Source organism: Triticum urartu, chromosome 3 (genome assembly GCF_003073215.2).
Source record: "Triticum urartu cultivar G1812 chromosome 3, Tu2.1, whole genome shotgun sequence".
Taxonomy (NCBI): domain Eukaryota; kingdom Viridiplantae; phylum Streptophyta; class Magnoliopsida; order Poales; family Poaceae; genus Triticum; species Triticum urartu.
The window spans coordinates 600,686,975-600,831,153 of record NC_053024.1 but is presented as its reverse complement, the minus strand read 5'-3'; positions in this window follow the sequence as shown (position 1 = coordinate 600,831,153).

Here is a 144,179-nt window from a genome sequence, read left to right as displayed (position 1 = left end):
CAATATTTAGCAAAAGTAGAGCATGGAAATGACATGCTAAATTACTCCATAATTACAACCAGAGGCATGAATGGATAGAGAAATACCACATCTTCAAAACACTCGTATTGAACTATCTCAAAATGTGCATGGATCTCATGGTAGCAACAAGTTACATAGCATCAAAATGTAACAGGAAAAGGACTTTGCAAAATATTCTAAGTCCCTGAAATCAACAACATCACATAGCCTGGCACATCTGGGAATATGGCACGATGGAGCTCATAAAACATGTAGACATCATGCTCATAGTATGCACACACAAAATGCAATGAAAATGACAAATCATCAAGTTCTGTTAAATTCCAGCGGACAACATCATATAGCACTTTTGCAACAATGATTAGGGCATCAATATGGACAACCACATGCATGAAAATGATACTAACATGAAGAGCATCACGAGGCGACCGTTTTGATATATCATATGTATGCTTCGGGGCACCAAGCACGGGGATATAGCATGATGAACAGGGCATCACAACATGAAGATTTCGGGACTTAGCAAAAATGAGTTGGGTCAACCTTCTCAGATCCGGATCTTGGGTTGCACGGTTTACGAAGTTCACCGGGAAACTTACCGGATTCGAGGTTGATGGCGACCGGAACTGTGGGGAAGGAGACGACGGCACAGGGCGGCGCCGATGGGAGGCGACGTCGGGCGCGGACGTCTCGGGGTCGCCGGTGGCCGGCGCAGGCGGCGCTCTATGGCGGCGGACGGGGGTGGCGGGCGGCGGAGGAGGCGATGGGCGGCCGGCGCGGGTGAAGAGTCGGGGCGGCGGCGGGTGGAACCAGGCGGCGACGGAGCCGGTTCGGGCCGCGCGGGGCTGCTGCGGGCTCATGGGCCGGCGGCGGGGAGCCACGTGGCGCACACAGATTGGCTGCGGGCGGTGACGGGATTTGTCCGTGTCACCCGGACGTGTTCGGCAGCGCGGATGGGTGATTTCTAGGGTTTGGACTGCGAAAATTTTGGGGAAGAGGAATATTTATAGGCAGGGGGAGCTAGGAGTGTCCTAATGAGGTGCGTTTTTCGCCCACACGATGGTGATCCAATGACGGAGAGCATATATGGGGTTAAATGGGTTATTGGGCTGTTTTCGAGGGGTGTTGGGCTGCAACAAGACATGGGCTTTTGCGGTTACCCGGTTAACCGTTGGGGCATCAAACAACCTCCAAATGGAATGAAATTTGAGAGGCGGCCTACCGGTGATGTACTAAGGCCACTCGACAAATCTTGACCCATTTCGAGAACGTTTTTATCCTGCTCACGAAACGAGATTAGAGGGGTGCAATGGGTGCATGTGGGAGTGTCGGATTGCGAAACGGACAACGGGAAAAATGACCAAATGCATGAGACGAATACGAGTGCAAATGAGATGCACATGATGACATGAGATGAAATGCATGACATGAACAAAATGCAAAATGAAAGACAAAACCCAACCACGATGGAAATATCATATCACATAGCCGAAAATGGCAAGAGTCGGAGTTACAAATATGGAAAGTTACATCCGGGGTGTTACACCTTCCTAGGCCTCGCCGTCGTCCATCGCCCTGGTTCTCTCGGGATGTGGACTGTACGTGGAGAGGCTGGCAGCTGGGTCCACGGCCGCACACAAGGAAATGCCTCCTTATTACGCGCAAAATAATGATTCCTCCACCTGACTTCTGGGACCATCGGATGGGCCTCTGTATTTCGCGAAAAATGTCCCCTCGGTGACAGGTCGGACCCACCAGCTATATCTTTGCACGCAAGGAAGTGCCTCCTTATTACGCAGAAAAAATGAATACCCCCTGATAGCTGGGACCCAGCATAGTGGGAGGCTGACTTGTGCCCCTACTAAGTTGACGGGGACGGAGGGCTTTGTCAACTTAGTCGATATGAACGATTCTAGCTTCACTGACCGTACGATGTCCATCCAACGGTCATAGTGCTTCTTCAACCTCTGGTCTTCTTGCTCCAGCCGCCCAAAGCAGTGCCGGTCTTGCCGCATGCTCCTGCCTCCTGTGGCCGGCTGTGCTGCCATGTAGGGCTCACCGCCCCCTACTAATTCCCTCCGCTGGCAAAGCCCTGTGGCGACGGCAGCCTCACACTGTAGCCGAACCAATGAACCCTCGTACTCCTCTCCACATGGGCATCCACTACCGCGTCTTCCCCGTCTCCGTGCCGTCCCCTTCCTAGGCCTTGCTGTCGTCCACCGCCTTGGTGCTCTCGGCACAGCATGGTCAATGTGGTTAACGAATGACTAACATCGGAAGAGTACTGTACACGGAGAGGCTGACAGCTGGGTCCACGGCCGTAGCAAGGAAGTGCCTCCTTATTACACGGAAAATAATGATTCCTCCACCTGACAGCAGGGACCCACCGGACGGGCCACCGTATTTCGTGAAAAAAACTTTTTCCCCCGGACTGTTGGGATCCACCAGCTACATCTTCACACGCAAAAAAGTGCGTCCATATTACGAGTAAAACAAATGATTCGCCCCTGACTGATGGGACCCACTAGCTACATCTTCGCACGCAAGGAAGTGCCTAACAGTCAGGACCCACCTGGTCGAAGCATATGTAGCGTTGTCATTCTGGTCGCGAACGTGTACGTACATACTGGTCGATCAATCTGTCTATAGGCTACAGCGATGAACCATTGTCGTGTAAGGAAGGGCATGTGTCGTAGTAGAGGCGCGCACATGCCGTAGTAGAAGCGTGCATGTAGCATGTCACGTAGTCCCGTTAATATCATGTACACGTACGTATAGAGGCCAGGGTGCAAGAAAGAAAATACGGCCACGTACGTACATACGAGCGGGGTCTCGAATGCCTACTCACGCATACGTATGGTTAGGTCTCATATACATGGCTAGGTCGGAACGGAGAAACTGCGTCGTCATCGTGTTCATTGGGAGGCAACGGAATGCGTCATGTTCATCGGGAGGCAACGTAATACGTCGTGTTCATCAAGAGCCAACCGACTTGGATGGAACAGCCGATCAAAACGAGGCCTGGCGTACCATAGAACGGAGGAAATGGCCTTGTGTTCGACTGGCCACGGTCGAAACGGGATCCTGTTCATCGGGAGAGGTGTTGCGTACCACAAAACGGAGGAAACAAACTTCTCTTGGACCTCCTACGGTCGAAACGGGGTCCTGTTGATCGGGAGGGGTGTGGTGTGCCGCAAAAGGGAGGAAACGGACTTGTGTTGGAGCGCTACGGTCGAAACAGGGGTCCTGTTCATCGGGAAGTGTCGTGGAATTGTCACGACAGATGTCCTAGAGAAAGGACTTAGTCATAGGGCCATCGCAACTAGGAAGCTTAAAGGGGTTAATCAGGACAAAGGACACGAGAGGTTTATACTGGTTCAGCCCCTTACGGTGAAGGTAAGGCCTAGTCCAGTTGATGTAGTATTGCTAGGTTTCGATGACGAAGGAGCGAATCCGCTAGCTTGGCTATCGATCTATTGTTTCTTACCCTAAGCCGCCGCCGGGTCATCCCCTTATATACACGGGTTGACGTCTGGCGGCCTATAGAGTCCCGGCCGGCTCATAAAACGTGTCCGGCTCGGTGACTTCTTTTATATGCCTTTCTTTACAAGTCTTTCTTTACATATGGCAGTTTACAATATTGGGCCTTAAGCGGCCTTTGCGCTTAGGCCTTCTACAATTCTTAATAAACTATCACCTTGAATATTACTAGGCTTCTCTTAACAACCCGTCATTAGGGTTGACCAGGCCCCTCCTGGGCGGGTCACCCCTGAAAGTTATATTCCCAACATTAGGCCCCAGGTTGATTTGAACCTTGTTCTTGTCAACCTTCAACATTTAGATGAAATACATCTTCCCTTGTTTGTAAAAGTGTTGTAACCCGCCATGACGTCATCTTCCGAAAATATGAAAGCCTGCTATGATGTTATCTCCAACAGATCTTTATCCTTAAATGTCTTCCGAGAATCGAGGCGTCCATTTAGCCGGATAATCATTATTTGGGTCTTCCTCGATTTTTGCGCCTGCCTATTCACTTATCCCCTTATAAATAGACACGACCAGGTCTTTCCTCACTCTTCCCTTTCTTCATCTTCTTCCTCTTGCAACCCTACTACCGCTCGAGCTCCGCCGCTGTGGCAGAGCGCCTCATCTTCCTCGACCTCAGCCGCTGCATCAACCTGAATCGATCCAGAGAACGGCGGTGACCCTCCGGAGAAAATCTGTGGCTGTAAGTGTTCACCTTCCTGCTCCTCAGATCCGCATTAGGGTTTCTAGGTTTCTGTGTGTTCTTCATAGTTCATCACAATTTCTTCGTAGTTCCTCCTTCGCAGCCTCTTCTGATCCAAAAAGGAACACAGAACTCGTGTGGTAGTTGTTTTTCGTCCATTTTTGATACTACTAGATACCTTTTTCCTGCACAGAGATCTCATTATAACTCATGAACTTATCTGTACTAGATTTTTAGGTCTAGAATATTTTCTTTCGGAACGGCCATTTGATCCAAAATAATAGTGACAGCTTGGTAAACTTGTTCGTGTCAACACTTAGCCAATTCTGTTTCTGGCATCCTTCGAATATCTTTAGTCATAGCGGCTTATCACGCCGGCTCACTTTTCCTTTATATGTCACTAGCCCTTATTTTAAGACGCCATTACTTATTTGTACCATCATCATTTAACGTCTAATTTCATCATTGAATTGAACCGGCACATCACTTTCTTTTCAGTCTGTCCTGTCATCATGCCGTCTAAAGCGCCAACAATCTGTAACTGGGTCCCCTCCACAATAACAGAAGATAACTTGAAAGCGTTTGTCACCATTAGATTTTTGCCAGAGAAAAACATTATGTCTTATCGTGCTCCGGACCCGGACGAGCAACAGCCTAATCCCAAAGACGGTGAAGTTATTGTATTCACTGACCACATGAATCGGGGTTTTTCACCACCCGGCTCAAACTTCATTAGAGACGTTCTTAATTTTTTCAAGCTTCACCCTCAAGATCTTGGACCCAATTCCATATCCAACATCTGCAATTTTCAAGTTCTCTGTGAGGTGTATCTTCAAGAGGAGCCGACTGTGGAACTCTTCAGAGAGTACTTTTATTTGAACCTCCAGAATGAGTGTACCAACGGCCCTAGCTTAGAACTCGGCGGAATCTCGATTCAACGCCGACAAGGTGCCGTCTTTCCTTTAGTGGTCTTACCAAGCCATCCCAAAGATTGGAATCAAACCTGGTTCTACTACCAAGACATGTCACCAGCCGATGAAAAACCACTGCCGGGTTATCGCGCGGATCGTCTTGATTCCAAGTTTGCACTCCCTGACAAGCTTACTCCTGTTGAACGCAAGAAGCTTATCCAATCTATCAAAAAGATTCAAGCTTTATTGGGAAACTGCTTAACTGGAGTTGACTTGATCCGCTGCTGGATCGCATGGCGGGTCATCCCTCTAAGCCGCCGACCCAAATTGATGTATGAATATGGCGGAGGCCCAGATGATTCTCTGCGTCACAGCTCTATACAACTAACGGAAGAAGATATTACTGCGATGTCAACCATCCTCATGAATGGCAAATATGAGGACTGCAGTAAGGTTGGATTAAACCTCTTTTGCAAACTTAACCCGACACCAGAGGTAAAAAAAACCCTGACCTCTTTCTCTTTTTGTGTTTCCCTCAGTAGTTTAAATACTTGCATGACTTTTTAACCTGTTTACTTGCTTGCAGGCTAAATCTGACTTCTGGAAGGCCAAGTATGATCATGAAGCTGCCAAGAAGGCTAGAGCCGCTGCCATAGCCACCAGGAGAACGACCCGGAAGCCCAAGAAGAAGAAGACTGCATCTGACTTATTCCACCTGGATGATGCTTCTGAATCGGAGGTAGCCCTTGACTCCCTTGGCCAGGTTTTCAACTATCTTATTGACATTGACTATTGCCAGGACGACACGGGGGACAGCCAGGCCATGGAAGAAGAGGTAACTATCTCCTCCGACTCATCCCCTTTGACAAGACATAAACTTTGACTGGTAACCCGGAAAGTAAGGTTTTCGCACCCTTTGCCTTATTTGGACATTCATTTTCTTTTGAAAAAGCAGCAACATGAGAGCCGCCGTCAGGCCCGGACTAATGATGTTGATGAACCACCTTCTGACTTACAAAAAACTCATCGAAAACGCCAGAATGAGGTTTCTTTCACCTTTGTCCTTTGTTTTTATACGTGAATCTATTTCCTCTTATGCTTTAACTTTATTTTACTTTTACATGAGGTTTCTTGCTCTTCTGGCGACTCATCTCAGACTCAATTTACGGCTTTCAAGACTGCCCCTGGGTAAGGAAAATCATCTTTCCTCTGCATGTTTAAAACTGCATCATTATACTGTCTCATAAAAAATCTTTCTTAGTGGTCAAGCGAAGTGCAAGAAAGCTAAGGTTATTAAACTGGCAGAAGACCCAAGAAATCCTGCACCTGAACCAGCAACATCAACTCCTCCCGCTCAATCTGAAGTGCCAGAAGATTTGGATGTCCATGCTCAATTGGTCCCTCCTGAGCCGTCAGCTGATGAAACCATTTTTGATCCCTCCACCGTCAGACCATCCGTTTCAGCTAACCCGCCAGCGTCTTCTGACCATGACGTTCTGATCACTGGCAGCAGATTTGTTGTGCTGGGTAATCCGACTGTGTTGGCCAGGCATATTCTGCCAAACAGGAGGCCTTTGAAAGGCAGAAAGTACAGTTTGATATCTCTCACTACACTCACCTGAATGCTAGTGACATACTGTCTGGATATCTCAGTCATGTGCATTCTAGCCGTGATTCGGAAATTGAGATGGTCAAGCAATTGCAACTGAAATATGAGGTATGTACTCCAGTTTATATATACTCTGCCAGCCCCCAAGTCTTCAGATTATGATGAACCTGAATGATCTGTAGACTTATAATATAGGTTGATACCTTGTCTTTAGATTTTTCCTAAGTCCAACAGATTAGTATAAACTTTCACCTGTAGTCCCCAAGGGCTGGCTCAATTTATCATAAATGAGCCGGTGCTTAACTTCATAACTATCTTAAATCAGTCCAAATAAGTAGTGTGATCCGGCTCAACTTGAAAACTTTCTGAATGTCATGCATTAGCCCCCAAGTGCCAAACGTTGTTACTTTGTAAAACACTTGGGACTTGAAGCATAGAAGAGTCATTTGCATAAAAATTGCTTTGGCAAACATTAGCCCCCAAGTGCCAAGTGGTATTGCGTTTGCAAAGCACTTGGGACTTCAATCATTATAACCTTTAGTTAAATCTTGACACACCTATGCCTTCTTGTAGACCGCCCTAACTGACTTGGGCTCTCAATTGATGGATGCAAACACCCGACTGGCGGATCAGGAAGCAGAGATAAAGACTGCTAATTCCAAACTTCAATTGAGTCTCTCTGAGACTGAAAAATTGAAGCCAGTTTGACTGACAAGGAGAAATCCTGGGCCTATGAGAAGACCTTGTTGATACAATGTGCCGAGACAGCAGAGGCGGCTCTTGAGGAGGTTACCACGGAGCTCACCGGCTTAAAAACCCGTGTGTTTCAAATGGTCTCCGCCATCTTTGATAAGTCATTTGTATTAATCACTTATACTTTATTTTGACCAGGAATATAAGCCACCTGCTGAGCCTTTGTTTAAAAACACTCACAGGTCCACGAAGTAAAAATCTGAGCCAAGACAGTGTGACAAAACTGAAGGCGGTTTATGCCTTTGTGGAGCAATTGTATACTGGCGCTCAACAAGCACTTGCTACTATCTCCCCTGCCAACCAAGGACCCAACCATTTGAGTGACGTTTTGAAGAAGTTATCGATCTTACCCGCCAGGTTTCAAGAGGTCAAACGATCATGTGCCAGAACCAGAGCCCTGACTGCCCTGAGCCGCTCTAAAGCCTGGGTGCTAGATTTAGACCTGGTGGACGTGGCTAAGGGGTACCCTACTGTGAAGGAAGACGGGACTCCATTTGAACAAGATGACTTTATTGCCTGTGTGAGGGGAGTTAGTCCTCAAGCTACCATCCTTGGAGAGGAAACCAACATTGACAAATATCAGCCGGGTTTTGATATGGAGAATAAGAAGATGGCGACTCCCTCTTATAAGGTGACAGATCTTATCTCGCCGGTTCGTCAACACACTTTTGCCCCGGAGATTGACCCGACCGGCCTGATTGACGATGAGGCTGAGTTCATTGCTCTGAACGGCTTTGAATGGTCCAATCCCAGCTTCCAACCAGTGGAGGGAGGTGAGCCAGCCGGGGGGGGGGGGGAGTCATAACCATCTGAACAATCCAGCTTTTAGCTTAAGACCTGCTTAAGAGAGAAAAAATAGTCTACCTTTTGGGCTCTCAATGCCTTGTAATAGGTTAGTTTGAAAACTGCATATTTTGCCTATGCCATCGTGCATAAGATGTTGCATATGACTCTTTGCCCATGATGTCAATATATATATGCATTACATCCATGGTTACATCTGTAATGTTTTAACTCTGTTCCTGTAAAAGATGAAAAAACTGTCCTGGCGGTTTTAGCACTGGACGGGTCAAAAACACCTGATATATGACTATGAAATTATCATAGTGGAAAAAACAGAACCACATGTCAGATAAACAAGGCTGAAAAACCTTTGATTAACGAAAAAACACAGAGAAACTTGTTCATGGATGACACTGTCATACCTGTGTTCTTTGAATCTGGACTGCCAGTTTACATGACCCGGATGATGAGGTTGGCAACCCAATCTTTTGTAGATGTCAATACTTCCATATGTCCGATGACTGTTATGCCTTGGCAACTCATTGTCAAATAACCGAGCTGGTTTAATTTGAAACCATACTGACAGTTAGATTTTGAGATGATAAAAAATAGTAAGAAAAAACACTAGGCCTCAGACAATGTAAATAAAAACTGGAGGCTTCTGAGTCGAATATGATCAGTAAACCAGACCAAAGGGGTTAAGCTAAGATTCGAATACGATCATATAGCTCCCAATGGCTTTGGTGTTGCGCCGATCAAGAGGGTTCCGACAGCTATGTTATATTTGGTTCGAATACGACCTATGTTTGAACAGGAAGCCCCAAATGACCTTGAGAGGTTTTTAACGACCCTGATTCGAATACGATCCAAGTCAGACCCTTAATGGGATAAGTTATGATTCAGATATGATCAAGAAGCCCCCAAATGAGTTTGCCTTTGAGCCGATCAAGAGGGTTACGACAGCTATGTTCTCTTTGGTTTGAATACGGCCTATGTTTGAACAGGAAGCCCCCAAGTGACCATGAGGTTTACAGCTAGATTCGAATATGATCATGAGCCGGACCAAAAGGGTTAAACTAGATTCAGATACGATCAGCCCCCTTTGGTCATTTAAATAATGAAATTAGTACAGATATATGATCATTGAAGAGGAAAAGGACAGATGTCCTGCTTTATTAGTTATCATAATATATACAACATCAAAGTATGGACATGACGAGAGCCGGTGGCCCAGGTGTAGTATGGCCGAAGCTGGGCAATATTCCACGGTCGGCGGGTCTCCTCCTCCGACTTACATGAATCTCTGTGCTCTCGAACGTCAATAAGGTAATATGACCCGTTGTTTAAGTTCTTACTGACCACAAAGGGCCCTTCCCAAGGTGGGGATAGCTTGTGTGCATCAGACTAATCCTGGATGAGCCGGAGCACCAAGTCGCCTTCTTGAAAGGTTATAGTTATAACCCGGCGGTTGTGATAACGGCGCAAGTCTTGTTGGTAAATTGCTGATCGGGCTGCTGCCAAATCTCGTTCCTCATCTAACAAGTCAAGTGCATCCTGTCGGGCTTCTTCATTATTAGATTCAACATAAGCCGCCATGCGGGGCGAGTCATGACGCATGTCACTAGGCAGGACTACTTCTGCTCCATAAACCATGAAGAAAGGTGTATAACCTGTAGACCTGTTAGTAGTGGTATTGATACTCCATAGCACCGAAGGTAACTCTCTACCCAACAACCTGGTGTTCGTTGTAAAGGAACCATAAGCCGGGGCTTGAGACCTTTTAAAATTTCCTGATTTGCTCTCTCAACTTGACCATTAGATTGGGGGTGAGCTACTGAAGAAACGTCATGCCGGATATGCTAACGTTGACAAAACTCTTCCATAGCACCATGGGACAAATTAGTGCCATTGTCAGTTATAATGCTGTATGGAAAACCAAAGCGAAAAATCACCTTTTTCATGAACTGAACCGCCGTGGCTGCATCACACTTGCTCACTGGCTCTGCCTCAACCCATTTTGTGAATTTGTCAACTGCCACCAAAAGATGTGTCTTTTTATCTTTGGATATTTTGAAAGGTACAACCATATCAAGCCCCCAAACTACAAATGGCCAAGTGATTGGAATCATCCGCAGTTCTTGAGCCGGTACGTGTGCTCGTCATGCGAACTTTTGACATCCATCACACCTACTGACCAGATCCTCTGCATCAACATGAGCCGTTAACCAGTAAAAGCCATGACAAAAGGCTTTGGCCACTAGAGACACATCGTTGAAATGCCCCAGTGACGCTGCGATGATACAACTCACCGTCAGAAATTGTCATTGACTTGGACCGCCGGGTTATCTGTCAGGCCAGGGTCTCGTTCTCTGGCAACTCGCCCCGGGTCATGTAAGCCAAGAACGGTACTGTCCAATATGGAATGACATGAAGAGCCGCCACTAATTGGGCCTCCGGGTCAGGAACGGCCAAGTCTTCCTCTATAGGCAACTTGACAGAAGGGTTGTGTAAAACATCTAAAAAGGTGTTAGGTAGCACCGGCTTACGCTGAGATCCCAACCGGCTTAAGGCGTCGGCTGCTTCGTTCTTTCTGCGGTCAATGTGTTCCACTTGATAACCCTTAAAATGCCCCGCAACAGCGGCGACCTCGCGGCGATAAGCCGCCATGAGAGGATCCTTAGAATCCCACTTGCCTGACATTTGTTGAGCCACCAGAGCTGAATCTCCTAGGCACCGTACCCGGCTTAAACTCATTTCCTTAGCCATTCGAAGACCATGAAGAAAGGCCTCATACTCAGCTGCGTTGTTAGTGCAAGGAAACATCAATCGTAACACATAACGGAATTTGTCACCTCGAGGATAAGTTAGAACAACTCCAGCCCCCGAGCCTTCCAATTGTTTGGACCCATCAAAGTGAATCGTCCAATATGTGTTGTCTGGTTTCTCCTCTGGCATCTGCAACTTTGTCCAGTCATTAATGAAGTCAACCAGTGCTTGAGATTTGATCGCAGTATGTGGCACATACTTCAAACCACGAGACCCAAGTTCAATAGCCCACTTGGCGACTCGTCCCGTGGCTTCTCTATTTTGAATGATGTCTCCTAGAGGAGCAGAGCTAACCACAGTGATTGGGTGACCTTGAAAGTAATGCTTGAGCTTCCGGCTTGCCATGAACACCCTAGAAACAAGCTTCTGCCAATGAGGATATTCCTTGCCAGCCTCCTTGCGCTCCACAACAATGGCCACACTGATAGCACGTGAGTTAGTAGCCACATACAACAACAACGGCACACTTTCTCAACCGGAGCAGCAAGAATCGGCGGCTCAGCGAGCTGTTTCTTCAGATCCTCAAAAGCAGAGTTAGCAGCATCACTCCAGACAAAGTCATTCGCCTTCTTCATGATTTGATACAAAGGCATCGCCTTCTCCCCTAACCGGCTTATGAACCGGCGTAAGGCTGCGACGTGACCCGCTAACCGCTGAATGTCATTGATGCATGCTGGTTTAGCCAGAGATGTAATTGCCTTAATTTTCTCTGGGTTAGCCTCAATACCTCTGTTAGACACCAAAAACCCAAGAGTTTACCAGCTGGGACTCCAAAAACACACTTGGCCGGGTTAAGCATCATCTTGTAGACCCGGAGGTTATCGAAGGTCTCCTTCAGATCAGTTACCAAGGTTTCCTTCTTTCTGGATTTCGCCACTATATCATCCACATAAGCATGAACATTATGCCCAATTTGATTGTGAAGGCAATTCTGCACACATCGTTGATAAGTCGCCTGGGCACTCTTAAGCCCAAAGGGCATAGACACATAGCAGAAGGCTCCAAACGGAGTGATGAAAGTTGTCTTCTCCTGGTCCTTAACTGCCATCTTGATCTGATGATAACCAGAATAGGCATCCAAAAAACTCAAACGCTCGCAACTCGCCGTACCATCAATGATCTGATCAATACGAGGGAGAGCAAAAGGGTCAGCCGGACAAACCATGTTTAAATCGGTGTAATCCACACACATACGCCAGATGCCGTTCTTTTTTAGTAAAAGCACTGGGTTAGCCAACCACTCCGGGTGAAAAACTTCAACAATGAAGCTGGCCGCCAAGAGCCGGGCCACCTCTTCTCCAATCGCCTTGCGCCTTTCCTCGTTAAACCGTCGAAGAAACTGCCTGACCGGCTTAAATTTCGGATCAATATTGAGAGTGTGCTCAGCGAGTTCTCTCGGGACACCCGGCATGTCAGAAGGCTTCCATGCAAAGATGTCCCGGTTCTCACGGATGAACTCGATGAGCGCGCTTTCCTATTTTGGATCCAAGTTAGCACTGATAATGAACTGTTTGGATGAGTCGCCAGGCACAAAATCAACCATCTTGGTGTCATCACCTGATTTGAATTTCAACACCGGTTCATGCTCCGTGGTTGGCTTCTTCAAAGACGTCATGTCTGCCGGGTCAACATTATCCTTATAAAACTTTAATTCCTCTCTTGCACAAACAGACTCAGCATAAGCAGCATCACCTTCTTCACATTCCAGGGCTATTTTCCGGCTTCCATGTACTATCATGCTGCCTTTATAACCCGGCATCTTGAGCTGCAGATATATACATAACATGGCCGAGCCATGAACTTGGCATAAGACGGCCGTCCAAACAGGGCATGATATGGGCTTTTGATCTTAACCACTACAAAAGTTAACTTCTCAGCCCTAGAATCGTGTTCATCCCCAAAGGCTACTTCCAGCTCAATCTTACCAACTGGGTATGCCGACTTACCAGGTACAACACCATGAAAAATAGGGTTGGATTGTTTAAGACTCTTGTCAGTCAACCCCATGCGACGAAACGTCTCATAATACACGATGTTGATGCTGCTGCCTCCGTCCATGAGCACCTTAGTAAACTTATATCTGCCAACCTGAGGTGCCACCACCAAAGCCAAGTGACCCGAATTATTAACCCAGGGAGGGTGATCCTCCCTACTCCACACAATAGGTTGTTCTGACCATCTCAAATAACGTGGAACCACCGGCTCAACAACGTTTACAACCCTCGTATGAAGTTTCTGGTCCCTCTTGCACAAACTAGTGGTAAATATGTGGTACTGCCCACTGTTCAGCTGTTTCGGGTTACTCTGATACCCGGACTGCTGTTGTTGCTGCTGATTACTTTGGCCGGATTGCTGATTATAACCACCTTGCTTACCCGAATGGCCCTGGCCGTGAAAACCGCCTCCGCCTGAGCCGGCGCTCGGGCCATGAAAGCCGCCACCGCCTGAACCGCCGCCAGGTCCGTGGTTACCGTCGAACATGTTGGAATTTTTAAACGCCTTCATGATCATACAGTCCTTCCACAGATGGGTAGCTGGCTTCTCCCGGGTGCCGTGTCTCGGACAGGGTTCATTCAGTAGTTGCTCAAGGGTGGGACCTGACCCACCTGACCGAGGAGGTGGCCTCCCCTTGCGCCATTGGTTGTTGCCCTGTGTAATGGCGTTAGCCACAAACTCTCCAACCTTATGTTTATTACCTCCTTGATTCGCCGGGTTATACTGGTGACCCTTGCCATTGCTATTCTTTTTTCCATTCCCTACCTTCTCTTCATCAGACGTGGGATCCTTGGTACTAACTGAATCAGCATATTTTAACGAGAGCCGCCATCAACTGGCCCATGTCATGACAATCATGCTTTAGCCGCCCCAGCTTCTGCTTCAGAGGTTCAAAACGGCAATTTTTCTCCAACAGTAAGACCGCAGAGCCGACATCCATCTTATCAGATAAATGTATTATCTCCTTGACCCGGCGCACCCAATGGGTCGTGGACTCACCTTCCTCCTGCTTACAGTTAGTCAAGTCCACGATTGACATAGGTTGCTTACATGTGTCCTTGAAGTTCTGAATGAACCGAGCTTTTAACTCCGCCCACGAGCCGATGGAGTTGGGTGGCAACCCTTTCAACCAAGTGTGAGCTATTCCATCCAACACCATAGTGAAATATTTAGCCATTGCTACATCACTGACCTCTAATAGCTCCATCGCCATCTCATAACTTTCAATCCATGCCCCAGGCTACAAGCCAGTCGTGTAATTAGGCACTTTACGAGGCCCCTTAAAATCTTTTGGCAAGCGCTCATTACGTAGAGCCGGCACCAGGAAAGGGGCACCTCTGTCCTTGTGGCCACTCCTGCCTCAACAGAGGTTGCTGGATAAACCGGAAAAGCCTGATGAGCCGCCTGCTCAGCTGCTAGTTGAACTGCCCGCTCAGCCTCCTGACGGATCCTCTCTTGATCCACCAAGTTAAAGGCTCCATCCTGCGCCGGGTCATGCCTGCGCGGTTGGTTACGGCATTGGGCATTGCCTGACATAGCCGCTGAATCCATATGCCCGCTATAGCTCGGGCTCCGGCTTGGGCGAGGGGTTGAATGGATTCTGTCTCGACTATAAGAGTATGCATCCTGTTGTGCCAGGGTTGTCTGAAGAAGTTCTCTAACACATTGTGTTTCGATCGCTGTTGGAGAGTCGCCTTCCATTGGGAGAGCCGCCAGATGAGCCGACACATCAATTAAATTCTCCAAAGGGTTAGAGAAGTGACCCGGTGGTACTGGCGTGTAATGAGGCGGAGCAGTATTCACACGTGGCGACTCCATGGCCCGCGGTTGAACCGGCGCCCCAGCCCCGGGTGTTGTGATCCGGTTTGCCTCCGGCGGGTTACTGGGACCAGCCCCGGGTGTGTGAAAAAGGTTCCTAGGATCATAAGTCAGAGGCAGACGTGATTGAGCCTTCTGGTGCCTTCTCCTCATAACCTTGTTTGACACGTTCAGATCCACCGAGAGCCGGAAAGTTTCCGCTTGAAGCTCCTGAGCACGTGCATCCAGAGCTGCCCGTTCTGCGGCCATCCTGACATCTTCTGCTGCTAAATTTTCTTTGGCTTGTGCCATCTCTTCACGTAGTCGTGCCACCTCCGCGTCATGCTGAGCCTTATCCGCCGGCTCAACCACAACAGTCAACAGAGTCGTCATCTTATCCATGAGGTCCACTAGTATCTGAGTCGGGGGCGCACGGGGTCTCCTGACCCGGCTGCTGCCGACCCGGTTGTTACGGCTGCCGCAACCGTAGAATTCTGCCCGGATTGAGTGCCAGCCATGAAGACTCCATCTCGATTCGGTGGCTCAGAGGGGTCCGGAATACTGCAGCCGTCGGAACAGCCCCCAAGCACGCCATCTTGTAGCTGATACAAAGAATCTGTCTTGCCTGTGGACGATGCACCGTCAGAGAAGACGGCCGTGTCACCACCATCTATCGAATCTTCAGAAAATTCCCCTCCATGGATGCAACCCGCGAAGGCCCGCCGCACGGCGGGTTGAGCCCGGGCGGGTCTCGCACGCTGAGCCGTCTCGATGAGGTTGGTGCAGATGTCCGGCTCAGGGCCTGACTCGCCGAAGGGGACCCGGTACGCGTACTCAATCGAGCCGGCGTCGGGGCCCCAGCCTTCGTCGTCAATGTAGGGCTTGCCGCGACGAATCTTGGTCATCTGGCCCACAGTGTATCCCTTGAGACCTTCGAAGTTGCCCTTCAAGAACTCAAATCCACCATGTGCTGGCCCCACGGTGGGCCCCAACTATCATGGAATTGTCACGACAGATGTCCTAGAGAAAGGATTTAGTCGTAGGGCCATCGCAACTAGGAAGCTTAAAGGGGTTAATCGGGACAAAGGACGCGAGAGGTTTATACTGGTTCGGCCCCTTACGGTGAAGGTAAGGCCTAGTCCAGTTGATGTTGTATTGCTAGGTTTTGATGACCAAGGAGTGAATCCACTAGCTTGGCTATCGATCTATTGTTTCTTGCCCTAAGCCGCCACCGGGTCGTCCCCTTATATACATGGGTTGACGCGTGGCGGCCTACAGAGTCCCGGCCAGCTCATAAAACGTGTCCGGCTCGGTGACTTCTTTCATATGCCTTTCTTTACAAGTCTTCCTTTACATATGGCGGTTTACAATATTGGGCCTTAAGCCTCCTCTGGGCTTAGGACTTCTACAATTCTTAATAAACTATCACCTTGAATATTACCGGGCTTCTCTTAACAACCCACCATTAGGGTTGACCCGGCCCCTCCTGGGCGGGTCATCCCTGAAAGTTATATTCCCAATAGGAGGGGTGTGGCGTATCGCAAAACGGGACTCCACGAGATACTATTCATCTCCACCGTCGACCTCCTCCAGTCTCCACGGGATACTGTTCATCCACCGTCGACCTCCTCCATCCTCCACCTGCGACTGTTCATCCACGGGCTCCTGTTCAGCCAGCCTCCATCGCTGCTCCACGGGGTCCTGTTCAACCACCCCTCCACGGGCTACTTTTCATCCAGCCCTCCACCGGCTACTGTTCAACCAGCCCTCCACGGGGTCCTGTTCAGCCATCCCTCCATGGGGTCATGTTCATCCACCCCCAACCGGCTCGATCAATTGGGATCATATTCATCCAGCGGCAATGGCCTCTACTACCACAAGGTCCTGTTCATCCAACCCCCACCAGGAACTGTTCATCCAACACCCCCCAACAACGCTCACCGGTCATCCAGAGGCAGCATCGATCGGCTTCAGTTAGCAGCAGTGGCGAAGGAATCACTCGGGTTCAGTTAACAACAAGGGATGGTTCAGTAACGTAGCTAGTGCAATCGCTCGGGTTTAGTTAGAGCCCAACGCCTTGCTCGGGTTCAGTTAGAGCGTAATGCCTCGCGCACACGCGCGCACGTGTACGACAGAAACACGCATTGCTCGGCCCCCAACCACCCACCGTAACCAGGAACTCCCTGATATTTTCCTCGCCCTCGCTTCTACCATGGTTTTTTTCGTCTTGCACGGCCCAAAGAATGTCATGCAGCTGCGTCCCCGGCCCGCCCAGGACGAAAAGCCCATTTTTTGTCATGATTTTTTGTCATAGAAGTAGGAGCCCACCACATCTATGATGATACGGGGTTTTGTCATAATTATTGTCATAGAAGTGTCATAAGCATGACAGAAAAAATTCGTTCGGCCCAAAAAGTCACGGATGTGTCTTTTTTTGTAGTGAGTACACTTGTCCAGCAGGGGCCACCTTGGGGCAGCAGCGACTACGTGCGTATGGGGGTGTGGGTTATCCAACCTTCTAACCCTTTCTAGGGTTGCCACGGGCCTCCTTTTATAGATCAAGGGGTAACCACAGTGGCAAAACAGTCATTATGCACTGATATGATAGCAAACAGTGCTATCATACCTAACTCTATGGGCTGACAGGACACATTAAATGCACCGCTTAGTGTCAGATCACTGGTTGCCCGGGAAGGCTTGTGAGGGCTATCTTGCTAGCTCCGTGCATGTTCTCTTGACACGTCGCAGGATGGGTGTCATCTATGGGTTTCTCCTGTAGGAAATGGTCGCCATGTGGTGAATGGCCACCACTTAGTCACTTTGTAACTTGGCACCGCAGTAATCGACGACGTGAGTCGTGGTTGAGTGGTTGGTGAGGTGGTTTTTGCCTCCGTGAGCCCCGGCAGGCCCTGCCAGGGTGTCTTGGTTGCTTTCCTCAGGTGGTGACCTCGCCCCTTGCCAGGCTCGCCGTCCGGCAAGGAAGGCCCTTCTGTTGTCGATATTCTACTTTCTTGGCTACATCTTGGTCTTTCTGGTCTGCACGCTAGTCCTTTGAATCTCTTGGTCCTTGTACTCTGACTTGGGCTGGTGCTCCTATCTGCTTCCCATGCATGTGCACAGTCTGGGCAGCAGACCCAGGGTTTGTTGCACTAGCAAACATTCATCTTGTTTCGAACATCTCATCAAAACAAAGATGATGGTAAAACCAAATCTAAATTCTGATATATGGTTCGACATATATGGTCATTCGTATGTTTGAAGAAATAAATAAAAAACTATGCATTTAGTGATGGGAGAGAAAAACGGTGGAGTGCAGGTTAATCTTGATAATGCATGAGGGCTTTGTTGCTAACATGCCAATAGTCCATTTACCAGTCAGGCTGCATCGGTCGGACAAGAATGCAATTGTCCATAATAGCATGGTGTGATTTCTTCGGTGCATCAGATACATCCTCTCTACTTACATGCTTACCACTAACTAATAGCAGCATTACAGCCTTATCAGCCTATGTCTGGGTACACTTGGATGTTTTTGAATATTTATTTTTGGTATCCACATTTTGAGGCCAAAATTATCATACGTTTAGAAGAAAAAATTACCGATATCATAATTTTATTATTATAACAAATGAAACAAGGAGCTAGATTGCAAACATCAACCAACATGGTAACTTAGAAAGTCGGGGATAAACATACATTACAACTTGGCTCTCATGCCACATATCATATGTTTCTCTTTAAAAAGTCGCTATTTATAATCCACAATGGTTCACAAGGAATAACCATAACATTCTCCCTTTTACCAACTTGTCCAACTTGATGTTGTACTTGAAATTTTATAATTGTTACATTGGTAAAGGCTTGGTGAATTCATCTACAACATGCTCACTTGAAGCCAAAAATTGAATTTTGCGACAATATGCTAGCAACACGTTCTTGAACAGATTGATATCACCTCCATATGTTTTTCTGAGCAAGAAATATTGGATTCGCAAAGAAATTAGTACAAAAATATTGTCACACATCTAATATGTAATTCTTTATTGAGTGCCACAAAGCTCACCAAGAAACGACTCTACTGAAATATTCTTTGTTGTTCCATTAGCTAATGCATTATAATCAACTTTTGTGTTTGATCTAGAAACTAGGACATACTTTGAAGGACTCCAAGAGGTAGATTTAGGTCAAAGCTATACAAAAAATCACCTATGGACCTTCTATCATTCAAACACCATGCCTGGTTTGTGAATCATTTTCTTTGAAACATGTCCTGTTCCGACAGCCTTTGGTGGTTTTCAAAGTAGTATGTGATGGAAATATGCCCTAGAGGCAATAATAAAGTTGTTATTATTATATTTCCTTATTCATGACAAATGTTTATTATTCATGCTAGAATTGTATTGACTGGAAACTTAAATACATGTGTGGATACATAAACAAATACCGTGTCCCTAGTAAGCCTCTACTTGAATAGCTCGTTTATCAAAGATGGTTAAGGTTTCCTAACCATAGACATGAGTTGTCACTTGATGACAAGATCACACCATTAGGAGAATGATGTGATGGACAAGACCCATCTATTAGCTTAGCATATGATTGTTCAGTTTATTGCTACTCCGTTCTTACTGTCAAATACGTGTTTCTTCGACCATGAGATCATGCAACTCCCAGATACTAGAGGAATACCTTGTGTGTTGTCAAACGTTAGAACATAACTGGGTGATCATAAAGAGGCTCTACAAGTATCTCTGAAGGTATCTTTTGAATTAGCATGAGTCAAGATTGGGATTTGTCACTCCATATGACGGAGAGGTATCTCTGGGCCCTCTCGGTAATACAGCATCACAAGAAGCTTGGAAGCAAAGTAGCTAAGGAGTTGTTTACGGGATGATGTATTATGGAATGAGTAAAGAGACTTGCCTGTAACGAGATTGAACTAGGTATGAAGATACCGACGATCAAATCTCGGACAAGTAACATACCGACAGACAAAGGGGACTACGTATGTTGTCATAACGGTTCGACCGATAAAGATCTTCGTAGAATATGTAGGAACCAATATGGGCATCTAGGTCTCGCTATTGGCTATTGATCGGAGAGGTGTCTCGGTCATGTCTACATCATTCTCGAACCCGTAGGGTCCGCATGCTTAACGTTCGTTGACGATTTAGTATTATAGGAGTTATGTGAAATAGTGACCGAATGTTGTTCCGAGTCCCAGGGGAGATCACAGACATGACGAGGAGCTCCGGAATGGTCCGGTGGTAAATATTGATATATAGGACAATACTATTTGGTCACCGGAGAGGTTTCAGAATGTACCGAGTATTTATCGGATCACCGGAAGGGATTCAGGGAGGCCCCGGGAGGTTATTGGGCCATATGGCCCAGACGCGGGGCGCACACCATCCCACAAGAGGATGACGCACCCCACCTCTAGGCCGCCGGCCCTAGGGAAGGAAAGGTGGAGGGCTAGCCCCTCCCGCCTTCCCCTCCTCATGAGAGAAAGGGAAGGGGGGCGCTACCCCTCCTACCTTCTTCCCACGTGCCTAAGAAGGAAGGGGGCGTGGCCAGGGCCAGAGCCCAGGGTGGCCACCGACCCCTTTGGGTTGCCCTAGGCTGCCTACCTTCCTCCCCCACCTATATATCAGAGAGAAGGGAGATGGGCAACACACACCACGATACCCAAGCCATGTGTGCCGCCCCGTCTCCCTCTAGTTCTAGTTCCTCCTATGTCCACGTCTGTTGTGCTTGGTGAAGCCTTGTGGATAGTTTCACCACCACTGTCATCATGCCATCGTGCTGCCAGAAGTCGTCTACTACTGTGACTCTCTTGCTTGATCGAGAAGGCGAGGACATCATCGAGCCGAATGTGTGCTGAGCGCAGAGGTGTCGTGTGTTCGGTACTTGATCGAAAGGATCGTGAAAGTGTAGGACTACATCAATCGTGTTGTACACGCTTCCGCTAAACGGTCTATGAGGGTACTTAGACACACTCTCCCCTCTCGTAGCTATGCATCTCCATGGATAGATCTTATGCCACTCCATCAACCTATTGAGTGCATAAAAAGTTGTTGGAGTGTCATACATAACATGAGAGAATAGGAGACATCTATTATCTCCTTAGAACGACACTCAATACTTCCAACCCATATATTAGACTAATGAATCGTAGAGCAATATAATCTAAAATTAATCTAGGACAAAATAAATAATATGATCATAAAGTAATAAATCTTCACACAACATAAAAAATCACCGCATAGATTACATCATATGGATCACAACCATCGCATATGATCACTATGTTGAGTCATGGAACATAGGATGACACATAGCTACTGCTAGGAACTCGTAGTCCATAGGATTGACGAGTGGAGTTTACACTCATTTTTACCCATGTTTAAACTAGATATTCTTGTATATTTCGAGATTATCATTTCAACTTGCCCACTAATGCTAATAAATGCAAAAGATTGGAAATCTCCTTGTTTATTTTGTTCCTTTAAAATAGACATTTTAGATGGAAAGTCAAGCGACATATGGGATATTCTAGACAAGAGGATAATTTTCATATAATTGGGTGTGCACAAGAGGTTCTAGAAGAGAAGATGGTGCAAAGTAATTAGGCGTGAAACAACAACCTACTAGCTTACCTAAGACCGGCCCAGAAGTCACAAGTAGTTCAGGTGTTTGTCACATATGCATGGCAAAGAATGATAAGTGTAGGGGAAGGACGTAGTCGACGGGTGTCATTTCGCTGTTGATCCACTGGATACCATGGTCGTTGCCTCCTCTCAAATACTTGTAGTTCTGGTGCTTCCCAAACAGGTCAGGCCCATGGGCTGGTCCAATGTAAACTGTATAGGTTAGATGGCTCCTAACATCCCCCTCCTTGAAAAGTGTCTTGAACCCAAGCCGACGCCTAACTGGATTCCACTGCACTCTGATGCTAGCACATGGCCCACATTGGTAACCCAGAGAAGAGTGGTTGACAATCCCCCACTCATTGAGATTCGGCTTGACCCCAAGTTGATGTTGTCGAATTCCTGCTTGGGTCCCATGACACTTGGGCCCAATTCTTTGCCAAAATCTAGGGATTCTCCCAGAATCCGATCCCTACCCAGCTTTTCCCAAAATCTTTGAGCCCCATTTGTTTTAGAATCCTATCTAATTAGACCCTAACTAGATAGGATTGCCAAACAAATGAGGCTCAAAGATTCTGGGAGAAGCTAGGTAGGGGTCGGATTCTGGGAGAATTCTGAGATTCTGGTAAAAGAACTGGGCCTTGATATTCCTTGGCATTGCTAGAGTCATGGTGGTAGGGCATTGTAGAAGCCACGGTCGAGTTAGACCTGAGGAAGGAGAAAGACGAAGGTATCATCGACGTAGTAGTCATTGTTGGCCTAGACTTAATCGAAGGCGAAGCACTAGTACTTTTGATCGGTGCATACTTGATTGAGGAACATGGCCATGGGCATGACACTCCCCCTTCCTTGAATTGTTCCGTGCCCACAATTAGAAGATCTGGAAAATCTGAAACATACTGCCCTTGTATCACCAGGGTCCCATGGTGGTAGAAGTCTGATAGTAATCACAATTTCAAAAAACCTTTGTCCCATTAGTCTATTCAAGTGAAAACCAGGCTTTCCACCACTCTTTTGCTATTAGTAATTTATGGAAGTGACAGAGCAATCCAAACAAATCAAATGTAGCCAGCTGGACATCTCTGTGTTTGCATATCCTTAGCAGATATTAGCCATCCCACTGGTGCATTGCTCGATTGTTGACAAAAAGAAGATTTATATGGCCCAACATTTTTTTAATTGAATGAAGGTTCCAAGTTGATTCTGACCAAGTGTAACTACTTTCAATGAATGGAAAAGGATTTAGCCCACCAATTTTCCATTGAAAATTTTCACAACACTTTAGAGGAACATAAGACAATTTCTCAAAGTTGTATTGAATGCCATCTATGAAGTTAATCAAGCTGGTCTATACATACACTGCCTAAAATATCTTTAATGGCAATTAAACACTGGGTAAATGAAATCCAGTATTGATGCCTGCAAGCCAAACAGGGTTGTGTAGCACTTTCGTGGAACCATCCCAATTAGTTATCGTCCCAACGAAGAGTAGAGGAGAGTATTTATATTAACACTTCTGTCACACACACAATGTGCCATAGTTCTTGTATGAAGTAATTGGTTGAGCTTATGCAAATATTGCTACTGTCATGGTGGGCTAATAAACCAGGATGACAAAGGAAAAAGGTCTATAGTAAAGATGGTAAAAACTCTGAAAAGTAAATAACTTGAATAATAGTGAAAATAGAGATGCGTTTCCTGCAATGAAGAGATTAGGTGCAGAGAGAATTCATTTCATGGTAACACTGCAAAAAATACACTTTCGTGATGATACATGTTTGTCACAGTAGGTCACATTTTCCGTCATGAATGTACATCCATGACAATTTTATGAAAGAATCAAGACAGTCATACCTGTGCTATCGTAGAAGTGTTCCATGACATTACCAAAATTATCATCATGGAAGTGTCCACTTCCATGTCGATAAATGGCACGTCATGGAAGTGCTTTCGTCAAGGGTGACCGACACGTGACGTCCACCGTAACGGGTCGCCGTTAAACTACCGGGTCCGGTTTTGGATCTGATAACCCGTTAACAGCCCGAGCCAATGAGGATTTTCCATGTGTAAAATTGTCATTGGCCGGAGGAAACACGTGTTGGCTCACCGACAGATGCCATCCATTCATTGGACAGGAGGCGCCTATGATACATCGATAGCACAGCCCAGCATAGGCCCATTCTGGTGAAAAGGCCGGCCCATTGACTTGGTCAAAAGGCAACAGACCGGCCCATGGAAAGCATGTTAACGGCTTGTTCGTATATAGCCCATTTACGGCCCGCTAACTCACGGCCCATTACGGCCTATTAGAATTAAGCCCAGTAGCTTCATCTGGGCCGTCCAATATGATTCCAGCCCCTTGTAAATTCCGGCCCATGTATGGCCCATGATGTCTTTCGGCCCATACGAGGCTGTTTGTAACTCTTGGCCAATTAACGGCCCGTGGTGAATCTGGCCCACAATGAACAGTGTACCACTTTATACCGATTAACGACCCATTATTCCATTGGGTCGTTTCCAACCCGTGTTATCTTTCGGCCTTCTCAGGGCCCATTTATTCTTGGGCTTATTTCCAGCATTCGGTTACTTACGGCCCATTACTAGCCTTTTCTGCTTGTGGGCCAAATTTAGCCCGTGGTTACAATCGGCCCGTTTGCGGCTCGTTAATCCGTTGGGCCGTTTCCATAGCGTCATCAAATACGACTGATTAACGATGGCCCATTATGGTCGGCCCATGAACGGACAATTCCAAATCTAGCCTGTTACGGCCCATAATGCGGTCTGTTATTAGCCCATGTTTCTCCGATCGATCATACGACCCGTAGAAGGCCCATTGATGCTACGTCCCGTAGAAGGCCCATTGTTTCTACGACCCTTAGAAGGCCCATTGTTTCTATGGCCCGTAGGAGGCCCATGGTAACAATAGTAAATATGTAGCCCATGGTTATTGTGGCCTAGTTTTGAAAATTAGGTTATTCCGGTCACTAGCAAACCGTAGAAAAAGAACTGCACTGACTACAAGCAAACAAATAAATAAGACGACAAGGAAATAAATAAGCAAGCAACTTACGCTAGGCTATCACGGCTATTACACATATTACATCCACTGTGCATCGAAGTTCACCACCAGTGCAAATATAGGTAACAAAGTAGCATATCATATACACTGGTTGTCAAAGATGGCGACCAGTTTGTAACATCCCAATTTTTAAATTTGGAATGTTATACATAGGTCATCATATGCATATCATATTTTATTTGCATTTTGGTTTTGTGATCCTAAAAATCCTAAGCAACTCAAGGACCCACGGAGAGAGTTGGGGATTTTATTATTTTCATATTTGATTTTTCTCAAATATTGAAAAGTGGATCACTTTGGGCTTAATTATTTTTATCTCCATACAATATTTCCAATATTAAAATACATGAGAGGAGATAATATGACTTCTCCAAAATAAAAGGAATATTGGAGGAAAAATGTTAAAATCAAATAAATAATTTTATTTGGATTTTATTGCTATTTTATTTGAATTAGAAAAATAAGCATTTTTTAATATTGCATTTTAGGCCAAGAAAATGTTTACTTTGTTCTAAATATTTTATTTAGACGGTGAAAATTGTTTTTGGCGTCTGTCGAGGCAAAAATCAGTCACACCACACTTCTAGCTGGGCCAAGCCACGGGTCTGTCACCTGAAGTTGCATGTTAACTCATGCATGAGGGGGGGCAGAAGTGTGGAATGACGTCAGTCTTTTTTAATATATATAGTCAAAAAAATAAAATTGTTTTTGGCATCTTTTAGAATTTTTTATATTTCTTTAGGATTTTTCTTTCGCACCCACTCCCGCACCGCCATCGCCCAGCCGTCCCACTCCCGCACCGCCATCGCCTTTGTCCCCGAGCCAGACTCCCGAAGGAGTCCGACGCCGCCATGCCGCTGGCCGGCCCCCTCCCCAAGGCACACCCTCCCCTCTTTATAAGCCGCCGTCGCCGCCCCTCGCCTCCCCACCTTGATCCCCGCACCACCCGCCGCAGCTGCTGCCTCTCGCCGCTCACCGCTGCAGCCTCTCTCCGCTGTCCCACGCCGCCGCCAGCCACCCGCGCCGCGACCGCATGCCCGCGCCCGCTCCGCCATCACCCACGCCGCAGCCCCGTGCCCGCGCCGCCATCGCCAACGCCGCCCCGCTCGACGGATCTCGCTGACCCGCCGCCGCCGTTAACCTCGCGGATCCGCCGCCGGTTTTGTTTTTGGTTTTAGGTAAAACCTAGGGTTTTTACAAAACCCTAGGTTTGGTTTTTTAGATCGGTTTGGTTTTGTTCGGTCTTCTTCGGTTTCGTTATTTAGTGAGCGTTCGCTCGTTAGTTTGTTTCTAACGAACACGTTCGCCCGTTCGTCTCTGTTAGCGGACGTTTATCCTATAGTTATTTCCTTTTTCCTGCTAGGGACCTATCCGCGATTACTTTTATCACAGATTAGCCCCTGATCTTCAAACCCTCGCCGTTTCTTAACCGTTTTGTCCAAATCTAGTGAAACCAACGCCAAAACCTTCATCTCGAGCCCCTCTTTCTGTTTAATCAACTTGAACAAGGTTTTGACAATTTAAAATTTGGTTTCAAGCAGATTTGTTTTTGAAGTTCTTTTGACCGTAGTTTCAGTAACGTAGCTCCGATTCAATTGATTCTTTTTGCAAATCGAAGCTCCTCAGTTGAACTTTCAGATTTGATCTTCTTATTTGAGTTTTACCCGTGCATCATTGCTTGAGTGCTTATGTATGCTACTGTTTGTTTGCGATTGAATTCCCGGAGTGCGAAGCGTGCTACTACGAGTCTCTAGGGTTTGCGGATTGTCAGCAAGGCAAGTAACACATTGATCATACCCCTTATTACCCAGTTTTTATTCATTAGTTCAACCCCTCAAGCAATGCATGAGTAGGATCTCTTAACATGTGGGTTTTGGGAAGTAGATGATGAGGTAGAACCTATTGCCATTTTATTATCAAACCCTTGGGAGTTACTTCTACGTTATGCTTATATTGCCATGTTATGCTCGTAGACATGGATTGGGTTTGAGTGTATCCATGATGGATGTGAGATTGTTAATTAATGGTTAACTTAAGGTGGCTACTTAAATACACATCTGGGTGGATTGGTTGCGGGCACCTGGGGATATACCAGTGTTGTCCTTTTGGTTCGTCACCCAGGCTCAAAGGGATCATAAGATTATTCATGTTAGAAACTTATGTGTGCAGCCACAAGCTATTATGGGCTCTAGGATAGTTGAGTATGTTGCATGACCTCTTCCAGTGGTAGGCTAGCAGATGTAGGTTGGTACTGTCTACCCGGGGTTAGAGTTAATGCTTCTGAAAGACTATGTCTCGGTCATCCGTTTCTCAAACACCGTGTAGTGCGAGAAATCCAACGGAGGAGATTGAGTCTTGTGGGAAAAGTGCGCAAACCTCTGTAGAGTGTACAAACTAATCATGGTTAGTCGTGTCCCCAGTTATGGACATCTTGAGTATCTGGTTCTTGGATCATCATGTTGATCTCATCACTCTAAATTAATTTGTTGGGTTGTTAATTACTTGTTAATTGGGATTGAGATGGGGATTTACCATTCTCAATGTTTATCCACTACCATGATAGTTAAACAGAACATATTCCTTTGATGTAGGGAACAATTGGCTTTTCGCAAAACTTTATAACCATAGAGCCTCCACCAGCCATATATGCATGTAGTGATAGTATTTATTCTGTTCATTGCTATAACGTGTTACATTGCCAGAATATTCCATCTGCTGACCCATTTCGGGATCCAACATATCATGTTGCAGACTTTTCAGACGAAGAGTAAGGTGCGCTAGGTCGTTGTCGTGCACTCAGCTATGCCGTTGGAGTTGATGGACTCACTTTATCTTCCAAGCCTTCCACTGTTATCTTTTAGATGGCCTTAAGCCATATTTATTGTAATAAGTTCTCTTTTGAGACATTCAATGTAATAAGTGTGTGATTGCTTCTCTGCTATAAATCCTTCAAGTACTGTGTGTGTCAGCATTACCGATCCAGGGATGACACTTATACACAGAGATTTGACCGTCTGAAGTCGGATCGCTACAAGATGGTATCAGAGCACATGCTGAATGTAGGACACGACCACTAAGATGAACCATAGGTTACTCTTCTCTACTCATTTCTGAATCCTCTCCACTTTCTACTCTATAGGATGGCGGACTCAAGGAACAAGTTTGCACTACCGGATGAAGACACACCTTTTGGACGACACTTGAAGGAAGTCACTAGGTACCTGAACATAGGAATACCAAGCTTCACCGGGACCTACACCGCCACCTTACCAGAATAGGAAAGATGGATGATTTGAGTTCAAGTTCCAGGAAGGACATTCACGCCAGTCACTGAGCCCGTAGAGTTTTCCTTTGATGCACCAACCTGGAGTCTAGGAAAGAGCATGGCAACCCACATCGCCATGGGATGCATCGGCGAAATTTATCACAAGGAACTTAAGGACACCATCTACCAGATATGTGGGCCCTGAGATGAGCAATGGGAGATGATCAACACCAGGAGGGAAAGGTCCATTGCAGCTCCCATCCAAGAGTTAAACCAGCACATTCGTCGATGGGAGAACCAGATGTGTGCAAGCATGATAGACCTGAAGAAGGTGATGACCAGGAACATGGAGCTAGAAGAGGAACTCAAGTCTACACGCGACGGATACGAGGAGGAAATCGTAATACTAGTGGAGAAGAATGACGACCTAACAAGGAAGCTAGGAATATTCATGGGAGACCCCGCGCCAGGAGGAGATGATGATCATCCCGGTGACATAGTTCTGAAGACTACATCATCATCGATGACACCGACTCCGACCCCGACAGTAGTGATGATGATTATGAAGACAAAGCTAGAGCGGATATCATGGAGTCTTCCACTGATCAAAATTTCTAGTAGACCACCACATTATCAGTAGTATTCCCCCATGTATATATTAGTAGTTCGAGCACTGTAACGATAGTTAGATCGATTGTATACCCTTGCTTGAATTGTTTTGGTGTGATATGAACGTATTTGTCTCATGTGCATATGGGTAGTGCTTTCTCGCTAGACCTCATTCTATTATAATCTCTCCCCTCTAAACCCATCAGATGCCTCCGAGACATGACCCCGGATGTCTTCCCACCGAAGCTCACCCAGTTGATCCAACAGCAGAATGCCTTGATGCAGCTACTAGTCCAGAACCAAGGCAACAACAACAACAACCCACCGCCACCACCCCCAGTTGACAACTTAGCCCGTTTTCTAAGGTTGCAGCCGCCGGTGTTTTCCAGTAGCACTGAGCCAATAGTTGATGATGACTGGATACGCAGAATAGGAAGGGAGTTGACCACCACAGGTTACACAGATACTGAGAAGGTGCGTTTTGCTGCACACCAATTGGATGGACCCGCAACCTCATGGTGGGAGAATTACAGAGCCACTTTCCCAATAGCCAATATCACTTGGGAGCAGTTTCAGCAAGCGTTCCGCACTGCTCATGTCTCAACTGGAGCTATGAGCATGAAGAAGCGTGAGTTTTGCAACTTACGCCAAGGAAATCGTACCATGGGGCAGTATCTGGATGAGTTCAGCAAGTTAGCTCGTTACACCCCAGATGTGTGGCCACATATGTCACAAAAAGCAGGAGAAGTTTATGGAAGGGTTGAATGATGAGATGAGTATGCACTTAATGGTGGTAACATCTAACAACTACCATTAGTTGGTAGACAAGGCTCTTATGATTGAAGGGAAGCAGCAACAGATTGAGAGCCGCAAAAGGAAGTATGGACAAGGGAAGTACAATTCAGGAGCTCAGCAGAAGTCATGCTTTACCCCGAACTCGGGAGGATATACCCACAACCATGGAGGCCATACCCACAATGGTGGAAGCTCACGTAACCAAAGTGGCCCCAAAAATGGAAATGGGAACAGGGCAGGAAGTAATCAGAACCTCTCTAACCCAGCCACTCCCGCCAAGAAGGACCAAAGGCACATTACTTGTTTCAAGTGCGGGAAGACTGGACACTATGCCAATGAGTGTCCCGAACCAAAGAATGGAAATGGAAATGGAAGCTCTGGGAAGAAGCCCAACCCTTTCAACATGGGACAAGTGAACCACGTTACCGTGGAGGAGGTTGAAGAGCAGCCAGAAGCAGTTATCGGTAAGTTTTTGGTTAAGTCATTTACTGCTCTTGTTCTTTTTGATACTGGTGCATCGCATTCATACATTTCAAGGGGATTTCTGGACAAGTTTAAGTTACCCACCTTAGCCCTTAGGACACCCTTGTTAGTAAGCTCGCCAGGAGCAGAGTATATGGCCAGCCGATGGTGTGATCGGATACCCTTAACCATTGGTAGCCATGTTTTCCCCTCAGACCTGATAATTTTGGTGTCACAAGGATTGGATGTGATACTAGGTATGGATTGGCTATCGAAGTATGGAGGAAACATTGACTGTGCTAGTAGGTCAATTCTGCTCACCACACCGGAGGGAAAAAGGATCAAGTATGTATCCAGGCATGTGCCGAGGAGGACCCAAGTAAATTGTCTCACTAGAGTTGTTCAGGAGCAAGTGCCTGTAGTGAAGGATTATCCGGATGTATTTCCAGAGGAGTTACCCGGCATGCCACCGGATCAAGAATTGAGTTTTTGATAGAGCTGTTACCAGGCACCGGACCAATATCGAAGAGACCATACTGGATGCCCACAGATGATCTGGAGGAGATCAAGAAACAGATTAAGGAGTTACCAGAGAAAGTTACATTTGATGAAGTTCGTCACCCCGGGGAGCCCCAGTGCTCTTGGTTGAGAAGAAGGATGGATATTTGAGAATGGTTGTTGATTATCGTGCATTGAATGAATTGACGATCAAGAACAAGTACCCACTACCGATGATCAATGATTTGTTTGACCAGCTGCAAGGAGCTAAAGTATTCTCCAAGATCGATCTGCGGTCAGGATACCACCATCTAAAGATTCGAGAACATGATATACCTAAGACAGCCTTCACCACAAGGTATGGGCTATATGAGTACACGGTTATGTCATTTGGATTGACTAAGGCCCCTGCCTATTTCATGAGTATGATGAATAAGGTGTTTATGGAGTTCTTTGAAAAAAAATTGTGTTGTTCATTGATGATATTTTGGTGTACTCGAAGAATGAAGAGGAGCACAAGGAGCATTTGCGTTTAGTTCTCGAGAAGCTCAGAGAACATCAGTTGTATGCCAAGTTCAGCAAATGTGAGTTTTGGTTGAAGGAAGTTGGATTCCTTGGACATGTTATATCAGGAGAAGGTATAGCAGTAGACCCTACCAAGGTTCAGTCCATCACTGATTGTCTAGCACCCACCTTAGTAGGAGAGATCCGCGGTTTTCTTGGACTCATAGGATACTACCGGAGATTCATTGAGAATTTCTCTAAGATTGCGAAGCCCATGACGGAGTTGTTGAAGAAGGACACCAAGTTCAATTGGACGGGTGAATGTGAGGCAAGTTTCCAAGAGTTGAAGAAATGTTTGGTTACATCCCCAGTGCTGATTCTGCCAGATTTACGCAAGGATTTCCAAGTGTATTGCGACTATCTCGCTTAGGACTAGGAGGTGTACTTATGCAAGACAGAAGAGTTGTTTCATATTCCTCACGTCAACTTTGACCGCATGAGTTGAATTATGCCACGCATGATTTGGAGTTAGCACCCATAGTGCATGCGCTCATAAGAGTTGGAAATTGTTGTGATGTGTACATGGATCATAAGAGTTTGAAGTACATTTTCACACAGAAGGAGCTGAATCTCAGGCAAAGGAGATGGTTGGAGCTTATAAAGGATTATGATATGAAGCTGCACTATCATCCAAGAAAGGCCAATGTCATAGCAGACGCTTTGAGCCGGAAGAGTTATGCCAATACCCTCGTACGCAGAGGTTTGCCAAAGGAGTTAGCCTAAGATCTCAGGGAGCTTCATTTGGAGATAGTCCCTAGAGGTTTTGTTGCACTATTGGAGGTTCAGTCAACATTATTGAGAAAGATTCTAGAAGCTTAGAAGGATGACAAAGAAATTGCCAAGATAAAGGAGAATATGAGAAAAGGAAAAGCAAAAGGTTTTCGTGAGGATGAGCACGACACCTTGTGGTTTGACGACCGTGTTTATGTACCCAATAATGCAGAGATCAAGAAGTTTATACTACAGGAAGCTCATGACTCGCCATACTCGATACACTGCAGAAAAACCAAGATGTATTTGGATTTAAAGGAGTGTTTCTGGTGGACAGGAATGAAGAAGGATATTGCCGAGTATGTAGCAGTATGCGATGTATGTCAAAGAGTGAAGGCAGAACATCAGAAGCTAGCAGAATTACTTAAGGCTATGTCGATACCCGAATGGAAGTGGGATAAGCTTGGCATGGATTTTATCACCGGATTACCCAGGACCCGATTGAGATATGATTCTATTTGGGTAGTAGTGGATTGCTTGACCAAAGTGGCTCAGTTTATACCAGTAAAGACCACTTATAAAAGTGCGAAGTTGGCCAAGATATATATATATATATATATATATATATATATGACCAGGATCGTATGTGTGCATGGAGTTCCGAGGACCATCGTATCAGATAGAGCAACACAATTCACTTCAAAGTTTTGGCATCAGTTACACCAGACTTTGGGAACCAGACTGGAGTTTAGTACAACATTTCATCCGCAGACAGATGGACAGACCGTGAGAGTCAATCAGATTCTGGAGGACATGTTGAGAGCTTGTGCGCTAGATTATGGATCTAGTTGCGATGATAATCTTCCCTATGCAAAGTTCTCTTACAACAACAGTTATCAAGCCAGTTTGAAGATGGCACCTTGCGAAGCTTGGTACGGAAGAAGGTGCAGGACACCATTGATGTGGGATGAAGTTGGAGACCGTCAATTGTTTGGACCGGATTTGATTAAAGAATCAGAAGAAAAGGTTAAATTGATCCGAGATAGACCGAAGGTAGCTCAGTCCAGACAGAAGAGTTATGCAGACTCAAAACGCAAGGAGGTAGTGTACGAAATCGGAGACAGAGAATATCTTCGGGTGTCACCTCTGCGAGGAGTTAAACATTTTGGAGTCAAGGGAAAGTTAGCCCCGAGATTTGTAGGACCATACCGAGTTTTGGAACGTTTGGGAGAAGTGGCCTACAAGTTGGAGTTACCTGAAGGACTGTCAGGAGTTCATGATGTGTTTCACGTTTCCCAGTTGAAGAAGTGCCATGCAGAGATGGCCGATATTCCTCTGAGAGATACAATGTCCCTGGAAGGAATTCAGAAGGACAGTGATCTGACTTATGAGGAGAAACCAGTCAAGATTCTCGAGTTTGCCAGCCGAGTTACCCGCAGTAAGGTTATCAAGTTTTGCAAGGTTTAGTGGAGCCACCATACCGAGGATGAAGCCACCTGGGAACGAGAGGATGATCTACGAAAAGACCACCCACACCTATTTTCTAGCCAATCGGAATCTCGAGGGCAAGATTCACCTTAAGGGGGGTAGGTTTGTAACATCCCAAATTCTCAATTTGGAATTTTATCCATAGGTCATCATATGCATATCATACTTTATTTGCATTTTGGTTTTGTCATCCTAAAAATCCTAAGAAACTCAAGGACCCACGGAGAGAGTTGGGGATTTTATTATTTTCATATTTGAATTTTCTGAAATATTGAAAATTGATCACTTTGGTTTTAATTATTTTTCTCTCCAAATAATATTTCCAATATTAATATACATGAGACGAGATAATATGACTTCTCCAAAACAAAAGGAATATTGGAGGAAAAATGTTAAAATCAAATAAATAATTTTATTTGGATTCTATTGCTATTTTATTTGAATTAGAAAAATATGCATTTTTCAAAATTGCATTTTTAGGCCAAGAAAATGTTCACTTTGTTCTAAATATTATATTTAGACGGGGAAAATTGTTTTTGGAATTTTTTAGAATTTTTTTATATTTCTTTAGGATTTTTCTTTTGGCAGAATAATATTAAAAAAAGCTTCCGGACCAATAGGCCGAAGCCCAGCCGGCCCACTCCCACGCCGCCATTGCCTTCGTCCCCGAGCTGGACTCCCAAAGGAGTCCGACGCCGCCACGCCGCCGGCCGGCCCCCTCCCCAAGGCACACACACCCTCCCCTCTTTATAAGCCGCCGCCACTCACCTCCCCACCTCGAGCCCCGCACCACCCGCCGCAGCCACCGTTGCCGCCGCTCGCCGCTGTCCCGCGCCGCAGCCAGCCACCCGCACTGCCAATGCATCCCCGCGCCCGCGCCGCCATCGCCCACGCCGCAGCCCCGCGCCCTCGCCGCCGCACGCCGCCCCTCTGCCGCCGTTGACCTCGCGGATCCACTGCCGGTTTTTTTGGTTTTAGGTAAAACCGTCGGTTTTTACAAAACCCTAGGTTCGGTTTTTTAGATCAGTTCGGTTCAGTTTGGTTTTCTTCGAGTTCGTTATTTAGCGAGCGTTCGCTGGTTAGTTCGTTTTTAACGAACACGTTCGCCCGTTCATCTCTGTTAGCGGACGTTCGTCCAATAGTTATTTTCTTCTTATTTTATTTTTTCTGCCAGGGACGTATCCACGATTACTTTTATCACACATTAGCCCCTGATCTTCAAACCCTCGCCGTTTCTTAACCGTTTGTCCAAATCCAGTGAATCCAACGCCAAAATCTTCGTCTCGAGCCCCTCTTTCTGTTTACTCAACTTGAACAAGGTTTTGACAATTTAAAATTTGGTTTCAAGCAGATTTGTTTTCGAAGTTCTTTTTATCGTAGTTTCAGTTCTGTAGCTCCGATTCGATTGACTCTTTTTGCAAATCGAAGCTCTTTAGTTGAACTTTCATATTTGACCTTCTTATTTAAGTTTTACCCGTGCACCATTTCTTGAGAGCTTATGTATGCTACTGTTTGTTTGCGATAGAATTCCCGGAGTGCGAAGCGTGCTACTACGAGTCTCTAGGGTTTGCGGATCGTCAGCAAGGCAAGTAACACATTGATCATACCCCTTTATTACCCAGTTTTTATACATTAGTTCAACGCCTCAAACATTGCATGAGTAGGATCTCTTAACATGTGGGTTTTGGGAAGTAGATGATGAGGTAAAACCTATTGCCCTTTTATTATCAAACCATTGGGAGTTACTTCTATGTTATGCTTATATTGCCATCCTATGCTCGTAGGCATGGATTGGGTTTGAGTGTATCCATGACAGATGGGAGATTGTTAATTAATGGTTAACTTAAGGTGACTACTTAAATACACATCTGGGTGGATTGGTTGCGGGCACCTGGGGATATACCAGTGTTGTCCTTTTGGTTCGCCACCCAGGCTCAAAGGGATCATAAGTTTATTCATGCTAGAAACTTCCGTGTGCATCCACAAGCTATTATGGGTTGTAGCATAGTTGAGTATGTTGCATGACCTCTTCCAGTGGTAGGCTAGCAGATGTAGGGGATGTAGGCTGGTACTATCTACCCGGGGTTAGAGTTAATGCTTCTGAAAGACTGTGTCTCGATCATCCGTTTCTCGAACACCATGTAGTGCGAGAAATCCAACGGAGGAGATTGATTCTTGTGGGGAAAACTGCGCAAACCTCTGCAGAGTGTACAAACTAATCATGGTTAGCCATGTCCCCGGTTATGGACATCTTGAGTATCTGGTTCTTGGATTATCGTGTTCATCTCATCACTCTAAATTAATTTGTTGGGTTGTTAATTACTTGTTAACTGGGATTGAGATGGGGATTTACCATTCTTAATGTTTATCCACTACCATGATAGTTAAACAAAATATATTCCGTTGACGTAGGGAATAATTGGCTTTTCGCAAAACTTTATAACCATAGAGCCTCCACCAGCCATATATGCATGTAGTGATAGCATTTATTCTATTCATTGCTATACTATGTTACATTGCCAGCATATTCCATGTGCTGACCCGTTTCGGGCTGCAACATATCATTTTGCGGACTTTTCAGACGAAGTGTAAGGTGTGCTAAGTCATTGTCGTGCACTCAGCTATGCCGTTGGAGTTGATGGACTCACTTTATCTTCCAAGCCTCCCGCTGTTATCTTTTAGATGGCCTTAAGCCATGTTTATTGTAATAAGTTCTCTTTTGAGACATTCGATGTAATAAGTGTGTGGTTGCTACTCCGTTATAAATCCTTCAAGTATTGTGTGTGTGTCAGCATTACCGATCCAGGGATGACACTTATACACAGATGTTTGATCGTCTGAGGTCGGATTGCTACACAGTGCAATTAAACGCCGTAGCAAAACAAGTCCAGAACTGAAACCACTTCAGAAGAGCTCAAGAAAAAATATCCTAGGTACCCATAATGCTAGCAAGATTCTTAGCAAGCTTATTAACTTTCTCTTGTTTGGCGCTTAAATCCTCCAGTGCTTGCCATTGCACAAGAAAGTATGCATCTGAATTCTGCAGGCACTTCCTCAGTCCTTTGGCTTCTTGCCATAGCACAGCTGACTGATGCCTTTCAGCTTGTAACGGAGACTGAAGAAGCTGGAGTGATTTAGGAAGCGAGTTCGAAGAGCTTGTGCCAGCGGTACTGGCCAGTAACTCGAACACTACATCAACGCATGACTGTGGGGTTTTCTCACTGTCTACAAGATCATTTTTATCACCTTTCTTGGAGACCAACAGGGTTGTCTCACTATCTTGAACCTTATCTGCAATACTTTCTCTACCATTGCATAGTGGGGTGCTCTTCTCCAATATTCTGTTTGCATACTACAAGAGAAACAAGCAGACACATCACAGGTTTAGCATGTAGTATACGAAACTCATTTTGGTAAACCTATTCAGTAGTAAGGTGGACAGGATAACAGCATGAAACAAACATATATCTATGTACTATGGTCACTGTATTGTCCATATCATTCTAGTTTATGTTACCAAATGAAGATAGAGACACAGTTCAACTCATATATTTTTAAGACATGGCAACATAGACAGAATATAATTATGAGAAACTACACAGCATTGGCAACACTTGTAATGTGCATCACATGAGAACATGACTGTTTATACAACTCAAACTGAAATCAACATAGAGAAAGAAGTTAGAACAACAATCCTGTTAAAGAAATAGGTTTAAAACATACCTGTTGCGCCATTGGAGTTTCAGTTGGATCCTTCAAATTTGAAAGTAGTTGGAATGAGTAAATACAGTGATGCAAAGGAGTATGGACCATAGCTACGGAATCTGACCTGAGAATAGTTGCTCTTCTGCTTTAAATGTAGAGTTTTGGTTCGCTGTGGTGGTCTTCGTGCTTTGGGCACTGCAATTGCTTTACAAACTGCTCATGTGGGGGTACTCTATGGTGGACATGGTGCTTTGTCAACTAGAAGTGGGTTACTATCCGCTGGGGTTGGGGTTAGATGGGTTGTAGCCGGTTCTTTTCCCAACGGTGCAAGTGCAATCTGGAAGAGTCTCGGTTATGTGTGGTGGGGCTAGTTCGTGGGCTAGTACAACCATGGTTCTACCTGCATCAATGGGTAGCACTGTCTTTTGTGAAGAACGGGTTTTTGCTCCCTTAGATACTACCATCACCCCCTCCAATTCAAATGGCTGATAAACAAGAAAATAAATTGAACGTACAGACATTGTATGATAGACATATGTGGTACTCCTCATATATGTTGTCTAACCAAACATGACAACATACCACAATTTCACATATATGACGCCTAACTAAACAGGATAGCATGACACAGTTTCAGATATATGACGGATAACTTAACAGGATATAATGGCATAATTCAACATGTGATGAGTACTGTAGGATCGAAAGTATGTCTAGAGGGGGGTGATTAGACTACTTGACTTGATAAAAATCTAGCCTTTTCCCAATTTTAGTTCTTGTCAGATTTTAGCAACTTAGCACAAACAAGTAATCAACCTACACATGCAATTCTAAGAGTATAGCAGCGGAATGTAAAACAATTGCATATGAAGCTAAAGGGAGGAGTTTAGAGGGAGCAAACGCCATGTAGACACGGAGATTTTGGCGTGGTTCCGATAGGTGGTGCTATCGTACATCCACGTTGATGGAGACTTCAACCCACGAAGGGTAACGGTTTCGCGAGTCCATGGAGGGCTCCACCCACGAAGGGTCCACAAAGAAGCAACCTTGTCTATCCCACCATGGCCGTCGCCCACGAAGGACTTGCCTCACTAGGGTAGATCTTCACGAAGTAGGTGATCTCCTTGCCCTTACAAACTCCTTGGTTCAACTCCACAATCTTGTCGGAGGCTCCCAAGTGACACCTAGCCAATCTAGGAGACACCACTCTCCAAGAAGTAACAAATGGTGTGTTGATGATGAACTCCTTGCTCTTGTGCTCCAAATGAAAGTCTCCCCAACACTCAACTCTCTCTCATAGGATTGGATTTGGTAGAAAGAAGATTTGAGTGGAAAGCAACTTGGGAAGGCTAGAGATCAAGATTTATGTGGTTGGAATGGAATATCTTGACCTCAACACAAGTGTAGGTGGTTCTCTCTCAGAAAATATGTATTGGAATTGTAGGTATGTTCTGATGGCTCTCTCCTCGAATGAAGAGTGGTGGAGGGGTATTTATAGCCTCCACACAAAATCTAACCGTTACACACAAATCACCAAACTCGGTGGGACCGAATCATGAAACTCGGTCAGACCGATTTAGTTCAAAATGTGAATATTAGGATTCTCGGTGGGACCGACTTGTCAACTCGGTGGGACCAATTTCGTTAGGGTTAGGGCATAACATAATCGCGGTGAGACCGATTACACAAACTCGGTGAGACCGATTTTGGTAATGGACTAACAGAGAGTTGGTCAGGCAAACTCGGTGGGGCCGATTCGCTCATCTCGGTTGGACCGAAGTGTTACGAAAGGGAAACAGAGAGTTTACATCGCAATCTCGGTGGGACCGATCGCTCATCTCGGTTTGACCGAAATGTTACGAAGGGAAACAGAGAGATTACAATCCCATCTCGGTGAGACCAAGATCCCTATCGGTGAGACCGAAAAGACTAGGGTTTCTAGCAGTGGCTATGTCAACTGAACTCGGTGGCACCGAATAGAAAGAATAGGTGGGGCCGAGTTGGATATATGGTGCGGGACATATGTGGATATGAGAAAGTAGTGGAGGGTTTTGGAGCATATCACTAAGCATTTTGAGCAAGCACCTCATTAAGCAACACCTCATCTCTTCTTAATAGTATTGGATTTTCCTATAGACTCAATGTGATCTTGGATCACTAAAATACAAAATGTAGAGTCTTGTGCTTTGAGCTTGAGCCAATCTTTTATCCTTAGCATTTTGAAGGGTCCACTTTCTAATCCATGCCATGCTAACCATTGAGCTTTCCTGAAATATTCATCTTTGAATAGCATTAGCTCAATGAGCTATATGTTGTTAGGAATTACCAAAACCACCCAGGGATAGTTGCACTTTCAAGTATCTAAACAGGACGACATGACAAAACTATATGATGTCTTTCTAAAATAGGTTGGGATGACATAATTCACATACATGTTGTCTAAGTATATAGGATGGCATGATATAATACATAATTTATTCATATACTAAGCAGCTGGCACTCGCATGTATGATCTCTAAACTAATCATATGGAATTCAATATTATGCATATGATGTCTAAACTAAGCAATGCAAGACACCATATGCATGGTATGAGAAATATAACATTGCAACTTAGAGCATACACCTCAGGTGGGATATAGGACTGGTCATCTGTCTCTGAATCCTCCTTTGAGGACCTTCCTGTAACCACCGAGATATATGCTTCAATAGGTACCATTGCTTGCTGTGAAGACCTTGTTTTCACTCCTATTTTTCCATAACCGGCTCAAATGGCCGATACACATTAAGAGTAGTTCAATATACATAGATTGTTGACAAATGGAATACGTAATGAAAAAAAGATGGCATGAGATAATTCACATATATGAAGCCTGGCTACATGGCGGTGCATAATTCACATATATGATAACTGGCTGAAAAACATGGCATTACATAATTCACATATCTGATATAGAAAGCAAACAGGAGGCATTCACACAAAGCATGTCTAATCTAAGCAGATGGCATGGCAATGCAAGACACCATATGCATGATATGAGCAATATGACTCTGCCAAGTTATAGTATGCACCTCGGGAGGGGGGGGGAATATGACTGGTCATCTATCTCTGAATCCTCCTCTGAGGAGATATCTGTAACTAGCAAGAAATCTGCATCGACAGGTAGCACTGACTGCTCAGAAGACCTTGTTTTCACTCCAGATTTTCTCATGACCAACTCAAATGGCTGATGCACAGGAAGAGTAGATGAATGTATAAACATTGTTGACAAATGGAATACATTATGAAAATATGGCACGATACAATTCACATATACGATGATTGGCTAAATAGGATGGCATTGCATGATTCACGTATATGATGTCTGGCTAAAGAAGATGGCATTGCATAATTCCCATATACTCCCTCCGTTCCTAAATATTTGTCTTTTTAGAGATTTCAAATGGACTACCACATACGGATGTATGTAGACATATTTTAGAGTGTAGATTCACTCATTTTTCTCTGTGTGTAGTCACTTGTTGACATCTCTAAAAAGACAAATATTTAGGAACGGTGGGAGTATGATATAGAAACCAAACAGATGGCATTCACACAAAGAAAATCTAAATTAAGGTGATGACATAAAAGATGTATAATGTAAGCAATGCGAGGCGCCATATGCATGATATGACCAACATCAGCCTACCAGGTTAGAGCAAACACCTTAGGTGGTAAATAGGAGTGGTCGGCTCCCTCTGAATCCCCATCTGAACAATTATCTTCCTCTGGAATACAATCTGGAATGGCAGGAGGGGCCCCACTTCGCCCACCATGGAGCGGCGTCTGCATGACATTATATTGCCACGCAACGGTCTTCTCCTTTTCTCTACATGCTCAGTACGATTGTGCACAATAACTAACATGCATAATAAAAAAATAGTTAGATTTTGTAAGGCCTAAGGAGTGCATGCGGAAATCAAGCCTATTGGTAGCAAACGAGTGGATAGATCCAAAACTAATGATAACAGGTAGATTATAGCTTAAGTTTAAAAAGATAGACAATGGATCATCTACTGTTTGTTGCCCACCCAACATGAACCACATAGAAGAACCCAGATGAACCTGATAGTAGATAGATACTATTCGTTGTTGCCTCGATATGTGCCCCACGGGCATTTTAAAACTCAAGTTTGAACGATAAAGTAGCAGGTAATAATAATCGATGTATAACTTAAGCAAACACGAAAGAGTGCGACCTCTCTTCCAGAACTGTGTAGTCCTCAGGTTCATCTGCTCAGTCGATGATGGTAATGTAGTTGGTGTGGCTGCCGGCAATGGGGAGGATGATCCGAGGCGGCGAAATAAAGTCTGCAAGGGGAATCTCTGCTGTAGTGAACGCTTATGTCGATGGCGTGGATGACAACACCGTAGGAGCAGGACATAACACACAGAGTTTTCTTTGCCACCTATCTGAAAATGAAGTAAATCTGTAAGGGCTCCTTAGAATGGGAGGATTCTATAAACGCAGGGACGGGAAAAACACAGGAATAGGATGGGAATGCACATGTAAAACATAGCATTTGGAAACGTAGGACTTCTGTCAACCTGAGTGTTTGGTTCACATGAATTGGAAGAACACGGGAATGGAAAACATGGTAAAATTAGAGTCAAACCTCGTGAAAATGAAAAAAATAAGAATCTTATTATGTCAATAATGCAATTAGTCCTGTTCTTCATGCATATTAATTTGAAAAGGACGTCCAAGTGGATATTAAAATTCCTGCATTTTTCTTTGAAAGAGACACCAAAAGAAAAAATCCTCCAGTTTTGCTTTGCTCCACTCCTTCTAACCAAATGCACAAATAGTAGTACAATAGTAGTTCCATAACAAAGGATCCTTGAGGGGTCGACATGAATACAGAGTAACAAAGTGATGCGACGAGTGTACAATCTCTTTGGCATAGCCTTGTCGACCTCAGCATCATTGGGTTGGACGTGGAGGATGGTGATGCTGGTGCGACTGTCGAAGGCGAGGAAGAAGATCTGTGACCTCTAGAAATGGCGCCGAGGGTACTACTCCACTGTGATGGACGGTTTTGTCGTTGGAGCAGCTCCGGTGAGGTGTACGGCTGCGAGGCTAAAGCAGGACAAGACAGACAACGTTAATCTGAAGTGGGACTCTAATATCATATGCAATAGATGATGTAAAATACATCGCCAAAAAGTGCTAGATGTAAAACGCATCAGCCGCGCCACGACCGCTCCGACAGATGCTGTAAATACTATTCACTCTGGACTTAACTGAAGAAACTGAACTTTACAGTCAAAACTGAATTTCACTGTCGAAACTGATTGAACTAGTAACAGAGCATTGCAATAGAAGTTTAGGGCGTTTGATCACTAGTAGCAGAGAAGCAGTGATCTAAATCAGCAGACGCTCGAGCAGGGAATGCACTAGTAGAGAGCAAGTCGTGTAGCAGCACCGCGAGCGAGTTCTAAAGCAGCAACTCATGTAGCTGTCAGAGGTCGTGCAGCAGTGTAGCAGCAGCGCGAGCAAGAGCAAGAGCAGAGCAGCAGCACAAACGAAAGCAAGAGCACTGCAGCAGCGCGATCGACAGCAAGAACAGAGCCGCAGCGCCAGCGAGAGCCGGAGCGGTAGCAGCAACAACGCGAGCGAGAGCCGAAGCAGCTGCAACTAGTGCCGGTGTGGAGGTTGCCGCCGAGGAAGCAATGAGATGGGGGAGAAATGACATGGATGAAGTGGCTGGCGACGGCGCCGTCAATGGAGACCCTCCATGCTTGCTCGGTATCGAGAACAGGCAGCCTTGTGAGATCGAACAAAAGATAAAATGCGGCGGTGAGTGTAGAACCTCCTTGGTGGCGTCGAGTTGGCCTCGGCTTCATCGAAGGAATTGGTGAGGGTGTTGCGGTTCCAGTGGGGCAGGTCAAGACGGCACTGTAGGGATGGAGGTGGCGCGATAGGCGAGGCGAACGTCAGGGAAGCTCCTTGGAGGTGGAGGACGGAGCGGCTGATCCGGTAGGATGACGAGATCGACGACAGATCCTCATCCGGTGTGGTGGACGAGGGACGATGAGCTATTGCGGTGGATGACATCGTCGGGGAAGAGTCTCTAGCTGGCCGGCGGTCGGGAGGCCGACGGAGGAGCATGGGGTTTCGCGGTTTTGGTGGCCTTGGTGTACGAATGGGGGGCGAAGGGGAAGGTAGGGGAGCCATGGCTTAGGGACACGCTTGTCCGAAATGTAGGGTAAGTTACCAGCGTACCCCCACCGGTTTTGACCACGCGACGTCGAGCCGACATTTCTGGCTGAGGGGTAGAAGGGGGATTTCGTGTGTCTGGACTGCGGGACCGATTTCGGATGAGGAGGGAGTTTTCGTGCACGTCGAAATTTTGGGATAAGAAGGCACAGAGCTGGTTGAAGAGGCGGGAGTTTCAAAACAGATGAGACCAAAGATACTCGAGCTCGAAAATATTGGGATAACAAGGCACGGATTCCATGTTCGGCAGAACAAACTTAACGTGTACAAAAAAATCATACAAGACACAAGAGAGTCATGTCCCCTTTTACTATATTGCTACAAATTCCATTGAAAAAACTACAAGAAAAATGTAAAAAAAATCGGGAGAACAAGATTACCATGTACAGTACCAAATCGAATGGCACTTCCCTCAACAACAACAAAAAACAAATCAATTCCCACTAAAAGAAAGAGTCATGCCCCTTTTATATGATTACAAATGTGAGGATCTCGAATCTCAATTTTTTGAATCCATGTTATGTTGAATTCGAATATATCTTTGGTGACCTTGCGGTTCTATAATGGATGTAGTCCTACATTTTCATATTCCGTCATATATGCACATTTTACTCCACCCTATGAACATATATATTGTCATATACCATATGGACTAAATTTGAATCAATTTTACGTATTTGAATACGATTGTTGTCAAGTTATAACATCATTTAAAAATTATCTTGATAACAAAGAACATGCATATAGCAGTAATCATATTTCACTATGAACTACATGTACCATACGATCTCCAATTCAAATATTTGTATCCATTTTATGTTGAATTCAAATTAGAGTACATTGGTCTAGGTAGGGAGATGTTCAGAATAATCTAAGCCTTGTTTTCATATGTATAATTATTGGCCGAATTCGGAAAAGTTTTGGTATAAGCTTCTTGCAAAACCGGAGATTCTCTCAACAAGCCTCATGCTTCCGAGAGGGAATGTGTCACCTTTTTGTGTGAAATGATATACGGTGCCTCCCCCTGATTTTCTTTACAGAGGCATCATAGAACTATATGAGTGCCGTGTTAAATTTTAGAATTATTCTGGGTTCGTTTGGCCTTTTTTATACATTAATTGAGTTTCTGGACATTTAATGTGCATACTTCAAATTTGAACTGCAAGGACATGCTCCGGTGAAACAAAGTTGGTTGAAAAATCACATGTGTGTCATTGGGTGAATTTCTAGGTTCCATGCAAGAAATGGGAATGAAATTCAAACATCTGGGCATCGTGACTCGGCCGAGAACATCGAGAAACTTGGTTTTTAAATTCCTGTAATCCAAAACTCACCTTGAAATCATGAAACTTGGCATGGTGTCTTGTCATGGCACTAGCATGTTCTGGTAAAAAATTGGGCCGAATTGGAACAAGTTTTCGTATAAGCATCTTGCAAGCCGGAGCTTCTCTCAAGAAGGCTCGTGGTTCTGAGAGGGAACTTGTCACCTTTGAGTGCGAAACGATATACGCTTCCCCCCTTGAGTTTCTTTACAGAGGAAACACAGAACTATATGAGTGCCCTGTTAAATTTTGGAATTATTCCGGGTTCGTTTGGCCTTTTTTATACATTAATTGAGTTTCTAGTAATTTAATGTGCATAATTCAAATTTGAACTACAAGCACATGCTCCCGTGCACCAAAGTTGGTTGAAAATCACATGTGTGTCCTCGGGGGAATTTCTAGGTCCCATGCAAGAAATGGGAATGAAATTCAAACATCTGGGCATCGTGGCTCAGCCGGAAAGATTGAGAAACTTGGTTTTTTAATTCCTGTAAATCCAAAACACGCCTGAAAATCATGAAACTTGGCTTGGTGTCATGAGAAACTTGGTTTTAAAATTCTTGTAAATCCAAAACACGCCTAAAAATCATGGAACTTGGCATGGTGTCATGTCATGGTACTACCATGCTGTGGTAAAAAAATGGCCGAATAGGAACAAGTTTTGGTATAAGCTTCTTGCAAACCGAAGCTTCTCTCAAGAAGGCTCATGGTTCTAAGAGGGAACGTGTCACCCTTGTGTGCATAATTCAAATTTGAAATACAAGCACATGCTCCGGTGCACCAAAGTTGGTTGAAAATCACATGTGTGTCCCCGGGTAAATTTCTAGGTCCCATGCAAGAAATGTGAATGAAATTCAAACATCTGGGCGTCGTGGCTCGGCCGGAAACATTGAAAATTTTGGTTTTTTATTTCCTGTAAATCCAAAACATGCATGAAAATCCTGAAACTTGGCTTGGTGTCATGACATGGCACCAACATGATGTGGTAATTTTGCTATCCGATTTGTGAAGGCGCACACATTAGCAATCAACAAAGTCATTTTGGAACGAGTGTTGTCATATTACAATCGGAAACACAAGTATTATTGAAACCGTGGGCGTTCTGCTTACCATTTACGTGCCACCACACATCCCCTTTTTTTATTAGCTAGGAGGCACCGTGCAGGGTAGCTATTTGAGTACGGGAGGCGTGCGATCAGACCTCTGCGCGTGCTTATCGAGAGGAGAGCCCTTTGACCTCCATCTGCCGCCCACCTCTCTCCCAAGGTCTCCATTAATGGCGCCCGAGACTCTGTTTAATGGTGTGGCTATGTCTCACTTGACTGAGATTTAAGAGAGAAAAAGAAAATCTGAAAAGAAAATTTTGCACGGATCTTGATGCAAGATCTGACGGACCTATATATCATCTACTGCGACTTATAGCAAGACTAATGAATATATAAGGAAGATGATAGTTGATAATAATTGTCTTACATAATTAGGAAGATAATTAAAAAAACCACATGTGGCTACGCCCAAAATACACAAGGGAAAAAGAAGAAGGAAGACAATGATCTAGCTCGCTGATCTCTACTTTCTTGATGCGTTGCTTCAGGACGCGGAAACTAGTCTCCGCGGCAAGCGGCAATGAGCTCGGTCGTTTCCTTAAGATGCTGCTTCGGAGCATCCACGGATAACTCCACCAGCCTTTGGCGCTCAATGCAGAGCATGTCATTCTCGTCCATTAGTTTCTTGACGATGACGCCGATCCTCTTAAACTAGGCACTAGTCTCCTCCTGCTGCTCTGCACTTCGGACGATCTTTGCCCTCAGCAGGTCGCGCTCGGCCCAGAGCGTCTCATTGCCCTCCCTTAGTCGCCGGATGATGGTGGTAGCCTGCTCAACCAAAGCTTTCATGTCGTCCTGCAACCTCGCCCAGCCGAAGATTTGATCCATCTGGCTATGGACGATCGCATGCATGCTCCTGTAAGACTCGTCACCTGCCCGCGAGACATTTTCCCAGGCCGCTGCAGTGTGGCAGGACATCTCTGCTGCATTCGCGGCACGGCGGGACATCTCAGCTGCTTCCGCGGTGTGGCCGGACTAGTCTGCTACATCGACGGCACGGCGGGACCTCTGTGCTGCTTCGGCGGTGTAGCAGGACCTCTGTGCTACTACTTCCGCGCGGCGGGACATGTCGGCTGCTTTTGCGGCGAGGCGGGACATCTCTCGTGCTTCCGCTTCCATGCTTGCCTCTCCCTGGTGGTAATCTCTCAACCCAGAACTCACGCTGGCCATGGCAGATGCAAGGGAAGGATGCTAAATGACTTGTTTATTTTTTGTGGATGAGGAGTTGGGGAGGAATGTGCAGTCATCTTGGCATAGTAGTATTTATAACCGAGTACTAATACGCTGCTAAGTGGGAAACCATTTAGGTTGTGATCAGTGTAAATAGGTTTGGAATTAAATATAGCATGGTAGTAGTAATTTGGAATGTGACGAGACGCAAGCTCAAAATTTATTGATGGTTCTAGTTTTGAAGTGCGGCACTATTCCCGGATGGCGTAACATGGGCACATGTTCTTAGCCGTGGTGTAGCGTATGCCATGGAACTTCTTTTTTACTGTTGTGTATGTGCAATAACTGGCATTGTGCTACCTCTTGAGCACTATGTTGGTTTTCCCTTGAAGAGGAAAGGGTGATGCAGTAAAGCAACGTAAGTGTTTCCCTCAGTTTTTGAGAACCAAGGTATCAATCTAGTAGGAGACCACGCACAAGTCACCTTGTACCTACATAAACAAATAAGAACCTCGCAACCAATGCGAAAAAGGGGTTGTCAATCCCTTCACGGCCACTTGCAAGAGTGAGATCTGATAAAGATAATAATAATAAGATAAATATTTTTGGTATTTTTATGATATAGATTGAAAGTAAAGATTGCAAAATAAAATAGATTGGAAACTTGTATGATGGAGAATAGACCCGGGGACCATAGGTTTCACTAGTGGCTTCTCTAAAGATAGCATAAGTATTACGGTGGGTGAACGAATTACTGTCGAGCAATTGATAGAAAAGCGAATAATTATGAGAATATCTAGGTATGATCATGTATATAGGCATCACGTCCATGACAAGTAGACCGACTCTTGCCTGCATCTACTACTATTACTCCACACATCGATCGCTATCCAGCATGCATCTAGAGTATTAAGTTCATAATTAAGAACAGAGTAACGCCTTAAGCAAGATGACATAATGTAGAGGGATAAACTCATGCAATATGATGTAAACCCCATCTTTTTATCCTCGATGGCAACAATACAATACGTGTTGTTTCCCTTTCTGTCAGTGCGATCAAGCACCGCAAGGTTGAACCCAAAGCTAAGCACTTCTCCCATTGCAAGAAAGATCAATCTAGTAGGCCAAACCAAACTAATAATTCGAAGAGACTTGCAAAGATAAACCAATCATACATAAAAGAATTCAGAGAAGATTCAAATATTGTTCATAGAGAAACTAAATCATAAACCCACAATTCATCAGATCTCGACAAACACACCGCAAAAGAAGATTACATCGAATAGATCTCCAAGAGAATCAATGAGAACTTTGAATTGAGATCTAGAGAGAGGAAGCCATCTAGCTACTAGCTATGGACCCAAAGGTTTGAAGTAAACTACTCACACATCATTGGAGGGGCCATGGAGTTGATGTAGAGGCCCTCCGTGATCAATGCCCCCTTCGGCGGAGCTCCGGAAAAGGCCCCAAGATGGGATCTCTTGGGTACAGAAGGTTGCGGTGGTGTAATTAGGTTTTCGTGCTGCTCCTAGTTGTTTGTGGGGTATATGGATATATATAGGAGGAAGATGTAGGTCGGTGGAGCAACGAGGGGCCCACGAGGGTGGAGGGCGCGCCCAGGGGGTGGGCACGCCCCCCCTGCCTCGTGGCCTCCTCGATTGTTTCTTGACGTCCACTCCAAGTCTCCTGGATCACGTTTGTTCCAAAAATAATGAGCCCGAAGGTTTCATTGCGTTTGGACTCCATTTGATATTCATTTTCTGTGAAACACTAAAATAGGCAAAAAACAGCAATTTGGGCTGGGCCTCCGGTTAATAGGTTAGTCCTAAAAATAATGTAAAAGTGTAAAATAAATCCCATTAACATCCAAAACAGATAATATAATAGCATAGAACAATCAAAAATTATAGATACGTTGGAGACGTATCAAGCATCCCCAAGCTTAATTCCTGCTTGTCCTCGAGTTGGTAAATGATAAAAAAAGAATTTTTGATGTGGAATGCTTCCTAACATATTTCTCAATGTAATTTTTTCTTTATTGTGGCATGAATGTTCAGATCCGAAAGATTCAAGATAAAAGTTTAATGTTGACATATAAATAATAATACTTGAAGCATACTAACTAAGCAATCATGTCTTCTCAAAATAACATGGCCAAAGAAAGTTATCCCTACAAAATCATATAGTCTGGGTATGCTATATCTTCATCACACAAAATATTAAATCATGCACAACCCCGATGACAAGCCAAGCAATTGTTTCATACTTTTGATGTTCTCAAACATTTTCAACCTTCACGCAATATATGAGCGTGAGCCATGGATATAACACTATAAGTGGAATAGAATGGTGGTTGTGGAGAAGACAAAAAGGAGAAGATAGTCTCACATCAACTAGTCATATCAATGGGCTATGGAGATGCCCATTAATAAATATCAATGTGAGTGGGTAGGAATTGGCATGCAACAGATGCACTAGAGCTATAAGTGTATGAAAGCTCAACAAAAGAAACTAAGTGGGTGTGCATCCAACTTGCTTGCTCATGAAGACCTAGGGCAATTTGAGGAAGCCCATCATTGGAATATACAAGCCAAGTTCTATAATGTAAAATTCCCACTAGTTTATGAAAGTGACAACATAGGAGACTCTCTATCATGAAGATCATGGCGCTACTTTGAAGCACAAGTGTGGAAAAAGGATAGTAAAATTGTCCCTTCTCTATTTTTCTCTCATTTTTTATTTGGGCCTTCTTTCTTTTTTTACCTCCTTTTCTTTTTTTCTGCTTTTTTTATTTTTCGTCCGGAGTCTCATCCCGACTTGTGGGGGAATCATAGTCTCCATCATGCTTTCCTCATTGGGACAATGCTCTAATAATGATGATCATCACACTTCTTTTTACTTACAACTCAATAATTACAACTCAATACTTAAACAAAATATGACTCTATGTGAATGCCTCCGGCGGTGTACCGGGATATGCAATGAATCAAGAGTGACATGTATGAAAAAATTACGAACAGTGGCTTTGCCACAAATACGATGTCAACTACATGATCATGCAAAGCAATATGACAATAATGAAGTGTGTCATAATAGACGAAACGGTGGAAAGTTGCATGGCAATATATCTCGGAATGGCTATGGAAATTCCATAATAGTTAGGTATGGTGGCTGTTTTGAGGAAGATATATGGTGGGCTTATGGTACCGGCGAAAGTTGCGCGGTACTAGGGAGGCTAGCAATGGTGGAAGGGTGAGGGTGCGTATAATCCATGGACTCAACATTAGTCATAAAGAACTCACATACTTATTGCAAAAATCTATTAGTTATTGAAACAAAGTACTACGTGCATGCACCTAGGGGGATAGATTCATAGGAAAAGACCATCGCTCGTGCCCGACCGCCACTCATAAGGAAGGCGATCAATAAATAAATCATGCTCCAACTTCATCACATAAGGGTTCACCATACGTGCATGCTACGGGAATCACAAACTTCAACACAAGTATTTATCAAATTCACAACTACTCAACTAGCATGACTCTAATATCACCTTCTCCATATCTCAAAACAATCATCAAGTATCACACTTCTCTTAGTATTCAATGCACTTATATGAAAGTTTTTATAATGCCTAAAAGCAAATTGCCATGTTGTTCTAAAGGACTCTCAAAATAATATAAGTGAATCATGGGAGATCAATTATTTCTATAAAATAGAACCACCCCCGTGCCCTAAAAGATATAAGTGAAGCACTAGAGCAAAAACTATATAGCTCAAAAGATATAAGTGAAGCACATAGAGTATTCTAATAAATTCCGATTTATGTGTGTCTCTCTCAAAAGGTGTGTACAGCAAGGATGATAGTGGTAAACTAAAAAGCAAAGACTCAAATCATACAAGATGCTCCAAGAAAAACACATATCATGTGGCAAATAAAATATAGCTCCAAGTAAAGTTACCGATGAACGAAGACAAAAGAGGGGATGCCTTCCGGGGCATTCCCAAACTTAGTGTCGGAGTAAATGAACACGGGTAGCCTAGCCGGCTCCCCCTGGCCCTTCTGAAAAAATTACGAGCCGATCCGGCCCTCAAGAATCCAAGACGTGGGGCCACCTTCCCCTTGCCGGCTGTCTCCCAGGCCGGCTATCGGAAGGCGACCCGACTTTAGCCCTCATGAAGAAAGCCGTGGGAGGGCCGGCTCCGAGAAGCCGGTCGTGAGAAGGCCGACTCCAAGGAGCCGGCTCCCACAAAGCGGTCAAGATCGTACCCTCGAAGTCTGCATCCACATAACGGCGATGTGATGGCGCGTGGCTACAGTAAAGCCTGCCACCCCCGAATCCCGGAGCATGCCTGGCACAGTGCGCCGTACGGGTGACCATGACCCGTCCGGCGCAGCACTATTGCCAAGTTAACCCTGATGTCATCCATGACGGGCTGCCAGTGTGGCCCACGGGCGGTGGGCCCCTTCAGGCAGAGAGACACCCAAGGCGGCCAGGCCTCCCCCAGTCGGCCCACGACAGAGCCGGCTCTCCACAGCCGGCTTGCCACCTCCCTCGAAGGAGACGCCCCATTAAGGAGACAAGACGCGGTGAGGCTACAACGATCACCCGCCGAACGGTGGCACTGTAGCCATGCCCACCTCGGTGAAGCCCTCGTCACCAGGATTGAGCAGCAGTAACCAGCCACCGACAAGGCCCTGGACAGTGGGGCCTGCCTGTCGACCAAGGAGCCGGCAGCCGGTGGGACCCACCAGCCGGCGGGCCCCAGCAGCCGGCGCAGAAGCCGGCGAGTGTAGACATAGACGGTTGGGCCCCACGCCCAGCCGGATTACCATTGTACCCCCGGGGGTAGGCCTATATAAACCCCCCGGGACACCCATGCAAAGGGTTGATCCAAGCTAGTTCTAGACGCCACATAGAGAGGGGAGGAGAGCTAGCCGTGCTCTACTTCTTCTCATCACAAAACAGCTCAAGGAGCATCGTGTAGCTACTTGTTCATCTAGCGATCATGCGGAGACCCCGCAGAGCAGCAGTAGGGGTGTATCTCCACGGAGAGCCCCGAAGCTGGGTAAGATTCGCCGGCGTGCATGTCTTCGCCTCATCCCGCTTCCAGGCACCGGCGACGTCTTACTGGCTCCCACAATGATAAGCCACCCGTTGGCATATGTCGCACCTACCACCCGACACTTAGGCTTTTTGGTGTCCTTGGATTTACCTTGGGGTGCCTTGGGCATCCCCAAGCTTAGGCTCTTGCCACTCCTTGTTCCATAATCCATCAAATATTTACCCAAAACTTGAAAACTTCACAACACAAAACTTAATAGAAAATCTCGTGAGCTCCGTTAGCGAAAGAAAACAAAACACCACTTCAAGGTACTATAATGAACTCTTTCTTTATTTATATTGGTGCTAAACATAATGTATTCCAACTTCTCTATGGTTTATAAACTCTTTTACTAGCCATAGATTTATCAAAATAAGCAAACAACGCATTAAATACAGAATCTGTCAAAAAGAGAACAATCTGTAGTAATGTGCAACTAGCGCAAACTTCCGGAACCCCAAAAATTCTAAAATAAATTTCTGGACGTGAGTAATTTATCTAATAATCATCTGAAAAAATTAACTAAATAGCATTCTCCAATAAAAAATGGCAGCAATTCTCGTGAGCGCTAAACTTTCTGTTTTTTACAGCAAGATCACAAAGACTTTCCCCAAGTCTTCCCAACGGTTCTACTGGCACAAACACTAATTAAGCACAAAAAAACACAACCAAAACAGAGGCTAATAAATTATTTATTACTAAACAGGAGCAAAAAGCAAGGAATAAAAATAGAATTGGGTTGCCTCCCAACAAGTGATATCGTTTAACTCCCCTTGCTAGGCATAAAAGAAAGGATAGATCTAGGTATTGCCATCTTTGGTAGGCAATCCATAAGTGACTCTCACAATAGATTCATATGGTAATTTAATTTTCTTTCTAGGGAATTGTTCCATGCCTTTCCTTAACGGAAATTGGAATCTAATATTCCCTTCCTTCATATCAATAATTGCACCAATCGTTCTAAGGAAAGGTCTACCAAGAATAATAGGACATGAAGGATTGCAATCTATATCAAGAACAATGAAATCTACGGGCGCATAATTCCTATTTGCAACAATAAGAACATCATTAATCTTTCCCATAGGTTTCTTAATAGTGTAATCCGCAAGGTGCAAGTTTAAAGAACAATCATCAAATTCACGGAAACCTAGCAAATCACACAAAGTTTTTGGGATCGTGGAAACACTAGCACCCAAATCACACAAAGCATAGCATTCATGATATTTAATTTTAATTGTAGGTTCCCACTCATCATAAAGTTTTCTAGGGATAGAAACTTCCAACTCAAGTTTTTTTGTAAGATTGCATCAAAGCATCAACGATATGTTTAGTGAATTTAGCACGGATTGCAACAAGGAAATACAATCTATCAAAGAGCAATTATCATAATTAAATTCCTTGAAATCGAGGATCATGGGTTCGTTGCTATCTAAAGTTTTGACCTCTTCAATCCCACTTTTAACAATTTTTGCATCAAGACCTAAAAACTCCAAATCATTGGGACGCCTTCTAACTAAAGTTGACTCATCTCCAGTCCCATCATTATCAAGATTCATATTGCAAAACAAAGATTTAATAGGGGAGACATCAATCACTTTTAGATCTTCATCATTATTATCATGCTCTTCTGGTTTAGCGGCCAGCTTATTAACTAAAGTGGCTTGCTTATCAAAAATTTGGGCAATTAATTTTTCTAGATGAGTAAACTGAGATTTCAAACCATAAAATTCCTTAGAAATATCATCGAGCTCTTTATTCATGAAACCGATAAAACCTTTTTGTTCTTTAAGCTCGTTTCTAAAGAAATTATTATGCTCAAACTGCAAGGACATAAAACTTCTAACGTTGTTTTCGATTTCTTCCAACCTTCTAAGGTGAGGATCAACACCTTTTGGTAAAGCCATAAGGGCAACAAGCAACAAGAGACAAGCGAAAAAGAACTGAATGGAAAAGAGGGGGCGAAAGGAAAAGAGGGCGAATAAAACGGCAAGGGTGAATGGGGGACAGGAAAACGAGAGGAAAATGGCAAATAATTTAATGATAAGGATAAGAGTTGTGATGGGTACTTGGTATGTCTTGACTTGGCGTAGATCTCCCCGGCAATGGTGCCAGAAATCCTTCTTGCTACCTCTTGAGCTCTGCGTTGGTTTTCCCTTGAAGAGGAAAGGGTGATGCAGTAAAGCAGCGTAAGTATTTCCCTCAGTTTTTGAGAACCAAGGTATCAATCCAGTAGGAGACCACACGCAAGTCACCTTGTACCTACACAAACAAATAAGAACCTCGCAACCAACACGATAAAGGGGTTGCCAATCCCTTCACAGCCATTTGCAAGAGTGAGATCTGATAAATATAATAATAATAAGATAAATATTTTTGGTATTTTTATGATATAGATTGAAAGTAAAGATTGCAAAATAAATAGATTGGAAACTTGTATGATGGAGAATAGACCCGGGGGCCACAGGTTTCACTAGTGGCTTCTCTCAAGATAGCATAAGTATTACGGTGGGTGAACGAATTACTGTCGAGCAATTGATAGAAAAGAGAATAATTATGAGAATATCTAGGTATGATCATGTATATAGGCATCACGCCCGTGACAAGTAGACCGACTCCTACCTGCATCTACCACTATTACTCCACACATCGACCGCTATCCAGCATGCATCTAGAGTATTAAGTTCATAAGAACAGAGTAACGCCTTAAGCAAGATGACATGATGTAGAGGGATAAACTCATGCAATATGCTGTCAACCCCACCTTTTTATCCTCGATGGCCACAATACAATACGTGTAGTTTTCCTTTCTAACAATGGGATCGAGCACCGCAAGATTGAAACCAAAGCTAAGCACTTCTCCCATTGCAAGAAAGATCAATCTATTAGGCCAAACCAAACTGATAATTCGAAGAGACTTGCAAAGATATACCAATCATACATAAAAGAATTCAGAGACGATTCAAATATTGTTCATAGAGAAATTTGATCACAAACCCACAATTCATCAGATCTCGACAAAGTTTGTCACGGCAGATGTCCTCGTGAAAGGACTTAGTTGTGGAGCCATCGTGACGGGTTAGCTTAAAGGGGTTAAACCGGACAAGGGGACATGGGAGTTTATACTAGTTCGGCCCCTTCGATGAATGTAAAAGCGTACGTCTAGTTGTGATTGGTATTGCTAGGGCTTCGAAGGCCAGGGAGCGAATCCGCTTTGTCTGGCTTTCGAGTTGTTGTTGTCTGTTGCTAAACCGCGGCCGGGTCGTCCCTTTATATACATAGGTTGACGCCCGCCGGGCTATAGAGTCCCGAAGCCAGTTTATAAACGTATCCGGATCCGTCTCTCTCTTTCTATCTTACTATACAAGTTACATGACTGGGCCGGTTTACATTTACATATTGTACTCGCCTCTGGGCCCTCCGTAAAGCGCTAGCATCTTTACATCTTCATGGGCTTCGAATCTTCAAAGAGTCAACCCAGCTACCCAAGGCCGGTTTACCTCCAGTAGTAATATCCCCAACATTAGGCCCCAGATTGGTTTGATCTTGTTCATGCCAATCTTCCACACTTTAGAAAAAATCTTCTCTCTTGTCTTTGTTTTTGATCTTGTAAACCGCCGTGACGTCATACTTCAAAATTATGATAAATCGTCCTGACATCATCCATCCCTTGATATCGGAGACTTCCTTCATTTAATATATATCCATCTATCGAGGTGACACCTTTATTAACTTATCCATTTTTTGGACTCCTCGATTCCCACACTTGCCATTTTTCACTTCGCCTTACAAATAGGACCGAGGGGTCATTTCCACCGTCCCCCCCCGTGCCTCTTCGCATCGTCTTCCTCGCACCGCTCAACCTCTGGAACTCCGCCGCCACCATCGACCGTCGTTTCTGGTCCGACCTCGGCCGCTGCATCGCCCTGAACACACCAGAGAACTGCGGCGCCCTTCCGCTCCTTCACTAGCTTCGGTAAGCTCTGCTTTTTCCACCATAGATCTGTTCTAGGGTTTCGATATTCCTCGCAGTTCTTCTGAAGTTCATCAGTGCTGTTCTTCCATGTTCTTCCTTTAGTAGATAGACACTTCATGCTTGATACCTCTCTTACTGTAGCTTACCTACCATGATCATCACAAATCTTTAGGTGCAAACAACTGATCTGTCTGTCAAAAATTGCTTCAATTCTGTACCCCTTCAAGATCCAATTATTTTTGCTTTCTGTCTTATCTCTAGATCCGAAAGTATTATACATCACTGTGAGATCTGTTTCTCCTCACGCCAATATAAGCGATTTGACATTGGATAAATAGTCTATGCCATTAGCCCTCTGATAAACCGGAAGAGCATGTTCCCTTCACAAATATACTCCGGTTTAACAGTGTCTGATCAATCCTGCACTAGCATTATCTTCTTTCTCATTATACTAGTCTCCGGATTGTACCATTTATTATATCAGTCCATTTCTTACTCCCTTGTCTCTTGTGTATGATCATGCATAATTTATAAACCGGCCTTTTATTTTCAGTTTGTTCGCTTTGCAATGGCCAAACAATTCACTGCCTGCAACTGGGCTCGTTCCCGGGTTACTAAAGCTCAACTGGATGAGATGGTTAGCATCGGCTCTCTGCCTAAGAAAACTGAGATCAAATGGCGAGCCCCAGGAACTGAGAATCCTCCAACCCCAAGACAAGGCGAAGTGGTAATCTTTGTTGACCATATAAGCCGTGGTTTCAAACCGCCAGGGTCAAAATTTTATCGAGATGTGCTTGCCAGCTTCCAACTGCATCCACAAGATATTGGTCCCAATTCTGTCTCCAACTTATGCAATTTCCAAGTCTTCTGTGAAGCCTATTTACAGGAAGAACCAACTGCCGAATTGTTCGAGGATTTCTTTCACTTAAATCGGCGCACAGAGTTTGTGAATGGCCCGAATACAGAGCTTGGTGGTGTTCCGATTCAAAAGCGGAAAGAAGTGGAATTTCCTCATGCCAAACACCATAGCCACCCAAAGGAATGGAACGAAACATGGTTCTATTGCAGAGACACTTCGCCTGAGGATGAGAATCCCCTCCCCGGCTTCCAAGATCATAGATTATCCAATACTCACCCAATGCCACAACTCCTGAGCTCCTCAGAAAGGGAAAAATATGCTCCTCAAATAGCCAAGCTCCGAACCTTTATGGACAACGGTTTAATAGGTGTGGATTTTGTACGCTGTTGGATATCCTGGAGTATCTTGCCGCTAAGCCGGTGCCCCGGTTTATTGTGTGAATATACCGGTGAAGTTGACGATCCTCAACGCCACTGCAACATCCAATTATCTGAGGAAGAAGTTATTGAAGGTGTAAAGAAGATTCTGAATGAATCGGAACTGGTCTGTAGTCAAACCGGCCAGAGTCCTTTCTACACCAAGAACAAACCGCCTGCTGTAAGCATTACACTTCCTCTTCTTCTCTAATATCTTTGACTTATACAAGTTGTAATCCTTCTTCTTTATATGTATAGGGTGATGACCCCTTCTGGAAACGGAAATCCATAGAGAAAGCTCCAAAGCCAATTGGAGACAAAGTGGCCAAGCCAACCCGCCCGAAGACCAAAACCGTAAAGCGGACGTCAAAGCGGAAAACGGCTGACCGGATTAATATGGAGCTTTATGATGATACTAATGACCCAGAAGATGAGGTAGAACTTGATTCACTTGGCTCTCTTTTTATGCATCTTGTTAACAATGATCTTCCTCAGGAAGCTGAAGCTAGTCAGGCTGAAGACGTAGAGCTAATTACCCTTTCCTCCGGTTCAGACTCTATGCCAACACAAAAAACTCGCCAAACAATCCGGAAAGTAAGCTTTTCTCATCCTCTTGCTCACTTGGATCCAACATTTATTTTGAAGACTCAACAGCATGAGGCTCGCCGGACAACTCGGCACAGTGGCCAACAGGTCACCTCTACCGGTTTACCTGATACTCCAGTTCGGAAGCGTCGGTCTGAGGTCTCTCCTACTTCTGACCATTCTTACCCCAAGGTAGGTTATTTCAGACAGCCTCTTAATCCGTCCGATTGAAATTATCAGGTGACACCTCCTTCTTCTTCTGGTGAATCGACAGCAACTCAACTCCCCCCTTTGAAAACTATGGCTGGGTGAGTTACGAAAAACCTTTCCTTTCAATGTGCCCTATATCTTTTGAACAGGATGTTAACCCTTTTTATTCTGTTTGTAGGGCCAAAGCTAGACCTAGCAAGAAAGCTCGGGTCACCAATCCGCCAGAAGACCATGTTGCCGAAGAAGAAGAACCAAGAGTTGAACCGGAGCAAACAGGTGAACCGGAAGGCCTCCATCCTGAAACAACTTATGATGATCCGCCCCTTGACGGCCAGCATACTAACGACCCCATAGATGTTGAGCCTGCCGCCCCTGATGCTGAACCGGCAGAACCAAACCGGGCTAATCCAATGAAAAACACTGAAATTCCATCATCATCCGCCCAAAATCTTGAAGGTCAAAGCGATGATGTTATTATTACCTGTCGTGGTATTTCTCACGGGGGGCTTGCGAGTCGACAGATGCCACAAGGGCTTAGTGTGTGGGTAAGACTGCTGCTGATAGGCCCGGGAGCGGGTATGCGAGTAGCACGCGGTGGTTTACCCAGCTTCAGAGCTCTCCGGAGAGATAATACTCCTACTGCTGCATGTCTGAGTGTATCTGATATATCTAGTACAGAGTTGCTCCTGGAGCTATATCTGGGATCAGTGCCATAGGCATCTGACTTGGTAAATGCATGTATGTGGTATGCTAGTGGCCGGCCATGTATGGCCATGGCTTGCGGCCGTGAGTGTGTGTGAGTGTCCATCCTCCTGGATGGATGGATGAGTGCCCCTTTTATAGTGTGGGCTAGCTTACATGTAAGCTATGTGGGTAGGCATGGGTAAGGCATGGTGCATGTCAAGCTTGTCCCCTGGGTCACTTCATAAATAGTGCCAGGGGACAAGTGACACTGTACATGATGTCGTCGCGGTACGGTTGTCTTGTCCGCGGTATGGCCATCTCGTCGGTGTCTTCTCGATGTCGGGTCGGGCTGCAGTCGACAGCCGGCTGGTTGGCGCAGTCGGCAGCCGGCTGGTTGGCGCAGTCGGCAGCCGGTAGGCAGACTGAGGGGCTTTGCTAGCCCCTATGTCTTGAAATATCGTCTCGCCGTCTTCGGGGTATCCGTGTCCAATTACTCCGACAGTAGCCCCCAAGCCTCCGGGCAACTTGGCAAAGTTGGGCGGAGGTTTTTTGGCAAATGTTCATGGAAATGATCATAAAAAGGACAAAGTTAGTCCACGCAAATATATCATATGCTTGCTTTTAGTATTGGAAGTTTTATGCGGAGGGTGCCGACTCGGTTTCGTCTGAGCCCCCTTAATCTTTTTCGTGTTCCCTCCGCTTTTTGGCTTGTGCTCTTGCTTGCCGAATAGCCGCTCTGCGGTCTGTAGCTAAGAGTGGGCCGCGAAGTGGAGTGTACAGTACTCAGAGTCTAGGAGTAGATTCAACCGAGTAGATACTTGTAAAGGAAAACGGCCGGGTCGCCCGAACGTTTTTCTTCCCGGGCGTTTTTCGCGTGGGTGGCCTCCAGCGTTCACTCTTGCTACTCGGACAGCCGCTCTGCGGTCTGTGACTAAGAGTGGGCCTTTGGTACCGCGCACGGTACTAAGCCGTCTACGGGAACTAACGTCTCAGGCCAAGCGGCCAGCCCCCGGGCCAACTCTGGCTGGCGCCGGGGCGAACAGTGATGCTACTGTCATAAAAAATGCGGAGATAGCACCCGAGCATCGCTCGGGGTTATCCGTGCTTACGAGATGCAAAAATATGCGGGCGAGGAGCTCACATTGATTTTCGTGTAGTCGCGGTCGTCGGAGACAGCCGGCGTGACTCGGCGCTCGCGGAGCGCGTCGGCGCACCCGCTGGGTGCAGCCTTCGAGCCCCCGGGTGCTCGAAGGGGGGTCCCGGCCGGTCAGGCTCGACCGGCCAGGCGGCGAGGCGTCTTGCAGCACCTATCTTCTTCTTTTTCTCTTCTTCCGGCTGTTCGGAGCCGGACAAAATTCTTCTCTTATTTGCAATCTTCCGTGGGGGTGCGCCAGCGCACCCACTGGGTGTAGCCCCCAAGATTCGGGCCGACTGCTGAGCAGTCGGGCCGGATCTTCCGGCAACTACTTTGTCTTCTTCTTCGCGGGGGCGCGTCAGCGCACCCGCTGGGTGTAGCCCCCGAGATTCGGGCCGACTGCTGAGCAGTCGGGCCGGATCTTTCGGCAACTACCTTGTCTTCTTTCTCGCAGGGGCGCGTCAGCGCACCCGCTGGGTGTAGCCCCCGAGATTTGGGCCGACTGCTGAGCAGTCGGGCCGGATCTTTCGGCAACTACTTTGTCTTCTTTCTCGCGGGGGCGCGTCAGCGCACCCGCTGGGTGTAGCCCCCGAGATTCGGGCCGACTACTGAGCAGTCGGGCCGGTTCTTCCGGCAATTACTTTGTCTTCTCTTTTTCTTCTTCAGGCGACTGGGCGGGCGGACCCCGACATACCAGTCGGACTCTTTGTAGCCGGCCAGGCAGTCAGCGGTCGGACGCACATCTGGCAGTCGAACATATACTCTTTTTTTTCTTTTATTACAGCCGACCTCTTTTCTCTCTCTCTCTCTCTCTTTTCTCTCTTTTCTTTCCTTCAGCCGACTATCTGGCAGCAAGCCATCTCACCCAGTCACCCTCTCTTTTTTTTCCTTTTTTTCCGCCAGCATGCGCAGCCGGTCTTCTTTCCACCGGCCCCATTTTTTTTTCTTTTTTTTCAGTCGGCCACGGGCAGCCGAACAGCGGGAGCCGGCAGCCGGCCAGGTGGCGGGCGAGGCCGACGGGCCAGCAGGACGACCCGGATGCGGAGCAGGTGGCCGGCGGGGCGACTCGGCGGTGGAGCAGTTGGCCACGGACGGGGCCGGCCCGGCAGGCGCGGAACAGGAGGCCGGCGCAGCCGGCCACTGCGAGCCGGCGCGGGCCGCGTGGAGAAGGGCGTGGGAGCCGGCGACGGGGTGCGGCCAAGCAGTGCACGGGAGGCGGCGATGCGGGCCGGAGCCGCAATGAGGCCGGGTTGCGGGCGTCGGAGGCCGGCAGGCCGGATGGCGGAAGTCGGCGCGGGCGAAACCGGTTGGCCGGGTTGCGGAAGCCGGCGTGCAGGACGGGCATGAGGGTGCAGGCGGAGCCCGGCAGCGGGGAAGCAGCTGGCGCCGGGAGCCGGTGCAGCGGCTGGAGGGCCGGACCCGGCCTATGCGGGAGAAGCCGGCGCGGTGTGGTGTAGGCGGAGCTGGCAGGCATGACCCGGCCACGGGCGGAGGCAGAGACGGACGGGGTCGCGACGACGGCGCAGGGAGTGGCGCGGAGGCGGCGGCTTGACGTGGTGCGAACGGCAGTCGATGCGCCTGAGATAGCGAGCGCGTGGGAGGCGGGCGGCCCGGCGCGGAGGCGGAGCAGCCGGCCAGGCGCAGGCGGCGCAGTGGAGACTGAGGCGTGGGCCGGTCGGGTGCGGGCAGAAGCCGGCACGTGAGGGTGCGCGCGGCACGGAGCGAGGAGGTGGGCCGGCCGAAGGCGGACACGCGAGGTGCACGGCGCGGGAGCCGGCCGGGAGCCACCACCGGCCGGAGGAGACGGCGCGAGCCGCTCGGCGCATGGCGCAGGTGCCGGCCCGGAGCCGAGGCCAGCTCAAGGAGATGGAGCGTGGCGCAGGAACCCAGGGACTGCAGCAACACGGTCGCGCAGACGCGCGTTGTGGAGCCGTCTGCGAGCGGGAGGCCGGGCCCCTACGGGAGGCCGCAGGCAGAGGAGCCGGCAGGGGCGCGGGCCGGTGCCGACCGGGGCGGGAGAAGGCACAGCGTGGCCGGCGCGCCCGCGTGGCGGGCCCGAGGTCGAGGAAGATCCTCGCGGGGAGCTCGGCGGGGCCGGATGGCCGAGGGAGCTGGACCCGCCCAGGCACGAGGCAGCGCCACGCACGGGGCAGCACGGTAGTGGCCGGCGAGCCGATGCTGCGGAGGCCGGCGCGCAGGGGCGGAGCCGGCGACGGGCGCGGCGATATGGAGGTCCGAGCCGGAGCCAGCGGTGGACGCGGCAGTGGCCGGTCGTGTGGGAGGAACTGGACGGAGGTAGCTGAAGAATCCATCAAGCTGCCAGGCTGTGTGCTTGCTTGCTAGCTTTGCATATGCGTGCAACTGTAGGAGAGGCGGGCGGCAGCCAGGAGCTCGGAGCAGAGGACGGACGTGATGCTCGGAGCAGAGGACGGCCGAAGCTGCAGGCACACAACGGAGGTGCCGGGCCGGAGCTGGGCGATGCGGGAGCAGCGGCCGCAGCTGTGGAGGCTCAGGAGCGAGCGCTGGTTTGTTAGTGCACAACCATTGTCTGGCTTGTGTCTAACTATTATCTGGGCTATGAGTTTGGGAAGTGTACAAGGCATGTATGGCTATGGTTTGACCATATTTTGACTTGCATCTAGCTTGCTCGCAAAGATGGCATGTGGAGAAGCTAATGCGCGTTCCGGCTAGAGCAAGGCGTAGCACGGAGAGGAGCAAATGCGAGCGGCGTGTGGGTGGCCACGCCCGACCGAAACAAGGCCCCGCGCGCGGCACGCGCGCGGACGGACGGTCAGTGTTGCGGTGGTGGTGAAGAAGATGGCGAAGCCGACGGTGAGGGCGCGCCGTCCCGCACGGCCGCTCCGGGGGCGGGTCGAAGTCGAGCCCCCGAGCGCTACCGGAGAGACGGCGCGACGCCGTGGCGGAGATGATGAAGATGGTCCCGCCCGGACTGCGAAACCAGCAGCAGCGCGGTAGCATAGTAGTAGTACCGCCCCACGGTGGGCGCCAACTGTCGTGGTATTTCTCACGGGGGGCTTGCGAGTCGACAGATGCCACAAGGGCTTAGTGTGTGGGTAAGACTGCTGCTGATAGGCCCGGGAGCGGGTATGCGAGTAGCACGCGGTGGTTTACCCAGCTTCAGAGCTCTCCGGAGAGATAATACTCCTATTGCTGCATGTCTGAGTGTATCTGATATATCTAGTACAGAGTTGCTCCTGGAGCTATATCTGGGATCAGTGCCATAGGCATCTGACTTGGTAAATGCATGTATGTGGTATGCTAGTGGCCGGCCATGTATGGCCATGGCTTGCGGCCGTGAGTGTGTGTGAGTGTCCATCCTCCTGGATGGATGGATGAGTGCCCCTTTTATAGTGTGGGCTAGCTTACTATGTAAGCTATATGGGTAGGCATGGGTAAGGCATGGTGCATGTCATGCTTGTCCCCTGGGTCACTTCATAAATAGTGCCAGGGGACAAGTGACACTGTACATGATGTCGTCGCGGTATGGTTGTCTTGTCCGCGGTATGGCCGTCTCGTCGGTGTCTTGTCGATGTCGGGTCAGGCTGCAGTCGGCAGCCGGCTGGTTGGCCCAGTCGGCAGCCGGCTGGTTGGCGCAGTCGGCAGCCGACAGGCAGACTGAGGGGCTTTGCTAGCCCCGATGTCTTGAAATATCGTCTCGCCGTCTTCGGGGTATCCATGTCCAATTACTCTGATATTACCGGAGCCGGCCACTGTTCTCCTGGTCATCCCGTCATTTTGGCTCAGCATATTGCCAAAGAAGAGCAAATTGCCAGCGATAAAGGTAAATGGAGCAGCGACTTATCCAACTATGCTCATCTTAACGCTGATGAGCTTCATTCCGGCTTCTTGAACCGTCTGCACTCAAACCGGGATTATGAAGCCGGTTTGGTGAATTTGATGAAAGAACGATATGAGGTAAATTATTCTCCCTTGCACATTGATTTATAGCTAAAATACTATTCCAAGTAGCCCCCAAGAGCCGTTTTCTTATTTTCAATCATAAACCGGGTCTTTGTAACACTTTAAGCATCCCATCATTAATCTTTGCCAAGGTGTGTCTTCAATCATAGATAAAACTCATGTTTGAAAAATGAGATAAGATTCTGTAGCATAGCCCCCAAAGACCGGTTTAACTTGGCAAGTTAATCTGGTTTTTAATTCATACCGCCAGTTAAGAACAAACATACATTAGCCCCCAAGTGTCAAGGATAATGCTTGCATTGTTCTGGAGACTTGCATAGAAGGTAATATTTGAGAGCAAATAAGCATTAGCCCCCAAGTATGAAGTGGATAACTTGTTATATGCTTTATACTTAGTGCATATATATGTTGTTTTGTTCAAGATACCTTCAATGTTGCAGGCTAAACTGAGAAGCAAAGATGCCAAAAACTCTGACTTGCAAGAAAATGTGAAGTCGCAACAAGCCGAAGCTGCAAAAGCCAAAGAGGAGCTGAACCAGGCCCTGGCCAGAATGGAAAAATTGAAAGAATCCTTCAATCAAGAGCGTGCTGCATGGGAAACCGAAAAAGCCGGTTTGACCAAAAGAGCCGTAGATGCCGAGGAAGCCCTGAAACCGGTGGCTGAAGAACTAGCTGGTTTGAAGCGCCAAATCAATGCTATGACCTCTGCTATCTTTGGTAAGTATCTGCATATGTATGTTGCATCAGGCAATGAATCTTAAAACTAACCACGATGTTGACAAAATCTTTGGCAGGAACTCGGATCACTCATCTTGGTGCAGATATGCGGATGAAGCTCAAAGCGGCATACACATTGGTTGAGCAGCTATACTTCGGATCTCAGCGAGCCATTAGTACAGCAGCCTATAACAAACCGGCGCCAACGTTGATTAAGGAAACCCTTGAGAAGCTGGGCATGTTACCGGCGCGTATTGCCGAGTTGAAGAGAGCCGCTGCAAGAGCCGGAGCATTAACTGCCCTTATTCGAGCCAAGGCCTGGATTCCAGATCTTGAAGTGGAGGATATCATTAAAGGGTATCCAGGCGTTAAAGAAGACGGTTCAAACTTTGACAATGATGATCTTCGGCGGTTGACCAAACAGATGCGGCCAGCGGCCAGCAAATTAGCTGAAGACACCGATTTGTCCGATTTTCAACCGTTTTATGATGCAGAAGGGAAAAGACAGCCGGCCAAGATCCATGAAGTCGAAGAACTTGTTCCTCCGATTCGTAAGCACACTTATGCCCCTGATATTAACCCTTCTGATCTTATCCATGAAGAAGCAGTATTCCGAGCCTTAACCAGAATCGATTGGTCAACGACTGATTTCCAGCGGCTGGGGAGGGATGAAGAAGTGCGTGCACCAACTGATCCGCAACCGTCAAACCGTCGTGAGGAAGAGTCTTGATCCGGTCACCGGTTTATATGGCTACTGTGAAAAACAATGGCACTGTTGAGCCGCTTTAAAGCTTTATGTAATAGGATAGCTGAAACTTTGTTTATCTGCCATGCCATCGAGCATGCTTCATAACCCTTTGTGACAATCTGTGCCGCCCTTCAAGATATATTTTATGCATAATCTATGATGACTTGCCTTCCTGGGTACAAAAAACTTAAAAGTGTCTAGCGGTTTACCGCTAAACATGTCATAATATCCAAGAAGTATATAGTACTTGAGCTGAATAATCAAGTGTTTGTACAAAAAATAATGTACAGAACATACCTCCTTGAGTGAGCAAACGTGCATACAGCAAAGGTGTTTAACACCAACCCGATACATTTGATAATCTCATTTTTCATAATGCCGGTCTATCTATTAAACCGGACCGGTATACCTACCGGATTTTTGTCATAATACTGGTGATCTAGTCAAACCATACCAGGTCAGTGACCACCAGTTTATAAATGATCATGAGCCAACAGCTGGTGGTTGGAAAGCAAGCCGGATCAAGGATGCCGGTTTAACAAAAAATACTTATGATTGTCAAGAAACAAAATTCAAATTGGAAAAAATGCGAGGATTTTTACGAGCTGCCAGGCTCCAAATCGAGGCTTTTCATGGGCTGCCAGGCCTCTGAGTTGAACCATTTAACAAAGCCTTTTAAGATGGGCCTCCAATTAACCAATCACCGTTTTAACTATGATAAGTTCAGGGTCTGTAAAAGATTGACTTGTCAAGCATTCGATGGGTCATGCCATGATTACCTAGATAGGAGTGGCTTACTTGATGAAGGCAGGTTAACCCGGGGTTTTAGGTGAATACACCAGGCTTCCAAGACGTGGCTTGATAGCCAATTACAAGGGTCCTTTCAAACTCTCTATTGCTTTGCAAAAAAGAGCCCCCAAGTAACTTTGTGAGCGATGCTCCGTGTGTGCCTATGTTTGAGTTTGTACAGTGCACAATACTCTCTTTGGCTCCACAAATTTGTCATTGTGTGGCTGAAAAGCCTATAAAGAGGTGTAGCTGTGGTTCAAACATGACCAAGCCCCCTAGTGATTTTCTTTATCTTTATGCAGTTGCTAAATCCGGTTTAACAAAGATTCCGCTTTGACAATTAACTTGTAAAAGCACACAGATGATATAAGAAAGAACAGATACCCCGCTTATAACCGAGGCTCCGGTTTATTATATGGTATATACACTGTCATAAATATGTACAGGTGAGAAAGCCTATGGCTTCAAGTATAGTAAGGCCGAAGGAGAGCTATGTTCCATGGCCGCTTTGTCTCCTCCTCCGATTGACGTGAGTCTTCATGCTCTCAAACATCAATGAGGTAGTAGGATCCGTTGTGCAGATTTTTGCTGACCACAAAGGGTCCTTCCCAAGGGGGGGATAACTTATGCATATCAGTCTGATCCTGGATGAGCTGGAGCACCAAATCACATTCTTGAAAGGTTCTAGTTTTAACCTGGCGGCTGTGATAACATCAAAGATCTTGTTGATAAATCGCCGAACGCGCTGCTGCAAGATCCCGCTCTTCATCCAACAGGTCCATAGAATCCTGACGTGCCTTCTCATTATCAGCTTCAACATGAGCTGCCACACGGGGCGAATCGTGACGGATGTCACTAGGAAGAACTGCCTCTGCTCCATAAATCATGAAGAAAGGCATGTAACCCGTAGATCTATTGGGTGTGGTGTTGATGCTCCATAACACAGAAGGTAGCTCCTCGACCCAACAACCCGGCGTCCGCTTTAAGGGAACCATAAGCCTTGGTTTGATACCCCGCAGAATTTCTTGATTTGCCCTTTCCGCTTGACCATTAGATTGGGGGTGAGCCACTGATGCTAGATTAAGCCGGATGTGCTCATGTTGACAGAATTCTTCCATCTCTCCTTTTAACAAGTTAGTGCCATTATCTGTTATAATGCTATGTGGAAGCCAAACCGGAATATCACCTTTTTGATGAATTGAACCGCTGTGGCTGCATCACACTTGTTGACTAGCTCTGCCTCTACCCATTTAGTGAATTTATCAACTGCTACTAACAGATGGGTCTTCTTGTCCTTGGAGCGCTTGAAGGGTCCAACCATATCCAACCCCCAAGTGGCAAACGGCCGCATAATTGGAATCATCTGCAACTCTTGAGCCGGAACGTGCGCACGGCGGGCAAACTTTTGACATCCATCACATCTTTTGACTAAATCCTCTGCATCAGCATGGGCCATCAACCAGTAAAAACCGTGGCGAAAAGCTTTAGCAACCAATGACTTTGAACCGGCATGATGACCGCAATCCCCTTCATGAATTTCACAACCTTCTTGAGGTGAAACGCATTGTTGAATCGCTCCTGAAACACTGGAACAATGTAACTCCCCATTGAGTGTGGTCATGGACTTGGAACGCCGGATTATCTGTCAAGCCAATGTTTCCTCAGCTAGTAACTCGCCCCGGTTCATGTAATCCAGATATGGGATTGTCCAATCCGGTATGGCATGCAAAGCTGCCACCAATTGAGCGTCTGGATCAGGAACAGCCAAATCTTCTTCGGTTGGTATTTTGACTGACGGATTGTGCAATACATCAAGAAAGACATTGGGCGGAACCGGTTTACGTTGGGAACCAAGACGACTTAAAGCATCCACCGCTTCATTCTTCCGCCGGTCTATATGGTCCACCTGATAACCTTTAAAGTGACCAGCCACTGTGTCCACCTCTCGTCGATATGCAGTAGTCCTGGCCATGGGCCGGGCCGGGCCGGGCTTGGGCCGGGCCTTAAAAAGCCCATGGCAGAAAACTGAGGCCCAGGCCCTCCCAGGCCCTACCAACGGGCCTACTTTTCAAACCCAAGCCCAGCCCATCTGGTAAAAAAGCCCTGAAAAGCCCTTAGGGCTTAGGGCCGTGGGCCGGGCCTCTTCCTTAAAATGCCAAAATGTCAAGCCCAAGCCCGTCCACGCCCTACTGATGGGCTCAAAACTCAGGCCCAAGCCCGGCCCATGGGCAAGCCCATCGGGCCTAGGCCCTCGATTTTAGGGCCGGGCCTGGGTGGGCCGACAGGGCCGGGCCGGAGATGGCCAGGACTAATATGCAGCCATGAGTGGGTCCTTAGAATCCCAAGTGCCAGACACTTGCTGAGCCACTAGATCTGAATCGCCGAAGCACTTAACCCGGCTCAAATTCATCTCTTTAGCCATCCGAAGACCGTGGAGTAAAGCGTCATATTCAGCTGCATTGTTAGTACAAGGGAACATTAAACGGAGGACGTAACAAAACTTATCACCTCGTGGGGAAGTTAATAGGACTCCAGCTCCCGAACCCTCTAGCTACCTAGACCCATCAAAATGAATAGTCCAATATGTATTATCTGGTTTCTGCTCAGGTGCCTGTATCTCCGTCCAATCGTTGATGAAATCTACGAGTGCCTGGGACTTGATCGCCGTGCGGGGTATATATCTAAGCCCGTGGGGTCCAAGCTCAATGGCCCACTTGGAAATCCGGCCAGTTGCCTCTCTGTTTTGAATGATGTCACCCAGAGGAGCTGAACTGACCACTGTGATAGGGTGGCCCTGAAAATAGTGTTTGAGCTTCCGGCTTGCCATAAACACCCCATACACCAGTTTCTGCCAATGCGGATACCTCTGCTTTGACTCAATGAGCACCTCACTGATATAATAAACCGGACGTTGAACCGGATACTCTTTGCCAGGCTCTTTGCGCTCTACCACAATGGCTACGCTGACAGCCCGAGCATTAGCAGCCACATATAATAATAAGGGCTCTTTATCGATCGGTGCTGCCAGTACGGGCGGTTCCACGAGCTGTTTCTTCAGATCTTCAAACGCCTTATCAGCTGCTTCACTCCAGACAAAGTTATCCGTTTTCTTGAGCATCTGATATAAGGGAATGGCCTTCTCTCCAAGGCGGCTGATAAACCGGCTCAAGGTTGTAATCCGGCCGGCCAGACGTTGCACATCGTTAATACACGCCGGTTTAGCCAAGGACGTAATCACTGCAATCTTTTTCGGATTAGCCTCAATGCCTCTGTTTGAAACCAGAAAGCCTAAGAGCTTGCCTGCCGGGACACCGAAAACACACTTCTCTGGATTGAGCATCATCTTGTAGACCCGGACATTGTCAAAAGTTTCCCGTAGATCATCTATCAACGTCTCCTCCTTTCTGGATTTGACCACAATATCATCTACATATGCATGGACATTGCGCCCAATTTGCTTATGAAGGCAATTCTGAACACATCGCTGGTAAGTTACCTGGGCACTCTTGAGTCCAAAGGGCATGGAAACATAGCAGAAGGCTCCAAAGGGAGTTATAAAGGTTGTCTTCTCCTGGTCCTTAACTGCCATTTTGATCTGATGATAACCAGAGTAAGCATCCAAAAAACACAAACGGTCACAACCCGTCGTGGCATCAATTATCTGATCAATGCGAGGGAGAGCAAAGGGGTCTGCAGGGCAAGCCTTGTTTAAATCTGTGTAGTCCACACACATGCGCCAAGTGCCGTTTTTCTTAAGAACCAGCACCGGATTGGCTAACCACTCTGGATGAAAAACTTCAACAATAAATCCAACAGCCAACAAACGGGCGACCTCTTCACCTATAGCCTTGCGCCTTTCCTCGTTGAAGCGGCGGAGGAACTGTCGGACCGGTTTGAATTTCGGATCAATGTTGAGTGTTTGCTCAGCGAGTTCTCTCGGTACACCTGGCATGTCAGAAGGTTTCCATGCAAAGATGTCCTGATTCTCATGGATGAACTCGATGAGCGCGCTTTCCTATTTGGGATCCAGGTTAGCGCTGACGCTGAACTGTTTGGATGAATCGCCAGGGACAAAGTCAACCATCTTAGTGTCTGTAGCTGATTTGAACTTCAATGCTGGATCATGTTCCGTGGTTGGCTTTTTTAAGGAGGTCATGTCTGCCGGATCAACTTGCTCCTTATAGAATGTTAACTCCTCCGTGGCACAAACCGACTCAGCATAAGCCGCACCGCCTTCTTCACACTCCAAAGCAATCTTTCTACTTCCATGTACTGTGATAGTCCCCTTATGACCTGGCATTTTAAGCTGCAGATAAACATAACATGTCCTTGCCATAAACTTAGCATAAACCGGCCGCCCAAACAGAGCGTGATACGGACTTTTGATCTTCACCACCTCAAATGTCACTGTTTCTGACCTTGAATCGTAGTCATCTCCAAAAGCTACCTCCAAAGTATCTTACCAACAGGATATGCAGACTTACCAGGCACCACACCATGAAATACCGTGTTCGACGGTTTAAGATCCTTATCTGTCAACCCCATACGGCGGAATGTATCATAATACAAAATATTGATACTACTTCCCCCATCCATGAGCACTTTAGTGAACTTGTATCCCCCAACTTAAGGGGCTACCACCAAGGCCAAATGACCTGGATTATCAACCCGGGGCGGGTGGTCCTCTCTGCTCCACAAAATAGGTTGCTCCGGCCAGCGTAAATACTGAGGTACTGCCGGCTCAACAGAGTTGACTACCCTTTTGTGAAGCTTCTGATCATGTTTGCACAAACTAGTAGTGAAGACATGATATTGCCCGTTGTTCAGCTGTTTGGGATTGCTCTGATAACCGGACTACTGCTGCTGCTGCTGATTCCCCTGATGGTTGTAACCTCCCTGGTTGCCTTGGTGTCATTGATTGATGTGTCCGGTTTGATTACCTGGAAACCCTGAACCGGAACCACCGCCTCCGTAACCCGGCCCGTGGAAATCTCCTCCTGAACCACCGGGCGGGCCGTTGTTGTATTGGAACATATTGGAATTCTTGAAATCCCGCATGATATAACAATCTTTCCAGAGATGTGATGCCGGTTTCTCCTTTGATCCATGCTTTGGACAGGGCTGATTTAACAAACGCTCCAAATTGTTGCCTGGACCTCCACCCCTCTGGGGTTGCTTGCCTTTACGGCGCTGGCCATTCTCCTATGCATTGGTATTTGCGACAAAGTCCAAACCACCGTCGGCCTTGCGCTTACCAGCGTTTCCATGGCCTGCCAGATTGTGTTGTTGGCCTTTGGCATTGCCGGTCTTCTTACCCTTCTCCGGTTTGTCCTCCTCTGAATCCAGATCCTTGGTATTATCTGAATCAGCGTATTTAACCAAAGCGGCCATGAGTGTTGACATGTCGTTGCAGTGACATTTGAGCCTTCCCAACTTCTGTTTCAACGGTTTGAAACCGCAATTACCCTCTAACGTTAACACTGCGGTGTCTGCGTTGATACGATCCGACGAATGCAAAATCGCCGAGACCCGTTTCACCCAATGGGTCGTGGACTCCCCATCCTCTTGGACACAAGTGGCCAGATCTACAATTGACATCGGCTACTTACACGTATCCTTGAAGTTCTGGATAAACCGGTGCTTCAATTCAGCCCATGATCCAATAGAGTTGATCGGCAAGCTCTTCAACCAAGTGCAAGCTGTTCCTTCCAACATCATAATGAAATATTTAGCACACACTGCCTCGTCCACATCTAACATCTCCAATGCCATCTCATAGCTCTCCAGTCACGCCTCTGGCTGCAAATCGGTGGTATAATTTGGTACCTTATGAGGTCCCTTGAAATCCTTGCGTAGTCGCACATTATGCAAAGCAGGAGATAAACATGGTACCCCTAAGGAACTGAACATTGCCCCTGTCTCTACGGAGGCAGTGGGGTGAACCGGAGTATGCTGTCGTGCCTCGTGTCTAGCTGTCAACTCGGCCTCTCGACGTGCGCGGTCATGATCCACAACATCTTGCGCATTAGCACCTCCCCTAGCCGGGTTGTTCCTTCGTGGAGAATTAAGGCGGCGTGCACTACTGGACACGGCCGGTTCGTCTTCCACGTGTCTGCTATAACTCCGGCTTGGGCGGGGAGTGGAGTGAATCCTCTCACGGCTGTATGAATATGCTTGCTGTTGATTTAGTGCTATCTGAAGGAGATCCCTGGCCCGACGTGCTTCCACTGCCACTGGTGACTCGCCGTCAGTTGGGAAGGCTGCCAGGCGTGATGCAGCAGCCACAATGTTGTCCAACGGGTTGGAATAATGCCCAGGCGGCGTTGATGGTACAATGTTGTTCCGGCGAGGCAGGTCCGTCGTGCGCGGCTGAACCGGCGCTCCTGCTCCCGGCGCCCCCGCCTGGTTTAATGTGGGTTGGTTGCCAGCTCATGCACCTGGCGTGTTGAAAAGATTCTGCGGCTCATAAACCGACTGGAGACGTGATCGGTACCTTCTTCTCATGACTTCCTCCGAAGCATTCCGATCCAGTCTAATCCGGTAAGCCTGTGCTTCCAACTCGGCCCGCTCCGTAGCCATCCTGACGTTCTCTGCTGCCAGGTCCGCTTTGGCCTGGGCTATCTGATCTTTCACCTTTGCAATCTCTGCATCGTGCTGATCCCTGGCTGCTGCGTCTACCTCCGCGGACATCAATGTTGCCAGAGCGTCGAACAAATCAGATAAGACTTGGGCCGGAGGTGGCGCCGAGCTTCCTGCCCCTGCTGGCGTGGTCGTTATTGAACCGGAGAGCATTGCTGCGGCGGTAGATGAATGAGGCGCCGATTGTGTGCCGGCCATGAAGCTGGCGGACCGGTTTGGCAGACCGGGAGAATCCAGAATACTGTTGCCCTCGAATCCTTCCTCAATCCGGCCGTCCTGCAACTAGTAAAGCGATTCAGTTTCTCCAGAAGACTCGTTATCAGAGCAGACTACGGTTTCTCCCTCGGACACCTGTCCATCCTCATGCCCTGATCCATGGATGACACCTACGAAAACATGCCTTGCCTCAGGCTGAACCGGCGAAGGACTTGCATGTCGAGCCGTTTTGATGATGTCGGTGCAGACGTCCGGCTTGGGGGCCGGTTCGCCGATCTTGCCGATGAAGACGTGAATCCCACCAAAGGGGACCCGGTACCCATATTCGATTGAATCAGCCTCGAGACCCCATCCTGCGTTGTCGATGTAGAGCTTGCCGCGGCGACTCTTCATCATCCCACAACGTATCCCTTAAGTCCATTGAAGCTGCCCTTCAAGAACTTGAAACCATCGTGCGATAGCCCCACGGTGGGCGCCAACTGTCATGGGTTTGTCATGGCAGATGTCCTCGTGAAAGGACTTAGTTGTGGAGCCATCGCGATGGGTTAGCTTAAAGGGGTTAAACCGGACAAGGGGACACGGGAGTTTATACTAGTTCGGCCCCTTCGATGAAGGTAAAAGCCTACGTCTAGTTGTGATTGGTATTTCTAGGGTTTCGAAGGCCAGGGAGCTAATCCGCTTTGTCTGGCTTTCGAGTTGTTGTTGTCTGTTGCTAAACCGCGGCCGGGTCGTCCCTTTATAGACATAGATTGACGCCCGCCGGGCTATAGAGTCCCGAAGCCGGTTTATAAACGTATCCGGATCGGTCTCTCTCTTTCTATCTTACTATACAAGTTACATGACTGGGCCGGTTTACATTTACATATTGTACTCGCCTCTGGGCCCACCGTAAAGCACTAGCATCTTTACATCTTCATGGGCTTCTAATCTTCAAAGAGTCAACCCGGCTACCCAAGGCCGGTTTACCTCCAGTAGTAATATCCCCAACACACACCGCAAAAGAAGATTACATCGAATAGATCTCCAAGAGAATCGAGGAGAACTTTGAATTGAGATCCAGAGAGAGAGAGAAGAAGCCATCTAGCTAGTAGTTATGGACCCGAAGGTCTGAAGTAAACTACTCACACATCATCGGAGGGGCCATGGAGTTGATGTAGAGGCCCTCCGTGATCAATGCCCCCTCCGACGGAGCTTCGGAAAAGGCCCCAAGATGGGATCTCTTTGGTACAGAAGGTTTTGGCGGTGGAATTAGGTTTCGTGGTGCTCCTGGATGTTTGCGGGGTATATGGATATATATAGGAGGAAGAAGTAGGTCGGTGGAGCAACGAGGGGCCCACGAGGGTGGAGGGCGCGCCCCCTGCCTCGTGGCCTCCTCAATTGTTTCTTGACGTCCACTCCAGGTCTCCTGGATCACGTTTGTTCCAAAAATAATGCTCCCGAAGGTTTCATTCTGTTTGGACTCCATTTGATATTCCTTTTCTGCGAAACACTAAAATAGGCAAAAAACCAGCAATTCGGGCTGGGCCTCCGGTTAATAGGTTAGTCCCAAACATAATATAAAAGTGTTAAATAAAGCCCATTAACATCCAAAACAGATAATATAATAGCATGGAACAATCAAAAATTGTAGACACATTGGAGACGTATCACACTGTTAGATACATGTCTTACAGTTATTAGGGTGTTCGACACGAATAGCCTCGTGGAGAGCTAAGACTAGTCTTTTTTAGACGCATTACACCTATCTCTCGGGACTTCTCACACGCACCATATCTAGCTCCCTAGGTCGATGCCACCCACATACACTTGTACTCTGATTTTAGTACGTAGGTTATACAGGAAGAGAAGGGGTGCACGCACACACTCGTCCTCTCTCACACACGCATCTGTAGCTACGAATTGTAGTGTTCTCAACCATCTGATTGGCTCTATCATAGGTTTCACATTTCTCCTTGGCCTTGATATTAAGAAGTTTAAAACGCGAAGGCCAAGCCGGAGGCTTGAGGTTTTGGTTAGTGTGGGGGCCGCACACGGCACCAACAGGACACGAGCTTCGTCTACCTGGTGCACAGTCGGGTGAGTTGTCCAAGTATAGACACAACCAGGCCCTCCTTGGTATCTATGTCTTGACTTATGCGTAGAGAAATTAGGATCGGACGGAATACTACTAGTAGTACTACTACTTTGATGTGTCACGTCAACTCGCACAAGTGTGCAAACACTTCCTAAACAAAGAAGCATATAAGGTGTTATACTTCTTACCCAAAGGATCTTTATATCCAACAGACACAAAATATCTGTTCGACTATTGGAAATTACTTTAACTACTGGTCTGAAGTAATTGCCGCATCGCCACCAAAACACACCATCTCTTAAGCTAAAGTAGACCGAGCTAACCCCTATATTAGCATATTACTAAGATAAACAGAAGGCAATGTAGAATCATTTAGGAGGTTAGCTTGTCAATCTGAAAGTGGAGGGACACCGTCCTCGAAAACCCAGCCCCGGCCAGTAGCTTGGGCGGAACTGTGAAGAAGGTCAGCTCCTACACGGCAACGTCGCCGGGATCCTTGCTGCTTGTGAACTTCATTTCCACCTTGACGGCGTCGGTCCTGCATTTGGGCTTCCCCGATGGGCCGTTCGCCCACAGCTTGGCCACGTAGTGCGACACTAGGGACGCCCCCGCTCTGATGCAGACGACCGACATGGTGATAGGCGAGCCGATGTCGAGCACACCGCCGACCAAGAAAAACGTGCCGCCGTCCTCCTCCGCGAACAGCAAGAGCCGTGGCTCCGATAGTGGCACTTGCATCTGCAGCACCTTGCTGTACTGGATCCTATGCACGGGCATGGGATGCACAGTGCTTATGTGGTGGGAGAGCGCAGGCGGCGGGCCTTCGTAGCTACAGATGCTTGTGTGAGAGAGGACACGGGGCATTTGCAGGGCGCGAGAGGACTCACGCTCTGGTGATAGGCGAGCTTGTGGTAAGTGACGTAGAGCCCACAGCCTTCATGTGGGCACTCACATCGAAGCCACTGCCGCGCTCGCACATCTGGCACTGCCGCAGGTTCCCGGGGCGCTCGACGCGGCAGTCCGCGCAGGCCAGGTGCCCTCCCTTGCACTGCACAAATCAATCGAACAGCACATCAATCAAGAAACATGCACCTTGCTCGATCAGCCGAACGGACGAAGTTTATTCAAACCTCATACATTGGAGGCTTCAAGGGGCGGAGGCACAAGGGGCAGTGGAGCAAGGTGAGGTCCATCGAGACCATAGAGAGCTCCATCGTCAGGTCCTGTTCTGTCGGCATGATCTCGCCCTCCTCATGCACAACCATCTCTCACTTTAGGGCCGGGGCATTACAAAGCTTTACCGTCACATATTCGTACTACTTCAAGGTGCATTAAATCAAGACATGCAAGTATCAAAAGGAAAGTCACGACATGCATGCATCCATTGTAATTAATGAATCGGTAAACGCAAATTATTGAAATATATCGAGTGCAGAGCTTTGATGTGTCGCGTCAACTCGTACAACAACGGGAAGTTTGATTAATTCAATGCCCTCTCCCTCAGAGACTGAGCTAAAGTGCCTTAACTGCATCTTCCTTTGGCTATATGACAGGTGGGCCACCCACCCATTGGGCCCACCTGTCATACACGCAAAGGTAGGAGCAGTAAGTCAATGAAATTGCGTCTCTCCCTCGCCCATGAGCGTGGTGGCTGGCAGCACTACGAGAAGCTTTCGCTACACGCTCTCCCTCCCGCACATAGTGGACATGCAGTAGTTCATTTGGTGTCAGATGGCCATAAGCATACTATAGTACTCCACTGCAGTAGTACTCCACCACTGTTCGACTTCCCGAAGAGGCAAAGAGCCAAGCGCAGCCCGGACGCTCGTGTGGCAGTTTCATGAGTAGTCTAGGATAGCGTGTACCGTGCCTCTAAGCTTAAAATCATCGGGGTCGGCTCCATGCGATGAGGTCGTCCTGAAGCATTTATTATTAAAATAATCTTTTGGCCCTACTTGTCATCCTGGTGATTGTAGTTTGCATGCTCATCTGGTCAAGACAGGAATATATATTTAAATTTGTGGTGGGGTAAATGTCAGAGGTTGCAGTAAATCTATTGTATGCTACGGGTCTTTCAGCCAAGTTTAGAGGCAAGCATGTGGGTCCAGTGCTATGATGTGTCGCGTCAACTCATACAATGAGGAGAAGCTTGATTTTACTACTACACGCCTTCTCGCTCGCCCAAGCGGGCGGTGGCTTGCAAACGAGGACAGGCTTTTGCTTATACTACAACAAGCTATCCCTCCCGCACGAAGTGGACGGACATGCAGCAGTGGATTCGATATTGTGGAAGTAGTAGTAACATCATTGTTCATCTTCTCGAAGAGGTGAAGAGTCAAACGCAACCCGAACGTGGCGGTTGTGAATGCTTGAGTGGCAGTCTTTGTGTCGGGGTGGGGCGCGGTGCGGTGCCTTGGAGCACGCATATAGCCAGGCTCTTGCATGAGACAAAATTGGTATTTCAGCCCACTATTGTAGTACTTGCTAGTATAGCCCTGTAAACCGGAAAAGAGTATTTGCCTTTCTAGATATTTCAACAAGTGACTAGACTACACCCTAAATGAGTACTCCCTCCTTTCCGGATTATAGGCCTTATATCAAAATCTTAGTTTTTCCATTTTATAAGGCTCAATTTGGTTGTTCACCATCACAAGTTCATATTTCAAGGTGCATTAAATAATTGCATGCAAGTATTAAGAGAAAATTTACCAATGCATGTACATTATGCATGCATGCATTGCAATTAATACATTGGTAAACATAAATTTTGGTGGAAAACAAGAGCATTAATTGGGTGCTTCGAAAATTACAAAAAGTATTCCACCACTCACCATCTACCTTGGTTGGTGAGATCTTTGAATTGAGCCCTATAAACCGGAAAGGAGGGAGTAGTACATAGTATGGGGCAAAATGAGTGAATCTACACCATAAATAAATACATAGTTCTCTCATTTTCCTCTCCGCCTTGGTCGCGGTGCATGATATTGAGTATACTAGTACTGACTAGTCTCTTTTTCACACGCATTTACATTTTGTTTAACATAGTACAGACACAAGCTCTCATATGCACGTGCATACACTCACCCCTATGAACACACACACGCACACCCTACCCCTATGAGCACCTCTGAAAGACTAAGCCGGCATATCATCTTTAAATTTACGAAGTCACCATAGGCACCTCGTCCTCGACGGGAACGTCTCCTGACACGCATTTACGTTGATACGACTTGAATGCTAACGACGCAGAAGGTAGCGGTTCCCGAAACATTGAACGGTCAATGATGCCACCGCATTCAAGTAGCATGCAGAGCTAGGAATAAGTAATTGGAGAAGCAGAATGGAGCATGTGAATGCAACGCAGTTTGGACTGTCATATAAAGGCGCCACATCACTCCAATCCATCTACTCCTAGTCTTTGTGCAACACTGCCCACTCCAATCCAAGACCATGACCAAGTGACCAGAAGCCACAAGCACCCATGGCGTCAATGGACGCGTGCGGCAGTCGGTTCTGCCGGGTCTTCCAAGACGCCGACCTGCGGCCCCGCACCGCGGAGCGTTTCTTGACGGTACTGGCAACTGCCGGCGTCATAACCCTCGTCGATGCCGGCTTCACCTCTCGCATGCGCCATATGATGGTCGACTGCATCCGCAGGATCACCTCGTCAAGAAGTGCGCGGACGACCTTGCCATACTGCTCCAGCCCGCGCGCCCGGGCTGCTCATTGCCTGCCACCCTCATCGGCCTCCAAGGTGACAAACTCTTTGAAGCACTGGTGGCCCTGCAGCTGCCGGAGGTCGCGATGAAGAATGTGCACCTCGAGGCCGCGCTCGCCGCACGACGCCTCGCCATGCAAGAGACCGTCGATCTGCACATCCACGTCTATGAGGAAATCATCTACATAGGCCACTACAAGGCCAGCGAGGACAGAAAGACGTTGGCTTTCTTCCAGCGGCTGGAATCTTTGGAAGTCATTGTTCAGAAGCACGTCGACCTGGCCACGAAAGTCGCTGCTACTTAGCCGCCGTTCGGTGGGTCGGCACCTTGAGTCGAGGAGGTGGACGTCGTCGATGGATGCATCTTTCTTCTTGCCTCCTGTAACCAGCACTGCATCGCCTTGTGGCCTTAATGTTTTATTAGTGTATGGCATTTTTATTCCAGTCATAAATGACATGTGTGATCATTTTCTCATATTTGGCGTTAATTATTTGTAGTATCATTGTCTTTGACCTGGTGTACTACTACCTAAGTCCTGGTTTATTAGTCCCTTTTGTAATTTGTGCTAAATTTTTGACCAAAGATTTAACTGGCAAAATGTTAGTGCATGTCAACAAAAATTAAATCATTTGATTTCTATTTGAACATAGCTGTCAATGATATAATTTTGGTGACATGCATGAACCTTTTGTTAGTCAAATTTATGGTCAAAATTTGGCATAGATTACGAGGGGAGCAATAAACTAGGATGGAGGTAGTTGGTACATCACCATCGTGTTTTGTGTCTAATTTTGACTTCAGCGACCCAACCTACATGGAGAGAGTGCTGTATATATTGGAGCAACAACCAAACTTATAAAGTATATTCAAAACTGAGCGTTACTACAAGTGACGAGTTCAAAACGAGAAAGTGGAACAAGTATAGCATGCTTGTGCCATTCGGGTCGCACCCCCACACAGTCGCGGTGCACAATGTAGTAACTAGTCTCTTCTTGATCCGCATTTACATTGATACGGCTTGAATGCCAAGGAGGGAGAGTGTAGCAGTTCCCGAGACATTGAACGGTCAATGATGCATCCTCAATTAGCATGCAGAGGGAGTTAATTGGAGAAGTAGAATAGAGCCAACACGATGTGAATGCATAAGAGTTTGGACTCTCATATAAAGGCGCCTCACCACTCCAATCCATCTACTCCTATACTCTCTGCGCAACACTGCTCACTCCAATCCAAGAGCAAGTGACCAGAAGCCACAAGCACCCATGGAGGCGATGGACGCAATGGCAGTCGGCTGTGCCAAATCATCCAAGACGCTGGCCTACGGCCCCGCACCGCGCAACGTTTCCAGATGGTGCTAGCAACCACCGGCGTCGTAGCCCTCGCCGACTCCGACTTCGCCTCTCGCATGGACGACATGATGGTCCACTCCATCCGCAAGTTCACCACCGTCAAGAAGCGCGCTAACGACCTTGTCGTACTGCTCCAGCTCGCGCGCACAGGCTCCTCATTGCCTGCCACCCTCATCGGACTCCATATTGACGAACTCTTTCATGCCCTGGTGGCCCTGTAGGTGCCGGAGGTCGCGACGAAGAATGTGCACCTCGAGGCCACGCACGCCGTGTAGTGCCTCGCCATGCAAGAAACTGTCGACCTGCACATCCACCTCTACGAGGAAATCATCTACATAGGCCACTACAAGGCCAGCGAGGACAGAAATACGTTGGCCATCTTTCGGCGGCTGGAATCTTTGGATGGCATTTTTCAGAAGCACGTTGACCTGGCGATGAAAGCCGCTGCTACTTAGCCGCCGTTCGGTGGGCCGACGCCCTGAGTCGAGGAGGTGGATCTCGTTGATGGATGCATCTCTTCTTCTTGCCTCCTGTAACCAGCACTGCATCACCTGGTGGCCTTAATGTTTTATTAGTATAGTACTCCCCCCGTTCCCAAATATAAGTCTTTCTAGAGATTCCAGCAAGTGACTACATACGAAGCAAAATGAGTTAATCTACATTCTAAATTATGTCTACATACATCCGTATGTTGTATTCCATTTGAAATATCTAAAAAGACTTATATTTAGGAACGGAGGGAGTATATGGCATTTTTATTCCAGTCGTAACGTTTTCACTATGAGGTGGGGCCGCAGTTGAGAAAACCGACCATCGACAAATCCCCACCCCGCCCACCGGGCGTCGGCTGAGTTTAGAATTAGAAGAGAGAAACGAGGGAGAAGAGCTAGTTGTAGCACGGACGTTGTTGTCAGATGGGACTTGTGTTGATAGAATAGGAGTACTGAGCACTCATACCTATTTTTTAGGGGAAAAGTAGTCGTATGTCTAGTATCACTAGTTGGGTGTGTGCGACCTATACCTGTCATCACTTTAGGTCTCCTTTTCGAACCGCAGCTACGCTTCACAGTGCATATTTTTTTCACGCATTTATCCTCCTATATGTACTCCTAGGCTATTTCCACGTGCTCCCTTTCATCGACATGTGGGACATAGAGCATCTGGGTCATAGTGCATGCACGACTCGGAGCATATGCCGGGGTACTTTACATTTCAGACCTCACGAATTACACGCAAACCCCCCGCAGAAGAATAAATATATAAATTACTACATTAAACCGGATTATTTTCATAGAAACCGGAGCATGCTCATTAAATTTTGGACATAACACGTTTATAAAAAATGACCGGACCTAAACCAGTCTAAGGGCCTCTTTGATTCGCAGGATACTGAAAACACAGGAATGGGGAAAGTATGATGGCGATGAACCGAGACCAGGAGAACTCTAACTCAGTTAGAGGTTAGAGTTAGATTCTAACCCTGAACTAACCCTGAACTAACTCTAACCAAATAGGTGTATGGATGGCAGGGTTACATTGAAAATAAATGCTCTTTCTCAATCATTTGACTACTTTGGACCCTATATCCTGCCGGATTTGGTGTGGCCGGGGAGCACAAGTGAACAATACTACTACTAGTAAGTAGGAGTCATATAGCTAGTCACCTTAAATAGAGAGTTTCTTTTCTTTAATGCCACATACACAAATTGAAACGCTTGTTGTGGAGAGAAAAAGATAATCACTCCACTATATATGTACACAGGGGCCTGAGTGCTTGCTTTACTAGGGCTGCTCTCTTCATTCTCTCATCCTCTCCAGATCTAAACAAGAAAGCGGTAGCGACATTTTCTCTCTGATCACCACTGGTCACAGATCCGCCCGAATCCCTTCGGTTGGTGTGTGTAGAGGACTAAGGTGCATCGTTCACGCGGTCATCGCCGGCAAGGGAGGAAACCCACAGCTGCCGGCAGGACCTGATCCTCTTCTCATGTCGTTCTCTCCGACACAGCGCTGGCTCCGGAGGTCCTCCGACCCTTCTTCCTTCCTGATATATTGTGCGCAGATCCGACCTGTCACCGCCGACATCCCGACGACCCTCAGGTATAAGTTCTTCGAAAGCGGCCTTGCTCTACTGCCCCAGCTCCCCACGTGTCTGCATGTGCATATTTTTCTACTTCCATCAACTCTTCCAAATCCACCTAAATTTTTAGTATTATTAGAGGTAAAGCTTCTTCATGAATTCAAATCTAGGACTTGGTTCAAGCAATGAAGAAAGGGGGGGAAGTCATAGCATGAATCTAGGATTTGATTCAAAGAGGAAATAACAGGGGGAAAGTAATAGAGACCGGATACCCAACCGGTCTCTTGGTTCAAAAGGGAAATGATGGGAAAACACGGTACAAACTGGATAAGGAACAAATCTATTATTGGTTGAAAAAAGGATAGAAAGTGGCGCCTGGTGGACAAGTCAACAGAGTATGTCCAGGATTAGATTTGCTGCCCTCACGTAGTAAAAGGTCTCCAGGATTAGATTTGCTGCCCTCACATAGTAAAAGGTCTCCAGGATTAGATTTGCTGCCCTCACATAGTAAAAGGCCTCCAGGATTAGATTTGCTGCCCTCACATAGTAAAATCTCACCAGGATTAGATTTGCTGCCCTCACAAAGCATGAACAAACTCGGCATCACCACTTTATGCCTCCTTGTAGGTACATTGTGCTGATGAGTCCACCGTCGCATGTCCTTATACCAACTTTTTGATGTTGTTAATGTAAGGGCTCATGTAAAATGAAGCGATCACGTTGTCACCTTAAGGACATGTCTAACCAGTGTTATTATTAATCTAATGCCTCCAGTGATATGATGCAATTACACTGTGTTACAAATGGTACTCCTATTGTTTTCCCCAGTATGATAAGTAAGTTGCTTCTTTACGCTGCTGAGCGACCTGGTGTCCCCACGGTCCCATGCCCTTAAACCAACTCTTTAGATGTTGTTGATTTACTGTATCTGGTAAACAAGCAATGCCACCATTAAAGTAATCCCATATTTGATGAATGTCATAGTCGCCCATAATGCTTCCGGTAACATGAAGCATTGCTGACGTTTTAAAATTTCTACTGTCCTTGCGTGATTGCTATGAACATAATTAAAATGCTTCTTTTCGTTTCGTGTATGTTTCGTATATTCTTATTGACCAGCAACTGTTTACTTTCTATCTTTTTGTGCAGATAGGGATATCCATTTCACCTTGTTGCTATTGTGACCTTTTGCTAAACTGCACAAAACACTTTTTGGAATGAGTGTCTTGTGCAGTTCAACTAAAATGTCACGTGGGAAACATCTCTCAATTTTGGTGGACCTGCAGAAAATGGTGGTTGGAGTTTCCATAATCTCCATCAAATTCTGCTGGTAATCTCGTGCAACATTTTATTAGATTTTTCAAGATGAGTGTTCACTGTCACCATAATGGCACTTTATTTTAGTGGAACTACACAAAAGGATAAGCAAATTATAGTTGCACCTTACATGAGCAGGACAGCCAACCTTAATGTTGCTGAATTTTAGTGCAACTACTAAAGAAGAACCTGCCAGCTCACGATAGCAAGTACTTCTTGCTAGGTGAATGACGCAATCTTTGCTTCATTTCAGGTGAACTGCAGAAAAAGGCGCATGAATTGAATCATGGAACTCCAGGCTAGCCTCATCCGAGTGGAGTTGCAGGTTTACCACATCGAGTCGTGGCGGCATAGGGCCCCTACCATCGGTCAGTATTGTCCTTTATCAACATGATTGTGCTTTTTCATACTATGCTAATGTTCTATTTTTTAAATAGAGCTATTCTATCGCAATCTTTTCTCATTTTGGAAATAAAGTTTGCTTCAACTAGTGACACTATTATAGTAATGTTGTTTCTTGTCTGTGCAAACAGAAATACTCAATTACAGATGTTGTGATGGTCAAGAGCATTCGCCAAGTTCTTGGGTTGTATGACACGGTTAGCCAAGATGGATTTAATCCCAATATTTAGTTTATCAAAAGGCTCTAATGGGTCAGTTCTGAATCTTGCAAGTTGGGAATCAATGAGATGTGTAGGGGTCTTTGTTGTACTTATTGTTTGAATCTTATTTGTTCGTTCTGAATCTTGCAAGCTGGGAATCAATGAAATGTGTAGGAATCTTTGATGTACTTATTATTTCAATATTATTTGTTGGTTCTGAATCTTGCAAGCTGGGAAACATAGCATGATGATGCATAGGACAGCAACCACAACAAACAGTTCAAACTTGGTAGTATTATCTGTGTGAAAGTGCGACAAATGTGCTGATCGTGTGCGTCCTAAGAATAATAATTCAAATTGTTGTGCATGTTGATCCTGTGGCACTGATAGAACGAGCCAATGCATTGCTTGTTTTAATAATAAATTTCTATTAAAGCTAATTAAATTTAAGTAAACTGACCACTAACACTTGTTATTACAGTACCAATACAGACCCGCTCATGAACCGACTTGTGGCCGGAATAGGTTTCTTAATGGAGGCATTTAAATGCACCGAGGGTGCATGTTTTTTCTGGCATGCAGAGGGCGAGCGAGGGGTAGCAACTATTGTCGCCTATACACACTCAGTTTACTATTGAATCGAGTTCCCCATGAGCTGAAAAAGGAACTTCTGTCGCCGCCTATCCACTCATTCACTTGAAGAGACTCCAATGGCGATCCGAGGGGTGAGCCTGCTGGATATAGACTTCAGCAAGGAGTTCACCTTTGAGTACACCGTTAAGTCCCATGGCTGCACCAAGTTGAATGTGATGTACACCAACGATCCGGACTTGGTGAAGCTCTGCCTCGCCAAGTTCAAGCAGTACCTACAGGATGAGAAAGCACAAGGTCGCAAGACTAGACCTTGTGTCCATCCATTCGTCTCCTGTTAGGGACCAGCGGATTGCGGTTGCCCAGGTATGCATGCGGGACGAGGTTCTCGTCTACCACTATTGTAGTTCCATCCGAGGTTCTGGAGCATTCGCCTGTTTCATCGGCAGCGCCGACTGCACCTTCGCTATGGTGGAGAGAAGGAAGAACGTGATGATTCAGCCATCTGGTGCAACAGGCTTGTCGACATCCAAAAGCAATACAAGATCATCAGCAACGGGCAGGAGAAGGACTCCATTGTTGACCTTGCCAAGACCATCATCGACCCCTGCTACGCCAACATGAAATAAGACAATGATACCAAGGACCTGAACACGTGGGAAGTACCTCTGAATCTAGCCTACATAACCTACACGGCCAAGTATGCATACGTATGCTACGACATGTACAGGCGGATCTTGGACATGAGGGTGTGTCTGCTTCCCATAACCGACGAGTACACGGACAGCTGCAGCGTCATGATCAAGCATGCCTGGAAGGTCTAGATGTTGTACTTTATCTGTTTAAGCACCTCTATCATCTGAGTGTTTCATGCATTAGCCTATGTGTCATAATTATCTGTTTTGTTAGAAATATTTCTTCTAAGAACCCATTAACCTTTTTGCTTTTTTAGTGGCTATTTGTTTATGTATGTAACTAGTTCACTCATCTGTTTCAAAAAAAACTAGTTCACTCAGCTAACGTGCTTTGAATCTCCTTCCTCCCAGCATATTCCCCTTCTCGGGTGGACCCAGTAGGTCTCGTACACAGACATATGGGACCAACCACCTATCCATTCATATTTCTTTATTTTGTGCTCTTTCGCCCACTTCCTATACAACGGCTGGCCATCATAGCCTATGGCATTGGCCATGCCATCCCTCTACTCCCACACATTGTCCGATGGCGGCAGCTCCACCGGCCCACCCTACACCCAAACAAGTCAACCCTCGTACTATCCTCCGCCTGCGACTTCCCCTGCTCTGGTTCATTCGGTCTGAGGTCTCGATGTCGTCCTCCGCCCTGATGCTCTTGCTGCGGCGCCACCATCTGTCGTTCCCAACATGGTCAGCAAAACAAGAGGTATCGGGAGATAACTATTCGTTGAGAGGCTGACAGTCTCGGGCCCACCAGGTCCATGGCCTAGGTTTTGTTGTTTAACATGGGCAACCCATGGAATGTTTCCATGTTTTTTGGATCCAACAAGTATCAAGCGGCCTCTGGGCCTCCCAACCTAGCTTGTCTATAACATCAGCATCCCATGTTATGTTTGTTTTTTCAAGATGATGCACAGCTCAGTTCTATTTTTCTATAAGAATGCAAAACTTGAAGGAAATATGCCCTAGAGGCAATAATAAAGTTGTTATTTATATTTCCTTATATCATGATAAATGTTTATTATTCATGCTAGAATTGTATTAACCGGAAACTTAGTGCATGTGTGGATACATAGACAAACAGAGTGTGCCTAGTATGCCTCTACTTGACTAGCTCGTTAATCAAAGATGGTTAAGTTTCCTAGCCATAGACATGTGTTGTTATTTGATGAATGGGATCACATAATTAGAGAATGATGTGATGGAAAAGACCCATCCGTTAGCTTAGCACTATGATTGTTTAGTTTAGTGGTATTGCTTTCTTCATGACTTATACATGTTCCTATGACTTTAAGATTATGCAACTCCCGAATATCGGAGGAACACTTGGTGTGCTATCAAACGTCACAATGTAACTGGGTGATTATAAAGATGATGTACAGGTGTCTCCGATGGTGTTTGTTGAGTTGGCATAGATCGAGATTAGGATTTGTCACTCCGTGTATCAGAGAGGTATCTCTGGGCCCTCTCGGTAATGCACATCACTATGAGCCTTGCAAGCAATGTGTCTAATGAGTTATCCACGGGATGATGCATTACGGAACGAGTGAAGAGACTTGCCGGTGATGAAATTGAACTAGGTATGATGATACCGACGATCGAATCTCGGGCAAGTAACATAACAATGACAAAGAGAACAATGTATGTTCTTATGCGGTTTGACTGATAAAAATCTTCGTAGAATATGTAGGATCCAATATGAACATCCAGGTTCCGCTATTGGTTATTGATCGGAGATATGTCTCGTTCATGTCTACATAGTTCTCGAACCAGCAGGGTCCGCACGCTTAACATTCTATGACGATTTGTATTATGAGTTTCATGTTTTGATGAACCGAAGTTTGTTTGGTGTACCAGATGAGATCACAGACATGACGAGGAGCCTCGAAATGGTCGAGACATAAAGATTTATATATTAGAAGGTTATGTTTGGACACTGGACTGGTTTCGGATAGGTCTGGGCATTTTCTGGAGTACCGGGGTTTACCGGAACCCCCCGGGGGGTTAATGGGCCTTCATGGGCCCTAGTGGAAGAGAGGAGGCGGCGGCCATGTGGAGGCGTCCCCCAAGCCCGATCTGAATTGGGTTAGGGTTGGGGGCGGCCCCCCTTTCCTTCTCTCCTTCTCCTCTTTCCCCCGTTCTCCTTGAAGGAATAGGAAGGGGGGCGAATCCTACTTGGTCCGGGAGTCAAAGTAGGACTCCCTCCCTTGGCACGCCACACCTATGGTCGACCTCCTCTCCCCCCTCTTATATACATGGGGAGGGGACACCCCAAAGACACACAATTTGATCTTTTAGCCATGTGCGGTGCCCCCTCCACAGTTACACACCTCGGTCATACCGTGGTAGTGCTTAGGCAAAGCCCTGCGCCGGTAACTTCATCATCACCGTCACCACGCCGTTGTGCTGATGGAACTCTCCCTCTGCCTCAACTGGATCAAGAGTTCGAGGGACATCATCAAGTTGAACGTGTGCTGATCGCGGAGGTGCCGTGCGTTCGGTACTTGGATCGGTTGGGTCGCGAAGATGTTCGACTACATCAACCACGTTACTAAACGCTTCCGTTTTCGGTATACGAGGGTATGTAGACACAATCTCCCCTCACGTAGCTATGCATCTCCTAGATAGATCTTGCGTGATCGTAGGTAATTGTTTTGAAATATTGCGTTCCCCAAACAGTGGCATCGGAGCCAGGTCTATGCGTAGATGTTATATGCAAGACTAGAACACAAAGAGTTGTGGGTGATAATAGTCATACTGCTTACCAGCATGTCATACTTTGATTCGGCGGTATTGTTGGATGAAGCGGCCCAAACCGACATTACATGATCGCGTTCATGATACTGGTTCTACCCACGTGCTTCGCACACAGGTGACTAGTGGGTGTCTGTTTCTCCAGCTTTAGTTGAATCGAGTTTGACTATGCCCGATCCTTGTTGAAGGTTAAAACAGCACACTTGACGAAAAATCGTTGTGGTTTTGATGCGTAGGTAAGAAAAGTTCTTGCTAGAAGCCCGTAGCAGCCATGTAAAACTTGCAACAACAAAGTAGAGGACGTCTAACTTGTTTTTGCAGGGCGTGTTGTGATATTCTATGGTCAAAACATGATCAGCACCAAGACTTCATAGGTGTTAGAATCATTACTATGTGATCTAGATTATTGACTCTAGTGCAAGTGGGAGACTGAAGGAAATATTCCCTAGAGGCAATAATAAAGTTGTTATTTATATTTCCTTGTATCATGATAAATTTTTATTATTCATGCTAGAATTGTGTTAGCCGGAAACTTAGTACATGTGTGGATACATAGACAAACAGAGTTTCCCTAGTGTGCCTCTACTTGACTAGATCGTTAATCAAAGATGGTTAAGTTTCCTAGCCATAGACATGTGTTGTCAGTTGATGAACGGGATCACATCATTAGAGAATGATGTGATGGACAAGATCCATCCGTTAGCTTAGCACTATGATCGTTTAGTTTATTGCTATTGCTTTCTTCATGACTTATGCATGTTCCTATGACTATGAGATTATGCAACTCTCGAATACCGGAGGAACACTTAGTGTGCCATCAAACGTCACAACATAACTAGGTGATTATAAAGATGCTCTATAGGTGTCTCCGATGGTGTTTGTTGAGTTGGCATAGATCGAGATTAGGATTTGTCACTCCGTGTATCGGAGAGGTATCTCTGGGCCCTCTCGGTAATGCACATCACTATGAGCCTTGCAAGAAATGTGTCTAGTGAGTTAGCCACGGGATGATGCATTACGGAACGAGTAAAGAGGCTTGCTAGTGACGAGATTAAAATAGGTATGATGATACCGACGATCGAATCTCGGGCAAGTAACATACCGATGACAAAGGGAACAACGTATGTTGTTATGCGGTTTGACCAATAAAGATCTTCGTAAAATATGTAGAAGCCAATATGAACATCCAGGTTCTGCTATTGGTTATTGACTGGAGATATGTCTCGGTCATGTCTACATAGTTCTCGAACCCGTAGGGTCCGCACGCTTAACGTTCGATGATGATTTGTATTATGAGTTTCATCTTTTGATGAACCGAAGTTTGTTCAGAGTCCCCGATGAGATGACAGACATGATGAGGAGTCTCTAAATGGTCGAGACATAAAGATTGATATATTGGAAGGTTATGTTTGGACACCGGAATGGTTTTGGATAGGTTCGGGTATTTTCCGGAGTACCAGAGGGTTACCGGAACCCCCCGGGGGGTTAATGGGCCTTCATGGGCCCTACTGGAAGAGGGGAGGTGGCGGCCAGGTGGAGGCACACGCCCCCCCCCAAGCCCAATCTGAACTGGGTTAGGGTTGAGGGGCCTTTCCTTCTCTCCATATCCTCTTTCCCCCTTCTCCTTGTAGGAATTGGAAAGGGGGGGCCGAATCCTACTTGGACCGGCAGTCCAGATAGGACTGCCCCCTTGGCGCGCCACACCTATGGCCGGCCTCCTCTCCTCCCCCCCTTTATATATGTGGGGAGGGGGCACGCCAAAGACACACAAGTTGATCTTTTAGCCGTGTGCGGTGCCCCCTCCACAGTTACACTCCTCGGTCATATCGTGGTAGTGCTTAGGCAAAGCCCTGAGTCGGTAACTTCATCATCACCATCACCATGCCGTCGTGCTGACGGAACTCTCCCTAGGCCTCAACTGGATCAAGATTTCGAGGGACGTCATCGAGCTGAACACGTGCTGATCACGGAGGTGTCCTGTGTTCGGTACTTTGATCGGTTGGATCGCGAAGACGTTCGACTACATCAACCATGTTACTAAACGCTTCTGTTTTCGGTCTAAGAGGGTACGTAGACACACTCTCCCCTCTTGTTTCTATGCATCTCCTAGATAGATCTTGCGTGATCGTAGGTAAAAAAATTGAAATACTGCGTTCCACAACAAAATTGAACCTATGTTTTCCCTTCTATAATAGTATATATATATTTGTTTACATCTTATTTTATTACACATATAAATATAATAGAAACAACATAAGGTTTCGTTAAACCTGTCGTTCGTACAACCATTTTATAGACCGTCCCACTTCCTTTATTTTTCGTTTTCATTAATCCTATATCTGAATTTTCTCCCACTTTCTTTTTCGATGTAAACTGAGTTTTCTCCCAGTGCTTTTCCCTAGAACCAACTCAATTGTCCCACGTCTAGCCTAAAAATTAATTATACCCCACGTCCTATTATCTCATCAAATTAAAATGATATTTTATTTCGTAAATTGAAAGTTCTTACAAAATAATAATAATAATTGTTTATATATAAATTTGCAAGTTAACTCCTAGTGATTGCATACATAAGTTTGCAAAGGTTTTACTGACCAATGCAGTAATAAACGTGCAATCATGTGTTTATGTTTTTATAACATTTCTCCGTCTAGCCCAACATGATATTTCCACCCAGCCCAGCAAGTCCACGGATTTCGAGAAAATGCAAATGGGCTTTAAATTCTACCATAATATATAAATGGGTTGCATAGGTGCTACATCATTGTTTCACCCAACCCACCAAATGGACTAAAAAACAAATGGACTGGGTGACAAGTGGGCCAGTAGGTCGAAGCGTAAGCACTTTTGCAAAAAATAAAAATACAAAGGTCGAAGCCTAAGAAAGGCGTTTGATTTACATCCAACGGCCGACATTCTTCTTTAATATCTCGTCTTCTTCCCCCAGCACTGCCGGGACCGCCTGCTCTAGCCTACGGCGTCCAGCGGCGCTGTTTTGCGCACCTCGTAGCGAAACGCTACACTGCCGATGGCCAGGCCATACCTCCACTCTGCACCTCTTGTTATTCTCTACCGAGTGTAGGCTCACCCCGCACCCGAACCAGTCAAGTTTCCCACTCCTCTCTGTCTGCGACTCCACTGCCGCGTCTTCCCCATCTCCAGGTCGTTCCAATCTGGGGCCTCACCGTTGTCCACCGCCTCGGTGCACTCCACGCGGCATGGCCAACAAACGAGAGTCATTGGAAGAGGACCGTACGTGGAAAGATTGACGGCTGGGACCCATGAGGTCCATGGTCGCACACAAGGAAATTTCCTCCTTATTAAGTTGTTTCCTCCCCCTGACAGCTGGGACCCACCGGTTGTATCTTTGCACAGAAGGAAGTGCCTCCTTCTTATGCAAAAAAACTATTCCTCCCGATGACAGCTGGGACCTGACATATTTGGTGGCTGACTGCTGCCTCTTGAGCACTATGTTGGATTTACCCGAAGAGGAAAGATGATGTAGCAAAGTAGCGTAAGTATTTCCCTCAGTTTTTGAGAACCAAGGTATCAATCCAGTAGGAGGCTACGCGCGAGTCCCTCGTACCTGCACAAAGCAAATAGCTCCACGCAACCAACGCGATAAGGGGTTGTCAATCCCTTCATGGTCACTTACGAGAGTGAGATCTGATAGATATGATAGGATAATATTTTTGGTATTTTTATGATAAAGATGCAAAGTAAATAAAAGCAAAGTAAAAAAAGCAAAGGAAATAACTAAGTATTGGAAGATTAATATGATGAAGATAGACCCGGGGGCCATAGGTTTCACTAGTGGCTTCTCTCAAGAGCATAGGTATTTTACGGTGGGTGAACGAATTACTGTTGAGCAATTGACAGAATTGAGCATAGTTATGAGAATATCTAGTTATGATCATGTATATAGGCATCACGTCCGAGACAAGTAGACCGACTCCTGCCTGCATCTACTACTATTACTCCAATCATCGACCGCTATCCAGCATGCATCTAGAGTATTAAGTTAATGAAAACAGAGTAACGCCTTAAGCAAGATGACATGATGTAGAGGGATAAACTCATGCAATATGATGAAAACCCCATCTTGTTATCCTCGATGGCAACAATACAATACGTGCCTTGCTGCCCCTACTGTCGCTGGGAAAGGACACCACAAGATTGAACCCAATGCTAAGCACTTCTCCCATTGCAAGAAAGATCAATCTAGTAGGACAAACCAAACTAATAATTCGAAGAGACTTGCAAAGATAACCAATCATACATAAAAGAATTCAGAGAAGATTCAAATATTGTTCATAGATAGACTTGATCATAAACCCACAATTCATCGGTCTCAACAAACACACCGCAAAAAGAAGATTACATCGAATAGATCTCCGCAAGAGAGGGGGAGAACATTGTATTGAGATCCAAAAAGAGAGGAGAAGCCATCTAGCTAATAACTATGGACCCGTAGGTCTGAGGTAAACTACTCACACTCCATCGGAGGGGCTATGGTGTTGATGTAGAAGCCCTCCGTGATGGATACCCCCTCCGGCGGAGCTCTGGAACAGGCCCCAAGATGGGATCTCGTGGATACAGAAAGTTGCGGTGGTGGAATTAGGGTTTTGGCTCTGTATCTGATCGTTTGGGGGTACGTAGGTATATATAGGAGGAAGGAGTACGTCGGTGGAGCAACAGGGGGCCCACAAGGGTGGAGGGCGCGCCTGGGGGGTAGGCGCGCCCCCCTACCTCGTGGCTCCCTCTTTTGTTTCTTGACGTAGGGTTCAAGTCTCCTGGATCATGTTCGGTGACAAAATCACGTTCCCGAAGGTTTCATTCCGTTTGGACTCCGTTTGATATACCTTTTCTTCGAAACCCTAAAATAGGCAAAAAAACAGCAATTTTGGGCTGGGCCTCCGGTTAATAGGTTAGTCCCAAAAATAATACAAAAGTGGAAAATAAAGCCCAATAATGCCCAAAAAAGTAGATAATATAGCATGGAGCAATCAAAAATTATAGATACGTTGGAGACGTATCAAGCATCCCCAAGCTTAATTCCTGCTCGTCCTCGAGTAGGTAAATGATAAAAACAGAATTTTTGATGCGGAGTGCTACTAGGCATAATTTTAATGTAATTCTTCTTAATTGTGGTATGAATATTCATATCCGATTCAAGATAAAAGTTCATATTAACATAAAAATAATAATACTTCAAGCATACTAACTAAGCAATTACGTATTCTCAAAATAACATGGCCAAAGAAAGTTCATCCCTACAAAATCATATAGTTTAGTCATGCTCCATTTTTGTCACACAAGAGTGCTCTCATCATGCACAACCCCGATGACAAGCCAAGCAATTGTTTCATACCTTAGTAATCTCAAACCTATAAACTTTCGCGCAATATATGAGCGCGAGCCATGGATATAGCACTATGGGTGGAATAGAATATGATGACGGGGGTTATGTGGAGAAGACAAAAAGGGAGAAAGTCTCACATCAACGAGGCTAATCAATGGGATATGGAGATGCCCATCGATTGATGTTAATGCGAGGAGTAGGGATTGCCATGCGACGGATGCACTAGAGCTATAAATGTATGAAAGCTCAACAAAAGAAACTAAGTGGGTGTGCATCCAACTTGCTTGCTCGTGAAGACCAAGGGCACTTGAGGAGGCCCATTGTTGGAATATACAAGCCAAGTTCTATAATGAAAATTCCCACTAGTATATGAAAGTGACAAAACAAAAGACTCTCTATCATAAAGATTATGGTGCTACTTTGAAGGACAAGTGTGGCAAAGGATAGTAGCATTGTCCCTTTTTTGGCCTTTGTTTTTTTGGCCTTTCTCTTTTTTTTAGGATAATGTTCTATGAATGATGGTCATCACACTTCTACTCCCTCCGTTCCTAAATATTTGTATTTTTATAAATTTGAAATAGACTACCATATACGGATGTATATAGACATATTTCAGAGTGTAGATTCACTCATTTTGGTCTGTATGTAGTCATTTGTTGAAATCTCTATAAAGAAAAATATTTAGGAACAGAGGGAATATTTATTTACAACTCAAGAATTACAGCTCGATACTTAGAACAAGATATGATTCTATATGAATGCCTCCGGTGGTGTACCGGGATATGCAATGAATCAAGAGTGACATGTATGAAACAATTATGAACGGTGGATTTGCCACAAATACTATGTCAACTACATGATCATACTAAGAAATATGACAGTGATGAATATGTCATGATAAACGGAATGGTGGAAAGTTGCATGGCAATATATCTTGTAATGGCTATGGAAATGCCATAATAGGTAGGTATGGTGGCTGTTTTGAGGAAGATATAAGGAGGTTTATGTGTGAAAGAGTGTATCATATCACGGGGTTTGGATGCACCGGCAAAGTTTGCACCAACTCTCAGTGTGAGAAAGGGCAATGCACGGTACCAAAGAGGCTAGCAATGATGGAAGGGTGAGAGTGCGTATAATCCATGGACTCAACATTAGTCATAAATAACTCACATACTTATTGCAAAAATCTACAAGTCATCAAAAACCAAAGCACTACGCGCATGCTCCTAGGGGGACAGATTGGTAGGAAAAGACCATCGCTCGTCCCCGACCGCCACTCATAAGGAGGACAATCAAATAACTCCTCATGTTTCAAATTTGTTACATAACGTTTACCATATGTGCATGCTACGGGACTTGCAAACTTCAACACAAGAATTTCTCAAATTCACAACTACTCAACTAGCAAGACTTTGATATTATTACCTCCATACCTCAAAACAATCATCAAGCATCAAACTTCTCTTAGTATTCAAAACACTCATAGGAAAAAAAATTACTAATCTTGAATACCTAGCATATTAGAATTATTTAAGAAAATTACCATGCTATTTAAGATTCTAAAAATAATCTAAGTGAATCATGAGAGGTCAATAGTTTCTATAAAACAAATCCACCACCATGCTCTAAAAGATATAAGTGAAGTACTAGAGCAGAACTATATTACTCAAAAATATATAGGTGAAGCACATAGAGTATTCTAACAAATTCCAACTCATGTATGGCTCTCTCAAAAGGTGTGTACAGCAAGGATGATTGTGGTAAACTAAAAAGCAAAGACTCAAATTATACAAGATGCTCCAAGCAAAACACATATCATGTGGTGAATAAAGATATAGCTCCAAGTAAAGTTACCGATAGAAGTAGACGAAAAGAGGGGATGCCTTCCTGGGCATCCCCAAGCTTTGGCTTTTAGGTGTCCTTAGATTATCTTGGGGGTGCCATGGGCATCCCCAAGCTTAGTCTCTTGCCACTCCTTGTTCCATAATCCATCAAATCTTTACCCAAAACTTGAAAACTTCACAACACAAAACTCAAAGTAGAAAATCTCGTGAGCTCCGTTAGCGAAAGAAAACAAAAGACCACTTCAAGGTACTGTAATGAACTCATTATTTATTTATATTTGTGTTAAACCTACTGTATTCCAACTTGTATATGATTTATAAACTATTTTACTAGCCATAGATTCATCAAAATAAGCAAACAACACACGAAAAACAGAATCTGTCAAAAACAGAACAGTCTGTAGTAATCTGTTGCTATCGCAAGATCTGGAACCCCAAAAATTATAAAATAAATTTCTGGACGTGACGAATTTATCTATTAATAATCTTCAAAAATAATTAACTAAATATCACTTTCCAAATAAAAATGGCAGCAGTTCTCGTGAGCGCTAAAGTTTCTGTTTTTTTACAGCAAGATATCAAGACTTTCCCCAAGTCTTACGAACGGTTCTACTTGGCACAAACACTAATTAAACACAAAAACACAACCTAAGAAGAGGCTAGATAAATTATTTATTACTAAACAGGATCAAAAATCAAGGAATAAAAATGAAATTGGCTTGCCTCCCAACAAGCGCTATCGTTTAACGCCCCTAGCTAGGCATAAAAAGCAAGGATAGATCTAGGTATTGCCATCTTTGTTGGCAATCCATAAGTGGCTCTCATAATAGATTCATAAGGTAATTTAATTTTATTTCTAGGAAAGTTTTCCATGCCTTTCCTTAACGGAAATTGGAATCTAATATTTCCTTCCTTCATATCAATAATTGCACCAATCGTTCTAAGGAAAGGTCTACCAAGAATAATAGGACATGAAGGATTGCAATCTATGTCAAGAACGATAAAATATACGGGCACATAATTCATATTTGCAACAATAAGAACATCATTAACACTTCCCATAGGTTTCTTAATAGTGGAATCCGCAAGGTGCAAGTTTAGAGAGCAATCATCAAAATCATAGAAACCTAACAAATCACACAAAGTCTTTGGAATCGTGAAAACACTAGCACCCAAATCACATAAAGCATAGAACTCATGATCTTTAATCTTAATTTTAATAGTTGGTTCCCACTCATCATAAAGTTTTTTAGGGATAGAAACTTCCAACTCAAGTTTTTCTTCATAAGATTGCATCAAGGCATCAACGATATGTTTAGTAAACGCTTTATTTTTACTATAAGCATGAGGAGAATTTAGCACGGATTGTAATAAGGAAATACAATCAATCAAAGAGAAATTTTCATAATTAAAAAATTTGAAATCCAAAATAGTGGGTTTAGCAACATCTAGGGTTTTAATTTCTTCAATCCCACTTTCATCAATTTTAGCATCAAGATCTAAAAACTCCGAATTCTTGGAACGCCTTCTAGGTAAAGGTGGATCATATTCAGTCCCATCATTATTAAGATTCATATTGCAAAACAAAGATTTAATAGGGGACACATCAATAACTTTTAGATCTTCATCTTTATTTTCATAGGAACTAGAAGAACGCGCTCTTATAAAGGCACCTTTCTTAGCACGCATCCTAGTGGTTCTTTCTTTGCACTCATCAATGGAAATTCTCATGGCTTTGAGAGACTCATTGATATCATGCTTAGGTGGAATAGATCTAAGTTTCAAAGAATCAACATCAAGAGAAATTCTATCAACGTTCCTAGCCAACTCATCAATCTTAAGCAATTTGTCTTCAATCAAAGCATTGAAATTCTTTTGCAAAGTAATAAATTATTTAATATTAGATTCAAAATAAGAGGGCATATTATTATAATTTCCATAAGAATTTTTGTAGGAATTACCATAATTATTAGAGGGGTTACTAGGATAAGGCCTAGGATTAAAATTTCCTCTATACGCGTTGTTACCAAAATTGTTCCTACCAACAAAATTCACATCCATAGATTCATTATTGTTCTCAATCAAAGTAGACAAGGGCATATCATTAGGATCAGAAGAAACACTTTTACTAGCAAATAATTTCATAAGTTCATCCATCTTTCCACTCAAAACACTGATTTCTTCTACCGCATGTACCTTTTTATTAGTAGATCTTTCAGTATGCCATTGAGAATAATTAACCATAATATTATCTAGGAGTTTAGTAGCTTCTCCTAAAGTGACTTCCATAAAAGTGCCTCCCGCGGCCGAATCTAAAAGATTTCTAGAAGCAAAATTCAATCCGGCATAAAAATTTTGTATAATCATCCACAAATTCAAACCATGAGTAGGGCAATTACGTATTATTAATTTCATCCTCTCCCAAGCTTGTGCAACATGTTCATGATCAAGTTGCTTAAAATTCATAATATCGTTTCTAAGGCAGATGATCTTAGCGGGAAGAAAATACTTAGAGATAAAAGCATCTTTGCATTTGTTCCAAGAATCAATACTATTTTTAGGCAAAGACAAAACCAAGCTTTAGCACAATCTCTAAGCGAAAAAGGAAATAGCTTCAATTTAACAATATCGTTATCCACATCTTTCTTCTTTTGCATATCACACAAATCAATGAAGCTATTAAGATGGATAGCAACATCTTCACTAGGAAGGCCGGAAAATGGATCTTTCATGACAAGATTCAGCAACGGTAAGAGGAGCAATCGGAGTGCTAATAAAATCATTGTTGTTGGTATTGGTAAAGTCACACAATTTAGTATTATCTTGAGCCATCGTAACAATAAAGCAATCCAACACACAAGCAAACAAGAAGCAAACGGGCAAAAAGAGGCAAATAGAGAAAGAGAGGGAGGATAGAGAGAGGGCGAATAAAACGGCAACTATGAAGTGGGGGTGAGGAAAACAAGAGGCAAATGGCAAATAATGTAATGCGGGAGATAAGGATTGTGATGGGTACTTGGTATGTTTGACTTTTGCATAGACTCCCCGGCAACGGCGCCAGATATTCTTCTTGCCACCTCTTGAGCACTGCATTGGATTTCCCCGAAGAGGGAAGGATGATGCAGCAAAGTAGTGTAAGTATTTCCCTTAGTTTTTGAGAACCAAGGTATCAATCCAGTAGGAGGCTACGCGCGAGTCCCTCGTACCTGCACGAAGCAAATAGCTCCTCGCAACCAACGCGATAAGGGGTTGTCAATCCCTTCACGGTCACTTACGAGAGTGAGATATGATAGATATGATAAGATAATATTTTTTGTATTTTTATGATAAAGATGCAATGCAAAGTAAAATAAAAGCAAAGTAAAAAAGCAAAGGAAATAACTAAGTATTGGAAGATTAATATGATGAAGATAGACCCGGGGGCCATAGGTTTCACTAGTGGCTTCTCTCAAGAGCATAGGTATTTTACGGTGGGTGAACGAATTACTGTTGAGCAATTGACAGAATTGAGCATAGTTATGAGAATATCTAGGTATGATCATGTATATAGGCATCACGTCCGAGACAAGTAGACCGACTCCTGCCTGCATCTACTACTATTACTCCACTCATCGACCGCTATCCAGCATGCATCTAGAGTATTAAGTTAATGAAAACAGATTAACGCCTTAAGCAAGATGACATGATGTAGAGGGATAAACTCATGCAATATGATGAAAACCCCATCTTGTTATCCTCGATGGCAGCAATACAATACGTGACTTGCTGCCCCTACTGTCACTGGGAAAGGACATCGCAAGATTAAACCCAAAGCTAAGCACTTCTCCCATTGCAAGCAAGATCAATCTAGTAGGCCAAACCAAACTGATAATTCAAAGAGACTTGCAAAGATAACCAATCATACATAAAAGAATTCAGAGAAGATTCAAATATTGTTCATAGATAGACTTGATCATAAACCCACAATTCATCGGTCTCAACAAACACACCGCAAAAAGAAGATTACATCGAATAGATCTCCACAAGAGAGGGGGAGAACATTGTATTGAGATCCAAAAAGAGAGGAGAAGCCATCTAGCTAATAACTATGGACCCGTAGGTCTGAGGTAAACTACTCACACTTCATCGGAGGGGCTATGGTGTTGATGTAGAAGCCCTCCGTGATGGATACCCCCTCTAGCGGAGCTCCGGAACAGGCCCCATGATGGGATCTCGTGGATACAGAAAGTTGCGGCGGTGGAATTAGGGTTTTGGCTCCGTATCTGATCGTTTGGGGGTACGTAGGTATATATAGGAGGAAGGAGTACGTCGGTGGAGCAACAAGGGGCCCACGAGGGTGGAGGGCGCGCCTGGGGGTAGGCGCGCCCCCTACCTCATGGCTCCCTCTTTTGTTACTTGGCGTAGGGTCCAAGTCTCCTGGATCATGTTCGGTGAGAAAATCATGTTCCCGAAGGTTTCATTCCGTTTGGACTCAGTTTGATATTCCTTTTCTTCGAAACCTTAAAATATGCAAAAAAAAACAGCAATTCTAGGCTGGGCCTCCGGTTAATAGATTAGTCCCAAAAATAATATAAAAGTGGAAAATAAAGCCCAATAGTGCCCAAAACAGTAGATAATATTGCATGGAGCAATCAAAAATTATAGATACGTTGGAGACGTATCACTGACTTGTGGGCCTACTAACCAGACATGTACGCGGTGCTTTGTCAAGTTAATCAACAAATGATTCTAGCAGCTGGACCGTTGGATGTTAATCCAACAGCCGTGCTCCTTCTTCAACCTCTGTTCTTGCTCCTATCTCCCATGGCGGCAGTGCTGCCGCGCACCCGAACCAGTAAAGTTTCCCTCTCCTCTCCATCTGCGACTCCACTGCCGCGTCTTCCCCATCTCCGGGTCGTTCCAGTCTGGGGCCTCACCGTCTCCCACCGGCCTTGGTGCGCTCGGCATGGTGTGGTCAACGTGGTCAGCAAATGAGAGTCATCAGAAAATGACTATATGTGAGAGGCTAACAGTGGGGACGCACCACGCCCATGGACGCATGCATGCAACTAGATCCTTTTTACCCTGACAAATAATGTTTTCTCCCCTGACTACTGGGACCCACCAACTACATCTTCGCACGCATGGAAGTGTGTCCTTATTATGGGCAAATAAAAATATTCCCCCAGACAGCTGGGACCCAGCAGCTATATCTTCGCACGCAAGGAAGTGCGTCCTTATCCTCCCTGACAGCTGGGACCCACCCGGTCGAAGTGTACCTACCGTTGTCTGTCTTGTCACGAATGTGTACATACATACTGGTCGATGGGTCGCTCTGCAATGATGAACCGTGGACGAGTAAGTAGCGGCACATGTCATAGTAGAGCCCCCCACATAGCAGTTTAGGTTGTCTCGTCTAAACCGTGTACACGTACATACAGCCACACGCCAAAAAATACGGCCACGTACGTACATATAGGAGGGGTCTCAAACGCCTACTCACGCATACGTACGGCCAGGGCTCGTGTACATGGCTGGGTAGGAACGGAGAAACTGCATCATCATCGTGTTCATCGGGAGCCAACCGGCTTGGACGGAACAGCCAATCGAAACGAGGCCAGGCGTACCGCAGAACGAAGGAAACGGCCTTGTGTTCGACCGACCACGGTCGAAACAGGATCCTGATCCTCGGGAGGGGAGTGGCGTACCACAAAACAGAGGAAATGGACTTCTCTTGGACCTCCTACGGTCAAAATGGGGTCATGTTGATCGGGAGGGGTGTGGCGTACCGCAAAACGGAGGAAACGGACTTGTGTTGGAGCGCTACGGTCGAAACGGGGGTCCTGTTTATCGGGAGGGTCATGGCGTAACGCAAAACAGGACTCCACAGGATAATGTTCATCTCCATCGTCGACTGCCTCCACGGGCTACTGTTCATCCACCGTCGACCTCCTTATAACACCCAAGATGCGGCTATATCTCCCACGTGTCGAGGCACGACTTAGAGGCATAACCGCATTTTGGTATTGTCACAAGAAGGGTCATCTTCACACAATCCCATGTAATGAACAATGAAGTAAATAGTTGGCTTACAATCGCCACGTCACACAATTATCAAATTATTCATATATCAATCAGAGTACACAGAAAGTCCGACTATGGATGGATCCAAAAGAAAAGAAGATAACCCCAAATGCTAAATCCTGATCGTCCCAACCGGGCACCACTACTAATCATCCGGAAGGGAAACATAGTAACTCCCAAAGTCTTCGTCAAACTCCCACTTGAGCTTGGTGGCATCACCTGCATTGGTGTCATCGGCACCTGCAACTGTTTTGGTAGTATCTGTGAGTCACGAGGACTCCGCAATCTCAAAACCCGTGAGATCAAGACTATTTAAGCTTATAGGTAGGATGTGGTTATGACATGGAGTTGTAGCAAGCTCTCAAAAGTTTATACCCTACAGGGGTGTCCCAACTTAGCCCATCACAATCTCTCACGATCAACGAAGGATATTCCTTCTCCCGGAATAACCCGATCAGTCTCGGAATCCCGGTTACAAGACATTTCGACAATGGTAAAACAAGACCAGCAAGACCGTCCGAATGTGCCGACAAATCCCGAAAGAATCTGCAGATATCTCGTTCTCAGGGCACACCGGATGGGACAAGCTACGAGTAAAACCAACCCACGAGTTTCCCCGAGGTGGTTGTGCAGGCTGCCCGGTTCGGACCAGCCCTCAGAGGAGCACTGGCCTAGGGGGGTTGAATTAATAAATCCTCGGGTTAATTACTCCCTAGGAAAAATTTAGTTGTTATTAGGCAAATGGTAAAACCAAGGTTGGGCCTTGCTGGAGGAGTTTTATTCAAAGCGAACTGTCAAGGGGGTCCCATAACCCCAACCGCCTATGGAACGCAAAATCAAGGAACATAACACCGGTATGCCGGAAACTAGTGCGGCAAGAGTGGAACAAAACACCGAGAAAAAGCCCAAGCCTTCCACCCTTTGCCTAATATATAGATGCATTAATTAAATAAGAGATAATGTGATATCCCAACATATCCATGTTCCAACATGGAACAACCTGCACTGAACCTACAACTAGCAATACTATAAGAGCCGATGAGCAAAAGCGGTAACATAGCCAAACAACGGTTTGCTAGGAAGATGGGTTAGAGGCTTGACATGGCAATATGGGAGGCATGATAAACAGGTGGTAGGTAGAGCGACATAGCGATAGAGTGAACAACTAGCAAGCAAAGATAGAAGTGATATCGGGGGTAATGATCATCTTGCCTACAAAGTTCTTAGAGTTGTCGAAAGCTTGCTCTGCTCCTCATAAACGTACTCGACAGGATCCTTGTTCACGAACTCGTCTCGCGGCTCTACTAGAAGCAACAACACAAGCAACAGAACAACAATCAATCATGGTGCAATGCACAAGAAACATGATGCAAGACATGGCATGGGATGCAAGATATGATTTGCAATGCATATGGGTACTCCGAAAGGGAAAACAAGATCATGGAATCAACTTGGAAATCCAAGCATGCCATTGGAAAGCTTAGGAGATTTTGGTTGAAATCGATGTAAGGATATCCGGAAACGGATGCACGATTTGCAAATGACGAGCAAAAGAAGAACGTCGCAAAATTGCGCTTAACAGCAACATAGCACTTAAGATGCATCATGAAACTATGCTACAGCACTCCAACATAGCAACAAAACACATGGCAGTGAAGTACAGGTGAAGCTCTACAAATCATGAACACTGAGCTCCTGCTAGAACTCACTAGAACAAGTCTAAAACAGCATGGCAAAAATGCAAATGACAACAGTTTCACAGACTTAGTGAAAATACTGAACATGGCATAAACAGCATCAGGTAGCAATGTTTAGAGAGAGTAAACTACATGCTAAAGGAACTTATCATGGCAAACTTGAGCATGGCATGCTAGTATTAAAGGCAAAGAACAAAACTCCCTTACAGAACTTGAGACAAAGATGCACAGAAAAGATGGTAGCATCAATGCAAACATGGCAAGTTAAGAACAGTTTCAGACTTAGTGGAAAATATGGCATGGCAGAAACAGATTCATGATAGCAAGTTTGCAAGCTCATGTCAATCACCAAAAGGCATTTCATGGCATCACAAGGTAACCAACGGTAAAAAGACACATTTATGAAGCTAAACATGGCAATAGAAGAGTCATAGGATGCATGGATCACTTGCAAAACACATGGCAAAAATGATCTACCTGTTAATAAAACTGACAACAATAATATTTAGCAATAGGAGAGCATGGTAATGACAAGCTACAGTACCCATAATTACAACCATAGGCATGAATGGATAGAGCATAATCATATCTTCAAAACACTCTTCCTAAACGTCATCAAAATATGCATGGATTCACTAGAGGCAACAAGTCAACATAGCAACCTAATGTAAGAGGAAAAGACTTGGCAGAAAATCTAAGTGCCTGAAAACAGCAACATCATGTGGCCTACTTTGCATGCTTGTGCTAGTCACCATCGGGCTCATTACAATACAAGGATTTCACCACTCCAAAGATGGCATGAAGGTTCTCCTAAAACAAGTAGACATGATGCCCAAAAGATGCACACACAAAATGCTATGAGAATGACAAATCAGCAAGTTCTTATAATTCTGGCAGACAATGTCATTTAGCACTTTTGCAACGGATATTAGGGCATCAATATGGACAGTAACATGCATGCAAATGAAACTAACATGAAGAGCATCACGATACGGACATTTCGATATATCATATGCACAAATCGGAGCTACGGGCCCCAAATATGGCAGGTCAAACATGTGCACATGAGATGAAAGAATTCGGGGACTTGGAAGAAAATCATCTCTGGATCTAGGGTTCACCCGGGCACGCAAATCGAGGCGGTGGCAGTTCTCGCTAGAGTCGAGGGAGGTGGAGGCCGGAGTTGGCTAGGAGGTCGCAGGCGGGTCGGGGACGCCCGATCTGGGGCGGCGCCGGCGTGCTGGGTGGCAGAGCTCGCCGGTGTTGGGGGTGGAGCGGCATCGCGGCGAGGTGGAGGCGGGCGACGGCGACGTGACGAGGTGGAGGCGGGCGACGGCGATGTGGCAGCGCGCGTCGGGCGGCGGGGCAGAGCTGCGGGCGGCGGCGCGTGAGCCTCGGCGGGCCGACGGCGGAGGTGGAACTACGGGTGACACGTGGCGCGTCATGATTCATCAGGGCCGGCGGCGCAGACGTGTCCGGCTGGAGTGGACGTGTCCGGCGGCGCGGAGGAGGTGGTGGCTAGGGTTTTATCCACAAATTTCGGGGGGAGAGGCCTATTTATAGATAGAGGGAGCTAGGAGAGTCCAAATGAGGTGCAGTTTTCGGCCATACGATCGTGATCCAACGACGGACAGCATGGATGGGGTTTAGATGGGCTATTGGAATGTTGTGGAGGGGTGTTGGGCTACAAATAGAGAGGGGTTTCGGCGGTTACATGGTTAACCGTTGGGGCATCAAACGACCTCCAAATGGAACGAAATTTGATAGGCGGCCTACCGGTGATGTACCAAGGCCACTCAACAAATCTCGGCCCATTCCGAGAATGTTTTCTCCCGCTCACGAAACAAGATCTGAGGGGTGCAACGGGTGCATGTGTGAGTGTCGGATTCCGAAACGGTTAACGGGGAAAAATGATGGGATGCATGAGACGAACATGAATGCAAATGAGATCCACATTATGACATGAGATGAAATGCATGACATGAACAGAATTCAAAACGAAGACAAAACCCAACCATGGAGGATATAACATATAACATTGCCAGAAATGGCAAGAATTGGAGTTGCAATTATTGAATGTTACATCCGGGGCATTACAACTCTCCACCACTACAAGAGGATCTCAACCCGAGATCTAGAACTGAAAGAACTCCGAATATTCGGAACGGAGGTGATCCTCGCGCTCCCATGTGGCTTCTCGGTCGGAATGGTGAGTCGACTTAACTTTGAGGAATTTGATCGACTTGTTGTCAGTTTTGCACTCGGTTTCTTCAAGAATGGCAATGGGATGCTCATGATAAGACAAATCTTCTTGGAGGTCGATCTCTTTGAAGTTGATAGTGCGCTCGGGTGTCTTGAAGCACTAGAAAAGCTGTGACACATGAAACACATCGTGCACATTTGAGAAGTTGTATGGGAGCTCAAGCTGATATGCAAGGTCGCCTCTTTTCCCAATGACCTTGAAAGGACCCACGTATATCGGGGCAAGCTTCCCTTTGATACCGAAGCATTGAGTGCCTTTCATTGGAGAGACTCGGAGGTAGACATGGTCTCCGATCTCGAAAGCCAAGTCACGGTGCTTGTTATCATAGTAACTCTTCTGGCGTGATTGCGCGGCTTTGAGATTTTCATAGATTACTTTACACATTTCTTCAGCTTCTGTGATCAAGTCATTGCCAAGAAGTTGGCGTTCACCAGTCTCGGTCCAATTGAGAGGAGCACGACACTTTCTTCCATATAGAATTTCAAATGGGGTCTTGCCCGAACTTGCTTGGAAGCTATTGTTGTAGAAGAACTCGGCATATGGGAGGCAATCTTCCCACTTCATACCGAAAGAGATGACACAAGCTCTGAGCATGTCTTTGCGGACTTGATTGACTCTCTCGACTTGGCCACTTGTTTGAGGATGGAAAGCCGTGTTGAAGCGAATGTTGGTGCCCTGGCCTTTCGGAAGGAGTCCCAGAACTTGGAAGTGAAAATGCTTCCGCGGTCTGAAGAGATCAATTGCGGAATTCCGTGCAAGGAGACAACTCTGGAGGTGTATAGCTCTGCCAACTGAGCTGTCGTGATAGATTCTTTGATTGCAAGGAAACGAGCCACTTTTGAAAGCTTGTCAATGACAACAAAGCTAGCATCATTCCCACGCTTAGACTTTGGAAAGCCAGTGACAAAGTCCATTTTGATATGATCAAACTTCCATTCTGGAATAGCAAGAGGTTGGAGGAGACCAGCTGGCCATTGATGTTCTGCTTTCACCCTTTGACAGACATCACATTCATTCACGAATTGATCAATCTCTCGCTTCATTCGAGTCCACCAATACCATTGCTTGAGGTCATGGTACATCTTCGAACTGCCTGGATGGATGGAAAGAAGAGAATTGTGCGCTTCGTTCATTATGACCTTCCTTATATCACCTTTAGGAAACACAATCCAGACCTCAAAGAACAAAGTGTCTATGTCATCAATGTGATAGCACTTGTATGTGTGTAAGCCCTTGGCAACACCATGTTTCACCTTCTTCACCATGGTATCAAGGAGTTGTGCCTCACGAATTTGGTCTTCCAAAGTTGGACTGACTTGATGGTTGGCAAGAAAACCTTGAGGAACAACTTGGAGGTTGAGCTTTCGAAAAGCTTCACAAAGATCCGGTTGGAATGGCTTGAGAATTAAGTTGTTGCAATAAGCCTTTTCTACTCAAAGCATCTGCAATCACATTGGCCTTGCCTGGAGTGTATTCAATGCTTGGATTGTACTATCATTTCAACCCAACGAGTTTGCCGGAGATTGACGTTGGGTTGAGGGAAGATATATTTGAGGCTCTTGTGATCGGTGAAAATGTCTACTTGCCTTCCCAACAAGAGATGTCTCCATGTTACTAATGCATGGACAATTGCCGCCAACTCAAGATCGTGAGTGGGGTAGTTCCTTTCATTGTGCTCCAACTAATGAGAAGTATAGGCCACAACTTTCTTCTCTTGCATTAACCTGGCACCGAGACCTTGCAACGAGGCATCGCAGAAAACTTTGTATGGCTTGGAGCCTTGACTCACCGGGAGGAGTTAGGACAGGAGCTGTGACGATTTTCTCTTTGAGAGTGTTGAAAGCAACGTCACACTCAGGAGTCCAGGAATACTTGACATGCTCCTGGAGGAGGTTGGAAAGAGGTTTAGCAATCTTCGAGAAATTCTCAACAAATCTTGGGCAATAGCTCGCAAGCCCAAGGAAACTGCGGAGCTGCTTGAAATTCTGAGGAGGCTCCCAATTCACAATTGTAGAAACCTTCTCCGGATTAACAGCAATGCCCTTGGTGGAGATGATGTGACCAAGCTAAAGAACTTCATCAACCCAAAACTCACATTTTGAGAACTTTGCGTAGAATTGATACTCTCTGAGCTTGTCGAGCACCAATCACAAATGTTTGGCATGATCCTTCTTATTCTTGAAGAACACCAAGATATCATCAAGATACACCAGGATGAATTCATTTTGTAGGGTTTGAAGATGAAGTTCATCATGCGAGAGAAAGTTGGAGGGGCATTGACAAGGCTGAAAGACATGAAAGTATATTCATAAGAACCAAAGCTTATTCTGAATGTTGTCTTAGAGATGTCTTCTGCATGAATGCGAATCTGATAATAGCCCATACGGAGGTCAAGCTTGGAAAACACCTTTGCACCTTTGAGCTGCTCGAATAGCTCATTGATAATGGGAAGTGGGTACTTGTTCTTGATTGTCTTCTTGTTCAATGGACGGTAATCGACACAAAGTCGGTCCATCCCACCCTTATTTTGGACAAAAAGAACACCACAACCCCACGGAGATGAACTTGGAATTATCAGACCCAGACGCTCTTGTTCATCGAGCTGTTTCTTTAATTATTTCAGCTCTTTTGGCCCAAGCTTGTATGGACGCTTTCAAACAGGTTCAGTACTGGGCTCAAGATCGATAATGAACTCGACTTGCCGGTGAGGAGGCATACCCGGAAGCTCTTCTGGAAAGACATCTTGATACTCACAAACAACTGGAATCTGAGAAATTGCGTCTAACTCGCCCTTCTCATTGAGAGAGAACAACTGAATGGTTTCATCACGAGTGGCATAGATGATGACATCCTCAAAAGAGTGTGTCAATTTAATCTCCTTGGCAGCACAATCAAGGAAAGCCTTGTTCTTAGAAAGCCAATCCATGCCGAGAATTAGATCAATATCTGAGTCTCCAAGAACCATTGGGGAAGCTAGGAATTTATAGTTTCCCATCTTGATACCGACATTCGGAACCAACATGCTAGAGCGCAAATGCTTAGTCGGAGAAACAACTTGCAATGCTCTAGGTAATGCCTCTGTGTCAAAATTGTGCTTCAATGCAAATGGATATGACATGAAAGAATACGATGCACCAGAATCAAATAAAACTTTTGCAGGAATATCATTAACTGGGAGGTTACCCATGATCACTTGTGAAGAATCCTCAGCTTGAGCTGAATTTATCATGTTCACCCTTTTAGACTTGGGATTGTGTTTGACAACTGCATTGCTTGAAGACCTCACAGGAGGAGGAGGCGGAAGGCGCCTTTGGTTGAAGCACTTGTTTGCATAGTGACCTTTCTGCTGACACTTGTTGAAGTAACCTCTGAGAGCGGACGATGATAAGGAGGAGGAGGATCACCTGTCCTTGGAGCTTGAGTCTGAGACTTGTTCTGATAGCCTGGGTTGGGTGGGTGGGAAGATCCATGGCCACCTTTTTTCTTCTGTTGGTAGGGCTGTAGAAACGGAGGAGGTGGAGGAAGCCAGAACTTATGTTGCTTAGCTGCCACTTGTGAGGAAGAAGAACACTGGACTGCATCCCTTATTCTGTTCTTTGAAGCCTCACAATTGAGCTGAGCAGCTTCTTGCTTGAGGGCCATATTGTAGAACTGGTCGAACTGAGTAGGCTTAACAAGAACAAGAGCTGACTACATATCCTCTCTGAGGCCACCCCTGAATGATAGATCATGCTCTTTTCATCACGAGCATCTTGCTTTGCGAAGCGAGCAAGCTTCTGAAACTGGATGTTGTATTGATACACGAACATGCTTCCTTGCTTGAGATTGCAGAATTCCTCACGCTTTCTCTCAACAACACTTGTGGGAATGTGATGAGCTTTAAAATCTTGGCAGAAGTCAGTCCAGGTAATCGGTCAGGCCCCTCTGGAATCTTTGTACTGCTGATACCAATCAGCTGCTTAGTCCTTGAGCTGAAAAGAAGTGAACTTGACATAGTCCTCAGGCCTAACATTGCTACATTCAAAATGCTTGTTGATGTCCACGATCCAATCATTGATATCCGTGGCCTCGGCAGAAGCGCTGAAAGACTTTAGCTGATTTGCAAGGAACTGGTTGAGGGTAGCAAACTGAGGCTGATTGTTGAAGTTCCCTTGAACTTGATTACCTTGGTTGCCTTGACCTTGGTTGCGCTCTTGCAAGAGTTGCAAAAGCATCTGGGTGTTGGCGTTGGTGGATGCCATGACAGCTTGCCATGCCTCCGGAGGCGGAGGAGGTGGTGGAGGTGGAGGGTTCTCCTGATCCCCATCATTGCGATCCGGATTTAGATACGTTGGAGGAGCCATCCTGAAGAGGGTGACATCCGTTAGAACCATGATAGACAGATAGACAAGCTGAATCAACGGATAGAAATTGCAACATATAGTGTTATCAATAAACATTCGAACAGAGATTGAGCGAATGAATTCCAAAGTTAACATTACATGACCATTACAGTGATAAGCCACTTAGACAAAGGTTGATGAATGAAACAACAAGGTACGACTAGAACAAATAAATGGTAAGGATCACCCAATCCCATACCAAATATCTTCTGGAAGAATAACTAAGAGCTACTTGAATTCCCACCTATAAACTCCTGAAACTCTCTGGTTATGCTATCTGGTGTTGGGGATACATGGAGGCACAATATATATCACACAACTAACAAGCCCGACGCTCCTAATATATCCATCCGTCAACACATAACAAAGATAACTCCGGAAATCGTGTACCTCAACCATTGAAAAGCATCTGTTATACGAGCTGTGGCTATACTCCCGAACTCCATCCCTAGTACTGGGTAGCGTCGAGCTTATCTCACCACTAAGTGGATAAAAGAGATTATCAATGTCGGTGAACTCAGGTATTCCAGAACTGCAACGATAAAATTGTGACGACAACACCTCAGAGCTCAACTCCCCGGGACACTGCTACAACCCCTAAATGTCAGGAGGCACCAAGAACAATGTTCTCGTCACAAGAATATTGGAAGAATCCCAAGATACCCATGTGATACTAAATTTCTTTATTGAAAATGAGGACAGGAAAGTCAAAACATCTACGTCAGGAGACCTCACCAGAGCGACGAAGGGGCTGAGGAGTAAAAAGAATCCTCCTCTCCGATATATATAATCCTAAGACTCAAAACAGTTTTGTTCTAGACTCAACAACGTCAACGCTTCGATCAAGCAGGGGGCTCCTAAGTCGGGGATGCCTCTGATTACCAACTTGTAAAGCCCAAGATGCGGCTATATCTCCCACATGTCGAAGCACGACTTAGAGGCATAACCGCATTTTGGTATTGTCGCAAGAAGGGTCATCTTCACACAATCCCATGTATTGAACAAGGAAGTAAATAGTTGGCTTACAATCTCCACATCACACAATGATCAAATTATTCATACATTAATAAGAGTACACACAAAGTCCGACTACGGACGGATCCAAAAGAAAAGAAGATAACCCCAAATGCTAAACCCCGATTGTCCGAACTGGGCACCACTACTGATCATCCGGAAAGGAAACATAGTAACGCCCAAGGTCTTCATCAAACTCCCACTTGAGCTCTGAGACATCACCTGCATTGGTATCATCGGCACCTGCAACTGTTTTGGTAGTATCTGTGAGTCACGAGGACTTATGTCGGTGTCAAAACTGGCGGATCTCGGGTAGGGGGTCCCGAACTGTGCGTCTAAGGCGGATGGTAACAGGAGGCGGGGGACACGATGTTTACCCAGGTTCGGGCCCTCTCGATGGAGGTAATACCCTACTTCCTGCTTGATTGATCTTGATGATATGAGTGTTACAAGAGTTGATCTACCACGAGATCATAGAGGCTAAACCCTAGAAGCCAGCCTATGGTATGATTGTTGTTGTCCTACGGACTAAACCCTCCAGTTTATATAGACACCGGAGGGGGCTAGGGTTACACAGAGTCGGTTACAAGGAAGGAGATCTACATATCCATATTGCCAAGCTTGCCTTCCACGCCAAGGAGAGTCCCATCCGGACACGGGACGAAGTCTTCAATCTTGTATCTTCATAGTCCAACAGTCTGGCCAAACGATATAGTCCGGCTGTCCGGAGACCCCCTAATCCAGGACTCCCTCAGTAGCCCCTGAACCAGGCTTCAATGACGTTGAGTCCGGCGCGCAGATTTGTCTTCGGCATTCCAAGGCGGGTTCTTCCTCCGAATAGTCCATAGAAGATTTTTGAACACAAGGATAGTGTCCGGCTCTGCAAAATAAGTTACGCATACCACCGTAGAGAGAATAATATTTCCACAAATCTAATCTGCTGACACGTTTAGCAGCATGACATCATGCCATGGCCTGGTCATTATTCAAACCGTTTTTCTCAACCAGCACTGCACATATCGCGCGGCATTTTTCTTGACACGTCTTGTTGAAGCAGAGATCGTGTCCCCCTTATTACGGGATTCTCATCAATACGGATGTGGGTAACCCAATCGTGCCCGTTGGTATGACTCCTCGATTTTAGGCAAGTCCCAAACGGCCATGAGGAGGACACTTGATATTCACCCTCTTCATAAAGAGGCCAAGGCATGTCCCTTTTTCCCTCTTGTACTCAATCGAATCCTTCCCCCGCCTTGAGTTCCAACACCCAAGGCTCAGGTCAGGCGCTTCGGACCTTCAACCATGTACGGATCCAACCTTCAAGGTTGGTGGATGCCTTCCTTTGTCACAGAGGAAGACATCAAGAAGCTAAGAGAGGCCAGGTATTTGACCTTTGAAATCTCGCACAGGCTGCCTTCTCGAGGGCAGGTCATTCCCACTCCCGAACCCGGCGAGAGTGTTGTATTCATCTCTCACTTCCTCCGAGGGCTAGGCCTCTCTCTGGATTCCTTTGTTAGGGGGCTCATGTTCTATTATGGGCTGGATTTCCATGACCTAGCCCCGGATTCCCTCCTTCACATCTCGTCGTTCATCGTCGTGTGTGAGGCCTTCCTCCGCATTACCCCACACTTCGGCCTGTGGCTCAAGACTTTCAATGTGAAGCCAAAGATAATCGAGGGGCAACACACAGAGTGCGGAGGTGTCATAATAAGCAAAAGCGCTGATGTTCCATGGCCAGAGGGTTCCTTCCCGGAGGTGTCCAGTTTATGGCAACGGGAGTGGTTTTATATCACAGCTCCCCAGGGTACCAAGTGGGTGGCCGCCCCTGCCTTTCGCTCGGGCCCCCACCACAACTGACATCATGGATCAACAAGGGGCTGGACTGGGGGCCGGTAAATGATGTGCCGATATTGCAGAGTTGCATCCGAGAACTCCTTGAGAGAGATGTCAGCCTGGTCACGGTAATGCAAGTCATGCTAGTTTGCCGAGTCCCGCCTTGCAAACGTCGACCCCTCTGTATGTGGGAATTCAACCCGGATGGACCGAGAACTTTTCAGCACTTCCTCGGCATGACGCTCGAAGAGATGTACAAATTATTCTTCGGACCACAAATAAAGTGTCCGGACACCACCGAGGATGTGGGTCTGAGCTATAATCGCCCAGATACCCAAGTAAGTTATCCCGCGGCCGAACACGCTATTTTTTATTTATCACAACATCATTCTGAAAAGTCGCTCTTTGACCAGGACTGGGTAACGAAGGCGAAGATGACCAGGTGTTCGGTCCCCCTTCCCGAAGGCTTGGCCGATCCAGTACTAGCCAGAATGCTCGAGCCGGCGCCTTATCAGGCGCCCTCAAGGGAAGATAAAGGGGGGAATAAAGAGGCTGAAAGCAGGCCTCACTCATTATTCATCCAAATCGGGGGAATTAGCGCCTCCGCAAAGGAGGATAACCAGGGAGAAGAATCTGAAATTCCCTCTCCCCAAGGAAGGAAGAGGACCACCTCTAAAGACCCGAAAACAAAGGTTTCCAAATGGGGGAAGAAATCTTCGCCAGAGGGTCTTGCCTCGGAGGGTACTCTTGCCGCACAGTGCCCACAAGGGGATCAACCCTCTACCGAGCTGTAAGTAAACAAAAAGTACTTAATAGTAAAAATATCCTACATTACTTCTGGAGACAATAATCGAATCATGTATCTTGTAGTTTGGATCATAGCCCTTCTCGACAGAGTTCGTCTTCGGGGGATCTTCTTCCGAAGATTATGGAGAGCGAAAAACCTCCCCATGCCACCCCGCCTCATGAGGCGGGCGACCCTGAAGTGTCGTCGCGGAGGGTTTCTCCTGATCCGCTAAGGCCAGAGGGTAATCCTTCGGCCACCCGAAGTCCTCAGTATTCGGCTCCTAAAGAGAACAACAGAAAGAGTCCGGAGCCGTCCGGTGTGCGATTGGACGCACTGAAGGATCTTCTGGAGCAAGCGGCCATCTCAGAAGCGCATCGTACGCTAATGGGTACGGTGATTGAGAGGATTTCATCCGCCGAAAGTGGGTTGCATGAAGCTTCTATGAGTCTGCTGAAAGGCTTTGAGGTATGTGAAATAATGTATGTTTTTTACAGTACCACACACGTTAGGTGTGCCCTATGCAGATAGTAGCCCCTGAGACTCTGGTTTCTGTCGAGAACGGCGGCAAACAGAGGATCATAGTCCCAGGTAATAATCAGGCCAGCTTCATGTGCAGGTGGCTGAAGGTCCGGTGGCTAGTCGGACTGGTGAGTTTGCCGAGCCGAAGCGGCAACTTGATGCGGCAGATGCCGACATCGTGCTTGTCCACAGGCGGCTCGACAAGGCACAGGGTTTGTGATTTATCTGATGATCAACACAAAGTAAGAGGAGTATGGTGCTAGTATCTTTAATATGTTGTGACTACAGATGGAGCTGCCGCCGTGGAGACCCTTCGGGCGAAACTTGGCCGAGCCAAGGAACAAGCCAGGAATAGTGATGCGGCTGCTCTAAAGGCGGTCGAAGAGCTGAGGGCCGAACAGGATGCGCATTGCCAAAGCGAGGAAAAAATAGGCACGATGGCCGTTGAGTTGAAAGATGACGCCGACCGTTACCAGCTTCTTGAAAAAGAAAGCCGGGCGAAGGCGGCAGACCTGGAGAAGGCCATGGTAGCAGCCAAGGAAGCCCGCTCTAAAATCAGAGCGATGAAGGAGGAGCTGCGTCATGCTGGGGATATCGCGGCTGGGAAGCCCTTTTTGTTGCGGACGAAGTTCAAAGATCCGAAGTATGCCCCTCTTGATCAACTATGGAGTTCTGCAGACGCATATGTGGATTTGCCAGCCAATGCTGCTGATGCGGCCGAGTACTTCAAGGATCAAAAATATCATGAAGTGGAAAGGCTATTCTTTTCATAGTTCCATGTTCCAGTGCGTCCGCTACTGTTGAATGAGCGAATGGCCGAGTGGGCCGAGCTCCATAGGTTGTCCGGGCTTGTCATGAGGTCTGTTGTGGATCATCTGTGGCCGGAAGGGCCAAGGCCGAATAGTTATTTTAGTTTAGTGCAACAGTTCCTTGGTGTTGTGCCGCACATCGACGCTATGAAGAGGTCGGCGTGCATAGAGGGTGCGCGTATGGCACTTGTCCGTGTCAAGACATACTGGGCAGAGATGGAGGCCACCGCTATTGCAACCCAGAGTTCGGCCGTAGGCCGAGTATCTGTCAAACACTACTTTGAAGAAGTCCTTGAAGGCGCTCGTTCAATAGAGGCTCAGTGCTCGAAGAAAATTATGTTCTAGTGACATGTATTCCCATTGTAAAAACAATGTTTTATTGAATTATAAAGGCTGTGTTTATACTTTTGCCGGAAAGTATTATGATGCCTCCTGTGCGGCCGTTTATGTATATATGTATATAACCTGAAATTTCGCAGTCGTCGGCTTCAGCCCCCACGCATATAATGCGGGGGTGTTCGCAAAAAACGTGTATTCACACTTGATCCAACGTCTTGGTCCATTAAGGAGGTGGTGGCGCAGGGAACGAGGCAATCGGACTATATTGTTTTAACACTTTCACGTAGCCCGCGCTCGTCCAAATACGGTGCGCATACGTACATGACCGAGAAACAGCCCTTCGTTAATGTGGAGGAATCCCGAAGATTCCGCTAAGTCATCGAGTGGTTGACCAGTCTCGCTCTTTATCATGACAGTCAATTTTTGGCTTTCTCTAGTGAGGTGCTCATCTGGATGAACCAGGGCACAATCGCAGTAGTTCTCCCGGTGCCGCCTTAGCCAATAGAGCGGAACATAAGGTAGCAAATCACAGGAGCCGGGCAAACCCAACATTTGACCAAAGACATGATTCGGGGTTGATGCATATAAAGCCAAACTCGCGACGTCGAACACTCCGTAAGGTATTCGGTCTTTATAACATATTCCGGGCTGAACAATGCCCTTAATAATAAACCCCGAGTGTCCAGATACGTGCAATATTCTGACATGGAGAAATGCCAATAACACCAGCATCCTTCTCGGTTGTATTGAGTATCAATAGGATGTGAACAACAAGAGACAGTAAAAAAGGTTTACGCAGGGTTTTAATCTGAAAAGAAACCTTTGAGGGGGTCCCTGCTGCACGTCCGCGCCTGTGTCTCCATTGTGTCGTGTCCTGGACGGGTGTAGCACGATTGTCATCTATAAAAGAGAAGAACTTAGCTGAAAGTTGTCGTGCCAAAAAAATTGGTTATTCTCAATAAACCATTAAAATTCAATATAAGTCAAGTTGAGCCGAACTAGCCCTGATTACACGCGGGAAGCCCCTGGTACCGTCTATGAGGGTTTAACCATCAAACCAATCTCAGGTATATCTAGTGATGTGCCGGACTCGTCTAACCGTGTCCGCGGTCTTGACGACCAGTCATTTATTCTGGTTGGTGAGGCCGTCTAGTGCTCGGCTGTTAAAGCCGCCGCACGTTCTTCCGCACGTAGAGAACGCTAAATATTTCCACTAACTGTGATGGTGCCACGTGGACCAGGCATCTTAATCTTAACAGAAGCGTAATGTGGTACCTCATTAAAACGAGCGAAAGCTGTTTTTCCGAGTAGTGCTTGATAGACGCTTCAGAATGGAGCAATGTCGAAGTCTAACTTTTCACTTTGGTAGTTGTCGGATGAACCGAATACAACCTCTAGTATTAGAGAGCCCGTGGAGCGGGCCTCTGGGCCTGGTATTACTCCCTTGAAGGTAGTATTACTGTGGATGATTTTTGTCGGGTCTATCCCCATTTTGCGGACTGTGTCCTGATATATCAGATTTAGACCACTGCCGCCGTCCATAAGGACTCGTGTGAGATGGTATCCATTTATTGTTGGATCTAACACCAAGGCGGCCAATCCTTCATGCATGATGCTTGTCGGGTGATCCTTGCGATCAAAAGTGATTGGGCAGGCCATCCAGGGGTTGAACTTAGGGGTGACGGGCTCTATGACGCGTATGTCTCGGAGTGCATGTTTGCTTCTCCTCTTCGTCACATGGATCATGTTTATTGTTTTAACCTTTGGTGGGATTTTTTCTGTCCTCCAGTGCTTTGCTGGCGAGGTTTGACCTCCTCTTCACTTGGTGTCTCCCACCCCTTGTGTTCGGCATTTAGCTTACCGGCCTGCTTGAAGACCCAACATTCTCTGTGGGTGTGATTTGAAGGTTTATTGGGGGTGCCATGAATCTGACATAGTTTGTCTAGAATCTTGTTTAGGCTGGACGGTCCATCTCTGCTGCCTTTGAAAGGCTTTTTCCGCTGACCTGGTCGACAACCCCTGAATCCGGCGTTTACCGTCGTATTATCTGGGCTATCTTCTTTCTTTCGATGCTTGCTTTTACTGCGTCGTGGTTTTCCATTGCCATCCCTGACTTCAGATGTGCTTGGGTCCCTGGTGCTACTGCGGGCTAACCAGCTATCTTCACCCGCGCAAAAGCGGGTCATGAGGCTTGTCAGGGCTGGCATTGTTCTCGGTTTTTCTTGGCCGAGGTGTCTGGCGAGCCATTCGTCCCGGACACTGTGCATGAAAGCTACTAAGGCTTCGGCGTCTGGGCAATCGATGATTTGGTTCTTCTTAGTGAGAATCCTGTTCCAAAGCTTTCAGGATGACTCTCCAGGCTGTTGAATTATATGACTTAAATTGTCTGCATCCGGAGGTCGGACATAGGTTCCTTGAAAATTAGCCCGAAAAGCATCCTCGAGCTCCGCCCAACTTCCAATTGAGTTTTCAGGGAGGCTTTTCAACCAGTGCCGACCTGGTCCTTTAAGCCTGAGGGGCAAGTACTTGATGGTGTGGAGATCGTCTCCGCAAGCCATATGGATATGGAGGATAAAGTCCTCAATCCAGACCCCAGGGTCTGTGGTCCCGTCGTATGCCTCTATGTTCACTTGTTTGAATCCTTCTAGAAATTCGTGGTCCAGTACCTCATCGGTGAAACATAGGGGGTGTGCGACACCCCTGTATTTGGATGTATCATGGCGTTCGGACGGTTGTAGTATTTGGTTTTGATTTTGTGCCGGAGTGCGCTTCCTAGATCCATAGATGGATCTGGTCACACTGGATTTTTGGCGCAAGTCCTCACATAGATTGAGGGAGTCCTGGATTAGGGGGTGTCCGGATGGCCGGACTATACCATCAGCCGGACTCCTGGACTATGAAGATACAAGATTGAAGACTTCGTCCCGTGTCCGGAAGGGACTTTCCTTGGCGTGGAAGGCAAGCTTGGCGATATGGATATGTAGATCTCCTACCATTGTAACCGACTTTGTGTAACCCTAACCCTCTCCGGTGTCTATATAAACCGGAGGGTTTTAGTCCGTAGGACAACATACAGAACAACAATCATACCATAGGCTAGCTTCTAGGGTTTAGCCTCTCCGATCTCGTGGTAGATCTACTCTTGTACTACCCATATCATCAATATTAATCAAGCAGGACATAGGGTTTTACCTCCATCAAGAGGGCCCGAACCTGGGTAAAACTTCGTGTCCCTTGCCTCCTGTTACCATCCGGCCTAGACGCACAGTTCGGGACCCCCTACCCGAGATCCGCCGATTTTGACACCGACATTGGTTCTTTCATTGAGAGTTCCTCTATGTCGTCACCGTTAGGCTTGATGGCTCCTATGATCATCAATAGCGATGCAGTCCAGGGTGAGACCTTCCTCCCCGGACAGATCTTCGTCTTCGACGGCTTCGCACTGCGGGCCAATTCACTTGGCCATCTGGATCAGATCGAAAGCTATGCCCCTGGCCGTCAGATTTGGAAGTTTAAACTACACGGCTGACATCCGTGGGGACTTGATCTTCGACGGATTTGAGCCACTGCCGAGCGCGCCGCACTGTCACAACGAGCATGATCTAGCTCTGCCGCCAAACAGTGCCCTGGAGGCCGCACCCGCATCGGCTTCGACCCTTAATTCGGAGCCAACTGCGCCGATCGAGGATGGGTGGTTGGACGCCGCCTCGGGGGCTGCGATCCCAACGGCGATCGAGCCGAACACTAGCCCCGCACTCCGCGAGACTCGTGACTCCAAGGAGCCGGACTCCTCTCCGGACTCCGAACTCTCTGTGCCCCTGCCGATTGAATCCAATTGGGCGCCGATCATGGAGTTTACTGCCGTGGACATCTTTCAGCACTCGCCTTTCGGCGATATTCTGAAGACACTGAAGTCTCTCTCTTTATCAGGAAAGCCCTGGCCCGACTACGGTCAGCAAGGTTGGGATACGGACGATGAAGAAATTCAAAGCCCACCCACCACCCACTTTGTAGCCACTATCGACGATTTGACCGACATGCTCGACTTCGACTCCGAAGACATCAACGGTATGGACGCCGATGAAGGAGATGATGAAGAACCAACGCCTATTGGGCCTGGAAAGCCACCTCGTCATATGACGTATACATGGTGGACACACCAAAAGATGACGACGAGGAGCGGAAGGACGCATCGAAGGCTTGTTCCCTCGAGAAGCAGTCAAAGCGGCGATGCAAGCGCCGCCCCAAATCCCACCTCGACAGAAATAAAGATCACACAGACCCAGCGCTGGAGCAGGGCGAACCGCTACCGGACAACGACAATCCGGATAATCAAACCGAACAAACAAATTCTATCAAGGATAATGGTCCGGACGACATAACGCCGGACAGGCACCCGGAGCAGGAGAATGCCCGTAAAAGGCTTGTTGCCAGCGCGAGGAGTCTTAAAAAGCAGAAGCAAAGGCTCAAGGCTGCGCAAGACACACTCCAAATCAGATGGAGTAAAATACTCAACACAGCAGCGAGGTACGGCGACAATCGCCCATCCAAGAGCTACCCAAAGAGGAAGCTGCTACCTGAATTCGATGAGGAGGCCTCAGACCCCCCACAACCAAATATCAAAGCAGCCACCTGGCCGGATAAACGACCCCTCTACCAACACAGAGCGGCATACAACGCCACTCACAATACAACACGCGACCCATGCGAGGGCTCGCACCCAAAGGACGGCGCAACAAGATCCATCTATGGACCACGCAAGCGCGCCCCAGCATACAATGCAACACAACAAACATCCGAACAACGCGGTACACCCAGCTACAGGGGTGCCGCACACCCCCTATGTTTCACCGATGAGGTGCTGGACCATGAATTTCCAGAGGGATTCAAACCCGTAAACATAGAGACATACGACGGAACAACAGACCCTGGGGTCTGGATTGAGGACTACATCCTTCATATCCATATGGCTCGAGGAGATGATCTCCACGCCATCAAGTAGTTACCCCACAAGCTCAAAGGGCCAGCTCGTCACTGGCTTAAAGGCCTCCCCGAAAGCTCCATTGGAAGTTGGGAAGAGCTCGAAGACGCCTTTCGGGCAAATTTTCAAGGGACTTATGTCCGACCTCCGGATGCGGACGATTTGAGTCATATAACTCAACAGCCCGGAGAGTCAGCCCGAAACCTTTGGAACAGGTTTCTTACTAAAAAGAACCAGATTGTCGACTGTCCGGACGCCGAAGCCTTGGCAGCTTTTAAGCATAGCGTCCGTGACGAATGGCTCGCCAGACACCTCGGCCAAAATAAGCCGAGAACGATGGCCGCATTAACAAGCCTCATGACCCGCTTTTGCGCGGGTGAGGGCAGCTGGCTAGCCAGATGCAGCACCAGCGACCCCGGTACATCTAAAGTTAGAGATGGAAACGGGAAATCACGGCGCAACAGCAATAACAAACGCCGGAATAAAGAAGACAGCACGAAGGGCACGACAGTAAACGCCGGATTCAAAAGCTCTCGGCCAGGTCAAAAGCCGCCCTCTAAAGGCACCAGGGATGAACTGTCCAGCCTCAACAAAATTCTGGACCAAGTATGCTAGATCCATAATACCCCTGGTAAACCTGCTAATCATACCCACAGAGAATGTTGGGTCTTCAAGCAGTCCGGCAAGCTCAACGCCGTACACAAGGGGGAGGATACACCAAGTGAAGACGAGGACGAGCCTCCCAAGCAAGACACTGGGGAACAAAAGAAATTTCCACCAGAAGTCAAAACAGTAAACATGTTACACATGATCAAGGGAAAAAACAACACGACACTCCCAGGAAAATATACCCAAGTGCCTGTCACCGCGAAGTCCTACCACTGGTTGTCTTAACCGATCACTTTCGACCATCGCGATTACTCAGCAAGTATCTGACGATCAGGATGGGCTGCCCTGGTATTAGACCCAGTAATTGGCGGATATTACTTCACACAAGTCTTGATGGACGGTGGCAGCAATCTAAACCTAATATATCAAGATACAATCCGTGGGATGGGGTTAGACCCAACAAAAATTCGCCATAGCAATACTACCTTTAAAGGAGTAACGCCAGGCCCAGGCTCCCTCCTACTACAAGTTATATTCGGCTCCCCCGATAACTTCCGTCGCGAGCATTTAACCTTCCACATTGCTCCGTTCCAAAGTGGCTATCAAGCACTGCCCGGACACGAAGCTTTTGCTCGCTTTAATGCAATACCACACTACACCTCCCTCCCACTCAAAATGCCTGGTCCACGTGGCATCATTTCAGTGAACGGAAATATCAAGCGATCTCTGCGCGCCGAAGAGAGTGCGGCTGCCTTGGCAGCCGCACACTAAAGGCGCCCGGACCAGCGAAAGCATCCAATAGGTCGTCAAGACCTCAGACACAACTAATCAAGTCCGGCGCCGCTATTTATACCGAATAAATGGTCACACCCCTATTTTTCAATACAAGGGGCTCAACGCACGCAGACAAGTGGCAATTTCTTCTCATCTTGAATTATACATGGTTTCTTTAATAACTATCTTTTTGCACGACAACTTTTCACCTAAATTCCTCTCTTTTATAGACGATCATCGTGCTACACCCATCCAGGATACGGCACAACGGAGACACAGGCGCAGACGTGCAGCAGGGACCCGCTCCAAGGATTCTTTTTAGATTAAGACCCTGCGTAAACCTTTTTTACTGTCTCTTGTTGATACATATCCACCGTTGAGAAGGATGCTGACGTCTTGGCATGTGGCCACGCCAGAACAATGCATGTACTTGGACACAAGGGGCTTCTTACAAAGGCCATTATTTAGGCCCGGTTTATACCACAAAGACCGAATACCTTAGGGAGTGTTCGGCGTCGCGAGTTTGGCCCTATATGCATCAGCTCCGAATCATTGTCTTTGGTCAAATGTTGGGTTTGCCCGGCTCCTGTGTTTTGGTGCCTTACGTTCCGCTTTATCGGCTAAGGTAGCACCAGGAGAACTACTGCGATTTGCCCTGGTTCATCTGGACGAGCACCTCAGTAGAGAAAGCCGAAAACTGACTGTCATGACATAGCGTGAGACTGGTCAACCACTCGATGACCTGTTGGGATGTTAGAATTCCTCCGCCTTAATGAAGGGCCATTTTCCGGCCAGACATGTATGCACTCCGGGATCGGGAGAGTGCGGAGCCACCAGGGGCTATCTAGTAGCCCCACTGTCAAACTCCTATGGCTAAGTGAAAGTGCTAAAGCATTATAGTCCCGTTGCCTCGCTCGCTCTGCTATCACCTCCTTAATAGGACCAAGACGTTGGGTTAAATGTGCACGCGTGTTTTTTGCGAGCACCTCCGCATTATATGTGTGGGGGTTGAAGCCGACAACTGCAATCTTTCAGGTTATACACATGTATACATAAACGGCCGCCCAGGAGGAATCATATTACTTTCAGGCAAAAGTATAAAAATAGCCTTATAAAAATTTATAAAAGCATTTCCCTTACAATGAGATTACATATCACTCAAACATAATATTTTTTGAGCACTGGGTCTCTATCAAACGAGCACCCTCAAGAACTTCTTCAAAGTAGTGCTTAGCAGCCATTCGACCTATGGCCGAATCCCGCGCTGCAACAGTGGTAGCATCCATCTCCGCCCAGTATGCTTTAACATGGGCAAAGGCCATCCGTGAGCCCTCTATGCACGCCGACCTCTTCATCGCATTAATGCGTGGCACCACATCAAGGAACTGCTGCACCAAGCTGAAATAGCTGTTCGGTTTTGGCCTTTCCGGCCATAGCTGATCCACAACAGACCTCATGGCGAGTCCGGACAACCTATTCAGTTCGGCCCATTCGACTAATTGGTCAGTCAATGAAAGCGGACGCTCGGTAGAATGTAATTGTGTCCAAAACAGCTGGTCCACTTCACGGTCCGTCTGACCCTGGAAGTACTTGGCCGCATCGGCAGCGATCGCCGCCAAATCCATATACACATCCTCCGAACTCCACAGCCAATCCAGAGAGGCATACCGTGGATCTTCGAACTTCCTCCGCAACATAAAGGATTTCCCAGATACAATATCCCCGGCTTCCCGCAGCTCTTCCTTCTTCGCCCTCATAGCAGAGCGGATGTCTTTTCTCGTCACAGCAGCCTTCTCAAGGTCCGATGCCTTCGCTAGGTTTTCCTTTTCAAGAACCCGGCAACGGTCAACAGTGGCTTTTAATTCTATGGCCATCTTGGCCATCTTATCTCGGCTCTCACCATGCGCGGCCTTCTCGGCTTTCAACTCTTCGGCCGCCTTCAAAGCAGCCACATTACCAAACCTCGCTTGTTCCTTGGCTCGGGCAAGTTCTGCCCACAAGGCTTCAACAATGGCAGCTCCGTCTGCAGTCACAACATATTAAGGATACTGGCACCATGCTGCTCTTACTATGTGGCATTTACCAGATAATGACACTTACCCTGTGCCTCGTCAAGCCTTTTGTTAACAAGCTCGATGTCGGTGTCTGCCGCATCCAACTACCATTTTAAATGGGGAAACTCGCTAGTCCGGCCAGCCACCGGAGCTTCCATCACCTGCACATAGAGGCAGTATGGTTATTACCTGGGAATATGATCCTCTGTTCGTCGTTGTTTCCGACGACAACCAGAGTCTCAGGGGCTACTATCTACACAGGGCACACCTAGCATGTGCAGGACTATCATACATTATTTTACGTACCTCAAAGCCTGCCAGTAGACTCATAAAAGCTTCATGCAATCCGCTTTCGGCGGACGAGATTCTCTCCATCACGATATTCATCAGCACACGGTGTTCATCCGAGATGGCCGCTCGCCCCACCAACTCCCTGAGAACATCCGATCGCACACCAGACGGTGCTGGACTCTTTTGTCTGCTCTCTTCGGGAGCCGGACACTGGGAGCTTCGGGGGTCAATGGGATTATCTTCTGGCCTCACCGGACTCAGAGATGCCCTCCGCGACGACACTTCGGGGTCGCCCACTTCCGGAGCGGAGGAGTCCGGAGGAGGCGTTTCGCTCTCCATCATCTCTGGAAGAAGATTCCCCGAAGATGAGCTCATTTGAGAGGGGATAAGGCCCGAACTGCAAAGATATATGCGGTGGTTATTTTCTCACAAGAAAATGATGGCATACCTGTACTATTAAAGTATTTCAGGTCAGTTATGACTCGCTAGAGAATTGATCCCCCCGCGGACTTTGTGCGGCTAAAGCACCCCCCAAGGTAGGACCCTCTGTGGGAGACTTCTTCTCCCGTTTGGAAGCTTCGGCTTCCGAATCCCCGGGCGCAGTCCTTTTCCTCTTCCGGTCGTCTTCCTTCAGGGAGACGCTCGCTGCCTCGGTTAGAATGGGCAGCGTTGGGGGCCCGCGTCCGCCCGTATTATCCTCCCCAGTATCTTCCTTCAAGGGCTCCGGCAAGGTGCGACCTAGAGCATCTTTTCCAATACCGGATTGTCCAAACCCTCAGGGAGGGGGCCGAACACCGAATCAACTTCTCCTTTGTTAGCTAGTCCTGGTCAAAAAGCGAACTCTCAGAAATAACTTCATAACAAATGAGAGATAGTATGTTTGGCCGGAAGATTCCTTACCTGTTCGGCGGCGCAGTTACTGCTCAGGCCCACGTCCTCGGCGATTTCCGGACACTCTACCTAAGGTCCAAAGAATGACTTGTACATCTCCTCGTGCGTCAGGCCGAGGAAATTTTGAATGACACGCGGTCCCTCGGGATTGAACTCCCACAAGCGAAGGGGCCGGCGTTTGCAAGGCTAGACTTGACGAACCAGCATAACTTGTATTACCATAACCAAACTAAAATCTCCATTGAAGAGATCTCGAATGCGGCTTTGCAGTATAGGCACGTCCTTGGCTAGACCCAGCTCAAACCTCTGCTGATCCATGACATCAGCTGTGGTGGAGGGCCCGAGCGGAAAACAGGGGCGGCCGCCCACTTGGTACTTCAAGGAGCCGTGATGTAGAACCACTCCTGTTTCCACAATTCAGACACCTCTGGAATGGAACCTTTGGGCCATGGATCTCCCATCATCTTGCATATTGAGGCACCTCCACACGCTGCATGTTGCCCCTCGATCATCTTCAGCTTTACTTCAAAGGTCTTGAGCCACATGCCAAAGTGAGGGGTAACCCGGAGGAAGGCCTCACACATGACAATAAATGTCGTGATATGAAGAAAGGAGTCCGGAGCTAGATCATGGAAATCTAGCCCGTAATAAAACATCAAACCCCTGACGAAAGGATCCAGAGCAAGGCCTAGACCTCGGAGGAAGTGGGAGACGAACACGATGTTCTCATTGGGTTCGGGGAAGGGGACGGCCTGCCCTCGGGCGGGCAGCCGATGCAAAACCTCGGCGGTTAGATATCTGGCCTCCCTCAACTTTTTGATGTCTTCTTCCATGACGGAGGAAGGCACCCATCGGCGTTGAAGGCTAGATCTGGACATGATTGAAGGTTCGGACCACCTGACCTGAACTTTGGGTGTTTGAGCTTGAGGTGGGGGAAGGATTCGGTTGAGCACGGGAGGGAAAAAAGTAAAAGCCTTGTCCCTTTATAAAGAGGGTGAATATCAAGTGTCCTCTCCGTGGCCGTTTGGACTTGCCTATAGTCTAGGAGTCCTAGAAGCGGTTGGGTTACCCACGCCCATATTGATGAGAATCCCGGAATAAGGGGACACGATCTCTGCTTCGACGAGACATGCCAAGGAAACCGCCTCGCATGACACGCTGAGGTGGGACAATAAAACGATTCAAATAAAGGCTTGGCCATGGTGCGATGTCACACTACGGAATACGTCAGCAGATTAGATTTGTGTAAATATTATGCTCTCTATGGCAATATGTGGAAACTTATTTTGCAGAGCCAGACACTATCTTTGTGTTCAAAATCTTCTATGAAGTACTTGGAGGAAGAACCCGCCTTGCAATGCCGAAGACAATCTGCATGCCGGACTTGTCGTCATTGAAGCCTGGTTCAGGGGCTACTGAGGGAGTCCTGGATTGGGGGGTGTTCGGACAGCCGGACTATATCGTTTGGCCAGACTGTTGGACTATGAAGATACAAGATTGAAGACTTCATCCCGTGTCCGGAAGGGACTTTCCTTGGCATGGAAGGCAAGCTTGGCGAGACGGATATGTAGATCTCCTACCATTGTAACCGACTTTGTGTAACTCTAACCCTCTCCGGTGTCTATATAAACCGGAAGGTTTTAGTCCGTAGGACAACATACAGAACAACAATCGTACCATAGGCTAGCTTCTAGGGTTTAGCCTCTCCGATCTCGTGGTAGATCTACTCTTGTACTACCCATATCATCAATATTAATCAAGCAGGACGTAGGGTTTTACCTCCATCAAGAGGGCCCGAACCTGGGTAAAACTTCGTGTCCCTTGCCTCCTGTTACCATCCGGCCTAGACGCACAGTTCGGGACCCCCTACCCGAGATCCGCCGGTTTTGATACCGACATAGATCATGTGTTGACTTATGTGCGGCCTTGTTAGCCGCTCTATCGCGGCCACAAGGTGGTTTATCCGGATGGTTGGCCGTTTTATTTTTCGGCTGTGTGAGCTCTACGGCCTCATCGTCGAATTCAGGTAATAGCTTGCGCTTTGGATAGCTCTTTGTGTGGTAACTTCCACCATACTTTTCTTCGTTGTCGAGCACTTTGTTCCACCTGCTGTTGAGCGTATTTTGTGCGGCCTTAAGCCTTTGCTTCTGCTTCTTTAGACTCCTGACTGTAGCAATAAGCCTTCAGCAGAGGTTCTCTTGTTCCAAGTGCCTTTCCGGGAGGATGTGTGCATCTTCGTCCGGACTGTTTTCCTCCCCAGAGGGGGGTTGATGAGGTTTATCCTCGGCGTCGCCGTGTTTGGACATTGGATCCGTACTATGTTCGTAGTTTGCAGTTTCATCGTGCTCTGCCGCTGGTTCAATGTGGTCGTCGTTTCCTCTGGAGTCGACTGTAGTGTTATTTTCTCTTGCGCCGTTATCGCTGTTTTTTGCCGAGGCGGGATTTTAAGCGGCGCCTATGCCGACGCTTTGCTTGCTTCTCGAGGGAGCTATTCTTCGCTGCATCCTGCCGTTCTTCGTCATTGTTTTCTTTGGGTGTATCCACCATGTATATGTCAAGTGGTGAAGTGGCTGTCCAGCGCCCTGTGGGCACTGGTTCCTGTTCCTCTCCTGCATCGTCGTCCATGCCGTCGATGTCTTCAGAGTCGAAATCGAGCATGTCGGTTAAATCGTCGACAGAGACTACTAAGTGGGTGGTGGGTGGGCAGCGAATTTCTTCGTTGTCCGCATCCCATTCTAGCCAGACATAGTTCGGCCAAGGATCTCCTGACAAGGAGAGAGACCTTAATGAATTTAGCACGTCGCTGAAAGGTGAGTGCTGAAAGATATCTGCGGAGGTGAACTCCATGATCGGCGCCCAATCGGATTCGATAGGCACGGACGCAGGCGGCTCGGAGTCCGTGGCCGGAGGCGAATCCAGTGGTTCGGCAACACGGCTCTTCTGAGGGGTGAAGTCAGTATCCAGCTCCATCGCCACTGAGAGTGCGGCCTCCATGGCGGGGTCTATCCCCCCGTCCTCAGATGGCGCGATTTTCTCCGAATTGAGGGACGGAGTAGTTGCGGGTGTGATCTCCCGAACACTGTCCGATGACAGAGTTATGTCATGCTCGCCGTGATTGTGTGGCGCACCTGACATGGGCTCGAATCCGTCGAAGATCAAGTCTCCACGGATGTCGGCAGTGTAGTTTAAGTTTCCGACCCTAACCTGATGGCCAGGGGCGTACCTCTCGATCTACTCCAGATGGCCAAGCGAGTTGGCCCGCAGTGCGAAGCCGCCGAATACGAAGATCTGTCTGGGGAGGAAAACCTCACCCTAGACCGCATCGTTACCGATGATCGAAGGAGCCATCAAGCCTTACGGTGATGGCATAGTGGAACTCTCAATGAAAGCACCAATGTCGGTGTCAAAACCGGCGGATCTCGGGTAGGGGGTCCCGAACTGTGCGTCTAAGGCGGATGGTAACAGGAGGCGGGGGACACAATGTTTACCCAGGTTCGGGCCCTCTCGATGGAGGTAATACCCTACTTCCTACTTGATTGATCTTGATGATATGAGTGTTACAAGAGTTGATCTACCACGAGATCGTAGAGGCTAAACCCTAGAAGCTAGCCTATGGTATGATTGCTGTTGTCCTACGGACTAAACCCTCTGGTTTATAAAGACACCGGAGGGGCCTAGGCTTACACAGATCGGTTACAAGGAAGGAGATCTACATATCCGTATTGCCAAGCTTGCCTTCCATGCCAAGGAGAGTCCCATACGGACACGGGACGAAGTCTTCAATCTTGTATCTTGATAGTCCAACAGTCCGGCCAAAGGATATAGTCTGGCTGTCCAGAGACCCCCTAATCCAGGACTCCCTCAACTTAGCAATCTCAAAACCCACAATATTAAGAATATTTAACCTTATACGTAGGATGTGGTTATGAGGTGGAATTGCTGCAAGCACTAAGAAAATATGGTGGCTAACATACAAGTACAAGAGTAAGATGAGAACATACGCAACGGACGCAGAGCTAGAAGTGATCAAGAAGTGATCCTGAACTACTTACGTTCATACATAACCCAACCGTGTTCACTTCCCGAATTCCGTCGAAAAGAGACCATCACGGTTACACACGCGGTTGGTGCATTTTAGTTAAATCAAGTGTCAAGTTCTCTACAACTAGATATTATCAAATTCCCATCTGCCACATAACCACGGTAATGGCTCTCGAAAGTTTATACCCTATAGGGGTGTCCCAACTTAGCCCACCATAAGCTCTCATGATCACCGAAGGATATTCCTTCTCCCGGAATAACCCGATCAGTCTCGGAATCCCGGTTATAAGGCATTTCGACAATGGTAAAACAAGACCAGCAAGACCGCCCGAATGTGCCGACAAATCCCGATAGGAGCTGCACATATCTCATTCTCAGGGCACACTGGATGGGACAAGCTACGAGTAAAACCAACCCTCGAGTTTTCCCGAGGTGGCCCCATAGGCTGCCCGGTTTGGACCAACACTCAGAGGAGCACTGGCTAGGGGGGTTGAATTAACACATCCTCAGGTTAATTACTCCCTAGGAAAATTTTAGTTGTTATTAGGCAAATGGTAAAACCAAGGCTGGGCCTTGCTGGAGGAGTTTCATTCAAAGCGAACTATCAAGGGGGTCCCATAACCCCAACCACGTAAGGAACGCAAAATCAAGGAACATAACACCGGTATGACGGAAACTAGTGCATCAAGAGTGGAACAAAACACCGAGCAAAAGGCCAAGCCGTCCACCCTTTGCCAAATATATAGATGCATTAATTAGATAAGAGATAATGTGATATCCAAACATATCCATGTTCCAACATGGTACAACCTGCACTGCACCTGCAACTAGCAACGCTATAAGAGGGGATGAGCAAAAGCGGTAACATAGCCAAACAATGGTTTGCTAGGAAGGTGGGTTAGAGGCTTGACATGGCAATATGGGAGGCATGATAAACAAGTGGTAGGTAGCACGACATAGCGATAGAGCGAACAACTAGCAAGCAAAGATAGAAGTGATATCGGGGGTAATGATCATCTTGCCTGCAAAGTTCTCAGAGTTGTCGAAAGTTTGCTCCTCGTAAACGTACTCGACAAGATCCTCGTTCACGAATTTGTCTCGCAGCTCTACCCGAAGCAAGAACACAAGAAACGGAACAACAATCAATCACAGTGCAATGCACAAGCCACATGATGCAAGACATGGCATGGGATGCAAGAGATGATGTGCAATGCATATGGGTACTCCGGAAGGGAAAAGATGATCATGGCCTCAACTTGGCAAACCAACCATGCCATTGGAAAGGTTAGGAGATTTCGGTCAAAATTCATGTAAGGATCTCCAGAAATGGATGCACGGTTTGCAAATGATGAGCAAAACAAGAATGATGCAAAACTGTGCTTAACAGCAACATAGCACTTAAGATGCATCATGAAACTATGCTACAGTAGTCCAACATAGCAACAAAACACATGGAAGTGAACTACAGTTGAAGCTCTACAAATCATGAACACTGACCTCTAGCTAGAACTCACTAGAACAAGTCTAAAACAGCATGGCAAAAATGCAAATGACAACAGTTTCACAGACTTAGTGAAAATATTGAACATGGCATAAACAGCATCAGGTAGCAATGTTTAGAGTGAGTAAACTACATGCTACAGGAACTTTATCATGGAAAACTTGAGCGTGGCATGCTAGTACTAAAGGAAAAAAACAAAACTCCCTTACTGTACTTGAGCCAAAGATGCATAGAAAATATGGTACCATCAATGCAAACATGGCAAGTGATAAGAACATCTTCAGACTTAGTGGAAAACATGGCATGGCAGAAACAGATTCATGATAGCAACTTTGCAAGCTCATGCCACAAACCAAAAAGCATTTCATGGCATCACAAGGTAACCAACAATAAGAAGACACATTTATGAAGATAAACATGGCAATAGAATAGTCATATGTTGCATGGATCACTTGCAAAACACATGGCAAAAATGAACTTCCTATTAAGAAACTGACAACAACAATATTTAGCAAAAGGAGAGCATGGTAATGACAATCTAAAGTACCTAATAATTACAATCAGAGTCCTGAACTTCATCAAAACACTCTTACTGAACTTCATCAAAATATGCATTGATTCAATAGAGGCAACAAGTCAACATAGCAACCTAATGTAAGAGGAAAAGACTTTGCAGAAAATATAAGTGTCTGAAAATAGCAACATCATGTGGCCTACTTTGCATGCTTGATCTAGTCACCACAGGGCTCATAAAAATACAAGGATTGCACCACTGCAAAGATGGCATGAAGATGCTCCTAAAACATGTAGACATGATGCTCAAAAGATGCACACACAAAATGTTGTGAAAATGACAAATCAGCAAGTTATGATGGATTCTAGCAGACAACATCATTTAGCACTTTTGCAACAAAAATTAGGGCATCAATATGGACAGTAACAAGCATGCAAATGACACTAACATGAAGAGCAACACAGGACGAACATTTCGACATATCATATGCACAAATTGAAGCTACGGGCACCAAAATATGGCAGGTCAAACATGTGCACATGAGATCAAAGAATTCGGGGACTTGGAAGAAAATCACCTCTGGATCTAGGGTTGACCCGGGCACGCAAATCGAGGTGGTGGCGGATCTCGCCTGATTCTAAGGAGGTGGTGGTCGGAGTTGGCGGGGGGGGTCGCCAGCGGGTCAGGGACGCCAGATTTGGGGCGGCGCCAGCGCGCTGGGTGGCGGAGCCTGCGCGGGCCTCGGCGGGCCGGCGGCGGAGGTGGAGCTGTGATACGTCTCCAACATATCTATAATTTTGATTGTTCCATGCTATTATATTATCAACCTTGGATGTTTTATATGCATTTATATGCTATTTTATATGATTTTTGGGACTAACCTATTAACCTAGAGCCGAGTGCCAGTTTTTGTTTTTTTCCTTGTTTTACAGTATCGCAGAAAAGGAAAATCAAACGGAGTCCATGTCGGTGTGAAAACCGGCGGATCTCGGGTAGGGGGTCCCGAAGTGTGCGTCTAGGTCGGATGGTAACAGGAGGCAAGGAACACGATGTTTTACCCAGGTTCGGGCCCTCTTCATGGAGGTAAAACCCTACGTCCTGCTTGATTAATATTGATGATATGGGTAGTACAAGAGTAGATCTACCACGAGATCAAGGAGGCTAAACCCTAAAAGCTAGCCTATGGTATGATTATTGTATGATGAAGTTGTCCTACGGACTAAAACCCTCCGGTTTATATAGACACCGGAGAGGGTTAGGGTTACACAAAGTCAGTTACAATGGTAGGAGATCTTGAATATCCGCATCGCCAAGCTTGCCTTCCACGCCAAGGAAAGTCCCATCCGTACATGGAACGAAGTCTTCAATCTTTTATCTTCATAGTCCTAGAGTCCGGCTGAAGGTATAGTCCGGCTACCCAAACACCCCCTAATCCAGGACTCCCTCAGTAGCCCCTGAACCAGGCTTCAATGATGACGAGTCCGGCGCGTAGATTGTCTTCAGCATTGCAAGGCGGGTTCCTCCTCCAAATTCTTCATAAAAGTTTGTAAACACCAAGAGTAGGGTCCGGCTATGCAAAATAAGTTTCCACGTATTGCCACAGAAAGAGTAATATTAACACAAATCTAATCCGCTGACGTATTCCGCAGCGTGACATCACACTACGGCCAAGCCTTTATTCGAATCGTTTTCACTTTTCCACCTCAGCGTGTTTTGTGAGGCGGTTTCCTTGGCACGTCTCATCAATGCGGACGTGGGTAACCCAATCGTGCCCGTTAGCATGTCTTCTCAATTAAAGGCGAGTCCCAAACGGTTACGGGGAGGGCTCCTCGTATTCAACCTATTATAAAGATACCAAGGCCTTACTCCTTTTCTCCAATCTCAAAACAAGTTCGCCCGTCGCCTCGAGTTCCAACACCCTAGGCTCCAGATTCCAGGTGCTTCGGACCTTCGACAATGTCCGGTTCCGACCTTCAAGGCCGATGGATGCCCTCCTCCATCACGGAGGAGGATGTGCTAAAGTTGAGAGAGGCTAAGTTCTTGACCGCCGAAATTTTGCATAGGTTGCATGCTCAAAGGCAGGCTATTCCCAGTCCCCAGCCCAGTGAGAGCATAGTGTTCATGTCTCACTTCCTTCGGGGGTTAGGCTTCCCGATGGATCCCTTCGTGAGGGGGCTGATGTTTTATTATGGGCTGGAATTTCACGACTTAGCTCCGGAGTCCATCCTCCACATTTCCTCATTCATCGTTGTGTGCGAAGCGTTCCTCCGTGTTACTCCTCACTTCGGATTATGCCTCAAGACTTTTGGAGTGGAGCCGAAGATGATCGAGGGACGGCACACAGAGTGCGGAGGCGCTGTCATAAGTAAGAATGCTGATGCTCCATGGCCCGAGGGCAACCTTCAAGAGGAGCTCGGCTTGTGGCAACGAGAGTGGTTCTATATCACCGCTCCCAGGAGCACCAAGTGGGTGGCGCCTCCTGCCTTTCGCTCGGGTCCCCCACCACGGCTAGCGTCATGGGTCAACAAAGGATTAGATTGGGGGTTATCAAAGACGTGCCCTTGTTGCAGGGCCGCATTAGGGATCTCTTAGAAAGAGACCTCAACCTGGTCAAGGTGACGCAAGTCATGCTGATTCGCCGAACACTGCCCGGAAAACGTCACAACCTTTGTCTGTGGGAGTTTAAACCGGAGGGACCACGAGCTCTCTAGCATTTTATGGGCGCAACGCCCGTGGAGATGTATAAAATGTTCTTCGGATCACAAGCAATGTGTCCGGATTTAACCAAGGACGCAGGTTTAAGCTGCAATCACCCGGATACTCAAGTAAGCAACCTTGTGCCCGGACTCGCTATCCGTAAAATTGTCATAAATTCGCCCCTAAAAGAGCTGTCCTTTTAAACAGGAGTGGATAGCGAAGGCAAAGCTGACCAGGTGTCTGGCTCCCCTTCCTGAGACCAGGCCGGATCCCGTGCTAGTCAGGATGTTGAAGATCGTGCCTTTGGAGGGAAGTGAGGGGGAGGACAAGGAAACTATGGCCTCCTCGAAGGAGGCTGCTCCGAAGGGAAGAACCGACAATTCCTCTCCTAAGGGGAAGAAGAGGGCCGCCTCTGATGACCCGGAGACCATGGCCTCAAAGCGGGGGAAAAAGTCCTCGTCAGAGGGTCCGACGCCGGGGAGATCCTCGGCCGAACTACGCCCTCAAAGGGATCAGCCCTCCAGTGAGCCGTAAGAAGAGAAAGATTTTCCTTTAGAGGGATGAGAGAAATCCTTGCTTTTTATCTGAGAAGATTAACCGAAATTTTACTTTGTAGCTCGGACCTCAGCCCTTGTCAACAGAGCTCGTCTTCGGGGGTTCTTCTTCCGGAGATGATGGAGAGTGGAACGCCTCCCCCTGCCATACCGCCTGGCGAGGCGGGCGACCCTGAGGTGTGGTCGCGGATGGTTTCTCCGAATCCGGCAGGGGTGGAAGGTAGCCATATGTCCCCCTTAAGGTTCTCCGCGTCCGGCCTTCGATGGAGGTCATAGGATGAGTCCGGCACCGTCCGATGCACGGTCGGAGGAGCTGATGATTCTGCTGGGGCGAGCTTCTATCTCAGAGGAGCACCGTGCATTGATGTGTACGGTGATTGGAAGGATTTCTTCCATGGAAAGCGGATTGCATGAGGCCGTCAGAAGTTTGCTGACGGGTTTTGAGGTACGTTTGATAATGTACTTCTTTGTCAGTTGCGCATAAACAAGATGTGCCCTTTGTAGATAGTAGGCCCTGAGACTCTGTGCGTTGTCAAAATTGACGGCGCGCAGAGGATCATAATCCCAGGTCTAAAATGTCGCCTTTGTATACAGGTGGCGAAGTGTCCGGAATCGAGCCGAACTGATGATTTTGCCGAACTAAAGCGGCAACTTGACGTGGCAGATGCCGACATCGCGCTCGTCAACGAGCGGCTTGATGAGGCTCAAGGTATGCAATTCCTCGGGCGGCATCTGGTAAGAGGAGCTTTATGCCAGTATCTTACAATGTGTGTGCTTGACGCATATGGTGCAGCCGCCGTGGACAGTCTTCGGGCGGAACTTGCCCGAGCTAAGGAACAAACCAGGAAAAGTGATGCAGCTGCCGAGAAGGCCCTTGAAGAGCTGAGAGCCGAACAGGCTGCTCACTGCCGAAGCAAGAAGGAGATGGCCGTGATGGCCGTGAAGTTAAAAAGTGTTGCTTACCGTTGCAAGTTTCTTGAGAAAGAAGACCGGGCGAGACAGACGGACTTAGAGAAGGTCGTTGCTGATGCCAAGGACGCTCGCTCTGCGATGAGAGCTGAGAAGGAGGAGATGTGTCAGGCCGGACAGATTGCGGCTAGAAAGCCCTTTATGCTGCGGACGAAGTTTTGCGATCCAAAGTTTGCTCCGTTGGACCAGATGTGGAGTGCAGAGGACACCTATCTGGATTTGGCAGCGAGTGCTGCTGATGCGACCGAATACTTTTGAGATCAAGAAGATCGCGAAGTGGAAAGGCTTTTCTGGTCGTAGTTCCAGAATCCAGAGCGTCCACTGGCAGTGGACGATCGTCTGGCTCAATGGGCCGAACTGAATAGTTTGTCCGGACTCGCCATGAAGTACGTCATGAGTCATCTGTGGCCGGGAAGATCGGAGCCGAAGAGTTATTTCAGCTTGGTGCAGCAATTCCTTGACGCGGTGCCACGTATCAATGCGATGAAGAGGTCAGCATGCATAGAGGGCGCACGGATGGCTCTTGCCCGTGTCAAGACATACTGGGCAGAGATGGAGACCACCGTTGTTGCATCCCGAGATTCGGACAAAAGCCGAGTACCCTCCGAGCACTATTTTCAGGAAGTCCTTGAAGGCGCTCGTGTAATAGAGACGTAGTGCTTGAAGGATGCTATGTTCTGATAGCATATGTAATTATAAAGCAATATTTTGATGAATTGTAGTAGCCTTTTATACTTGAGCCTTCAAGTATTTGGAACACCTCCTGTGCGGACATTTTAAGATATATATACAAAATCTAAAAGATTGCAGTCGTTGGCTTCAGCCCCCACGCACATAGTGCGGGGGTGCTTGCAGAAGGCGCATTTTCACACTTAATCCAACGTCTTGGTCCTACAAAGGAGGTGATAGCGCAGCGAGCTAGGAAACCGGACTATAATGCTTTAACACTTTCACTTAGCCATAGGAGCTTGACAATGGGACTATTTAGGTAGCCCCTGGTGGCGACTGCGCTCGCCCGAATTCGGGGCGCGTATGTGCCTGGCCGGGAAACGGCCCTTCGTTAATGCGGAGGAATCCTACAGATTCCGGAGAGTCATCGAGTAGTTGACCAGTCTCACGCCATATCATGACAGTCGGTTTTCGGCTTTCTCTACTGAGGTGCTCGCCTAGCCGAACCAGGGCACAATCGTAGTAGTTCTCCTGGTGCCGCCTTAGCCGATAGAGCGAAACGTAAGGCGGCCGAACACAGGAGCCGGGCAACCCAATATTTGACCAAAATCATGACTCGGAGCTGATGCATATAAGGCCATACTCGCGACGCCGAACACTCCCTAAGGTATTCGGTCTTTATGAGAGCGGGCGAGGTAACACTCTGAGGTATAAGCCCCTAGTGTCCAGGTACGCGCAAGAATTCTGACGTGGCCACATGCCAAGACGCCAGCCTCCTCCTTGATCATAGAACCAGGGGATGTGTATCAACAAGAGACAGTAAAAAAGGTTTACGCAGGGTCTTAATCTGAAAAGAATCCTTGGAAATGGTCCCTACTGCATGTCTACGCCTGTGTCTCCGTTGTGCCGTATCCTGGACGGGCGCAGCACGACATTCATCTGTAAAAAGAGAGCAACTAAGTTGAAAATGGGGCGTGCCGAACAAAAGTTATATGAAATAAACAAAGTGTAAAGTAAAATATGAAAAATTGAGCTTTATTGTCTCTTATTTTATACGTGTGAAGCCCCTAGTGCAGGGGTATATGGCCACTAAGCCTTTATCAATGATACTTTTGTGCCGGACTCGTCTATCCGTGTCCGTGGTATTAATGACCTGTTCTGATGTTCTGGCTGGTGAAGCCATTGTATTGTGGGGCTGTTAAAGCGGCCGCACAATCCTCCGCTTGGGGGAGGTGTTCTCACTGCTTCCCCTTTAAGGAGATGATGCCGTGTGGACCGGGCATCTTAAGCGTAAGAGATGCATAATGCGGTATTGCATTAAAGCGGGCGAAAGCTTCGCGTCCCAGTAGTGCTTGATAGCGACTTGAGAATGGGACGAGGTGGAAAGTCAGCTTTTCGCGACGGAAGTTATCGGCAGAGCCGAAAATAACCTCGAGCCGGAGAAAACCCATGCAATGGGTGTCCGGACCTAGCGTTACTCCTTGAAAGGAGGTTTTGCTGTGGTGAATTCTTTTTGGGTCGATCCCCATGTGGCGGATTGAGTCCTGATATATCAGGTTGAGTCCGCTGCCACCGTCCATAAGGACATTTGAAAACTGGAGTCCGCCAATTATTGGATCGAGTACCAGGGCAGTCCAGCCTGGGTTCCTGACACTTCTAGAATAATCCAGATGATCGAAGATGATTGGTTTTGACAACCAGTGGCGGGATTCCTGTGGGATAGGCCGTGGGGTGCGTACCTTTATGGGCGCCGCACGTTTTGTTATGTGGAGTAAGTTTACTGTTTTTACTTCTTGTGGGAAATTCTTTTGTTTCCTGGTACTCTGCTTTTGGGGTTTGTCCTCGTCTTCGCTTGGTGTGTCAAACCCCTTGTGTTCGGTGTTGAGTCTACCGGATTGTTTGAAAACCCAACAATCTCTGTGGGTATGGTTAGCAGGATTTCTGGGAGTGCTGTGTATTTGACATATCCTATCCAAGATTTTGTTTAGGTTGGATAGGTCATCCCTGTTATCTTGGAGGGGCGGCTTTTTCTGATTCTGTCGTGAGCTTTTGAATCCGGCGTTGACTGTCGTGCTCTTCGGACTTTTTTCCTTAGTCCGGCGACGGTCCTTATTGCATCGCGGTTTTCCGTTTCCATCCCTAGTTTCGGATGTACTTGGGTCACTGGTGATGCATCTAGCCAACCAGCTGTCCTCTCCTGCGCAAACGCGGGTCATGAGGCTTGTTAGTGCGGCCATTGTTCTTGGCTTTTCTTGGCCGAGGTGTCTGGCGAGCCATTCGTCTCGGACATTATGCCTGAAAGCCGCTAAGGCTTCAGCGTCCGGACAGTCGACTATCTAATTCTTTTTAGTAAGAAATATATTCCAGAATTGCCGAGATGACTCTCCGGGCTGTTGAGTTATGTGACTAAGATCGTCTGCATCCGGAGGGCGGACATAGGTCCCCTGAAAATTTGCTCGGAAAGCGTCCTCGAGCTCTTCCCAACTTCCGATTGTGTTTTCAGGAAGGCTTTTGAGCCAATGCCGGGCTGGCCCTTTAAGCTTGAGGGGTAAGTATTTTATGGCGTGGAGGTCATCTCCTCTAGCCATATGTATGTGGAGGATATAATCCTCGATCCAGACTCCAGGGTCTATTGTTCCATCATATGCCTCTATGTTTATGGGTTTGAATCCCGCTGGAAATTCATAATCCAGGACCTCATCGGTGAAACATAGGGGGTGTGCGGCACCCCTGTATTTGGGTGTGCCGGATTCTGATAATGGCTTTATTGCATTGCTCATGAGAGCTTGCTTTCTTGGCCCGTAAATGGACCTGGCTGAGCCATGATGCGAATCCTTAAGTGGGTCGCATGCCGGCTTAAGTGCGGCGCTGCTTGCTGCTTTATGCTGGCCATGGGGTCGTCTATCCGACCGTGTGGCTTTCTCACTTTTGGAATGCGAGGGCTCTAAGGCCTCCTCGTCGAATTCAGGCAGTAGCTTTCTCTTCGGATAGCTTTTAGTGTGGCGACTGTCGCCGTATTTGTCTGCGGTATTGATTACTTTACTCCATCTGATCCTGAGTGCATCTTTCGCAGTTTTTAGCTTCTGCTTCTGCTTTTTCAGGCTGCGTGCGGTTGCAGCGAGCCGTTTGTGGAGGTTCTTCTGCTTCATGGGCTTGTCTGGCGTAGGGTCGTCCGGAATTCCATTTTCGCCGGGGGAGGGATGTTCGGTTTCTCTATCCGGGTTGTCCTATTGGGACAGTTGCTCTAAGGCATGCTCGTCGTCTACCGGCTCATCCTGCTCTATGGCTGGGTGTTTATCGAGGCGGGGCTTGGGTCGGCGTTTACGCCGACGCTTTGATTGTTTTTTGAGAGATCGATCCCTCTTTCCATCCCCATTTTCCTCGTTGTTGCTTTCTTTAGGGGTATCCACCATGTACACATCGTGAGATGAGGTGGCTATCCAATGCCCTATAGGCGTTGGTTCTTGGTTGTCTCCTGCATTGTCGTCCATACCGTCGATGTCTTCAGAGTCGAAGTCGAGCATGTCGGTTAAGTCATCGACAGTGGCTATGAAGTGGGTGGTGGGTGGGTTTTGAATTTCTTCATCATCCGAATCCCATCCTTGCCGACTGTAGTCCGGCCAGGGCTCTCCTGATAAAGAGAGAGACTTTAGCGAATTCAGGATGTCGCCGAAGGGTGAGTGCTAAAAGATGTCTGCGGCAGTGAACTCCATTATCGGCGCCCAATCGGATTCGATCGTCAGGGGCGTGGGGGGCTCAGAGTTCGGAAAGGAATCCGGCTCCTCGGAGTCACGGGCCATGCGGAGTGCGGGGCTGGAGTTCGGCTCGATCGCCTCTGAGATCGCAGCCCCTGAGGCAGCATCCAACCGCTGATCCTCGATCGGCGCAGTAGGCTCCGAATCAATGGTCGGAACCGATGCGTGTGCGGCCTCCAAGGCGCTGTTCGGCAGCAGAGCTATATCATGCCCATCGAGACAGTGTGGCGCGCTTGGCTGTGGCTCGAATCCGTCGAAGATCAAGTCCCCGCGGATGTCAGCCGTGTAGTTTAGGCTTCCAAACCTGACCTGATGGCCAGGGGCGTAGCTTTCGATCTGCTCAAGGTGGCCAAGCGACTTGGCCCGCAGTGCGAAGCCGCCGAAGACGAAGATCTGTCCGGGGAGAAAAGTCTCACCCAGGACTGCATCGTTGTTGATGATCGAAGGAGCCATCGGGCCTAAAGGCGACGACACAGAGGAACTCTCAATGAAAGCACCAATGTCGGTGTCAAAACCGGCGGATCTCGGGTAGGGGGTCCCGAACTGTGCGTCTAGGCCGGATGGTAACAGGAGGCAAGGAACACGATGTTTTACCCAGGTTTGGGCCCTCTTGATGGAGGTAAAACCCTACGTCCTGCTTGATTAATATTGATGATACGGGTAGTACAAGAGTAGATCTACCACAAGATCAAGGAGGCTAAACCCTAAAAGCTAGCCTATGGTATGATTGTTGTATGATGAAGTTGTCCTACGGACTAAAACCCTCTGGTTTATATAGACACCGGAGAGGGTTAGGGTTACACAAAGTCGGTTACAATGGTAGGAGATCTTGAATATCAGCATCGCCAAGCTTGCCTTCCACGCCAAGGAAAGTCCCATCCGTACATGGGACGAAGTCTTCAATCTTGTATCTTCATAGCCCTGGAGTCCGGCTGAAGGTATAGCCCGGCTACCCGAACACCCCCTAATCCAGGACTCCCTCAGTCCAATTGACCTGAAACTTCACGGAACTTATTTTTGGACTAGAAAAAGCCCATGGAGTATCGGAGATGGACCAGAAGAGTCCCAAGCTACCCACGAGGGTGGGGGCGCGCCCACCCCCCTAGGCGTGCCCCCTGCCTCGTGGACAGCCTGGAGATCCACCGACATACTTCTTCCTCCTATATATACCCAGATACCCTAAAAACTTTGAGGACGAGAATAGATCGGGAGTTCCGCCGCCAAAAGCCTCCGTAGCCACCAAAAACCAATCTAGACCCGTTCCGGCACCCTGCCGGAGGGGGGAATCCCTCTTCGGTGGCCATCTTCATCATCCCGGTGCTCTCCATGACGAGGAGGGAGTAGTTCTCCCTCGGGGCTGAGTGTATGTACCAGTAGCTATGTGTTTGATCTCTCTCTCTCTCTCTCTGATTTTCTTGAGGTGATACGATCTTGATGTATCGCGAGCTTTGCTATTATAGTTGGATCTTATGATGTTTCTGTCCTTCTACTCTCTTGTAATGGATTTTCCCTTTGAAGTTATCTTATCGGATTGAGTCTTTAAGGATTTGAGAACACTTGATGTGTGCCTTGCGTGGGATACCTGTGGTGGCAATGGGGTATTCTATTGATCCACTTGATGTATGTTTTGGTGATCAACTTGCAGGTTCCGCCCATGAACCCATGCATAGGGGTTGGCACATGTTTTCGTCTTGACTCCCCGGTAGAAACTTTGGGTCACTCTTTGAAGTACTTTGTGTTGGTTTGAATAGATGAATCTGAGATTGTGTGATGCATATCATATAATCATATCCATGGATACTTGATGTGACATTGGAGTATCTAGGTGACATTAGGGTTTTGGTTGATTTGTGTCTTAAGGTGTTATTCTAGTATGAACTCTATGATAGATTGAATGGAAAGAATAGTGCTACGTATTGAGCACTTGCGTTGGTTTTCCCTTGAAGAGGAAAGGGTGGTGCAGCAAAGTAGCGTAAGTATTTCCCTCAATTTTTGAGAACCAAGGTATCAATCCAGTAGGAGGCTATGCGCGAGTCCCTCGCACCTACACAAAACAAATAAATCCTCGCAACCAACGCGATCAGGGGTTGTCAATCCCTACACGGTCACTTAAGAGAGTGAGATCTAAAAGATCTGATAAGATAATAGTTTTGGTATTTTTATGATCTGGAACCCCAAAAATTCTAAAATAAATTTATGGAAGTGAGGAATCTATCTATTAATAATATCCAAAAAGAATTAACTAAATATCACTTTCCAAATAAAAATGGCAGCAATTCTTGTGAGCGCTAAAGTTTCTGTTTTTTACAGCAAGATTAACAAGACTTTCCCCAAGTCTTCCCAACGGTTCTACTTGGCACAAACACTAATTAAACACAAAAAACACAACCAAAACAGAGGATAGATAAATTATGTATTACTAAACAGGAGCAAAGAGCAATGAATAAAAATAAAATTGGGTTGCCTCCCAACAAGCGCTATCGTTCAACGCCCCTAGCTAGGCATAAAAAGCAAGGATAGATCTAGGTATTGCCATCTTTGGTAGTCAATCCATAAGTGGCTCTCATAATAGATTCATAAGGTAATTTAATTTTCTTTCTAGGAAAGTGTTCCATGCCTTTCCTTAACGGAAATTGGAATCTAATATTTCCTTCCTTCATATCAATAATTGCACCAATAGTTCTAAGGAAAGGTCTACCAAGAATAATAGGACATGAAGGATTGCAATCTATGTCAAGAACAATAAAATCTACGGGCACATAATTCCTATTTGCAACAATAAGAACATCATTAATTCTTCCCATAGGTTTCTTAATAGTGGAATCCGCAAGGTGCAAGTTTAGAGAGCAATCATCAAAATCACGGAAACCTAACAAATCACACAAAGTCTTTGGAATCGTGGAAACACTAGCACCCAAATCACACAAAGAATAGCATTCATGATCTTTAATTTTAATTTTAATAGTAGGTTCCCACTCATCATAAAGTTTTCTAGGGATAGAAACTTCCAACTCAAGTTTTTCTTCATAAGATTGCATCAAAGCATCAACGATATGTTTAGTAAAAGCTTTATTTTGGCTATAACCATGACGAGAATTTAGCATGGATTGTAACAAGGAAATACAATCTATCAAAGAACAGCTAATATAATTATATTCCTTGAAATACAAAATAGTGGGTTCATCAATATTTAAAGTTTTGGCTTCTTCAATCCCACTTTTATCAATTTTAGCAACAAGATCTAAAGACTCCAAATTTTTGGAATGTCGTCTAGGTAAAGGTGGATCATATTCAGTCCCATAATTATCAAGATTCATATTGCAAAACAACTATTTAATAGGGGACACATCAATAACTTTTAGATCTTCATCTTTATTATCATGGAAACTAGAAGAACACGCTCTTATAAAGGAATCTTTCTTAGCACGCATCCTAGCTGTTCTTTCTTTGCACTCATCAATGGAAATTGTCATGGCTTTGAGAGATTCATTGATATAATGCTTAGGTGGAATAGATCTAAGTTTCAAAGAATCAACATCAAGATAAATTCTATCAACGTTCCTAGCCAACTCATCAATCTTAAGCAATTTTTCTTCAATCAAAGTATTGAAATTATTTTGCGAAGTAATAAATTCTTTAATAATAGATTCAAAATCTGAGGGCATCTTATTATAATTTCCATAAGAATTGTTGTAAGAACTACCATAATTATTAGAGGAATTGCTAGGATAAGGCCTAGGATTAAAGTTTCCTCTATACGCGTTGTTACCAAAATTGTTCCTACCAACAAAATTCACATCCATAGATTCATTATTATTCTCAATCAAAGTATAAAAAGGCATATCATTAGGATCAGAAAAATCCTTTTATTAGCAAATAATTTCATAAGTTCATCCATCTTTCCACTCAAAACATTAATTTCTTCTATCACATGTCCTTTTTATTAGATCTTTCAGTATGCCATTGAGAATAATTAACCATAATATTATCTAGGAGTTTAGTAGCTTCTCCTAAAGTGATTTCCATAAAAGTGCCTCCCGCGGCCAAATCTAAAAGATTTCTAGATGCAAAATTCAGTCCAGCATAAAAAAATGGTGTAATCATCCACAAATTAAAACCATGTGTTCGGTGATTACGTATCATTAATTTCATCCTCTCCCAAGCTTGTGCAACATGTTCATGATCAAGTTGCTTAAAATTCATAATATCGTTTCTAAGAGAGATGATCTTAGTGGGAGGAAAATACTTAGAGATAAAAGCATCTTTGCACTTATTCCAAGAATCAATACTATTTTTAGGCAAAGACGAAAACCAAGCTTTAGCACGATCTCTAATCGAAAAAGGAAATAGCTTCAATTTAAAAATATCCTTGTCCACATCTTTCTTCTTTTGCATAATAGACAAATCAATGAAGCTATTTAGATGGGTAGCAGCATCATCACTAGGAAGGCCGAAAAAACGGATCTGTCATGACAAGATTCAGCAAGGCAGCATTAATTTCACAAGATTCAGCATCGGTAAGAGGAGCAATCGGAGTGCTAATAAAATCATTGTTGTTGGTATTGGTAAAGTCACACAATTTAGTGTTATCTTGAGCCATTGTGACAAGCAAGCAATCCAACACACAAGCAAACAAGAAACGGGCAAAAAGAGGCAAATAGAGAAAAGAGGGAGGATAGAGAGAGAGGGCGAATAAAACGGCAAGGGTGAAGTGGTGGAGAGGAAAACAAGAGGCGAATGGCAAATAATGTAATGCGGGAGATAAGGGTTTGTGATGGGTACTTGGTATGACTTTTGCGTAGACCTCCCCGGCAACGGCGCCAGAAATCCTTCTTGCTACCTCTTGAGCACTTGCATTGGTTTTCCCTTAAAGAGGAAAGGGTGGTGCAGCAAAGTAGCGTCAGTATTTCCCTCAGTTTCTGAAAACCAAGGTATCAATCCAGTAGGAGGCTACGCGCGAGTCCGTCGCACCTACATAAAACAAATAAATCCTCGCAACCAATGCAATAAGGGGTTGTCAATCCCTACACAGTCACTTACGAGAGTGAGATCTGAAAGATATGATAAGATAATATTTTTGGTACTTTTATGATAAAGATGCAAAGTAAAATAAAAGCAATAAAAATAACTAAGTATTGTAAGATTAATATGATGAAGATA